Below are 140,254 nucleotides of genomic sequence, written 5' to 3'. Positions count from 1 at the left end.
CCAGATTCACAAGCCGTCTATTTCCCTCTGACATCCTCAGCCTGGGACAGGTAGAAACTGCACAGCAAGGTGTCTTTATCCAAGGCACCAAGAATTTGTAGCATTGGGCTGGGATGATGCCTCAGAAGCTGGAGCGCCTGCCATACCAGCACGAAGACTGGAGTTTGGATTCCTAGAACCCATGTAAAAGCTGAGCAGGCATGGCAACCCATGCCTAAACCCAATGTGTAGGAAGTAGAGAAGGAATCTGTGAGGCAAAACTGTGGGGGATGTGGAAGTCAACCTTGTGGGGGGGAAAGTGGGATGGAGAGGGAAACACCACAGGCTCCTGGGACTCCTTGAAGAATCCCGATCTTCCATTCGCAGCATTAGATCTAACATGGCTAAGACGGCGCTCACAACACTGATGAGACAGCAAAAGGGAATGGAGGCCAGGTTGGTGGCTGCTTCCCAGGTCTTCATGGTCTTCAGGAAAGTCCTCACAGGTGATGATGCCCTCCCACCCCACCCCACCCCACCCCACCCCACCCCCACCCACACAGACACACAGACACACAGACACACACACACACACACACACACACACACACACACACACACACACACACTCCTGAGTTACCTCATCACACAGGGCTTTCATTGGGGCACAGTGACAATGGTGTGGCGAGATACAATTGGCCAAGCATTTAGGGGCTTGGGTTGGGTTCAAATACTGTACATAAGCTATGTGCTGAGCAATAAAGTCAGAGATCTGCACCCTGATACTGGTCTCCAGAGCCGGATTTCCCTGGGATTTGTCACATGACTCCATCACCCCTCACCTCTCCACCCCTGTCCTCGGTCCTGTTCCTACAACAAGCTGGGTAGCAGAATCAGAATCGACAAACCCCAGCTTCAAATGAAAGGTAGAAGTTTTAAGGTTGCCCCCTCTAGACAAAAGTTTAGAGCAGAAGAAAGAAACTAGTTGGGCCCTGGAACTGCAATTACACCAGCTGGTTCAACAACTCTCTCCCAGGAACTAGCTGACCGTAAAGTTAGATTAAAATCTTAAGAACTATCTTGAGAAACAAGGAGTTGTGCCTTGTGATTTTTCACTGGTATTCTCGACATTTTCCAGTGACTCCATCCCTACCCCTTTAGGTTGTGGTTTCTTCCTTTAAATACCCCTTCTCCAAGCTACTCGGGGTCGAACTCCTCTACCCATGCGTGGGATATGAGTCTCGAACCCAGTGCACTGGTTCCTATCAATAAACCTTGAGAGATTACAACAAGGACGGTCTCTCGTGAGTTCTTGGGGGGTCGTGTCATCCTGAGACTTGAGTGAGGGTCTCCCCGCTCTGGGGGTCTTTCATAATAACAGCTTATACCTCAGTGGACATAGAACATAGAAGAGAACAACTGAGGTAGAACCTGACGTCAACCTCTGGCTTACACACGCACACACACACACACACACACACACACACACACACACAGCATGTGAACAGGAGTGCCTGTGCACACGCCACATATATGCAAAGAATAAAAAGGGGAAAAGTTTGATACAGTCATGTGGAGAGACAGATATTTTACCAGGTACCAAGCTCTTCAAGTAGAGCCAATGTGAAACTCAGCAGTACCCCTAAGATCCATTTCCACCACTGAGAAAAAAGAGAGTTAAGAACTTCAAGACATGGCAGGGAGCGCCTGAGTGCTCTCAGTCAGACTTATAACTTGTCTGTGCCTTGTGACACTGTTTTATTATTTGTCTAATCTTGAAGGTCTGGAGCTCTTGGTTGTAATCTCCTGAGCCCTGCAACCTGTCCTTTATTTTTCCTCTGTAGAGAGCTCTGGGTATAGGGTTGAAAAGCAGTGAGGACAGTGGCCATTCCCAAGTGTCTACACTCCAGCTGGGGAGAAAACACACAGTGCAGTGGCAGTGCAATGGATTGGTCAGCGGACTGAGAGGACAGTCTACTAGTGAGGGAAGTGTAAGTGCAGAGACAGACTCAAGTTCAAATCCTGCCTGCACCATTCACAAAGTGGCCTTGGGTAAGTCGCTAACCTCTGAACTCTTGACTTTCCTCTATAGAGTAGGAAAAAGTTCTATGCTGCAGAGTCTCGGCTGAATAGAACCCAGAGGAGGGTCGAGCACCAAGTGGCCAGCCTGGTTTTATTACTGTTTTCCCTGACAAACAGTGGAAGGGGGTGGTGTAAAGGAAAATTAAAGGACTGGGGAGGTACCCCAGAATAGAGTGCATGCACAAAGCCGTGGCTTAAGTCCCCAGTACTTCATTTAAACACTAGGCATGGCAGGTGTCATAGTCACTGCTGTATTGCTGTGAAGAGTCACCATGACCCAGGCAACTCTTATACAAGAAAGCATTTTATTAGGGGCTTTCTTACAGTGTCAGAGGTTTAGCTCTTCTTCATCATGGCAGGGAGCATGGCAGCACATACAGTGTTGGAGCAGTAGCTGAGAGCTGCATCCTGGTGCATAAGCAGAGGGAGACTCAGGGCTTGGCATGGGCTTTTGAGACCTCACTTCTCCCAGTGACACATCTCCTCCAACTAGGCTGCACTTCTTAATCCTTCTAATCCTTTCAAATGGTGCCACTCCCTAGTGACTAAGCATTCAATTGAATCTACGGGTCCATTCTTATTCAAACCACCACAGCCGGAGTGGAGAGAAGGATGGCCCAGTGGTTAAAAGCAAATACTGCTCATGTAGAGAACCTGAGTTCTGACTCAGCATCCACGAGAGGCAGCTCACGATCATCAGACGCTCTGGCTCCAGGGTATCCAAATGCCTCTTCTGGCTTCTGAGGACACCTACTCTTGTGTGCACACACCCTCTCACACACACACATAATTAAAAATATTTAAAATCTTTTTTTTAATGGCATGGTGGAACTTGCCTAAAATCCTAGAATTTGGAAGGTGGAAGCAGTAGGCTCTAAAGTTCAAAGCCATCCTCGTCTACATAGCAAGTTCTAGGCCAGCCTGGGCTCCATGAGACCTTGTCTCAAAAGGGAGAGAAGGAGAAGGAGGGGGAGAAAGAGGAGAGGGGAAGGGAGGGGGGCAGGAAGGGAGGGGAGGGAACAAGAAGGGAGGAGAGGGGAACCTCAGCATGGGGCTGGGCTCAGAAGGTTGGAGGTGGATTATATTAACCGAGCCATAACTACAAACACAGATTACAAGGGGTTAATGATCTGACAGCCAGCAGCAGGCCCAGGTACAAGAGGAGACAGTACTGTTAGATGTCAGCCTCGGAACAAGCACCAAGGGCCACCTTGAAGAATTATCTCCCAGCTCCTGTGACACTTCTAAGGATTACTTTTGTCTTCTTTTGTTTCTCTCTGTGTGTATTATGCCTGTGCTTATGTACATGGTCTTATAGATGTGTGCTCATGAGTGCGGACTCCAAAGGCCAATAGTGGATGTCTTCCTTACCTTAATTTTTGAAACAAGTTCTCTCACTAAATCTGGAGCTCAGCAGAAGCAGCTAGTCTGACTGGCCATGAGCTTCATGACCACTTTTTTAAGTGACACATTACCACGCCTAGGTTTCCACGTGGTGCTGGGGACCTGAATTCATGCTTCCACAGCAAGCACGTTACTGACTGAACCACCTCCCCTTTTCCCTGCTTTTTATGTTTTTTGAGACAGGGTAGACATGTGGTGATTCCCCACCTCTGCCTCCAGAGTACTAAGACTACAGACACATTCCATCATACCCAACTCTTATAGAGATTTTTGATCCTGAAAAAATATTTTTCTCTATACTGTATCTAGTCTAGGTGAGTTTAGAGTTCACAATAAAATCCTTCCAGTGGGTTCTGGGGGATGTAGTCTACAGTGGGTCATGGGCTTAGCACATACAAAGCCCTGGGGAAAACCACCAGACCTGACCCTTCTCCCAGAAAAATATCTTTCCAGTGATCTGAACTTTCCATCCATGATCTCCTCGCCTGCTCTCATAGTCAGTGACATTCAAGCATCTTATGACTCAAGAATACATGCGGCTCAGAACACACAAATACACCACATATAATAAACACCCTATCTACACACACATAAATGACCTGAAATAGCTATGATAATATTTACCCTTGTGGGCTGGAGAGATGGCTCAGCAGTTAAGAGCACGGACTGCTCTTCCAGAGGTCCTGAGTTCAATTCCCCAACAACCACGTGGTGGCTCACAACCATCTGTAATGGGATCTGATGCCCTCTTCTGGTATGTCTGAAGACAGCTGCAGTGTACTCATATAAATAGAAATAAATAAATCTTTAAAAAAATATTTACCCTTGCTTCATGTATTACACTCTGTTTTCCATTTACAGATGTTGATTGAATGGGTCACTAATGGTCTTTGCCTCTCAATTTGCAAACCTCTGTCCTGACCTTTCATTATTTCATAGATATCAAGAGGTTGAAGTGAAACTAGCAATTGAAAGGGAAATAAAATACCCAGAAAGGTAGAGGGACAGAACTCTACGCATCAGTCTCTAATCTCTAACCTCTCTTTGTCATTTAAACTCAGTCCCTCACCATCTTGTCCCCACTCTACCCAAAACCTTCTGCCCACCAGCCTCACTGCCTTCTGCTGCCACTTGTCTCTTCACAGTAAGACCCCACCTCAAAACGGGCTTCGGGGAGCTGAAGTTGTAGCTAAGAGGTAGAGTGTCTGTCTAGCATGCACAAGACCTTGGGCTACATCCCTTGTACTGAGAAAACAAGAAAAGAAGGAAGGAAGGAGAAAAGAGGAGAGGAGAGAGGAAGGGAAGAAGAGAGGAGAGAGAACGCTCCTATTATGCCCATTCAGGAAGCATTCTGGAACCCCAAAAGACCATGAAGGAGTCGATTCTGATGCAATCACACTCGAGTCTTTATTCAAACTCAAGCTTGGGGTCACCGCCATCAATGACACAGAAGGACTACCTTACTAACACGTGGAACTCACCATGATGCACACCTGTAGCACCAGTAGTAAAGAGGCTGAGGCATGAGAATCCTGCGAAGGAGGGAGCCTAGACTCCATAGCAAGACTGTCCTAAAAACCAAGCAGAAATTAACTAAGCCATTGGCCATGCAAGCTTGGCACCCGGAGCTCAAGGTCCTAACCCATAGAAAGGTAGACAAGAGAGAACTGACCCCACAATCTTGTCCTCTGACCCCCAACACACATGCCACTGAATGTTCACCCCTGTTGCAGGATATTTGATCACACTGTGAACCCCGAGATTTTATTGTTTACTGGAAGAACCTGCTTCTAGTTGTAGTGTGATTCAGCTTTAGCAGACACCTTTCATCCCTCTAACTGGAATACAGACAGGCCCTCAGCACACACCTTTCATCCCTCTAACTGGAATACAGACAGGCCCTCAGCACACACCTTTCATCCCTCTAACTGGAATACAGACAGGCCCTCAGCACACACCTTTCATCCCTCTAACTGGAATACAGACAGGCCCTCAGCACACACCTTTCATCCCTCTAACTGGAATACAGACAGGCCCTCAGCACACACCTTTCATCCCTCTAACTGGAATACAGACAGGCCCTCAGCACACACCTTTCATCCCAAACAACGGAGGTAAAGTTAGCTTGTGGATGGAAGCACCAAGTTTAAAAATGACAAAGTGATGAATCAGAGAAAGGTCTGAGAGAAGAGACTATGCCTAAGTCTCACAAGAAGAGAGAGGAAAGGGAAGCTAGTTGAGGGGCTGTGTAGAGAGAAAGAAGAAGCAGTTTTATGGGGAGAGTTTTACAGAGACAGGCTGAAGAGAGAACAAGCTAGACTCAGGTGAAGACAGAAGGAGCCAAAGAATGAGAAGAGACCAGAATATTAGAACAGATTTCCAGAGGTAGTTTGAGGCCAAGCAGAGCAAAAAGTCAGAGGCCAAGAGAGAAACCAGATTGAATCAGTCAGTAGAAAGGAGTTGGAGCCAGAACAGCTGAGTTGAAGCAGCCAGCCAGAGTTCAGAAAGAACTAGAAAGGGTGAGCTCATTCAGTAGCAAGTCTCAAAGGCTGAAAACATTCTGGGCCCAGAATAGATCGTGTGGTGACTAGAAGCTTCCAGGACTAGGCCTAAATTAGTAAACAGAGACAGTAAGCTCCAAGATGACAATTACTCCAGGTAAATAAAAGTTACTTTAACACCCCATCCACAGCAACACACACACACACACACACACACACACACACACACCATATAGACACAATAATAATTAAAAAATAAAGGAATGGGGGTTGGGGATTTGGCTCAGTGGTAGAGTGCTTGCCTAGGAAGCGCAAGGCCCTGGGTTCGGTCCCCAGCTCCGAAAAAAAGAATAGAAATAAATAAATAAATAAATAAATAAATAAATGAACCAGCACTCTCAAGGTAGAGACTGGTGGAGCTCTGTGAGTCTCAGGCCACCCTGGTTTAGAGCGTGAGTCCCAGGCCAGCCTGGTCCACACAGAGAATTCCTGTCTCCAAAAAAAAAAAAAAAAAAGTAAACAAAATAAAAAAACTAAAAAATAAATAAAATGGTCAACCTCACAGAGTCCAACAGAGTCAACTAATCTGGACCCCAGGGAGCTCCCAAAGACTAAACCACCAACCAAAGAGCATATGCCAGTTGGTCCAAGGCCCCTGGCACATATGTAACAGTGGCCTGACTGCCTTGCCTGGTCCCAGTGGGAGAGGATGTGCCTAACCCTGTAGAGGATGCCCCGGAGAAAGGGGATGGGGGAGGGCACCCTCTCAGAGGCAAGGGGGAGGAGTGGTCGGATGAAAAACTCTGAGAAGGGGACCAGGAGAGGGGCAACATTTGGATGTAAATAAATAAAATGATAAATAAATAAAGGAAGGCGGTTTCCCAAATGACAACAAATGTACGATCTTAAATTGGTTTTATTTGAGATTTTAGAGTCAGACAGCACACTCATCTTGTCAAACAAAATAATTTATTTGGAGAGCCTGAGGAAAAGGCCATTTCCTTGCCTGGCAGGGACAGGGAGACAGAGTGACAGGAAATAACTGGTTACAGTCCGGTTGCTTTGGGTGAGGTTTCTGTGAAGAGGGAAGCAGAAGGACTTCATTACCATAGCCACTGCATGCAGTCCGCTTGAGAGCCTGAGTGACTACAAGCGTGAGCGACTCCACCAGCCTTGACTTTGGAAGCTCAGATTACGACTGAGTCTCCATAGGCCACTGCTCAGCTTTGTTGGAAGGAACTACCATTTCACACGGAAGTCTGGTGCACTGGGGCTTACGCCAGGAGCTCAGTCTGCGGGATAGAACCAGGAGCTCACATCTGCGTACTTAGTACTAAGTACTAAGTACTTAGTATTAAGTACTGCGTACTTAATCCCAGCTAGCCGTAGCTTCACACTCACACCTCTCAGGAACACAGAGGCTTCAGAATCTGAACTGGAGGCAGAGTCTGGCCTTCAGTGCCACTAACAAGAAGCAGATATCTCAGTGGTGCAGAAGACCAGAATACAAAGGTCCATCTGTCCCAGCAGAAAAAAAAGACGATGACTTCCTAATGGCCATCGGAGACAGGAAGTGCAACCCCAGAGAAGGATCTCTTATCCTCTGGCCAGGGTGTCCTCTCCCGGTAGACGAACTGCAGAGGTAGGCGTATCATTAAGTTGTTTGAAGTCAAGCCTGTTGTCTGCAGCCCAAGTAACCAGATGTCTGCCCTAACAAAATCGAGTCGCCTATCACAAGCTAAACAAGTAGAGGTGACCTCACCTGGCCAGCATCGGGAGGGCCAGTGTTCAAGGTGGCCTTAAAAGTTACCCACTCCTTGGAGTTGGGGATTTAGCTAAGTGGTAGAGCGCTTGCCTGGCAAGCACAAGGCCCTGGGTTCGGTCCCCAGCTCCGGGAAAAAAAAAAAAAAGTTACCCACTCCCAGCTCCTGTGGGAGGGCTCTGACCTCACCTTCCCAAAGGCATCCAAGGAAGAGGACATCTGAGGCCTGTAATAGAACAGCTATTTGCTGCAAGCACCCGAAAGGAGGCTGGGAGCCAGGACAGAGACTCTGGGCAAGAGAGGGCGGGACATCACTGGCAAAGATAATGGAGGCATGTGCTTGTCATTTTCAGAGAAAGAAGGAAGAGAAACAGAAGAGATGGACCCCAGTAACAGGATCCAAAGCTGTGGAAACACCTCACATAAACCATGTGACCCAACACCCTCTTTCAAGTTCTGGTCACTGCAGCGTCCGGCCAGATCACTGGAAGGTTTCACACACACCACACTCACACCACACACACACACACACCACACACACACACACCACACACACACGCACACACACAGTCACTCACACCCCATGCATGCGTCTGGGTGAGGTCATGAGGGGGTGGATTTTGAAATAAAGGAAGAAGGTGGCTGGGTTGACACACAGGAGTGATGAAAGCTTAAAGATGGTTGCCCAGATAGAAGTGGAAATCAAGAACCAGACTGACCGAGAGGACGCAGCCTGTTCACATGTTCTCCGAAACCTGGGAGAAGTTTCCAGACTTTCCACAAAGTGGGGCTCAAGGAGATGAGCCAATCCTACCCAGTACCCAGGCTGGTGCCTGCTTGGAGGATCGTTTTGTTCTGTTTTTAATTGACAGGCTGGAGATCGAACCCAGAACCTTGCAGATGCTAGGCAGATGATCTGTCCCTGGAATAATTTCCCAGCCTTTGGTTAGTTTGGGTGTTGTCTGTTCGTTTTGTTGGTTGGTTGTTTCTAAAACAGTGTCTCTCTTTAGCCTTGGCTGGCCTGGAACTCACTATGTAGACCAGACTGGTCTCAAACTTAAAGGGATCAGCCTCTCCTGCCTCCCAAGGGCTAGAATTAAAGATGTGTGTCAAAATCTTTTAAAGACAGAGTTTCATTGCGTAGCCCTGGCTAGCCTCAAACTCTTATCTCTGCCCCCTGAGTACTGGATTACGGGAATGAGATGATTTATTTCACGTGTCATCCGTGCTGGACAACAGCACTCAATTGGTCAAACATTTGATTAGCTGCTCTTGTGGTAGTGTTTGGATACGATTGGCATACTATGCAGAAAGCAGGTTGTTTAAATGGGCGTCATCCAGTCTGTTAAAGGACTGACTAGACACACTTGAACTGCAGCATGAGCCCCTCCCTAGGTCTCTGGCCTGACCATCCTCTGCAGGTCGGACCCATTAAAACTCATAATTACAAGATTCAGTTCCCTAAGAATCAGTCTCCCTGGCTCAGCAGTGAAGAGGACCTGCTGGCCTTCCCAGGGACACAAGTTTGGTTCCCAGTACCCACGCCAGGTGACTTAAAACTGCTTCTGTAACTCAAGCTCCAGGGACCCTGACTCCTCTGCCCTCAATGACCACAGCATCCTGAGCACATGCACACACGAGACATAATTGAAAAGAAATTTTCTATATACGTAAATATATGTGAGCACACTGTTGCTGTCTTCAAACACACCGAAAAAGGGCATCAGATCTCATTACAGATGGTTGTGAGCCACCATGTGGTCGCTGGGAATTGAACTCAGGACCTCTGGAAGAGCAGACAGTGCTCTTAACCGCTGAGCCATCTCTCCAGCCCTTAAGAAGAATTTTTAAAAGCTCTTCCCCCACCATGCATCTCTCTCTTTCTCCCTCTCTCTCACCTATGCCCACCCACACACCTCCTGTTATCTATCCTCTGCAGAGCCCTGACTAATACAGCCCCTATAAGCAGCACACACTAGCTTTTGGATGTAGAATGCTTCTGGATGACGTCAGCCAGATGCTTCACACAAAAAAAAAACCTTGCCAAGTCTTTGTGATTCTCAAGCAGCCCCATGGCTTCACCCACGCCAGGCAAGTTCCCTATCACTGAGTCACATCTCTGCCCTCAAGCAGCTTTGGAGGTGCCCTGGTGGTCAGGGCTTTTCCAGTAGGAACCCAACGGATGCAGCTTCTTTAATCGCCCTTCCAACAGCCAGGCACACTGACTCGTGTGCATGCCTATACTTACTCTAAGGGAAATGTTCCTGTCATGTCCACATGCTTTAGATGGCAAGTTATCAAATTATAAGACAAGTCTAACAGACAGGAGTGGTCAGAACGCAGAGGTGCCTTGAGAGATGGCTCACTTCGAAAATGACTAGCAGAGGTCACTGGTAGCCAGGGTAGGAACCAGGCCCACCACCTTTGGACACCCAGATTCTCCTGTCTACCCAAAGTCCTGGAGGACATAGACAAATGCCCACTGTGCTTCTCCATCTCTACACACCAGTTTGTTCCCATCTTCCTTTGGTTTCTTTCCAGCCAAACCACCACCTCCCCAGTCTTTCCCTCCTATCTCCTCAGACAGATCTCATCATTAAAATCTCACGTCGGGCACCATTAGATTGTTACTGTTAGTGTTTCAGGTCTCATACTGTAACTCAGGCTGGTCTAGAACTCACTGTGTAACTATGCTGTCCTCAAACTCAAGGCAATTCTCCTGCCTCAGCCTCCTGAGTCATGGGAAGCTGGGAGAATGCTGGAAGCAGAGGGCAGACACGCCTTATAGGTTGTGAGTGCCTAGGGCCTGAGAACTCACAAAACAAGTCTTCAACACGTCCTCGGTCTAGCCTCTCAATGCCTCCAGAAAATAATAGTATTCCTCATCACGAGACAGAAACTAAGACGAGTCTCAGGCCTGAGGCTTGTAGTGAGACCTCGGCCCTAGAACTTGCCTTTCAAGTGAGCCTGACAGAATTGAGATGCCCCTCAAAAGTGTATGGACTGAAGGCTTGGTCTCCAACATAGGAATCTTTAGGAGGTAGAGCCCAATGGGAGGAAGTTAGGTCTTTGGGGATGGACTCTCGAAGAGGATATTGGGAGCCCAACTAATATAATGCACTTCTGCAAACATCAGAACCACAGAAGAAACCTAAAAAAACATGAGACAACACAAATGTTTCCTTGACTACTCCAGATGTTGTTCCACAATGGTGGAAAGCTGACTGACAAAGGCCTCCACAGTAGAGCTCTCCAGAGCCCCTCCTGGAGATGTACAGGTGCATGCAGGCCTGAATGCAAGGCACAGCCTCCCAAAGTTTTTCAGGCCTCTGCTGCCGCCCCCACCCGCTCCCGGACTGTGAATGAGGAAAGCAATCTGGCTCCAAAGAGCCTCACAACTCTCTGCTCTCAGGGAGAGCAAAAGTTAATTAAGCCTTCACAACTACAAAGGGGGAAAAGAAAGCCGCAGAAAAACGAGAAGAGTGTGCTCAGATCTGTGCCCAAAATGGGAAGAACGGGACAGAATGCAAATGGGATTATGTTTGCTTAGATGGAAGGATGCCCCCCAAATCTGTAAAGATAGTTGCCATTGTGGAGAGAGCCTGCCAGAAGGGAAGGGAGGAGACGTTCCAGCATGTTCCCTTCTGGGCCTTTTGTAAACAGTTGAAGAAGTAAACATGGGTGTTTTGATTACAGCTCAGTGGTGGGTACTTGCCTAGCTGGCCTGGGGTTCTGTCGTCAGCAATAGAGGAAGAGAAAAGAGTAAGTATTAAATGTACACTAGTGTTTGATGCTATAAGCAACAGACTACTTAAGATAGCCCTTCAACTGAGGTCTAAAGTGAGCAGACACTTGTGTGTGTGTGTGTGTGTGTGTGTGTGTGTGTGTGTGTGTGTGTGTGTGTGTGTGTTGCTGGTACTTGAACCCAGGGCCTCAGGCATGCCAGACAAGTGTTCCATCCCTGAGCTACGTCATAAGGGGCCTTTTTCAAGGGATTCACAGAATAAAGGCCTGGGTGGCTAGGGGTTGACTCTGGGGACTGCCAAGTAGTAGGTTTCAAATTCAGGATCCCAGGACTCCTTGGAAATGGTTGCCTTTTTACTCCTTTTCCTGTTACCTTCTTGCTTCTTCCCTTTTCCAAGAGGACCAGCTCACTGCTACTCTCCTGTCTGGCCACTTCCATGGCCACGAAGCTGAATCACAGTTCTGTCAGCCTGTGATGAGGTTGCCTTTGGGCCAGTACCCAATCCTGTAAAAGCAGCCAGTAGTGGGTCAGGACAAGAGTAAGGAAGCTTTAGAGACAGTTGTCTGCAAAGCTTCTCACAAAAGGGATTGTAGGCACAGAGGTCACACAGTACGCAAACAGCCCCAGGACACCATGGACTCTCAGGACTCTGCATTCACTTCCCCAGGCTGGCCGGGTCTCACTAGACCTGGAGCACTGCATTTCCTGAATGTGTTCTTCTGAACACAGGTGAGGGTATCATGGGCTGTGATCTTTGTCCTAAAGAAGAAAGTTCACAGAAAGAAACACCTGGCTGCAAAGGCCCTTGTCTCTTTCCTCATCCCTGCTCTGAGCCCTCTGCCAGAACTCCAGCAGTGATGAAAACATTGGCAGTTTGGGGGGAGTCCACACCCACAAAAACAGAGACACATAAATCACAGTTGGCACATGGGATTTCAAATCAGAAGCCTTGGGTTTCCTACCCATGCCTCTTTTTTTTTTTTTTTTGGTTCTTTTTTTCGGAGCTGAGGACCGAACCCAGGGCCTTGCGCTTCCTAGGCAAGCGCTCTACCACTGAGCTAAATCCCCAACCCCCCATGCCTCTTAATAGCAAAACAACTTTAGGCGAGATGTTGAACTTCAATATCTTAGTTAGGGTTTTACTGCTGTGAACAGACACCGTGACCAAGGCAAGTCATATAAAGGACAACATTTAATTAGGACTGGCTTACAGGTTCAGAGGTTCAGTCCATTATCCTCAAGGTGGGAACATGGCAGCATCCAGGCAGGCATGGTGCAGGAGGAGCTGAGAGTTCTACATCTTCATCTGAAGGCTGCTAGCAGAATACTGACTTCCAGGCACCTAGGGAGTGGGTCTCGTAGCCCACCCCCACAGTGACACACCTACTCCAACAAGGCAACACTCTCTAATAGTGCCACTCCCTGGCTGGAGCATATGCAGACCACCACATTCTACTCCTGGCCCCCATAGGCTTATTCAGACATGAGTGTATGGGAAGTGGGGGGGGGGGGCATATCTAAACATGGCATAATGAAAAATACATTTAGTCCAACTTCTAAAGTCCCCATAGTCTATAGCAGTCTCAACAGTCTTTAAAGTCCAAAGTTCAAGGTCTTTTCTGAGACTCATCCAATCATTTTACTGTAATCCCTAAAGCAAGACAGGAAACCAGCTGGGCAAACTTCAAACTCTGCATCTCCATGTCTGATGGCAAAGCGGTCTTCAGATCTCCAGCTCCTTTTCATCTTTGTTGCCGCAATAAACTTCTTTCACCTGGGCTGGTTCCACTCCCTGTTAACAGCTTTTCTCAGCAGATAGCCCACGGCTCTGGCATCTCAAACATCTTGGGGTTCTCCAAGGATACTTCAGTGTTAGAGCTTCTTATTTCAATGTCTGGGATCCACACATGATCTTTTGGGCTCCACCAAAGGGCTAGTGTCACTTCTCCAACTCTGCCTTCTGCAGCACTCAAAGCTCAGGTTGATCCATTGCTGCTGCTGTTCTGGGTGATCATTTCATGGTACTGGCATCTCCAATATGCTGAAGTCTTCCGCTGCAACTAGGCTTCACCAATAACTTCTCATAGGCTCTCTTCATAGGGCCAAGCCTCAACTACTTTGCATGACCCCTACAGTCCTGGGCTGTCAACTGCAACTGGGACTGCACCTTCAGCAATGACCTTCCATGGCCTCTCACAGTGCCAAGCCTCAATTGTTCTTCATGGTGTCTTCCTGCCTTCAAAACCAATACTACCTGGTGACTCTTACACATTACTAAATGCAGTTCAGCACAAGGTACAACCTTGGTTATCTCTGGAACACAGCTTCTTTATGCTCTCAGAAAACACTTCCCAGAAGATTTCACCTCAGCGATGCTGGCATCTTCTTAACCACCACTAATTCCTTAGCTCTAGCTCCAGCTCACCAGCATCAATTGCCCCAGTAGTCCTTTTATTCTGGACTCTGAAGCCAGAGCCATGTGGCCAAAGGTGCCAAGTTCTGCTGCTTGCTGGGACTGGAATATGGTCCCTTGTCCTATTACATTTTCCTCAGCTTTCTGTTTTCCAATTCCTTCATTGCCCAAGCTTGGCTGTCCTGGAACTTGCTCTGAGGACTGACTTTGAGCTCAGAGATCTGCAAGCCTGTTTCCTAAGCACTGAGATTAAAGATGTAGGCCACCAATCCTGGATTTAGGTTTTTCTTTACTTAGAACTTGCTCTGTTCTAGGCTGGTCTTGAACTCAGAGATCTGCTTGTTTTTGCCTCTTGGTATTAAAGGATTGCACTACCATACCTAGATCTAAATTTAGCTGGTTGGAATCTTGCCACAAGGTCATTATTCCCTTAATTCAATTTGATATTCTTGAACACAGGATTCAGCTCCACTTTACTTTCTGGTGCCCCTTTAATACTCAAGCCATATATTTTATATTTTTCCTTTCTCAGCTTGCTGAGCTTGTTTAAAATGCTCTTCATGACACTTAACCAGAGAACAAAATCTATGATGAGCATTTCTGAGACTTCCTTTGTCAATGCAATTAATCTGAGTCTTTTCACCTTAGCCTCAGGCAGACTCTTCAGACAAGGGGAAGAAGTAGTCACATTCTTCACCAAAATATCACAAAAACAGTCTATAGAACACACATTGAAATTCTGCACTGAAACCTCTTAGGCCAGGTTCACACTATTCAAGTCACTCTCTCAGTAATGAAGTCATCCATATTCCTAGTAGGATAGCCCATTAAGTCCCATTTAAAGCATCCCACTGCTTCCCAAAATCCACATTCTTCCAAACAAAAGCATGGTCAGGCCTATCATAGCCATACCCTACTCCTGGTACCAACTTCTTTCTTAGTTAGGATTTTACTGCTGTGAACAGACACCATGACCAAGGCAAGTTGTATAAAAGAAAGCATTTAATTGGACCTGGCTTACAGGTTCAGAGGGTCAGCCTAGTATCATCAAGGCGGGAACATGACAGCATCCAGGCAGGCATGGTAATGGAGGAGCTGAGAGTTCTACATCTTCATATGAGGGCTGCTAGAAGAACACTGACTTCTAGGCACCTAGGAAGTGGGTCTCATAGCCACAGTGACATATCTACTGCAACAAGGCCAAAACTATTTGAACAGGGCCACACTCTCTAATAGTCCTACTCCCTGGCCAGAGCATATGCAAACCATCACATTCATAGAAAGTTTTTGTTGTTGTTAAGCCTCTTTATCCTGATACCTAATTTCTAAAACTGCCCAGATGATTAAAAATAATAACAACAATAATAGTGTGCATGTCGATGGGTCAAGACAAGGCAGTGCAAAGTTTCCTCCATCTTACGTTCTTTCTGGGGCCTTGATCTCTTTGATGAAAAAACTCATGGAAAATTAACTCTTTTCTAGGACCTTGGGGTCAAGGTTCCCCAGCTTGTTGCATGTAATATTAAAAAGCAATCCACGCTATTGCAGGTGGGACAGTGGCTGGAGGTCTTGGTCTTTTCCCAGCTCTTGCCGAGCCCCAGACAGAGACCTCATGTTTTTCCCTTGCCAAGACCTCTCTAGATCTCTCCTACCCATGGCTAGCTGCTACCAAACCTGCTCAGCACTCCCAAATTTCTGAGGCTAGCTAGGGCACACTCTCTCAACACCATGCTCTGCCACAGTTACCTTTCCCTGGAGCTGAGTTGAATGACTACAAGGTGGAAAACACCAGACAATCTTAGTTTAGAATCAACAGAATCACTGAGAACAGAATCTATCATCCTAAATTCACCAACTATTCTTTTTTTTTTAAGATTTATTTATTTTATATATATGAGTACACTTCAGACACACCAGAAGAGGGCATCAGATCTCATTACAGATGGTTGTGAGCCACCATGTGGTTGCTGGGATTTGAACTCAGGACCTCTGGAAGAGCAGTCAGTGCTCTTAACCGCTGAGCCATCTCTCCAGCCCTTCACCAACTATTCTATGCTACAATCTTCCAGTGACAGATTCTGGTGGATTCCACCACCAGAACTATCAGTCCCTGGCCTATATCTTGTCTGCCTTCTCCTGCCATCCAAAAAGAAGTCCCCTCCTCCTGCCTTCCCTCTTCCTCTCTCAGACCCAGAAGGTGCTGCCTCTTTCTTGCCCAGTGATTGACTTCTTGTCATATTTATTATTTAAACAATTATGAGAAAAGTTCAATATACAGCTAACTTAGCTTCTGTTAAATGCCCTGTTTATGTAACACCTTCCCTCCAGCTAACTGCTTATCTTAGCTTCTGTTAAACTGCTTGCTTGCACAAAACCTCCACCTATAGCTGCTGACCAAGATACTTTGATGTGTTTTTTTGTCTTTAAAAACCTCTTACTGTAAACACTTAACACTACACTTGGGTCCTAAATACCTGAGTGTAACCATCCAAGCTGGCTGGAACAAAGACTTCTGTAGATTATGTCTGAGTGATCATCTCTGGTGGGCTTCCCATAACAACCAAGCTAGCCTATTAGTTGCATATAGCAGGAACACTGATCCATCTCTCCCATCCATGCTAAGTAAATTCTACCACAGAGCCATACCTCCAGACCCCCCCATTTCTCTCTGTCTGTGGGTTCCTTTTCTCTCTTCCCATCACAGTCATATGATAAATCTCAGCATCCCCACCTGCTACTCCAGATTCGTTGGTCATAAATCACAGTACACCTTATTCCGACTGACCCTTATGTGAATGGAAATATTTTGGCTTTATTTTTATACATGTATGTTGTGTATATGTGTGTATTGCGTGTGTGTGTGTGTGTGTGTGTATTTTTGTGTGTTCATGAGCATTCAGGTATGTGCATATATAGGTGAGCATGTCTGTAGAGGCCAGAAGACAAATTTGAGTGTCATTCTCAAAACGTCATTCAAGTCCTTTGAGAAAACAACTCTCACTAGCCTGGAGCTCACTGGCTGGTCATGGAGCCCCAGGATTCCTCTTGTCTCTGCTGCCTCCAATGCGGTGTGGGGGGCCTTGGATAATTAGCCTCAGTGTCAGGTATATTTTAAAATGTACTTTTCCCCTTCCTTTAGTCACCAAATACCTCTTAAGTATCTACTGTCTGTCTGGTCACATGTTGAGCATGGAGAAACATTAGTGAGCAGGATGGACCAGCCCCCTGTCCTTCCGCACCTTGCAGCCTAATAGTGGAGGAAGATGATAAGCCTAATTAATACTAATAATACAGGGCTTGAGTGTGGCTCAATAAAGCACATCCTTAGCACGTGTGAGGCCTCAGGCTTCATCCTCATTAGCACAAAAAAATAATAACAATGCACAAGTGCATCATGGTGCACGAGGGGGCGATGAATGGTATGACCAATAGAGTGCATTAAAGGTGGTCCAGAGTGCCTGGGTGATAACAGAGCATGATCCAAGCAGAACAGTCCAAGCAGGCCTCAGGGAAAGGAACTAAAGCAGGAGAGGAACACTCATCAAAGAGAGCAGAAGAGGAAGTTCCAGGCAAAGAGAACAAAGTTCCAGTACATTCAGGAAACTAGATGTTCATCTGGGTGGACAGGGAGAATGAGAGAAAGGCAAGAAACAGAGTGATGGGTGGTACAGCCTACCCTGGCTACGTGGGATACAGAGGCAGAGACAGATGGTCTCTAAGTTCAAGGCTAGTCTGGGCAAATTTTTCTCAAAATAATTATTAAGGGTAGGGGTCTGTGATGATAGTTCTGTTGGTAAAATACTTCCCTCCAAGTACCAAGACATGGATTTGGTCCCCAGAACCTATTTTTAAAAGTCACATGGTGGCCTAGGCTTATAATACAGCACCCAAGAAATGGAAACAGGCAAACTCCATAGAGTTCTCTAGCCAGCAGCCTAGAAAGTCCTAGACTGTGGTGAGTTATGGGCCAGTGGAATACCTGTCAGAAGAAAAAAAAGGAGGAGAAGGAAGAGGAGGAGGAGGAGGAGAGGAAGAGAAGGAGGAGGAGAGGAGGAGGAGGGCAGCAACATCTGAGGAACAATACCCAGGGTTGTCTTCTGTCCTCTGCACATAGGCATACACAGATATTCACACATGCACACACAACATTTTTTAAAAAAGAGGGGCTGGGGATATAACACTGTAGTATAAGAAACATTAAATATTAGTCTTTCCTATAAAACACTGTTAAACTTGTGTTTATGGCAAGCAATTCGAATTTTGTGTCTCATCTTATAAGACTTATGCAAATGTTTTCATGTCCCTCCCCTGATCCAGTTCCATTCTCAGACCTTAAGTGACTAAAGTGGTCATTCCCCTTTCCCTCATTTCCTTTGTGTAGGAGTCTTTCACAACTATCCAGTCTTAAAAGACTGTGAGGTGCCCCCCCACCTCAGCTAATGGGAAATAAAAACCAAGTGCACGTCCTGCCTCTGTGTGCTTGCTCTTCCAAGCACACCCTCTTGATCAAGACTAAGGTTTGCCTTCTGAAGACGCCTCAGCTGAAGTTTGTTTCTAATGTAGAGCACTTGTGTATTGTATACCAAACTCTGGGCTGGATCTTCAGTGCTGCCAACGAGAAAAGATGAGGTCAGGAAGCCAGCCCAGTGGACGATCCGGATGCAGTGGGAGTGAGTCTTGGAGACAGTTTCACTATCCATTGCCACATAACAACTGTCCCCCAAACTCTGCAGCTGAAACAAGAGCACACACCTATGAGTTAGGGATCAGGACCCATCTCAGAAAAGCCCTCTGCGTTAGTCTCTCCTGGGCTGAAAGCCAGGTGCCGGCCAAGACTAAGTCATGTCAAGGCACACCTGGAGGAGGAAGGTTGCCTCACATGACCGCGACTCTGCCAATGTGGGCCTCTCAGCAACCAAAGAAGTGATATCCAAGCTGGGTCCAGTAGTGCACATCCAGCAGTTCAGAGGCTGAAGTAGGAAGATTGCAAGTTCAAGGCCAGTCTAGAAATTATCCAAGGCTTGTTAGTCCCACTGAAGGGGAATACATACGACCACTACCACAGTTCTTGAGAATGAGTTGATGCTTTATTAAATACTGGATGGGTCTGTACCTAGGATTCCCAGAGTGTGGTGGCAAGTTACATTAGCCATGGGCTTTCAAACGCAAAGCCCACAAGGCTATATACTTCCCACCTTAGTCCAATCAGGGGCAAGCATACATCCCAATGTACTTCTTGCCTACGTATCTCCTGACTATGTGTGATCAAGCACACATCTTGTGTAGCTGGTGCAACTAAGCTTGTTTACAGAAGCGAAACGCATGGCTTGTTATTTCACAAGAACCACAGCCCTGGCATTCTAGGGAATTTTTGACTTGGGCAAGGGAGGTTTACAGGGCAGAGACGTTTTTGTTTCAAAGATCTCTTAAGCACAGCAATTTAAATTTAAAACCTAACTTTAGACATCATGGACCCTGTCCCAAAATAAAATGTAAAAAGGTCCTTTTTAAAAGGTGGACAGGATCTCAGTAATAAGAGTGTTTGCCTGGGCTGGTCAAGGCCCTGGTTCTATCCCCAGCATCAGAGTGGAGGGAAAAGTGACACAGCCAGCAAGGTGGTTCAGTGGGTAACACTTTAGTTTTGAAAGCCTGAAAACAATGAGTTCAATCTCTGTGGGAGTTTGAATAGGTCCGGCCCCTGTCGACTCATGTGTTTGAAGGCTTGACCCACGGGGAGTGGCACTTATTGAAAGTCTGAAGTTGTTTGATGAAGTTTGTCACTGTGGGGACAGGCTTTGAAGTCTTATATGCTCAAGCTGCATCTGGCGTGGTGTGCGGTCTCTTTCCTGTTGCCTGAGTACCCAGACGTAGAACCCTCAGCTCCTTCTCCGGCACCATGGCTGTGTGCACACTGCCATGCTTCCCGCCATGATGAGAATGGACTAAACCTTTGGAACGGTAAGCCAGCCCCCAATTAATGATTTCTTTTATAAGAGTTGCTGTGGTCATGGCGTCTCTTCACAACAATAGAAACCCAGACTAAGACACCCACCATGTTGTTTGCAAAGGAATAGATGCCGTTCCCCAGGGATGGTTCTGGCCCTTGCTGTAGTCTTCCAGCTAGGCTCTCTACTCCTGGAGGCTCCCTGAAAATCAAATATCCTAAAAGAAATTCCTTTTCTGACCAAGCTAGGAAAGAAGATTTCTAATCGTACAACTACGATCCCTGACAGAGTGTGTAAGGAAAAGTCCAGATGAATGTTTGGTTCCTCCTATTGTCTGTTTATAGCACACAGCATTCTGTAACCCTAAAACGTGTGTGTGGGGTGGGGGGAACATTATTTCTCCTCACTAGGAAGAAGGTAATTCTGGAGCAGATGACAGCTGGGTTGCTCTGATCCATTCAGTTCTAAGATCATCTACCTAGAGATAACATCAGACCTCACAGGTTGAAGGTTCTCTTTAAAACCGTCCCGCATGCACACATGTCAGTGGTCAAGATTAAGTCCGAGGTAGTCTCAGCACCTCTGACATACATACTATCGATCAAGGTTTCTACAAGTCCTCCTTGAGTTCACTCAGTTTGCTTCAGTGAGCACCTGGGGCAGCACTCGCTGACTTAGTATAAAGGATTCTTACAAAGGATGGAGACGAGACTCATGGAGCAAGGAAAGGAGCAAATGGCCAGGGCTTCTGTTATAGAAGCAGGCCTCACGCTAGAGGACAGACACTGGAGTTTCCAGGTTGCTAGGTGAATAGTCACAGGAAAGCAAATAGATTATTAAAAGATGTCTTAGTTAGGGATTTTAGACATCATTACCTTGGTAACTCTTTCCGGAGCTGAGGACCGAACCCAGGGCCTTGAGCTTGCTAGGCAAGCGCTCTACCACTGAGCTAATTCCCCAACCCTACCTTGGTAACTCTTATAAAGGAAAGCATTTAATTAGTCTGTTGTCATCATAGCGGGAAGCATGGTAGCATGTAGGCAGACATGGTACTGGGGAAGTATCTTAGAGTTCTATATCCAGATCCTCGGGTAGCAGGAAGAGAGAGTGACACTGGGGCCTGGCTTGAGCATTTAAAACCTCAAAGCCCATCCCCAGTGACACACTTCCTCCAATAAGGTCATACCCACTCCAACAAAGCCACAGTTCCTAATGGTGCCACTCCCTGTGAGCCAATGGGGGCCATTTTCATTCAAACCACCACAAGGGACAAGTATGGAGAGTCTTGGGGAGTGTGATAGGCCTCACGGGTAGCCTGGCTATAGGAGGGCAAAAAAAAAGAAGAAGGGAAAAGCAAGGTCCACAGCAACATTTTGGTACTGTATGGGTCACTAAAACAGTACCTGCCTATCCTAAGCTGGGATCACAGGACTTTCTCAAAGCATGCTCCCTGGCTTGAATAAAGTTCAGATAGATTAAAGGCTATTAGAATATAGGTTAAAGGAAGGCAGTCTTGGGAGAGAGAGAGAGAGAGCGAGAGAGAGAGAGAGAGAGAGAGAGAGAGAGAGAGAGAGAGAGAGAGAAATTATCTTCACTGAGGGCTAATTTGGGTAGTGGTAATTCTCTGGTAGACGCTCCAAAGAAGTTTTCAAGACAGGTCTTTAAAGGCCTGTCCCCAACCTCCTGGGTCTACTTTCTAGAGACTGTCTCTCTCTCTACACACCCTAGCTTAATCTCTGGAGCCTCCTCCTCCACTGATCTCTCGTGCCCTGCCTTACTTCCTCATGCCACCCTCCAGAAACCTCCAGGTGCTCATCTTTCCAGAAGCTCCTGAGCCCTGCCCTCTGAGTGTTTGGGGAGTGTCATGAGCACACGTGTCACTTACACAGATGGGTAGATTGTGCCTTTCCGTAACACCTGAGTTTTTGAATAGTGACAAATCTAATCCAGCCTCCATCTGGATCCGCACCCTACCTACCTCGGAATTTCCATTAGCTCATACAAAAGGGTGCTATCATGTCTCAGGGCCTAAGAACTCAGGGGCTAGATGCCAGAAGACTGAGGTGAAGACCAAACATATATATTGCAAAATCATATACATTGACACAAGTTACCATTCTCCAAAGAAATTGAGTCTAAAAAATTCCTCTCTAACGATTTTACAGACTGCTAGAAAGTAACAAGAATAGTATTGGGTGTGGTAAGATGAAACTGAAGGTGGAGACACAGAAACACTCAGGATGAGCCACCCTCCCAAAAGACTCCTGGGAGCTTTGGCCAAGCCAATGGGTTAACCCTTTGATAGATTAATACTATGGTGGTGTTGATACAAGAATACAACTCTTGGGCTGGAGAGATGGCTCAGTGGTTAAGAGCGCTGACTGCTCTTCCAGAGGTCCTGAGTTCAATTCCCAGCAACAACATGGTGGCTCACAACCACCCATAATGGGGATTTGATGCCCTCTTCTGGTGTGTCTGAAGACAGCGACAGGGTACTTATAAGTAAAATAAATAAATCTTAAAAAAATAATAATAATACAACTCTTATCTCAAAAGAGATAAGAGGAGCAAAATTCTGGAGCAAAATGTGAGTGGTCACGGCCAGGGAATACAGATTTGAGTTCCCCAAATTCCACATTCCAACTTGGAAGTAGTTTCGTGAAGTTTCTATAGTAAGAGAGCAAAGAAGGTCATCAATGAGGACACGCTGACAGGAATATGGGAAGACAGGTTACAGCAAGGCAGAGACAGCTCGCCATAGACCTTAGATTCTATCTCACACAATTCCCAGTCCTTTAAACTGGTAGGAACTAGCAGCTCGATCATCTATTCCAAAGGACTTGTGATCTTTTAATCACAGGGTGTTGGGTTTGAAACGTAGATGGGAATCGCTATTTAGAGAGTAAAGACAGCCCGAGATAAACTGCAAATAGACTCCGGACCTGCAACATTCCAACTTCCTTATATCACTGGAGTTATAATCAGTCAATTATCCTGTGCAGACGCAGCGTCTTTCTAGGAATTGCTCACAGAGGCACTTTGTGGAAGTGACAGAAAGTAGACCCAGGAGGTTGGGGACAGGCCTTTAAAGACCTGTCTTGAAAACTTCTTTGGAGAATCTTCCAGAGAATTACCACTACCCAAATTACCCCCGAGGGAAGATTCTCTCTCTCGGGGAAGTCTGCCTTCCCTGGCTAACTGCCGCTTAGGTGACCAGAGTACACAGAGTAGGAAGGGAGGTAGGGGGTGCTCAGACAGCTGATGAGACAAGTCAACCTTTACAACCAGTATCATGGGTGTCACAGTCAGGGGATTGTCCCGTGCTGGAAGGTATATCTCACAATGGGCAGGTTTTGTCTTTCTATCCACCAGGAGGTGGACCACTGCGCCCTGCCACACACCCACTTCACTATGCTCCACCTCATGAACCAGACTCAGAAGCAATGGAGCCCAACCAAATATTCCCCCGTCTGAGTAGTTTTCCCTCAAGTGTTCTGTTGTATGATGAAAGCCCTGTAATATCCCACCTTTCTTTTTGTATGTAACCTAACCTTCTCTGAACACCCCAGAATGCCGCCTTCTAGACTCCGGTACGGAAAGCGACAGGGAACATCTGAATCCTAAAGGAAAGATTTCTCCTCTTCCCTGTAGCCCACTGAACTGCTTGCTCTTCTACTGGTGTGATAAAATATCACGAACAAAGCATCTCATAGAAGACCTATTTGGCTTACAGTTCTACAGGGATGAGTCCATGGTGGCGGAGGCAGGGTGTGGGGGGAGGGGGTACAGGGGTGAGGGGAAGCATGGCATGGTGGCTGGAGCAGAAGCTGAGAGCTCACATAACAAACTGTGCAAGGCATTAGAAACCTCAAAGTACAGTCCCCAGCTCCGAAAAAAAAAAAAAAAAGAAACCTCAAAGTGGGGCTGGAGAGATGGCTCAGAGGTTAAGAGCACTGACTGCTCTTCCAGGGGTCCTGAGTCCAAATCCCAGCAACCAATGGTGGCTCACAACCATCTGTAATGGGATCTGATGCCCTCTTCTGGTGTATCTGAAGACAGCTACAGTGTACTTATATATAATAAATAAATAAATATTAAAAAAAAAGAAACCTCAAAGCTTTCTTTTTTCCCCCCAAAGGTTTCTTTTTCTTTCTTTCTCTTTTTTTGTAGAGAGAACAAAGAGTTTATTTGATACATTTTAACATAAAGACAATACATGTGGACAGACTAAACTTTTTTTAAAAATTTATTTATTATATATATGTACACTGTAGCTGTCTTCAGGTGCACCAGAAGAGGGCATCAGATCCCATTACAGATGGTTGTGAGCCACCATATGGTTGCTGGGATTTGGACTCAGGACCTCTGGAAGAGCAGTCAGTGCTCTTAACCGCTGAGCCATCTCTCCAGCCCCAAGACTAAATTTCTTAATATCACATTGACACTAAATGACAGAATCCTACTAAAATGTAACATTTCCTTGGCATGTAGATCATAAGGAGTTCATTAAGATGTATTTTTTTCTGAATTATTTTTCTCTTTCTTTTTTTTTAATTGTATGTTTAAATTTACACTGTAAATGTTATCCCATTTCCTGGTTTCCCCTCCAGAATCCCGCTATCCCACTCCCACCTCAAAGCTTTCTTCCAGGGAGAGACATACTTCCTCCTGCGAAATCACAACTCCCAAATCTACCCAAAAAGGGCCACCAACTGAGAACCAGCTATCTGGGCCTAGTGAGGGTACACTCACGTTCAAATCACCACGCCCACCTACCCACCCACGGTCCCACCAACAAGATTGCAAAGCGTATTGACTTATGGTGATCTTTCATTGTGTCACTATCAAAGGTCAAGTAACTCGTTCTACAGTGGAGCATGTGACTCAGGGTAACATGAATCCACAGTCATAGTCAAAGGAGCCCATATAATAAGAAATATTATAAGAAAATAAGAATTTTTTAATAAATAAGAATTTATTTATTTTATGTACATGAATGCACTGTAGCTGTCTTCAGACACACCAGTAGAGAGCATCAGATCTCATTACAGATAGTTTGTGAGCCACGATGTGGTTGCTGGGAATTGAACTCAGGACCGCTAGAAGAGCGGTCAGTGCTCTTAACCACTGAGCCATCTCTCCAGCCCAAGAAATGTTTTCTGATTTCCTTTAAAGTAACATTATTATTTTATGTTAACACACAATACCACCAGCACCACCATCTCTACCTCCTTCTCTTCCTTTCTTCCTGTTCCCCCTCCTCCTCTTCCTCTTCTTCTTTTCTACAGAATCTCTACACAGTACTGGCTAGCCCGGAACTTGCTATGTAGGCTAGTAAACTAGGCTGGCCTTAAGCACAGAGAGATTAGCCGGTCTCTGCCTCCCAAGTACTGGAGTTAAAGGTTTGTGCCATCACACCTGACCCCCCCCAAAAAAAATTTTAAAACGTTTTTAATTTTAAATAACAAAAACAAACAAACAAACAACAAAAGGAAACCCTCCTGCTAGTCGGGCTTTTTATACAAGACTGCCTTGGAAAATCTCAAGGAGTCACATTCATGTCCACACGGTGTGTCAGAGCCTTTGGCTTCCCGGTCAATGACTCTCAGACAGGCTGCACTCAGAAAACATAGGGAGTTCAGCGGCTAAGAGCAAGGAGGGTAGACACAGCCTCCGTTCAACAACCTGGAGAAAGTGGCAGGCCTTGCAGCCCTCGAGGCTAAAGCAAGAGAGCCAAAAAGTGCAAGAAAATGAAGCAAGAAGATGTAGCAAATGGCTTCCCTCTGGCGCCTTGGTTCCAAACCTTTTTCCTCTTTCTTCTGCTGCCAGGTGGGCCCCAGCCTCAGGGCCTTTGCCTTGCAAATCTCCTCTGACAGCAACAGGGTACACTTTTCAGCTCTTGCAGGCAGATCAAATGGCGCTTCTCATAAGGCCTCCCCGGACTATCCTGCAGGAGCACCTGTTCCGGTGCCTCGGCCTCTTCTTCCGGTTCGCTTAATTTTTCTCTAAACCTTGCCCTCTCGCAACATTTTGCACATTCGTTTTTATTAATCACTAATGCCCCCCAATCATCTGGAATAGCGCCCGGGGCATAGCAGGCACGTGAGAAACAGTTCTCTCGGTGGTGAATACATTTCTCTAGGCCTGATGGTGAGGCCTGTGGTTCTTACAGCTACTTCACAGGCTAGGCAGGAAAGTCACGAGGTCGAGGCTAGGACACTTAGCAAGGTTCCGTATCGAAATAAAAAAGGGGGCGGGGGAAGCTACATGATTTCAAAACATGGTACAAGGACTGGCAAGAGGGGCTGCGGGGTGGTGGGGAGGAGCAGAAGCCAGGTCACCTGAGTTCTATCCGTCCCAGTAATCTCCCGCAAAAGAAAAAGCAATAGAAATGGCAAAACGAGTCCGGGACGGACTGCCAGACTGGGCCAAGCTAGAACCCTGCCCTGAGCAGATTCCTGAGAAGGGCTTGACCTTTTCAAAGAAGAACATCTAGCGTTTAATGATTCGCCTTACGTCCTTGGGCACTTCCCAGTCCCCCCTCCCCCCCAAGCTTCAGTTCCTGCTTCAGAGCTTTAAATGCTGTACACTCCTCTCAATAAACAGACCTTGACAAGGACACTGTTTGGTCCCGCTCCTCTTCGCCGTTCTCCCACAGGTATGGGTCCCCCTCGACCCCTACGAATAACTGAGTCCCCGCTGGCAGGGGCAGCAACGAACCTTGAAGCTGACAAAAAAACGGAAAGGCACAGCCACTCTGAAGCAGAGAAGGAGAGGGACAGGAGCAGAAAGAGCCCATTGGTGAAGCCATTGGGGGAGGAATGAGTACCAAGGCCCTGCCCAACTTTCAAGCCTGCACCATTGGGCACCGGAGCCCTGGAGAAGAGTTATGATAGCCAGTCTGTGAGGGCCAGCGCAAGTGGAGAAGGGTGGACAGTGGTCATGGAGGGACATACAGCGAGAGTTGGCCGGCTTTATCCCCATCCGCCGTACTTACTTGCTCTGGTCAGACTGGGAAACTGAGGCACAAAGAAGGAAGCATGTACTCCACCCACCAGACAGGACTTGAGGTGTCAGAGAAAAGTTACAGACCAGGAGTTCTTGCGCGCGGTCAAGGAAAGCCAGGAGCTTTTCTAACTTACGCCAAGGAAGCTGCTGTGAGCTGTCATCCGGGTCCAAGCCTGGGGCCGGAATTTGCTTTTCCTCTCACCCACCCAGACTTTCCTCAGTTTTCTTTTCCTCCTTCTTGGTCCCAGACGGAATAGTTTCCATGTTGCACCCATTCCCGAGAATCATTTCTCTAAGAATGGTGGATGGAGGTTCTGGGTGGGACATTTGGGTAGCCACCGCCATCGTCATTCTAGGCAGCGTGGAGAGGAAATGACAGTGAGGTGACGCTATACAGAGAGAAGGAGAGAGGATTGTGTCGAAAGGGAGGTGGCATCTATGTGGAGTGGAATTTAGCATACGTGGCTATCAACAAACAGCCTCTATTGATGTTGAGAAACACGGGCATAAGTAAATTGTCGTTCCGGTCTCTGTCCCAAAGCAGAGGTCCAAATGGAAGGGGATTTCCATCCCTTCTTCCCCTCCCGTGATCTCATTAGGACCAGAGGCCTGCATGCCTGGGGTACTGTTGCTGGGCTGAGCCCTCCAGCCTCCTGTCTCTCCTCAGAGGCGGTTCAGTTACTTTCCCACAAATGGAGCCTGCTCTGAGCTTGTGTGGCTCTCACAACTGCTCGGCATGAGTTATACCTGAGCATTTATTCCTTCTTTTCACTCTGCAAGGCTGAAGCAGTCTCTACTTCCAGCAATCAACTTTCACCCAGTATTCCTTTTTTTTTTTTTTTTTGGTTCTTTTTTTTGGAGCTGGGGACCGAACCCAGGGCCTTGCGCTTCCTAGGCAAGCGCTCTACCACTGAGCTAAATCCCCAACCCCCAGTATTCCTTTTTAATTGTATTATTGTATTATTATTTTAGGTGTTGCTTCTTTGACCATCCGGGAACTCTCTATGTAGGGCAGGCTGGCCTCGCACTTACAGAGATCCCGTCTCTGCCTATCACATGTTGAGATCACCACTGCGCATGCGCCCCTCCCCACCTTTTAATGCTGAGCTATTTCCAAAGCCTCCTCCTCCTTCTGTACTCTGTGGACTGCCTGCCTCACTTACGGACAGGCTGGAATCCCCTTCCCCCTGACGGGACACATGCAGTGGGCACCTGATTCGGTAGGAAACAGACACAAAGTCTTAGGATCGACCACTATCTCAGACTTTAACATTAGCTGCTGACCTCTTGGGGACCGAGATAAAAGTAGTGATGGGGCTGTCACTCAGTTAAGCGCTTAGCTAGGATGCACGAAACCCTGCATCTGTACCCTCAGAACTCTGCAAGCCAGATGTGGTGAGTCCGAAGTTCAAGGTATCCTCAACTACTTGCTAAGTTCCAGACACGCCTGGAATATACGAGATTATAACCAAAGGAGTAAATAACAGAAGGAAAGGAAAGGAAAGGAAAGCTACGGTTTGGGCAGCTGTTGGATAAATTTATACAACTATATATATGATTATAGATATATATGATTCAAATCATAGATTAATGCTGATGACACTGTTACCCAGGCTCTGATCCAGCCACTTTCTATTAGCTTAGAAGGAAAGCAGTTTTCTTGTACAAGAGCTAGGACCCCAAAGGGTGGAAGGAATTATGGCCCTCAAAGCTTCTCCTTGGGAAACTCATAGGCACAAAGACTTTTATTAGGAAGAAATAAAATGTGCAGTCTCTGGTTTACTGTTGTTTCCTCCTCTTCCTCCTCTCCCTCCTCTTCCTCCTCCTCCTCTCCCTCCTCTCCCTATCCCTCCTCCGCTCCCTTCTCTCCCTCCTCCTCTCCCTCCTCTCTCTCCTCCTCTCCGTCCTCCTCTCTCTCCTCCTCTCCCTCTCTCTCCTCCTCTTCCTCGTCTCCTACCTGACAGTGTACTCAGTCTCTACCTCCCAGGCTGGTGTCTGTATATTTGTATGCACGTAGGGTTTTCACTCTGTTTGTGGTACAAAGTCTGGTCCAGTTGTCCAGGCAGGACTGGAACTCTTCCCTCAGTCTCCGGAGTGCTAGGACTGCAGGTATGTGTCACCAAGCTCCACCCTGCAGCTCTTTACAATGACACAGTACTTTTCCACAATTACACTTCTCAGCAGTTTGGGCCTTTTATGTTCGTTGAGGCACTGAACTGAAGAACTAGGGAGGTTACACAAACTCCTGTTATCTAAAGGTCACCCGTTGTTTTGAATTCTGTAAATTTCGATAAGTGTTTAGATATAGGCGTGGCCTCCAAAATTAGAATAGCAGGCACTGGGAGGGGCTGTCCCTTACAAAGGACTCTGCACAAAGGAGTGGCCTCTGCTTTGTCTCGGTCTGCCTTCACCTAAGCAGTTCAGATTCTTTTATGAGCCCCACCTTGATGTGTAACTGCTCATCTGACAGGCCGAGGTGGTGCACACCTTTAATTCCCCCAAGACTAACACACACACACACACACACACACACACACACACACACACACACTCAGGAGGCCAAGGCAGGTAGTTTTCTGTGAGTTCAAGGCCAGTCTGGTCTAAAGCAAAAGCAAAACTTAGCAAAAAAAAAAAAAAAAAAAAAAAAACTTAATAAAGAGAACAGGATTTATCTTGGCTCATAGTCTAATAAGAGTACAGTTAATGGTGACAGAGAAAACATGATGATGGGGGTGGCCTTGCTGTGTGCAGAAAGCATGGGGAAGCATATGCACTCTGAGAGCAGAGAGAACATTGTGATCTTCAAATCATTTTTTCCTTTTCCCCCTTTTATACAGCCCAAGCCCGTGAGACAGGGTCACCATATCCAGGGTGGGTCTTCCTCAGTTAAAACTCTCTGGAAATTCCTTCATAAACTTACCCAAAGGTCTACCTTTTTTTTTTTTAAGATTTATTCATTTATTATATATAAGTACACTGTAGCTGTCTTCAGATACACCAGAAGAGGGCATCGGATCTCTTTACAGATGGTTGTGAGCCACCATATGGTTGCTGGGAATTGAACTCAGGACCTCTGGAAGAGTAGTCGGGTGCTCTTAACCGCTGAGCCATCTCTCCAGCCCCAAAGGTCTACCTTTTAGGTGATTATAAATTCAGTTACATTTACAAGAAAGACTCAAGGCTTGATACTTAGTATCTAGAATAGTAACTCAGTCAACAGAAGAGGAGGAGGAGGAGGAGGAGGAGGAAGAGGAGGAGGAGGAGGAGGAGGAAGAGCTAGAGGCAACTAAACTGGGTGATCTAGGCAGTACTTGACTCCAGGATGCAACATAACTTCAGTGAAAGGCAGAATGGGTTCTCCTGGAGACCTGGGAAACAGAAAAAAAACAAAAAACCAAAAAAACATGGTTTAGAGAGCCCCATGGGCTGCCAACAGAGCTATCTGACCCTAACCTTTAAAGGATCCCAGCCTCAAGTGTCAGAGGACAGCCCAGAACCCCTGAGAAATGAACTCCACTGAGCAAGGGAGATTAGTAGTGTCTAGTAAAAATAAACCTAGTACGCTAATGCTGGGGCGAGAGAGGCTGAATAGAAAGAGGAGTCATTCAGAGGTACCTCTTACCTGTGACCCTGGCACTCCATGGAAGAATCCTTTACTATAGTCAGAAGACAGGGAGTTCTAGACTCACTACAAATGACAGTCTCTGGAGTATGTGTTTCAGAGTACAGAGTGCCAGGATTACCTCAGTCTACCAACTCTTCAGAGCAGTGCCTCTCGGCCTCATCTGCCTACTCAAATCACATAGAAACTTATTGAGATCCTGAGCCCCAGACTGACTTCAGAATGGGTGGGAAAATCTCTGTGTTGATCACCATTTACTAAGGAATAAAGCTTCTCTTTCTTTCTTTCTTTCTTTCTTTCTTTCTTTCTTTCTTTCTTTCTTTCTTCCTTCCTTCCTTCCTTCCTTCCTTCCTTTCCTCTTCCTCCTCCTCCTCCTCTTCCTCCTCCTCCTCCTCATCTTTCTTCTTCTGGATTGTTTATTTTATTATTCTATGTAAGTACACTGCAGCTGTCTTCAGAAAAGACAGCATCAGATCCCATTACAGATGGTTGTGAGTCACCGTGTGGTCGCTGGGAATTGAGCTCAGGACCTCTGGAAGAGCAGTCAGTGCCCTTAAACACTGAGCCATCTCTCCCGCCCCCAGAATAAAGCTTTTGTAATGAGGGTTGAGAGGTGCACAAATCTATGGGGTGTAACTACTAGTCACTAGGAGTCAGTTTAATGCTGGCCATTTGGCAGAATGGTACCAGATTCTCCCCTAGAACCTAGGACCTTATTAGCCATGGGTTCTTGTTATTGGTCCTGGCCCCAGTAACAGCGCCAGGTGTGGCTTCATCCTGTGGGCAAGCCATACCAAAACATGCTTGGTTGCTTCCATGACACTTGTGCCACTGTTGCACCGGTGGGCATGTCTTGCCAGGCCAGTCTCATTAATAAAGCTCTTGGAGTTTACAGTTGGGTAAGACTGATGATCTCTGTTCCCCTAAGAGCATGTGTCACACCTCCTGACACAACGTAAGCTAGAGGGAAGAGATGAAGCTTCCAGGTGAGCTCCAGCTCTATCTATCCATGCTCTCTGACTCGGTTGTATCTGTCTTCAGCGAGAGGGTCTTGTCATCACGTTCTGAAGAGTACCAAAAGTACCGGGAATACTCTATAATGTTCATGTCCAATCGTCTGTGGGATCTCACTGGTCCATGACGCCAAAAGAGAAAACCCATTGTTGGCACTGAGGCTTTTGTTGTTAGTCCACAGTGTCTAGTAGGGACTTTTTTGTGCTTTGTTATAAGGTAACTCCATAACTTATTTCTTTCTATATGTGAATGTATACACTTTATGGAGTTTCTACAGTAGTCAAGGTCAGAGATGGTGGGATGCTCAGCCCTTAAGGGGCTATATGTATATCACATCTCCTCTTCCCAAGGCTCAGGAAGCATTGAGAAAGAAAGACCAGAAAGGCTGTAAAAGCCAGAGGCGGTGGGTAACTGGGAGGCCAGAGTGCCCTGGATCTGGGAGGAGCCAGTCTGGGACAGGAGAGAGGTCAAGTTGTGTCCAATCCCAGAAATCTCATCTGGAGAGCAGTAGGAGTGAGGACCACTCCCTCCCCTGTCCTGGATCTAAATGTCCTGTCCCTCGTAGTCCTGTGCCCCCCACCTTTGTCTCCACCACAGTAGGTCAATCGCAGGTGGTCAGTCCTAGCCAGGTTAGGCTTCCCTTATAAGGTCATGTCCAGAGAGCGCCTGGAATCCCTCTTTATGCAAATAAGGCATTCCGAGCACCTCAGCCCCAGCCAATGATGTAGTCACCCCACAAGCCTCTACTCGTCCCCAATGATTTAAATAGCCTTTGCCCCCCCTCCCACCTCCAATTAAAGGAGCTGCTCAACAAAGCCTCTGGAGAAGCTTGTTTCTCACTGCACTTGTCCGTTACCTGGGGTCTCCATCGTCTCCCCCCCCCCCTCATCCCACTCCCCAGGCCATCCCTGCCTCCTACACCCTCCCCTCAGGATCCCCTGTCAGAGTTTCAGGCTGACTGAGCCAGGGAGGACAGGAGAAGTGGAGGACTAACCACAGGTGACTACAAGGAACCCGTATCGTTCAAACCCAGAAGGCCGCTGCACATACAGATCTATAGTGATTGTGGCAGCGTGCACAAGACCCACAACATCTCAAACCAGACAACATCTCAGCATGGGTAGAGGAGGTGTGAGGGACGTTCCACCCCTCACTGAAAAAATGTTGGCAACTGGTAGCTCCTGAGAGAGAAGATTCTATTTACAGATACGTCCCGGGTAGGTCAAATGCCACCCGGAGGAGGGCCACACATTCAAAAGTATGTCAGCAGCACCAACTGGATTAGATGGGGCAGAACAGGCACAAAATTGGGTGGGTAGAGATGGGGTTCTGTCTGAGAGGAGTTGGGGGGGAGGTGAATATGATCAAATACATCTTAAGGAATTCTTAAACAACTACTACTTTTTTATTGTTAAAAATATTTATTTTGATAGTCTATCATAAGTCTATCGTATCCACTCTCCCTCAGATGTGTTGAAATGACGTCTCCTTTCTTATCCAGCCGGAGTACACACCTTCCATGTTGGATAGCATCCAAATCCAGATACTAAACACTACTTTATCCCAAAAGTAGGCTTAAAACTGACAGTTCAGGCATTCCAAGATCTGCACCCCTTGTTAATCCCAGGTAAATCACGAGAGGAATAAAGCCCCAGCGGGTGGCAAACTGGCTGCCCAAGAGCAGCTGCAGCCTCTGTTTGGTTTCTTTGCTCAGCTTCACTATGGCGGTGACCAGAGGAATGAGGAGCCTAAATTCTCCTCTAATATTGCAGAAAAGAGGGCTGGAGAGATAGCTCAGCAGGTAAGAGGACCCACTGCTCTTCCGAAGGACCTGGGTTTGATAGCTAGCACATACATGACAACCCACAACTGTGACTGCAGTCCCAGGGGAGCCAGTGCTCTCTTCTAGCCTCTGCAAGCACCTGGCATGCATGTGGTGCACAGACAATATGCAGGCAAAGCACCCATATGCATAAAATAAAATGAATAATTAAAATAATAAAATAATTAAAATTGTAATTGCAGAAAAATAAGTTTAAAGAGATGATGATGATGGTGATGATGATAATGATAATAGTAATACAATAATAATGGGAGGGCAGCTGTGTCATCACTGATTGTAATAACAACACTGAGACTCACTGGTCTCAAATGGGCTGCTTCATCTCTGTTTATAGCATGTCCCCCAAGAGACTCAGGCCCACTGTGTTGACAGGCAATTGAGTCACCTTAGCAAAAGCAACTGACCCCAAACTGCAGGTGTGGTCCTCGAAACTTGCAGAGGGTGATACTGGTAGCCAGAGACCAGGTTGACAGAGACGGCCAACAAGGAAAAAGAGAAGCACTCTGAAAGTCTCTTCAGACCCAGGGACAGCAGGCAGGGACAGAGGGGAATAGTTCCTGACTAGAAAATAGTTCCTCCTTCCAGGGTCAAATTTAATCGTGTTCCTCATACACCCTAAAGGAGAAAACAGTTACAGTACATTTCTATCACCACCACTACCCCATACCCCACACCCCCTACACTCCACCCTGAAATATTTAAAGGCAGAGGTCTGAGGTCTAGTCTCAGTCTTTCTTGATCTTTCTCTCCCTCCCTCTTTTCTTCTTTTTCATCTTCTATCTCCTCCTCCTTCAAAGTCTCATGTATCCCTGGCTGACTTTCAACACTGCACATGTAGCTGAGGACAGTCTTGAACTCCTGGTGTTGTAGGGTATCCACCAGAGAAGACTATCTGGTCATGGGTTTAAGCCAATAGAAAGTGTATTAGCTGGCACATGACTACACAGGCATTCAGTGTAGCCCCAAGTCTCTCTCAGGGTGAGCTTTTAAGCACAAAAACCATGTCTTGAGTTGACAATACTTCAGTTAGCAAGAACAGTTAGCCAGAAGCAGAACAATAGAAGTCAAAAAGCGAGGTTAGTATATTTAGAGACATTCCCATGATTATGGACTTTGATGAATTAGATCTTTGTTTTCATTTTTGGCAGGTGGTGCTGTCTACGTGCTGAGTTTTGCAGCCTGAATGGCTCTTCCAACATGGAGTCAGTTGTGCTTCAGTCCGGGGCTGTTACACTGGCCCTCCTGTTTCTACCTCCCAAGAGCTTGGTGCGCAGACGTACATCACCACACCCACTCAAAAGTTACTCCCTGAGCTTAGACTTCGTCAGCTACCACGTGGCAGCAATAACGGTACTTACGCCCCAGTGTCCAGTGAGAACTGCCTGAGAGAACTGCAGAGCCACTGGGACAATAACTTGCTTACGGGAGGTGCCCTGTACATGTGTATGCATGCACATGTCTATATGATTTGTGTATTAACTATAACTTTATATCTAAAATATACATGTATAATACACACATCACTATATACAATGTTTAGGTGCTCTGTGCTAGACGTTATTTTGGGCACTTCCGAGTTCCTCTTGAGTGGGAGGCCCATAGCTCTTGGGCATCTGGGAGTCACCTCCTTCCCAGGCATGGAGGCCCTCCCCAAATCAACCAGATCCTCGAACTTACCATCTACAGGGGCTGAGCCAGACTCAAGCCCTGTTAACTTCTAAACCTGCAGCTAGAAGCCCAGGGAAGCCGGTAGAGCTGGGGGTGGGCTCTTGTTCTTTCTGACTTTGAGGAGAGGTGAGAACACCCTTGCGGGTCCAGAGGAACTGGCCCAGCGTCACAGCTCCCCAAGTGGTCTGCCGATGTCCCTCCTGCTGCCCAGCCTGGGCACAGTCCCATGCCCGCCCTAGGGCCCTGAAGCCCTGAAACCTTGGGAGGGTAGTAATCCCTGGCCCTGCGGAGAGAGGGGACGAGAGGCCTACGGGAAGCCCAACGCCCCAGAGGGCTGGTCCTACTGCCCCGAGGCAGCAGGGAAGGCCTGTGCAGAGTCTCAGGTCCATACTGGAGGGTGACTCGGGCGGGATCCCGTGGGAGGGTGCGGCCGGGCGGGATCCCGCGGGAGGGTGCGGCCGCGCGGGGTGAAAGGACTGGCAGGCGCTGGAATCTCTGGGGGCTGTCTCATCCTCCTGCCTCTGAGTCACCGCAGCCTCCCTGGCTACGCAGAGAGCCCTCTGGAGGCCGCATCAGAAAGCGCAGCCTAGGTCCCTGGTTCCAAGTTGGATCTCTCTGTAGATGAATTTGAGGTTCAAGGGAGGAGGCAAACACAAACACCTCCTTATCAGTTGGTTTCCATCTCCCTCGACGCCCCACCCCCCGTCGGGGCGCGACACTAAATATGAGCATGTGAGCACTTAGCAGGCTCACAATTTGGACGCAGGTGGATTGCTTGCTTGGTCCCAACCTAATTCTTCTTAACTGACAACCCTCAGACTTGGGTAGTGTGCCCATCTCTCCCGTATTGGTCCTAAAACAGCAGAGAATCCATTGGAGATGAACCAGTGACCCCTAGCTGATGAAAGTGGCTAACACTTACCCAATACCATTGTGCAGAGCGTCTGCATACATTGTTTAATTCCCTTCATCTCCGTAGGAAGAAGATTTATTACCCTGCCTGTGTTCAGAAAGTAAATGAAGATTTAAGCCATGGCGCTACCCCATGTGTGGTTCGTTTGTTTGTTTATGGTGGGCTTTTGATGTTGTTATTGGTGTTGTTGTTTTTGAGACAGGGTTTCTCTGTGTAACAGCCCTGCAGCCCTAGAACTCGCTTTGTAGACCAGGCCAGCCTTGAACTCACAGAGATCACACGGCTGGGTAAAGGAGTGAGTCACCACGCCAAGTGCACATTCAGTATATAAGCGACACCCCACAATAATTTGGAGTGTAGGATTATTTCCCACTGACAGGTCAGCTAAGAGGAAATGAAGGTTCTTTTCTCCAGGTCTTACAGCTCTAATTCTCAGATATAAAGTTCTCATTTCTTTCGAACTCCGCGGTTACCCTCCATTCCATCCCACCACGCCCCTCCCTTGAGCAATAAAAGTGACTCACTCAACCTGCAGGCTCCAGCAACAGTGAGTCACTAACCCACCCTTCGGGTAGCCTTAGCATCCACAACAAACCCAAGCACCTCCCACCTCCCTAGCTCCACCCCCTCCACCCACCCTGACCTCCTAGAAGCAAGGGGGCTGGTGAGTGGTTTCTGGTTTCCCACACACTGTGTTTCCAGTGCCCAGGAGGGTGACTGTCCTGAGATTCAATGACGGGTTTGTGCTTCTGTACACACAAGGAGGGCAGACTGCTCTGATCAACCTTCCTAGGCATAGTGGAGATGCCTATAATCCCAGCATCACAGTGTTCTGAGGCAGGATCGCAAACTCTAAAACAGCGTCTGCCACACAGCAGAGAGCCTGGATTACTGAGCTTCCCTGCAAGAGAAAAGAGCTTCAGACCTCAGGTGACCACCCTGCTCCCTTTTGTGAGTCAAGAGAGGATCTCAGGAAACGGTGGTGCCTTGCCTGCATTACTCAAAGAATGTCAAGTTCTTAAAAAGTGAAAATAAGAAAAATCAAATGGAGAATGATTGGGTCCTTGAGAAGCCGACATGGGAGGATTTTTCAGTGTCACAAAAAAGCAGAGTGGCTAGTTTACAAGAAAAAAAAAAGAGTCAGTCACGTGAGTGAAACCCAGAAGAGGCTGCATTCTGAACCAGCAGGAAAAGGCTATCTCTGTATCAACACCATCACATTTCAATGGTTGTGAGACACAAAGCTCAAATCGCGGAGACAGAAGCGATGGAGAGCACTTTCCCCCTTGGCAGGCCAGGCTCAGATGCCTGCCTTCTCTTAAAGGCCACAGAAGATTGTCCACCCCACCCCTACCCCCAACCCCACTCCCAAGAAGAGAAGCTTTGAGGTTGATCTCCTAGCTCAATGGTTATGCACTGGTTTAGCAAATGTGAGGCTTTGGGTCACAGCACACACACACACACACACACACACACACACATCACATACACACACCACACATACACACACCATATCACATACACACACCACACATACACACACCACATATACACACACACCACACATACACACTCACACACACACCACACATATACACACACCACACACACATAGTGGATCACATCTGTCTTTGGTTTGTTGGTTTTTTTTTGGTTTTTTTTGGAGCTGGGGACCAAACCCAGGGCCTTGCGCTTACCAGGGCCTTGCGCTTCCTAGGTAAGTGCTCTACCACTGAGCTAAATCCCCAGCCCCACATCTGTCTTTGTTATCCGAACACTTGGGAGCTAGAGGCAGGAGGATCAGGAGTTGAAAGCCAGACTCAGCTACACAATGGAGTTTGAAGCCAAGAAAAAAAAAAAGTAATAAAAAGAATACACCCAAACTGCAAACAATAGACATTGCCTGACGCATGGTGTTAGTGCAAGTCAAAGTCTTCCTAGGACCTCAAAACAAGATCGCACTGCTCCCAAAGAGAGGCAAAGCTTCCTCAAGTGGAAACAGGGTGCGATCAGGTGCATTTTTCTTGGGGAGGGTCACAAACTGTTTGCCTGGCTTCAGTAACTGAGTGTCCCTAACAGCTGGAAACCTCGCTGACATGATCCATCAATGAATGGCCCATAGAGTTTGGATCTATGGCCGTCAGTATATCATGGCTGTGGCACTTAACAGTACAAACATGCTCACCCAATCACCAGGGAGCAGAGGAGAAGGGGCGAATGCAGGCTGTGCGGACCTTGTGCGCCGAGCGCTGTCACTTGCTCTAGGCATTCAGACCAGCCATGAGTCGCCAGGTTAACTCCTACCCACTCTGCAAAGAGATGCTTGCTCCTGTGACAACGGCTGAGAGCGGCTGAGAGCTGAGAGCGCACGCGCCTGTCCGTTTAGCAAAACAAAAAGATCCCACTAAGAGGTTTTTTGCCTTCCATTCTCTACCTACTCTCCCCTGGGTCACCACACTCCACTACTGCAGCCCGGAACTGCTCTCAGCTCAGTCGTCTTCCCTCTCGAACATCCCCTGACCAGATTCTTCTCCTTTCTTGGGAACCTAGAGCCATAAGAACTTCCTGCACGTCCTGCAGCCAAAGTCACTCACCCACAACATAATCTACTCTTTCTTTCCTCCCCTGATCTACAAAGGACCTGTCCCTGCAAGTCTAGAGCGCCTCCTCAGGTGCCCTGGCCCCCATCCCTCCTCCTGGCCCACAGCTCCCCCATCCTGCCGACGCCCCATCTTTACTCCCTACCTCACAAGCTCTTCCCTTTCATGTCCAATAGCCTGTTGACATGTGGGGTTTGCTGCTGTTGTTTTTCTTTTCCGCGTGTGTGTGTGTGTGTGTGTGTGTGTGTGTGTGTGTGTGTGTGTACATCATTGACTATTTGATGTCTTTTGTAATTCCTTATGACTTTGGGATTGTTTTTTTCTGTTTCTGTAAAAAATTTGCTGGCATTTTGGTAGCCTTTATTTAGGCAGCGAACTGGTCACCAGTCTCCTTGCCACAACAAAGAGTTGGAAATGCACCTGAAGAAAGGGTTTATTTTGGTTCACGGTTTGAGAATATGGCGCCTCAAACAGGAAGATATGCCGAGGAGAGAATACGTGGCTGATCTTATCCACCTCCCTTCCCCACAGCCCCTCCTCCTGCAATCCCTTCCCCCTGCAGTGGTGGTTCTCAACCTTCCTAAGTCTGCAACCCTTTAACCCAGTTCCTTATGTGGTGGTGGCTATAAAACTGTTTTCATCGCTGTTTCCTAACTGTAATTTTGCGACTGTTGTGATTTCCGTGCCTGTGCACATATAGCCTGTGCGTGTGGCTAGACACAGCGTGGTCCATACACACGTAATGGGGTATTATTCAGCCTTAAAAGGGAAGGGACGACTGACACATGCTACGGCATGAATGAGCCCCGAGGACAGCATACTCAGTGAATAAGCCGGTCGTGAAGTAGCAAGTCCCGTGTGACTCCACTTCTGTGAGGTTCTCAGAGGAGTCAGGTTCAAGGGAAAAACACAATAAAGCACACAGAGCGAGTCAGGGAGGGAAGGGCAAGGGGGGAAGGGGGACAAGAGAGGCTCATGGGAGGAATTCGGTCGTTCAAAGAAACGCACTGCACCATGTATGGAAATGCCACATAAAACCTACTACCATGTAGTTTATATATGATGATGGTTTATTATTCTGCTTTTAAAGAGAAAGAGGTTGCAGGAGGGAGGAGGAGTCAGGTTTCAAGGACTACAGAGTTTCAGCTTCGTAGGATGCAAAGGTTCCTAGAAATGGCATGGCCGTGGGAAAGCCTTAAGCAAAGTGCTCTTGCAGTTTGCTGTTTTGTTTGTTTCTTTGTTTGTTACTTTGTTTGTTTCTTTCTTTCTTTTTTTTATTTTTTTGAGACCCAGTGCTGTTACTACATAGCTTGGAATGACCTTGAACTCACAGTACTCCTACCTCAATGCTGGGATTATAGGCCTGTGCCACCAGGCCCAGGCCCAGTGAATGTTTACTTAAGAATAGTTAAACTGGGGGTTGGGGATTTAGCTCAGTGGTAGAGCGCTTGCCTAGCAAGCACAAGGCCCTGGGTTCGGTCCCCAGCTCCGAAAAAAAGAAAAAGAAAAAAGAAATAGTTAAACTGGCTCCCAGAGGCTTAGATTTTCAAACTAAAGTCTCATTGCCACAGTGGCATACCCCACAGCCCCAGACAGACAGACAGTCAGACAGACAGACACAGGCGCTCGTGCGCGCGCGCGCGCACACACACACACACACACACACACACACACACACACACCCCATGAGCTATTGGCTAGGGAGTCCCCACAGACCCTCACATAACTCGGGCTTTTGCCACCACTCTTGGCTACCAGCCAGGACTAGACCCCATTGCTCATCTAGCGAACAGGAGAATCAGACTGGACTAGGATTGGAAGCTTCCGTTCTGCTGGCCAGCATTCATAGTGCTGGAAGTTTCTATGTCAGCTGCCGTGGGAGAAAGTGGTAAGTGACCGACCCAACTGTAGACCCCACATACTACAATCCTGAACTGCCTGGTAAGACAGCAGCATGACTATCTGGAGGTTACGAGCCGATCTCTGATCCACAGGAGGGAACACAGACCTGGTTGTCAAGGTCAAAAGCCTGTGGCCCTGTGGGTCCTACACTAAATTAAAGTGTAGTAAAACTGCCTTCTAGTGCTCGCTTCTGCAGCACATATACTAAAATCAGAACGATACAGAGAAGATTAGCATGGCCCCTCCTCGAGGATGACACGCAAAACTGCCTTCTAAATATTTATGTTTATGTCCATAGACTAATGTAGCTCTTAGCTTTGACCCCCAAAATGCCTCTCAGCCACGGGCGAGGCTCAAAACAAGGATTCATAGCTGGTCAAATGCCAAAGATGACTGGCCACTGAGGCTCAGGCAAAACGGAACATCTGTGTCACCCTTCCTGAGATCCCAGGAATATTGTGGAGAAAGGATACAAGAACTGTGGTAGGCAAAGAGGGTGGGGCTGAAGTGAAGTGAGTCGAGTCGTCCCACTGCTTACAAGTACAGAAATGTCATTAACGACAAAAGAACAGTTCGGCTGAAGTTGTGCCTGGGGTGGGGGTCGCTCAGCCTTGAAAGCTTGGACACCTGAGTCCCCTACCCAGAGTGCGCATAATTGAAAGCCAGTGCAGTGCCTTCTCTGGGGCTACCCTAGTTGCTGAAGAGCCCCAGGTTGATGAGAAATCCTGTCTCAAAAACCAAGGCAGACAGCACTGCCTGAGGAATGACGTCTGGAATTGACCTCTGCCCTCCATGATGTGCACTCTCCATACACCAATAGTTATGCTGTCTTGGTTTGTTTTAAGACAAGGTCTCACTGTGCAACCCTGGCTGGCCTGGAACTTTCTATGTGGACTGGCTGGCCACAAACTCACAGAGATCCGCCCCCTGCCTCTTGTCCCAAATGCTGCAATTAAAGAGTTGTGCCACCACACCCTGGCCCAAGGCTGGCTAAGTTCTATGCTGCGTCTTTGTAACCACAAAATTAATAAGAAAAACAAATTAGTGTGTATTTCTTCCTCTTCCTAAAGTGTACAGTAGCTTTCCCTTTTGCTCAGAATAATAGCTGAGTTCTCAAGTAGCCTAGAAATCTCTGCTGGCCTCGGTTCCACACCCAGCTCCACCGCAGAACACGCAGGCAGCAGGCGTGTGTGTGTGTGTGTGTGTGTGTGTGTGTGTGTGTCTGTGTGTGTCTGTGTCTGTGTGTCTGTGTCTGTTTCTTTCTCTGTGTGTTTCTCTCTGTATGTGTTTCTTTCTATGCATGCATATTTCTTCCTTACCCTCACTCTCTCCCCCCCCATGTGTGTGTTTCTCTCTCTCTCTCTCTCTCTCTCTCTCTCTCTCTCTCTCTCTCTGTGTGTGTGTGTGTGTGTGTGTGTGTGTCTATCTCTGTCTCTGTGTCTCCATCTCTCTCAAACGCACTAAGTAGCCCAGGATGACTTTGAACCTCAGATCCTCCCTCCCTCCCTTTGCTGAGTCCCTGAGTATTGGGATTATTGGGATTACAGGTCAGCACCAGCAGGACTTTATTCTGAGTGAGCGCAGTGTGATCCCACAGGGTCTCTCTGCTCCTGTCTGCTTACTCCTTACAAGTTATACTCACAGGCTTACTAACCCTCCTGGACAGGACCTCAGGACCACCACGCCACCATCACAGCAAGAGGCACAGCACAACAGACATTCCTACTCCGGGCTAACTAAATTTATCCTTACTAAATTCTGGGGTCTTCCTGTAGGCTGCCTTTTGAGGGTTATGGTTAGATCGCACATGTAAAGTTTGGCCCTTATACATATAAGCAGGGCCTTCTGTGACTGGGCCTCAGAAAGCTCTTGACTTTGGGTGACTGAGAGGGCGATGCCACACATCCCTTTGAGAGTTTGATTAAAACTATAAAACCAGGCCTGGTGTGGTGACCCTTGCCTGTAATCCCAGTACTCTGAGGGCTGGAGCAGGAGGATGGTGGGTTCATGGTGCATATATTGTCTTCTGATGTTTATAAGGCTGTCAAAAGCCCCGGAAACCAAGAACCCTAAGTATACAGAGAGAACACAAAATTAATCTTAAGAGCTGAGAAGCGTGGCTAGCTTGTGAAGAGAGCCTGGAGTACAGGGAACGCTGCAGCCAGGAGACTAGCATCTTTAGGTCCACAGTGCCCCCTGCTTGTTGCACTCAGCAACTACACAGGCTTGCCTGGTGGGAAGAAATTTATCACCCTGGGAAAATACTTGGTGGGACTATTCCCCAGCCTGTTCCACCGTGTTCTCCACAGCCATCTCTACAGTCTGACATCTCTCCAAGACATTAAATGTGTCAGTTCTGCCCCTCTGCTTGCTACAAGTCTGGAACGGGATGTTAAACACCATTATGAAATACCATTGTTTTTAATAATTGTTTTCTCTGTCTCTTTGGGAATTGAACTCAGGGTCTCAAATATACAAAATACCCGCTCTACCACTGAGATACACCCTCAGCTCAATAATCGTGATATTTCTAATTATTGTTACAATCTTTGCCACAAGCAAGTGTCCCTGGTACCGGAGAAGCTGAGGCAGGAAGTTTGAAAGCACAAAACCCATCTGGGCTGCAGACTGAGTTCAAGGACAGCCTGGGGAGTTTAATGAGACCCCCACTCAAAATTTTAAAAAAGTGGAAAACAAGGGATGAGGATGTGGCCCAGGGCTAGGGAACTTGTCTAGCATGCATGCTGGGCACGGACTTCAGGGACTGCCGGAATCTCCGTGGCTAATCTTCGCTACACGAATGTCTTAGTGCGTGCTTTAAATGGTACTTAGAAATATGGTTCGGCAGCTAAGAACACTTGCTGTTCTTACAGAGGGCCAGTTCATCTCCTCGGAACCCTTGGCGAGCCCTGCACCCACATCAAGTGGCTCACTACTCCCGGTGGTTTCCAGCTCCAAGGGATCCGATGCTTCTTCCGGTCTCCGTTGGCACCCGCGCCCAGACACGCATAACTAACAGAAAATCTCTTTTTTTCTAGCAGTGCTTTCTACATTCCCAGTTTGTGATTCATTAACTCTGAAATCATAGAAGTCACTCTTGCTGGGAACAGGTGACACAGAGAAAGCAAACAGCTACAGCAGAAACGTCCAGAAAAGGCCAGGCACAGGGTAACCCATCTTTAATTTCAGCGCTCAGGAGGCAGAGGCAGGGAGATCTCTATAAAATTTGAGACCCACCTGATCTACAGAGGTACACAGTGAGACCTTGTCTAAAAAAAACAACAAATATCCGGGCAGTGGTGGTGCAGGCCTTTAATCCCAGTACTCGGGTGGCAGAGGCAGGAAGAGCTCTGAGTTTGAGGCCAGCCTGGTCTACAGAGCCAGTTCTAGAATAGCCAGGGGTATTCTCAGAAAAGCCCCATCTCTTTTCTTTTCTTTTTTTCTTTTCTTTTCTTTTTCTTTTTTTTTTTTTTTGGAGCTGGGGACCGAACCCAGGGCCTTGTGCTTGCTAGGCAAGCGCTCTACCGCTGAGCTTAGCATCTTATGTGAGGCGAGACCTGGAGTCATCTCCAGGACTGAGTGGGAGTAGGGAAGAGAGAGAGAAACTTAGGGTCGTGCAGTATGTAGAATTACTCAATAAGGGGCTGGGGAAACGGCCTGGCAGCGCTCCCCACCAGTCGTTGCTTTTGCAGAGAACCTGAATTCAGTTGCCAGAACCCACATAGAGACTCACAACCATCTGTAACTCCAGCTCCAGGGGATCTGACACCTTTTTCTGGTCTCCACAGGTATCAGGCATGCAATGGCACATAGACATCCATGTAGGCCAAACACTCAGGTTGTCTTAGTTAGAGTTTCCTTGCTGTGAAGAGACACCATGACCAAAGCAACTCTTACAAAGGCAAACACTTCACTGGGGCTGGCTTACAGGTTCAGAGACTCGGTCCATTACCATCATGGTGGGAAGCATGGAAACCCGCAGGCAGACTTGGTGCTGGAAAAGCCAAGCGTTCTACATCTTGATTCAAAGGCAGCCAGGAGGGTATCTCCCTCACACTTCATGGAGCCTGAGCAGAGGAGTCTCGAAGCCCCAAACCCACAGTGACGCACTTCCTCCAAGGCCACACCTCTTAACAGTGCCACTCCCTGGTCAAAGCATATTCAAATCACCACATAAATACACTGCAATAAAATATTATTAAAATTTATATTCACCTACTTTATGGTATAGGTATGAATGTTTTGCGTATGTTTACATGTATGCATGACTGACCTCTCAGGAGGAGTTGGGTCCCCAGAACTGTAGTTACAGATGGTTGCCATGTGGGTGCTGGGAATTGAACCCAGGTCTTCTGCAAGAGCAACAGGTACTCTAAACCACTGGGCCAGCTCCCAGCCCCAAATGAAATATTTTTAAAATTCAAGAAATACTAAGTGTTATTCTTATCACTGTCAGTGGGCCATTTTGAACTGTATTTAATTCACTGAAAGGCACTAACAGCCAGCAAGTTGGCTCCTGCAGCCAAGGAAGAGTTGAAGGAAGTAAGAAAGAAAACCCTCCATGATTCAGCAACAGTCACCAAGGAAACATTCTTTCTCGTGTGTTCACGGAAAACACAGAGACGTGAACACCGAATTGCTCCTGCGCTCTCCCAGGAAGTCTCGGTCGCTCGCTCCCAGAGTAAAGTGCTCATGTGGGTTTTGTTTGTTCTGCTTTCACATTTTTACTGAGCTGTGATTCATACGGTATAAACTTGTCGTTTGAACTTGGTCAGTGGCTTCTGGCATACTCACTGTGTAGAGACACCATCACCAGTACAATCTCGTCCCAAACCATTCCTATCGCCCCCAAAAGAAACTCCAAACTTGTCTGCAGCTCTGTTCTTTCCCCTCAGCACTCCCTGGAAGTGGTTACTCTGTCCCCTGTCTCTATGGTTAGTCTATTCTGGGCATTTTATATAAATGAGATCAGACAAACTGTTCAGACAGGGTCTTAGGTAGCCCAGGCTAGCCTCCAGCTCATTACTAAGTCAAGAATGAGCTGGAATTTGTTCTCCCAGCTCTGTCTCCTGAATGCTGGGGTTACAGGCGTGTGCCATGTGTACACATTTTTGTATAAATGTGTCTTGAGCTCTCCAATGTCTCCAGGTGGAACTTTGGTCAGTTTACATTTGACCCTTTGAGAAGCCACTAAGTAGTTCTGTGTACAGAACTACTGTATTTTACAACCCCACCAGCAGTGCATGGGGAAAGTTCTCAATTAGCAAAATAATAAACCTAGGAGAAACCCCAGTGATTATGATCCCTGGCTGCTATGCAAAGCTTATCGCAACCTCCCTCCACTCTCACAGACAGATGTCAACGTTATTTAATTAGTATCCAGCAGATAAGAAGAGACACCTTGTGTTTGCTTTCTCTTACCTTGGTTACTGATGGGGTTAGCATTTACACCTCTGTTAGGCGGTTTTGCTGTTGCTTTAAGTTCGGGGTGGGGTTTGTTTGGGGTTGGGGGTTGTTTGTTTGTTTGTTTTGGAGACAGAATCTCTGTAGCCCCAGCTAGCCTGGAGCTTGCTGTATAGACCAGGCTAGCCTGGAACTCTTCCTCACATGCTGGGATTTTAGGTGTGTACCACCGTCTGGCTGTAACTTTTTAAACTTACAAATATGTTGATGCTTTGTGGGTATATGACACCTAATAAAATGACAAGGACCAAGGATGCTTCATTTGAGGGACATCAATGTAAGCCCAACCTGGAAGCACGGACCTGTAATCCCAGCTACAGCTGAAGGCTAGCCTGGGCTAACAGAGAAACACTGACTTATCAGAAGAAGCACTGAGCCAGAAACTAGAATGTTCCGTTTCTGCTCTGATGCTTGTTTATTTTGGTTTGGGTTTTTTTGGGTTTTGTTTTTATTTTTGAGACAGGGTTTGACTACACTGCCTTGATTGACCTGGAAATCTTTGTGTAGACCAGCTGGCCTCAGCTCACAGAGATCTGCGTACCTCTGCCTCCTTAATGCTGGGATTAGAGACATTCAGAAGCTCATTATGTAGCCCAGGCTGGCCTGGAGCTCACTTTGTAGTCCAGGCACTGAAGGCCTCTTCCTAGATCCTCTGCCTCCACTGCTACCTCTTGAGAGGCCTCTACAGACTCGCACCACCATGTTCGGCTATCTTGATTGTTAAGTAACTTGAAGAGGAACCATTATCCTGGGCAGGGTGGTATAAGCCTTTAATCGCAGAATTTAGGGGGCAGAGGCAGGTGGATTTCTATGAGTTCAAGGCCAGCCTGGTCTACGTAGCCAGCTCCAAGCCTGTCAAGGCTACAGAATGAGACCCTGTCCGAAAAAAAATTATTTTTTTAAAGAATAGAGTGATAATCTTGGATTTAGCATCTTCATCATGTTCTGCCCAAAGCGTGTAAAAACGTGAAAATAAAAGGGCTTTGTAGGCTCCAGATCTGTGCATAAAAGAAACTCTGGGCGTGGTCGTGTGCACCTGTGAGCCCGGCTCTCATAGGGCTGATGCAGGAACATAGCGCGTTCACGACACGGCTGGAGTACACAGCGAGCTCCGGGGAAGCCTGGAGTGCTTAGGGAAACCTAGCCTCTAAGGTGGGGTTGCGGAAGCTGCTTTGGCCTTTTCTTTTGGCTCCAAACAACCCGCCACTGGCTGGGAGAACTCTAAGTGACCAGAGCTGTCACTAGAGCTGTTAACTGTTGTACTTTTCATTGTTGGGAGTTTTCTGTGTCTGCAGTTCTGGACTCCTCCCTAATTAGGTGGAGGGAGTGAACCCTCCAATCAGCACAGAGTTTCGCAATCAGCCCCAGTTGTGAGACCAGGCGTCTGTCTCACCTCCCGAGGAAACCCGTGCCGGAGAACGCACCTTCCCCTCCCCACATCGCGCTGCAGTGAACATAGGAAACAGCTGAGTTATGAACCAGACAAGGGAGAGGATGCTCCACCCTGCATACATGCCCTCTAGAAATCGATTTGTGCTGCATTGTTGCTGGGAACCATGGAAACCACGGTGCCCGTGAGTCAGCCGGTAGTAAACAGGATTCTTTACTAACAGAAGTTGCCAGGGCAACCCTGTGAGAATAAGACCCTGCCTCTCTTGGTTTAACCTCGGAGAGCCTCCAGGCACCGGTGCGGGACTCCTTATCTCCCACTCCAGAGCTCCTAGATCTGGCTCCTTGGAGTAAGTCAGGTGAATGACTTGTACATGCCCAGCTCTTTGGGGCTCTTTTCTGGAAACCACAGGGCACTGAGCTCCCCAATCCTGAAGTTCTGGGTTTCCTTCTCGGCACCGCTCACACCCTGAACTCTTTTACTGGCTCCTGACTCAGTCTCTGCTCAGATGACAGGGCCTTTCCTGACCCGGTGAACGACCTTTATAAACTTTATAAAACATAGAGCCTTATTACCACACACATGCAATCTGGAACAGCTGGCTTTTCATCTTGGACTTCCCAGCTCCCAGATTCGTCCCTCAGCTTCCTGGTCTAGGTTGGATGGACCCGTCCAAAGATCCGGATGGATGGAGACAGGGACGATGGGATGGGGACGGGATGAGGAGGATAGGAGGAGCAGAGATGCCGGCTGCCGTATAAATACTGACCGAGGAGTATTTAGACTCCCGTTACAGTCATCTTCTTGGAATTTCCCTGCCACGGTGAGACATCTGGCCATGCTCCATGTCTCCTGCCTTTTCACCAAGTCGCCTGCTTGCCATTTGATAAAAGAAAGATGGGGCTGGGGTTAGGGAAACGGTTCAGCAGTTAAGAACACTGGCTGCTTTTGAGTAGGACTTGGGTTCAGTTCCCAGCACCCACCCGGTAGAACACAACACCCGAAACTCCAGGTCCAGATCTGCTGCCCTCCTCCAGTCTCCAAATCGTACGGCATGCGTGTGGTGCGCAGATATACACGCAGACAAAACACTCACGCACATAAAGATGACGTAAATCTTTTTAAAATTTAAGAAAAAAGGGAGGGGTGGGATTTGGCTTGGTAGGGAGCACCTGACCAGAATGCTCGCGGAGGCTCGGGGGTTCCATACAGCGCTACGAAACCAAACGTGGACTAAACCTTTACCAATGGTGCACACCCCAGCCAGGGGTAGGGGACAGGGATGCCTTGTCTGTGGAGACTCTGAGACCAATAAGCAACCAACGGTTACCTGTTTTTTGTTTTGTTAGTTTTTAATTTTTATACATTTTAAGTTAAATACAATTGTACCACTTTCGCCTTTTCCTTTCCTTCAATCCATTCCAAGCCCTCCTTCCAACCCCTTCCCTGCCCCGCTTCACTCTCATGTTAACAGCCTCTTTTTTTTGACTAGTATTTTTTACACATATACATACACATATGCATACATAGACGCATACATGCACACGTGTATGTATAAATGTATAAATATAACCCACTGAGTGTTTTTGTGTATCAGTGTTCAGGACCGACTGCCTTGTATAGGATGAGCAATTAGAGGCCTTATTCCCCCCCCCCCACCCCCACCGCAAAGGCTGATTCTCCTCTCTGCAGTCATTTCTTTCCCATAGTTCTCTGGTTTGGGGGGTGGAGATGGGGCACATGAGTAACCCCGCCCCTTTTCTGGTTTGCATGTTGTTGTTCAGATAATGTTTACGTAGCCATTTCTCTAAGAGACCCTCTCGGTAGACATCATGGTATTCTGACTCTTAAAATTGTTCTACCTCCTCCTTTTCAGGGTTTCCTGAACCCTTGATGAAGGAGCTGGGATGTAGACACAGGCATTGGAGCTGGGAACCCCCCTACCCCATTGTGTCCAGTTGTGGTTTCTGTGATGTTCTCCGTTGCCTTAAAGAGAAAGTTGTTTGAGAGGAGTGATAGATTTGCCCGTGGGTATAAGGATAAGATTTAGAATGTAGTTAGGATTCAATGCTGACTCGCAATGTTTCAGTAATAGATTGCCTCCTAAGATCCAGGACCCTGTTAGCCCTGGGAAGCTGGCTTGGTTTCTAGTAGTAGAGATTTCTTTCTTGAGTTCCTTAGAGAGCAGCTGGTTATCACCAACTTGAGTGTTACTGTTGCTATGGTCCTTGCTGGTCACTGTTGTGGTTCACGGATGTCACTGGGTAGGAGTGTCACTTGCTTCCCGCCATTTGGCGGCTTGCACAGCTCCTTCTAGTACTATAAAAAGGAGACTGCAGGAAGGAGGCTTCAGAACAGATCCAGATCCTGTCCCCTCAGTGGGTCTTCAACAGGAGGGGCTGCTTACCTTTGAGACTCAGCCAAGGACAACTATTGTCTTGGGAGTCACTTGGACTATGCTCACCACCATTCAAAAGGAGATTTCTCAGAAGTGGTCCTGGGGGTTTTGTTTGTCTGTGGTTCTTGTGGGGAGCACTGTTAACCCAAGTGGCACGATCTTTCTCTCTCCTCCCTCCCTCCCTCCCTCCCGTCCTCCCTCTCTCTCTCCCTCCCCCTCCCCCTTCCCCTCTCTCTCTCCTTCTCTCTCTCTCCTTCTCTCTCTCCCTCCCTCTCTCTCTGCATATGATTTTAGTTAAATATAATGTAAGAAAATTCCTTGAGGCTTTATCAAACAACTGTGTGGTTGTTCATCCCTCGCCATCTCCTTCAGTGTTGACCTCCCATTCCCAGTTGAAGCCCTTCCCATTTTCCCACTTACTACTTAAAATCATCTGGATCCCACTACTCCCCTCTCAAGCCCCTACACACACACACACACACACACACACACACTCCATGGTCCCTTTATACTTACTTCCCTGGTTTTTGTGGTTACTCCAAGGATTACACCCATACCTGAGGATTTGGAGCTAGGAGCCACAGATGAGATGGGTTTTTCTTTCTGAGTCGGGTAATCCATCTCAATATAATCTTTTCTAGGTCCATTCACTTCCCTGTGGATTTTGTTTGTCTTTGCAGCTGAAGGGTATTCTATTTTGTACCTGTACCGTGTTTTTATTACCCGTTCACCTGTTGAAAAGCACTTAGATTGCCTCTGGTTCCGAGCCGATGTGAATAGCGTGGCTAGCAAGCTACTTGCTGAGCGAGTATCCGTGGATTAGGGTGTTGAACCCTTTGGGCATCTGCCAAGCAGTTTGGTTCAGCTGAGTCATACAGCAAATTTACTCAGTGCTTTGTGGGCTCTCCATACTGCTTCCCAGAGTGGCCACAACGATCTATATTCCGAACAACAGTGAATGAGGGTTCCCTTTTCCCACAACCCCACCCGCATTTGTGATCAGTTGTCTTGTTGATCTTAGCCATTCCGACTGGGATAAGAAGAAATCTCAAAGTTGTTTTAATCTTTGTTCCCCTGACTACTGAAAACGACTGTCTTAAAGTCACTGTTCTATTCCTGAGAAGAGACACCATGACCAAGGCAACTCTTATATAAGAAAGCATTTAGCTGGGGCCTTGATTACAGTGTCAGAGGGGTAGCTTATGATCACTATGACAGGAAACCTTATGGTAGATCCTTATGGGGCTGAGAGCTTACATACCGATGCACAGGCAGCAGGCAGAAAGACAGACCCTGGGCCTGGTGTGGGCTCTGAAACCTCCCAGGAACACACCTTCTCCAACAAGGCCACACCTCCTTCAACAAGGCTACACCTTCTCCAACAAGGCCACACCTCCTTCAACAAGGCCACGCCTCCAAATCCTTCCCAAAGGGTCATACTCAAACATATGAGCCTATGAAGACCATTTTCACTGGAACCACCACAATGATGAATACTTTTTGTGATATTTCTTAGCCGTTGAGAACTCTCTAGACTCGTGAACCACATTTTGATTGGTCCCTTTGTTTTCTTGACTCTGTTCTTTGTTTTTGTTTTCAGTTCTCTGTGTATTCAGGATATTTTTCTTCTATCAGATGAATGGCTGGCAAATATTCTCCCGAATTCTGCAGGCCTCTTCTTCACTTCACTATCCCCTCGGACCACTGATCTGATCAATGGCGGAAGCACAATGCTTTACCCTGAGAATGTGTTTTGTTGGTGTAGGAGGTTGGGGTTGTTTGTTTGTTTTGTTTCTGAGGCCAGATGTGCATCCCTGGCCTGTAACTTTCTACACAAATCATGCTGGTTTCCAATTTGCCATGATCCTCCCGTCTCTACCTCCTCAGAGCTGGGATTCAGGGCATGAATGAGCTGCCATGCTCAACCTTGGTTTTGGTTTGCTCTGATGTGGCTCCGTACGGGCTTCATTATTTGCTTGTGTTATGTTTTGGGGCCAAGGATCAAACCCAAGGTCTTAAGACAGTAGGCTAAGCTGTCTACTGCTAAACTCAGTTCTCTAACCCTGCTCTAAGTCAAAATGAATGACAGTAGTGACCACTGAGCTTCAGGGATGTGCAAACATCAAATCAGAAAGGTAGGTGTGTGTATACATGTATAACTTAGACTTCAAACACATGCAATACAAAATGTAATTCTAAAAACTCCAGAGAGGGAGGGGTGTTCCCGAACCCTCTGGACTCAACTATATGTGTTGCTGCCAACACTATGAGGCACCCTTCTGTATTGCTGAAGCTCCCTTTGGCCCAGTCAGCACCACACCCCTGTGGTGTTGCCTGTGCCCTGGACTGCTTGCTGCCTGACCCTACCTGCCCTTGGGGGTCAGGTGGTGCAGAGTCAAAGAGACAGGCTCCGGGATCAGGTGAGAAATGTAGCAGCAAGCTCATCTGAGCACTGCTGCAAGCTCCTTTAATCCCCTCCACCCACGCCCCATGGATCCCGAGAAAGCCTCTCTTCTAAACAGCAAGTCCAGATTGGCAGGCATTGTCTGCACCATCGACCACGGTCCTCCTGCAGGAGATGCTTTTGCAGCTGTGCTGCCCCCAGCGTTTACATAGAGGCGGTCCTGCTGTTCCTGCTACACTGTGGAACTGGGGATCTCTGAGCCCCAAGAAGTCAGTGACCTCGATGTCACAAAGGCGAGGCACGTACACTCCCTGCCTCTTGGCTTATGGTGTTCTAGCCGTGTCAGGATTCTGCCAAGGAGAATCATCCCTCCTCCTTGCGCGTGTCCCGATTTGCTTTCTGCTGCCGTGATCACACCCTTGAAGGCCAAAGGCAACTTGTGGAGAAAGGGGTTTGTTTCACCTTATACTTCTAGATCACAGTTCCCCCTCAGAGGGGAACCAGGGGAGGAGCTCAAGGCAGGAACTGAAACAGAGCAGACCATAGCCTGCTTCCTCCATCTTGCTGACTATTTTATACAGCCCCATCTGCCTACAGTAGCGCTAACCGAATAGCACTAGCGGGAGTGGGCTAGGTCCTCCCGCATGAATTAGCAATTTTAAAAATGCCAGGGATGAGAAGTGAGAACGCTGGCCTGGCACTTTCTTTATCACCAGGATGAGCTTTAGGACGAGCTTTAGGATGAGCTTTAGGACAAGCTTTAAGCTGGGCTGGAGAGTGCTGTGCAATGGATTAGCACGACCAGGTTGCTTTTTTTTTTTTTTTTTTTTGCTTTTTTTTTTCGGAGCTGGGGACCGAACTCAGGGCCTTGCGCTTACTAGGCAAGCGCTCTACCACTGAGCTAAATCTCCAACCCCTGGGTTGCTTTTTAAGAATCATGAAAATGGGCTGGAGATGTGACTCAGTAGTTAGGAGCACTGACTGCTCTTCCAGAGGTTCTGAGCTCAATTCCCAGCAACCACATGGTGGCTCACAACCATCTGTAATGGGATCCAATGCCCTCTTCTGGTGTGTCTGAAAACAGGTACAGTATACTCACATACATGAAATAAATAAATCTTAAAAAAAAAAAAAGTTGCCCCATAGACATGTAAGGACCTCATGGCAAAGCACTGTGTAGTCCACCTATTGTGATGATGGGGGCGGGGGGGGGGGACTAGCAGTTTCTAGACAGGGTTTCTCTGTACTGGCTGTCCTGGAACTCACTCTGTAGATCAGGCTGGCCTCAAACTCAGAGATCCTCCTGATTCTGTCTCCAGAGTACTGGAATTAAAGGCGTGAGCCACCCCTGTCTGTCTGATACTCATGATTCTTTTAATTTTTTTTTAAGATTTATTTATATATAAGTACACTGTGGGTGTCTTCAGACACACCAGAAGAGGGCACCAGAGCCCATCACAGATGGTTGTGAGCCACCGTGTGGTTGCTGGGAATTGAACTCAGGACCTCTGGAAGAGCAGTCAGTGCTCTTAACTACTGAGCCACCTCTCCAGCCCATTTTCATGTTTCTTAAAAAGCAACCTGGTCATGCTAATCCATTGCACAGCACTCTCCAGCCCAGCCTAAAGCTTATCCTAAAGCTCATCCTAAAGCTCGTCCTAAAGCTCATCCTGGTGATAAAGAAAGTGCCAGGCCAGCGTTCTCACTTCTCATCCCTGGCTGGCTGTGGTCTATGCATTACTGTTCATGACTTCAAGGAGGAAGTGAGGGGCTCCATGCTTGCTTTGTTCTCTCTCTCTCTCTCTCTCTCTCTCTCTCTCTCTCTCTCTCTCTCTCTCTGTGTGTGTGTGTGTGTGTGTGTGTCTGTGTCTGTGTGTCTGTCTCTCTGTCAATATAATGTTTGTCAATAATGTTATTCACAGTTGTATGCAACTGAAGTCACGATCATCAACTGAGCTGCAAATGCATGGGGGTAACTGTTGATATCAGGAATTGCCTTTAGCAGTGATACCCTTTTGGTCACTGTTGCCATGGCAACGGCCATACATTCCCAGAAGACCTTTTGGCTCAGTTTGCACCTCCACCTGGGAACCTTTATGCCACATTCCAAATAAGAGGCAGGTGCCCTGTCCCCTAGGCCTCTTTTTCTCTTCTTTCTCTCGCCCTTTCCCCTTGTCTCATTCCCGCATTAAAATCTCAACACGTGGAACCGTGTTGGTGTTGGTTTGGTGTGCTCTTTCCCCACGGGTGCAGCCGATATTCTGATATTATTAACAACTGATATCTGGTATTAATATCTGAGACTTAAATAACAACAGTAACACTCTAAGAGCATCCAGATGTTAACTCATCTGGCCCTCCTGTAACTGCGCAAAGTCAACACAATTGCTTTGAAGATACGGAGGTACAGACATGCTCCCCCCACCCCACCCCAGTTTTCTTTCTGTTGTTGTGATGCAAACACCATGGCCAGAGCAACTGGGGAGGGGAGGGTTTATTTAATCTTGAGGCTCTCAGTCCTTCATGAAGGGCAGAAACTCAAGGCAGGATCCAGGAGACAGGAATTGAGGCAGAGACCAGAGAAACATGCTGCTGTCTGGCCTGCCCAGCTACCCTTCTTTTTTTTTTTTTTTTTTTTTTTTTTCTTTTTTCTTTTTTTCGGAGCTGGGGACTGAACCCAGGGCCTTGCGGTTGCTAGGCAAGCGCTCTACCACTGAGCTAAATCCCCAACTCCCCAGCTACCCTTCTTATACACCCAGGACCACCTTCCCAGGATTGTGCCAACCATAGTGGGCTGGGCCCTCTCACATCAGTCATTAAAAAATATTCTCTCGGGGCTGGGGATTTAGCTCAGTGGTAGAGCGCTTACCTAGGAAGCGCAAGGCCCTGGGTTCAGTCCCCAGCTCCGAAAAAAAGAACCAAAAAAAAAAAAAAAATTCTCTCTACAGGTCAATCTGATAGAGGAATTTTCTGAACTAAAGTTCTGCCTTCCCAGATGACCTGAACTTGTGTCAAGACTATAAAAAACAAAACAAAACAAAAATAAAATAAAATAAAATAAAATAAAATAAAAAAAACTAATCAGCACAAGAAACATTAGATTTTCTTTGAAATGGCAAAATCCCACCTCTAAACAAGCTGTCCTGTAACATGCCTTCTCCAAAGAGGTCCTTGTCCTTCTCAGTAGGGTCTCTGTCCCTCCTCTTTTGTTATCAGTGGTTGCCCTGGCCTCACATTCAACCTCAGATGGCGTACAAGAGCAAAAAATAAAAGCAATGACCAAGCAGGGACAGACTCTTTTTTTCTTTCCATTATTCCCTAAACAATAGAGCCACACCCAGCACTTGGTGCTATTGGGAGGCAATGGACACTCTTAGAGGTGGGTCTAGTAGGAGGTCTTTGGGTCCCTCAAAGGTACTCTTACAATGTGTGAGCAAGCCCCATCCCCTTCTTTCTCTTGTGCTTCCCCACTGTGAGGTGGATGGTTTGATCCACTCTCACCATGATACACTAGGTTGCCACAAGCCCCAAAGCAACAGGGTCAACCAGTGCGTTAAAACCTACAAACCTGTGAGCCCTACGAAACTGTGAGCCGAAATGAACTTGCCTTCTTTATGAGCTCTCTATCTTGGGTCTTCGTTATGGTGACACAGGTCTAACACACACAAGCCCTCACCAGCTAGTTCTAGGAAAGCAGCCTTTGTGGAGAACGGCACTATTGGACCTTCTCTTGGATTAGGTCTCTCTGGAGGGCAGATGGGGACACATCAAGGCTCAGAGACACGTCAGGTTCACACCACAGGTCCCTGCACTGTCATGCCTCTCCAGGCAGGCCCCCAAGGAGTTTTTCATCAGCCTTTTTCAGTGCCACCCAAAGAGTTCTTTATCAGTCCCTAGGGAGCATTCCCAACCACCCAAGTTGATTGCCCACTCTATGCCCCGCCTCAGTTTACCCTGGATCTCAAAGTTGGTCTTTGACACTGAACAACTGTCTCTCATCTGAACAAAGGAGTCAGAATTTTTTTTTTTTTTTGGTTCTTTTTTTCGGAGCTGGGGACCGAACCCAGGGCCTTGCGCTTCCTAGGCAAGCGCTCCACCACTGAGTTAAATCCCCAACCCCAGGAGTCAGAATCTTATGCTATCACACATCTGCCTGTCACTGTATGCAGTTGGCTCCAAGGAAGGAACAGGGTGGGTAGGCACTCCTTCAGCTGAGGCAATCATTAAGACAGAAGAGACCAAGGGAACTGTCAACAGGCACCCACAACATTTCTAATCATGGGAAGCATTAACCTCTGTGCCAGTATAGATGGGACTGTATCATTCTGTTGGTTTGGTTCAGGCTAGGTTGATTTCATCCAGGTAAGGGGCTAGCTTTATTCTGTTAGGTCTTATGTGGTAGTCTGAATAACAATGGCCCCATAGGCTCATGTATTTGAATGCTTTGTCACCAGGTTTTGTACACTGTGTATTATTCAGACGCTCATTACTGTGCCCAGAGATCTAGTTGCAGTTTGGACACTGGCATTGTCAAGCAACTCTTGTCTCAGCATTGTGTAAAAATTGTCACTTCTGACTGATTCACAAAGAGGCAGGACTTCCAAGCCCAGTAAGAGGGTCTCTGGTGGGGAGAGAGGGAGATTCCCCATGAGCAGTCTCCATGAACAGGTTGCCAGGGGAGTCGCTATGAGGACACTGGTGGAGCAAGAGAGCAGCCAGGGCAAGACGAAGTTGGCAAGTAATGGAGCACGTGGCTTGGTAGGAGGCCGGCATGGATGGATTAGAATAGATGGTTATCTGCCCAGCTTGAATGAGCTCTTATATTAATAAATATAAGGTCTCTGTGTCTTTATTTGGGAGTTAAAGCAGGCATAGAAAAGCCAGAATTACTTTACAACCAGGGAGAGGCACCATTTGAAAGATTAGAAGGATTAGGAGGTATGACCTTTTTGAAGTGTCTCTAGGGGTAGGATTTTTAAGGTTTCAAAAACCCATGCCAAGCCCAGAGAGTTAGTCAGTCTCTCTGTCTCTGTCTCTGTCTCTGTCTCTGTCTCTCTGTCTCTCTCTCTCTCTCCCCCTCCTCTTTCCCTGCCTATGGATCAGGATGTAGCCCTCAGCTATGGGTACTGCACCTGCCTGCACACCACCATGCTTCCTGCCATGATGATAATGCAATAAAACCTCTGAAACTGTGGGCTGGCCCCCAGTTAAATGCTTTCTCTTACAATAGCTGTCTTGATCATCGTGTCTCTTCACAGCATTAGGACACAGTGACTAAGACATCTGGGAAGGACTCAGGAGGAGAGCTCATGCCACGAACTCTCTCACCCTGAAGAAGGTACTGGCTTCTTCCTCGTGCCGGTGGGAAGATGTTTGAGAGAGAAAGAAAAAGCACAAGACCAATGGTTGTGTTGGTGGTGGTGTTGTTGTTGTTGGTGGTGGTGGTAGTTTGGTTTGGTGGTTTGGTTTGGGTTTGGTTTGGTTTGGTTTGGTTTGAGAAGGGGGAAATCTCACTGTGTAGCCCAAGCAATCCCCAAATTCTTCCTGCCTCAACCTCCCAAATTCTGGGATTATATTTGTAACTGCAGACCATTACATCTAGCTATGCAAAAGTTTCTATTTGAAGCCAGTACATTTCCACTCCTAGCACACGTCGTTGATCCAAGCAAATCACAAGCTCAAACCAGAGTTAACATGGAAGGAAGATACCAAATAACACAGACAGATTTAGTCGTGCAAGATCTGGAGCGCCTTCCACAGTGATGGAACAGAATGCACATCCCCAGAACTTTGTTCTTCTCATTTTTTTTTTTTGAATGATTTGATTGTTTAAAACACGATCTTGGGCTGGAGAGATGGCTCAGTGGTTAAGAGCACTGACCGCTCTTCCTGAGGTCCTGAGTTCAATTCCCAGCAACCACATGGTGGCTCACAACCATCTGTAATGGGATCTGATGCCCTCTTCTGGTGTGTCTGAAGACGGCTACAGTATATTCATATAAATAAATAAATAAATTTTTTAAAAAGTTGTTTATAAAAACATGGTCTTGCCATATAGCCCTGGCTGGCTTAGATCTTATGATATAGCCTACCGTGACCTGTAACTCCCCACCCTCCTGCCTTAGCCTTCCTAGGAGTTGGGATTACAGAGACACAGCATGGTGCCCAGTTTGTAAATCTGAGTAGGCATCAATATCCCTTGTGAAGACCTTGGGAGTTCCACGTCTGTAACTTTGGGCTGAAGCAAAGCCACCAAGCTTTGGTTGGTTGGTTTTGCAGACAGAATCTCACTTATGTATCCCAAGCTAGCCTTGAATGAGATTCCGTTGCCTCCGTGTCTCTAGCGTGCTGGGTTTATATAGATGGGGCTGCCCTGCCCCGCTAGGTAATTAGCTCTAGTTGGTGTTTCCTCAGAGGTCAGCTTATGTGTACAAACTGTTCATTTCCCACACAGTAGCTAAGTAGTAGTTAAGAGTTAGGAATGAAGGGGTTGGGGATTTAGCTCAGTGGTAGAGCGCTTACCTAGGAAGCGCAAGGCCCTGGGTTCGGTCCCCAGCTCCGAAAAAAAGAACCAAAAAAAAAAAAAAGAGTTAGGAATGAGAGGAATTTGAATTGAAATTCTGTCTTTTGCTCTTGCTAACATTGTCATCCTACAAATGTTTGATGACCTTTCTGAGTCCATTTCCTCATATTATAGGACAGTGATGCCTACGTGGGTTCTTTTGGTTTTGTTTGTTTGTTTGTTTGTTTGTTTGTTTTAGGTGGGGTATCAAGCAGTGAGTTCTAGGACAGCCAGGGCAATGGAGAGAGAGAGTGAGAGACCCTGTCTCAAGGAAAATAAATAAAAATAACCACACACACACACACACACACACACACACACACACACACACACACACACACTTAAGTATCTATGAAAGGCTTCCTGAACTCTTGAACTGGAAGTGAAGTTCAGTGGTCAACTACTTTACACGTACAAAGCCCTGGGTTGTAACTCGCAGCACCACAAAAGAGAGAAAAGGAAAGAGAGCCTCCTACTAAGTGGAGCCTCTGACAGACACCCTGATATCCTGACACAGGACAGCAAGCCACACTAAGCCTCTGGGGCTGTGTGCAGTGCGCATACTCCAATTCCGTTTCCTTTTGAACTTTTTCCCCTTTTGAGACAGCCTCTCGAACCTAGGCACACCTTGAATTCACTATGGAGCTGAGTGTGACCTTGAACTCACGATCTCGCTACTCCCACCTCAAGTGTGGGGATTCCAGGTGCTTACTGCCACATTTATAGCAGTTGCTGCTGTTGCTGCTGCTTCTCCTCCTCCTCTTTTCTTCATTCTCTTCCTCTCCCTCTTCCTCTCCCTCCTCCCCCTCCTCCCCTTCATCTTGCTCTGTTATGCTGGGCCTGTTATGCTGCCCAGACAACAGGCTAGTCTTGAATTGCTGGACTCAATCCACCCCGCCTCCTTAGGGACATGTCACCACACCTGGCCTTTTGCACCCTAAAAACAATCAACCAGTGAACACAGGAACAGCAAGGACTGTGAGGGAGGGAGGCTTAGGCAGACGGAGAGGATTACCACAGCCCCAAACTGGAGGCTGGTCTCTCGCACTCACAGCGCTCTCCTCTGAGGAGCCTGAGGTTGGACCTCACGCTAACACCTTGTTTGATGTAAGGACTGAATCACTGCGCCTTCTACTCTGCCTTTGTGACTTCAGTCAGGCCAGTTCACGTCTGAAGCTGAGTCTGGCATCTACAGGGTAAGAGCAACAGAGGCGGCCTCATTAGGGATGGTGAGGAGAGAGTAAACCAGTCACTGCCTATTCCACAGTCCTCGAAAACAGTTCCTGACACACAGGGTGGTCCCCTGGGCCTCACCAGCAGCCCACGGGAATTCCACTGAGGACCTGGTCTCTGAGGGAAGGTATGAGAACCTTCTGAGAATGACTGACTGCTCACTAAAATGACCTATGATGCCACTTACTCACAGGAGAGCCTCTAATAAGAAGGGATTCCCCAGAGCATAGGGACATTAAGCTTGGGCAAGACAAATGCAGGACAGAGATGAGAAAGAACTTCCTGAAAGTCAGGGTTGGCTAATAAAATTGGAAATAATGATTTAGAGCTGTGGCGTTCCTGGGCTGAACAAGGAGTGGCATAATGAGACGGGTTGGGACAGTCACCTGCCCTGACAAGTGGGTCTTCACACACACACACACACACACACACACACACACACACACACACACACACACACACACACACACACACACACCAGGAGCCAGGTCTGTGACCTCTGACTAAGTGGCGTGGGCTGGGCTGGTAGAAACTGGCTGTGGTTGGGGAGAAACTGCCCTAACTATGAAAAAATTTACAAGGACTAACCTTGAGTGTCTACTGCCCACTCACGTGGGCTTCGGGGACACCCAGGCACAGAGTGAAGCACTTTGAGGAAGGGAACTGAGGGAAGCAATTGTGTGCATGAATCAACCTTCATGTGTAGCTCCCAGGGGCAGGCTGGGAGAAGGTTGTTAGGCCAACTCAGGGACCCTCTGCCAGGATGTCAGCCAGCCCTCAGATTGCAAGGCCTTGTGGGTCTCCTCCAAAAGAACAGGCATAGGGCTTGCCCAAGGTTCCCCAAAACCAAGCCAAATCAGTTGTCATTTCCAGGAGAAGCCACTAGGGGCAACAATGTTCCCCTGGGGTAATGGGGCAGAGAAATCCCTGAGCAGCTGTGATGTGTAAAGTACCCATGATTGCTGTGGTTTTGGGTTTTCATTGTTTTGTTTTGTTTTCCTCTCTGGAAGCAGAGAGCATCCCACAGATGAGGGGTTTGGTATGGTCACCTGTGCCTCATTGCTAAGGTTTCCTGGGATGCCGAGACACAAGGGCCCTACAAGTCTGGGTGAACATTTTACACCCTTCTCAGGTCAAAGGCAGAGGAAGGCCCAGTCAGAGAACAGGCCTGGAGTTCAGACACCCGATTCCAAGGCCAGCCCTGGGGAAACCCCACATCATTCTTCCTCTGGGGCTCCCTGTTCCTCTTCTAACTTCCTCTGTCACCTGTGCCCCCAGCAGACGCCTCACATTCCCACAGTGCCTCAGCCTCTTTCCATGCTAGAATAGACAGACATCTTCACACATTTGAAAGAGCGTCAAACGCTTTCCTGATGAGCCATCCCCATCCACATACTCTGCTTAGCCTGCCGATGAAGGGTAATACTAAACCAAGGGTGATCATAGGAAATCATCCAAACACCAGCTATCAAAAAACAGGCGGGAACAGAGAGAGAGGTGACAGTGTGGGCAAGTATCCTCCAAATGAAATGTTCTGGGTCTTCCAGTTCAGTGCAGTGCCATTGGGCAAATACTGAGGCTAGGCTAGCGCCACCATGCTTTATGCAAGGGGCTATCTCTGCTTCAGGGACATTTAGTCAAGGGCCAGGACACACACAGAGAGATAGCTGCGGGGCTGGAATAAGAAAGTGGCAGAGCCTTTGAAGAAACACTGTGGGGCTGGAGAGATGGCTCAGCGGTTAAGAGCACTGACTGCTCTTCCACAGGTCCTGAGTTCAATTCCCAGCAACCACATGGGGGCTCACAACCATCTGTAATGGGATCTGACGCCCTCTTCTGGTGCGCCTGAAGACAGCTACAGTGACTTATATATAATAAATAAATCTTTAAAAGAAAGAAAGGAAGAAAGAAAGAAAGAGAACTGTGAGTGGGGCCACCCAGAGGTGATCGGCTTGGAGGTGGGATTACCCCTAGGGAGCCATCAAAGCAGACGAGTCTGGAAGACCTGACCTTTCAGTATTTCTGTTTGTTTGTATACAAGCCCTGGATAATACTGAATCTCTGGTCCTCATGCCTCCGCCTCCCCAGTGCCAGAGTAAGAGTCACGTGCCACCAGGTTACACTGATGTGGGGAGTCAGGCTGTGCGCTTCACACGTGCCAGGCCAGCACTGAGCCAACTGACTGAGCCATGCCCCGGCCCTCCTTGTTTCCTTTTAAAATTTTCTTCCCAATTGTATTTATGTGTGTGAGGAGGTCTGAGTCTCTCCTTCCACTAGGTGGGTCCTGAGGCCTTTGTTTTCCCAGTCTTCTCCTTAGCCTTGTTTGCTAGTTTTTCTGCCAGGGTCTCACTGTGGGCACTCATGCTTCAGCCTCCTGGGAATGGGGGACAAGTGTACATCACACTCAGCTCCCAGCTCCCAGCTCCTTTACATGAAAGCTCTTCCACATCATGGGTCTTTGTTCATCCTTTGTCCCAAAAGTGTCCTTCCTGCAGCCCCGCCAGCATCACCGTTTGCACTCAGCACTGTGGTCTCAGTACAAAGCTCAACTCCTCCATGAAGCCTTCCTTCCTATGTAGGAGCTGGTCCCTCTTACGTGTGCTCATGGTTTCCAGCCCATTAAGTCTATGTCTACCTTTATCAAGGTTCTGTCTACCCATCTGTCTCTCCACAAGTCTGGAGGTCCCTGAGTCTGGGTGGCATTCTCTCATTTATCTCAAGATTCCTGAGACCTCCCACAGGGGGACAGGAGGAAGCAAGGCAGGGAGAACAACGGGAGGCCAAGGCCAACGGAAGGCACCAGTGACCCAGCTGCCTTGCATGCATTGTCTTCCATGACCTGCTCAAGCCCCCAGTCTGTCCCCAACTCTTCAGAAAAGACATGAGTCCCATTGGCTGCCTCCTGTGGCTAGTAACTCCTAGCACCTCATTAACAAAGATGGCCCACCTCTCCCCAGGGATGTGGACTGGGTCGAACTTAAAGCTCAGTTCATCTTTGGCACCTTCCCGCCTCTTGAAGCTTTGTGCCTACCCCGCAGATTCACCGCTGGGCCCCAAAGTTACCTTTCAGACAGAGCCTTTCGATCCTCCAAACTCAGATCCCAGGACACCTCATCAGCTGGGAGCCTGATGAAGAGCATCTGGCCCAGGGAGGAAACTGAGGCATGGTCAAAGAATGTGACCCATGTTCTGGCTACTGGGAACTTCTAAGGAAACAGAAAAAGGAAAGAGGTATCCAGAAGGTCCCCTGTGTTCTAACCAGTGACTCCCAGCCCCTCCTGGCAGAGGTTCAGCCTCTGGCACCCTAGTCTTCAGTCGAGTGAGGATTCAGTTCCTCTCTGCTTGTGCTTCCTTCTCAGCCCGCCCCAGGAGTCTGCCCTCCCCAGTTCAGAAGAGCTTGGTTGTAGAAAGGACGGCCAGACAGAGCCAGAATAGAAGGAACGAACCAAGAAAGCCTTTGAGTCCACCTGCCCACACACCAGGAGCTGGCCACACCTCTGTCTTTAGCTGTGTCTGGGAACCTCTCCTCCCAGGGAGACTTGATACAGGCCCCAGGGGCACTGGGAGGTGGAGGTGGGACCTCAGTCCTGAGGGAAGGGAAAGGGTTAACTCTGCCTGGGTCTATGGGAGGCATCAGCAGCTCATCCCAGGTGGGGGGGGTGGAGGGGGGGGGCAGGGGTGGGGGGGTGGAAGTCCAGGATTGTCTCTGTCACCCTCTCAACTCCAATTTCCCTCTTTCTTCTCCTTCCACCTTTATCTGGGAAACAGTGGGAGGAGGAGCCAAGAGCCCTCAGCCCCGACCATCTCCGGGGTGTCATTTAATATGGCCAGTAATCACCACCAACTGGTTCCTTAACTCTCTCCCACGGCTACTCACAGTCACTGCATATGTCTTCCTCTTCTCCTGGCCCCGCACAGTGTGACTGCTAGGAACAGGCAAACACTACATCCTTAACAAGCAGGGATCCAACTCCTTCCCCCCAGGGCACACAGCTGGGGGCAGGATGCAGGATGGAGGTAACCAGAGGGCTCCTCTGTAACGCTGAAACCTCACCACATCATAATTTGAAAAACAACACTGGAGAGCAAATTGTGGCTGAGAACAGGAACACACATTCAAATAACCAATAAAGGTTGCCTCTCGCCATGGGAGAGGGTGAGAATTACAGCATCCCCCCCAACCCCCCACTCCCACCCCTTCACCCTCCCCACCCCCACCCCCAACCCGGCTCTGAACACTTCTGAAAGGGTTTTGAGGACTTTGGGATGCTTTGTGTGGTGAGAGGTTGTGTCAGTCCAGTCCATTGGCAGAAGGAAGATCCCAAAGTGGACCTCAGACCTGCCCACGCCTCTACAGAGACGACTGCCTCTGGATCACACATCCATGAGATGATGCCTCTCATTTCTTCCCTCAGACCAGACAACGTGACTTGGGAATGTGGGGCGGGGTGTGGATGAGGGGGTGGGGCTTTCACATCACCTCCAACCAGTGCTGTACCACTTTGGAGAAACTGTTCAGTTTGTAGCCTTTAGGAAAGCCACGCTGGCCCAAGGGCAGTACGGTGGGAAGGTGCCCTCACCTGGTATCACCCTCCTTCCAGGCTTAGGTAATGGGAGGACTGTTGGGTATGGGCTAAGCCTGGCCCCAGACCCCTCCCTGAATCAAACGCAAAGTCCACAGAACCTTCCGCCCTGTTGCCAGGGAAGGCCAGCAAGTCCACTGGAGATAAGGGCTACACTTTGGACTCTACTCCATGGCCAGAGGACGGCCATAGTGACGAGGATCCCTGGGCCTACGCCCTTCCTGATGCTAGGCTGGCTCCCTTTCAGGGTAACGGTCTAGGACAGGCAAGAGGGGAAAGGGTGCAACGCAGGGAAGGTTACCTGCCACAAGTCACTTGGTCATTACCTCACCGCCTCCGCGTAGCGGCGCCCAACCTCTCATTTACCCCTCATTACCCTGGCGCCTGGCAGGGGTCTGGCCGGGAAGGGAAGACGCGCTGGTGGCCTGCGGGTGGCACTGGTTCCAGCCCCTGACCCCGACCAGGTGACAGATTGCTGACTAGTTCAGGTGCAAAAGAAAGGGAGAAGGCACACACCGCGAAGTGAGCACTCCTGGTCTGGGGTTGGTGTACCGGAGTCCGGCTCCGTCCGGGTGACCGGGACCGCGACGCTGCACGGCTCCCAGGGAGGGGGAGGTGCCAGCCCGCGTCCCGCCCCTCTGCCGCCACCTTCACCTCCCCTCCCGGCCCCGTGCTGCCTGGTCCCGCGGGCCGCTCGGTCCTAGTCCCCAGGCTGGGACAGTGGGACTGCCATCGCCAAAGAAGCTGACAACGACCCGGATTCCCACCGGATCCAGCGGGCATCAAGGACAGCGGAAGCCCGGACACCTGCGCTCACAGGTGAGCACTTGAGAGGGCGAGTGCCGGTGGACAGGGACCCGGGGATCTGGGACAGGGTCGCCAGGCCTCAGAAGGAGGAGGGAAGGAGGCCGGGAAAGAGGGAGGGAGAAAAACTGGGCCTGGGAAAAGATAGAAAGGGTGGGAGTGGGGAGGGATAGTAAGGGAAGCAGGGGAGGGAAGGGCGGGGGACTGCCCTCAGGGGCTGAACTGTTGTTGCCCCGGGGCGAGAGACGTAATGAGCAATCTCCTCTGCGCAGAAGTCAGAGAAAGTTAGGGGAGAGAAAAGGAGGTGCTCAGGGACCAGCCGATGGGAAACCAGCCCCTGTATAGTGTGTGTTATTGAGTCCAACTCCCATTAAGGGCCTCTTCTCCTCAGGCCCTGCCTACTGCAAGGGATGGGTCTTCCATCCAGGTCTGGAAAAGAGGGGTGGAGTCCGGCATCTGACTTGCAGCTCCATGGTGGTGTCCTCAGAGGCTGGGAAAGACCGAACTTAGTGGGAGTGCAGCGGGTTGCCTCAACTAGGCTCGTCTCTACAGACCCTGTCTGACAGTTCTCCCGACTTCGCCAGATTGTGCGTGGACGTGGGGGTCCAGGTAAGGGGTGCGCAGACTTCTCAGGAAAGGGACAAGATTTATTGTAGAGCCTCTTGCCTACTGAGTCTCAGTTGCGACTAACAGAAAAGCAGCCATGGATGGCAGCCCAACCAGTAAGGGTGACCGGATGGCTGAACCGTGATAAAACTAGATGTAACTCATGGAATGGGAACTGTGTGTATTGTTTTTCATTTTCCCCAAACATTATTATTATTATTAATTATTATTATTATTATTTTTTTTATTATTAGCTTTCCCCCCTACTATTTAAAAACGTAAACGTTGCCAAGCCCAGTGGAATATGTCTGTGATCACCGTCCTCTAGGAATTCAGTCAGGGGAATGCAGAGTTGAAAGGTGGTCTAACCTGAGTTACACAGTGTGTTCCAGGTCAGCCCGAGCTATGAGACCCTCCTGTCTCAAATCAGGAAAGAAAATAAAAGCCGTTCTTAGCCCACAGTCTGTCCCAACACGAGGGACCCTCTTGGCTGTCTCGAGTCAGTTTTACCCCTCCCAGTTCATGGAGTTTGTGCAGTGTTGACAAAGGCAATGCAAGAAAGGAGACACCTAAGTGCGAGAGGACCCGGCTACCTGCGGCTATCTAGAGTGCTAGACATGCCTGCGACCCTTGCTCCCAGCTGCTCTTGAGGCTACAGCATCCTCTGAGGCTGAAGTGTGGATGTTTCCTACTTGTAAAGCAGATGTTCCTACCCAGCCTGCACCTGGACCTGCCTTCCCTCTACTAACCTGTAGTTAGCACACACCCCTCCTCCCTCAAGTGATCACCACCTGGCCCTCTTCCTCCCCACTCTGGTCTTTCCTTGCTGTCTGACCAGCGGAGACATTCCTTACTAATACAGCCTGGGCTTTCTGTCTTGCAGAAAAGGGGACCCCCACCCCTTTCTCCTGGACATTGGAGATATGATCCTCTGGGGGTAACTCAGGAAAGAAACAATGCAAACCTTTGATCCTCCAAATGAGGGCCCCCTCCAAGGCCTGGTTGCTTCCCGAATTGAGACTTATGGGGGCCGTCACCAGACCTCTGCCCAGAGTTCTGCTGGGATTACATATCCCAGAGGAGGTCCTGCATTGGTGAGTTGGCCTGTGCCCGGAAGGTGACCTGGGTGGGGCAGGAGGGATGACACCAAGGCTTTGAAGTCTGTCCCCTTCTAGTTTCACAGGCTGCTCTATTCTTGTCCCTTAACCTCCTCCACTTTCCGGGGTTGCTAGGGTGAGGGAGGGGGCAGTGCCTGGGCCAGGACACCCAGCCCCAGACAACAGAGTGGGAGAGGCAGGGAGCTCAGAAGAGGGATTGGGAAGCATTTCTGAGTTACCATTGCACCGGGGAAAGGCATCTTTCAGTCTCTACTTGAGCTGGGAGGAGTCAGAAGCTCCCTGAGTCAGGGCTGAAGAAGAGCAAAGGTTCAGGGTGCCCCTGTTCTCACAGGGGAGGCGGGGGAGTGGCCTGAAGGGTCACCGTCCCGCCCCTGGCTCCACCTGCCCGGGCCACTTCCAAGCCTCGTAGAGGAAAGGGGTGTGGAAGCCAGGGCTTAGGCTGTTTCTGCCCTCAGTGCTTCCTTAAGAACAGTTCCTCTTCTAGCTGGGGGTATTCCCTGCCTCCCTAGAGGATTCCACCCCTGGAAACGGAGACTTGCCCAGGCAGAGGGCAGAAAGGGACACTAGGAAGTATGTGAGGCCATTCAGGCCAAGGCAGACAAAGAATGTGACCAGGCCTGCCTTGGGAGGAGACTTGTGGCTTCAACCTCTAACACAGAAGGGCAGCAACTCCCAGTGGCATAGGACGCTAGCTGCAGGCCCTAGGGAAGAGGCTGAACCTTTGTGGTCTCTCATTCCCACATGTGAGGGAGCCCAGCCGCCCACCAAGGGATGAACTCAGAGCACAGCACAGATTATCCACTGTTCCTGTGAGTCCGTGGCACAGAAGGCATGTGTAGAGCGGGGCAGAAGCTGGGCAGCCAATGCAGAGCCCAGGCGTGTGTGTGCCTGTGTACCAGCTCTGCAGGAGGCCTCAGCCTCTACCTCCAGGTTCCCTCAGGAGCCAGGCAGGCATGCCCCTGCCCAGCTGAACTTGGCCTCCCTGGCAGCAGCAGCAGTGACTCAAAGCAGCAGCAACTCACACCAAACTGGTTTGATGAGAGCAGTGAGCCAGCCCAGCGTGCAGGGGCAAGGGTGACGGACCGAGCCAAGCTCATTCCTTACCACCTCTCTAGTATTTCTGGTACTCCCAGAACATCCTCTGTCTTCTCCTCCCCCAGGACCTTAGTCGCCGACGCCTACAGCACTATGTCCCCTTTGCCAAGGGTTCCGGCCAGACCCGAGGCCTGTCTCCTCAGGAACCAGACCCAGAGAAGAGACATGGAAACTATTTTGGGGTTGGCTCACCTTACTTCCCCAAATTCAAGGTAAGGATTCCCTTGACTTCTGTCCCAATGCTCACAGTCCCAGCCACGATGGCAGAGAGAGAGAGAGAGAGAGAGAGAGAGAGAGAGAGAGAGAGAGAGAGAGACACCACTGAGAGCAAGCACCTTTGAGAAGTCAGACAGGCACAGCTCTCTGCAGAGGCACTCTCCAGAAGAAGCTCTGTGCGTGGCTGATACGCTGGATCCCATGAGACTGAACTATTAATATTAAATTCCCTGCTTTGGGGGCTGGAGAGATGGCTTGGCAGTTAAGAGTACGGACGTTTCTTCCAGAGGACCTGGGTCCAATTCCCAGCACCAACAGACACAACAGCTCACAACTGTCTGTAACTCCATTTCCAGGGGACCTGATACCCTCACATAGACATACATGTGGGCAAAACACCGGAGCACATAAAATAAAAATAAACTCACAGCTTTTGGAAATTACCAAATACTATGTGATCTGGGGGCACTCTATTCATCCCTACTCTCCCGTAGCATCCTTCATCCCAGCTAGGAGCCCTACCACTTCCTCCCATGTCACAAGAAGGGCAGAGTGGACATAAAGATTATTTGTTCCCACATTATTTGACACAAAAACCACTTACAACAAACAATTTTAAAGCATGATGCTTCATAAATATCTCTGTTTTGAGCCAAGTGTGATGATTCACATTTACAATCTCTGCACACCGGAGGCTGAGGCAGGAGGGTTGCAAGTTCAAGGGTAGCCTAAGCTGCATAGCAAATCCCCACCTAAAACCAAACAAAAATGTGTCCACTTTATGTCCCGGTGTTACCTGACACCGTGCTTTTTTGTTTTATTTTGTTGTTGGTGGTTTTGTTTTGTTTTGTTTTCAAGAGAAGGTTTCTCTGTGTAGCCCTGGCTATCCTGGAACTCACTCTGTAGACCAGGCTAACCTCAAACTCATAGCAGTCCACTTGCCTCGTCCTTCAAGTGCTTGGATTAAAGGCACACACCACCACCACCCAGCAAGACTTTCATAAGTCTCGTCCTGGTCCCTGCTTGAAGGACCCTCAGTCTGGGGTGTATATCTTAGTGGTAGAAGCATGCAGAAGGTCCTGGATTCGATTTACAGCACAACCAAAAACTGATTTTTTTTCTTTCCTTTCTTTTTCTTTCTTTCTTTTTTTTAAGTAAAGAAAATCAATTCTTGAAGACTACTCTGAGAAGTCTGATTGTGCCCCTCACCCCTATTCTGAATTAGGAAACTTCTAATTCTGGTCAGGGAGGTCCCCTCAAACCCCTCTACCTTGGAATCTTTCTGCAAACAAAACTGCGACTTGACTTCCTGGGCAATAACACACCTAGTTAATGCCCTACCAGGCACACATGTGTATCCGTGCGTGTGTGCATGTAGCCCTTCCAGAGCCTGGGCACCAGACGTTGAGGACATGACAGGCTAACCATCTTCCCTGCTCTCCCAGGAAGTCTCCAAGGCCCATGAGCTAGAAGTGAGACTGCATACATTCAGCATGTTTGGGATGCCCCGCCTGCCACCGGAGGATCGACGACACTGGGAGATAGGAGAGGGGGGTGACAGTGCCCTGACCATTGAAAAGTCCTGGAAGGAGCTGGTGCTAGGACACAAGGTGGGCTTGAAACGGTATACATCCCCACAATGCTTCAGACCCTCCTCCACACACACAAGCATGAATTTCACTTCTGGCCTAAAGAAGACAAAGGCCTTGGGATACAGCACGTAGACGGGAAAACCTCCAGAAATCTTGTTCAAATCCCAGCTCCACCACCTTGGTTATGACAGGGAACCTCCCCGAGCCTCACTGGCTTCATAAGGAAAATGGTGGTGATGTCTCCTACAAACTAGAGGACTGGCTAAAATGACAAGGTCCTGGGTAAAGGGACCAGAATCCGTGGCGCGGATCTAGCACTTAACAAATGGCACCTGCTCTCATCAGCGTTCCCCAAGTGAACCAGCACTGTCCCCCTCAGGAGATGAATCGCGAGCTTTGCCACCAGCAGGAAGCACTGTGGGAGCTCCTGACCACTGAGCTGATCTACCTGAGAAAGCTGAAGATCATGACTGATGTGAGCCACCTTCAACCCCACCCCCCACCCCAACCTGGGTCCTTAGTGTTATCTCCATCCTCCCAGAGCAGAAGGGCTGGGATGAGGTCTGGGAGGCAGGACCTGCTCAGGAGAGAGGAGACTGGAGATGGCAGAGCTGGGAGGACCCTGAAGGAGGAAGGTGAGGGGCTGAGTCTCTGTCTTCCTCCCTGCCTCTAGCTCCTGGCAGCTGGTCTGCTGAATTTGCAGCGGGTGGGACTCCTGACTGAGGTGAGTGGAAGCATAGAAGGAGGCAGGGTCTCGGGGAGTTCTCCAGGCTGCACAGTCTGAATTCCCACAGCCCTGTTTTCTGAGACGTCCCTAGTTTCCCTATATTTTCCATTTGCATTAGACCCTCAGCAGGCCACAGGCCCCTAGCTCCCCTGATGCCATGGGGGCGGGGTGGGACAGAGGGACTCCCTAGGATCTTCCAGGCCACTGTCAGGCTTTTCCCTTCCTTCCCAGCCCTGTCACTCAAGCTAAAAGTCTTCACCTGTCCCTCCCTGACTGTGACAAAAGTCTGTTACAGAGTTCTGCTCACTCCTTCCAGGTGTCAGCTGAGACCCTCTTTGGAAATGTCCCCAAACTGATTAGAACTCACCGGAGATTTTGGGAGGAGGTGTTGCAGCCCATCCTGGAAGACACTCGTACTTCTGGCCAACCTTTGGACCCTGTCAGCTTACAAAATGGCTTCCTGACAGTGAGTCTGGGGAGACCCAGAAAGATCAGGATGAGGGCAACTCAAAAGAATCCACAGGGCACACCCCAGCCCGACTCTAATATACAACCACATCTCCTTCACTCCATTCCACAAGTGTGACCTGTCCCAAAGGCTCTTTGGTCTTCTAGGGACTCTTATGAAATGAAAATATACCTAGGAGGTGGGGGAGGGGTGCTCTCATCAACTCTACAATTTGTATTTGTGTTCCTTTTTTATTTATTATTATTATCATTATTAATTTTGAAGTTTTTGTTATTGTTTTTATTTGTTTGTTTGTTTGGTTGTTTTTTTTGAGACAAGATTTCCTATGTAGCCCTAGCTATCCTGGAACTCACTCTATAGACCAGGCTGGCCTCAAATTCACAGAGATCCACCAGCCTCTGCCTGCCTCCTGAGTGCCAGGATTAAAGGCATGCACCATCTCCACCTGGTTCTTGTTTTGTCTTGTTTTGTTTTGTTTTAAAGACAATGTTGCCCAGGCTAGCCTCAAATACAAGCTCTCCCTGCCTTAGCTCTTCAAGTGCTGTAATAACAAATGTGCGTCACTTGGCGGCTATAAAACATTAATGATTTCATTGAGACCCATCAGCAAACAGCTAAGAGCAAGACCTCGGTCTAAAGGGCTAGAGAGGTGGCTCCATAGTCATGAACACTTGCTGCTCTTGCAGAGGACCTGGGTCTGTTTCCCAGCACCTACCTGGTGGCTCACAACCATCTGTAACTGGTTCAAGGGGACCTGGCCTGACCTCTAAGAGAACCAGGAAGGTACATGGTACACACACACACACACACACACACACACACACACACAGGTGAAACACACATACACACAAAATAAAATAAATAAATTTAATAAAATGCCTCTTAAACAATGCTACCTAAGCAAGGAGATCCCGGAGGCATTGAATGTGAGAAAAAGAGCTAGCCTAGGGCTAGACTTTCTTCCACAGTGTCTCTGAGTCAGCAGGAAACACTGGGATGGCGTGCAAAGCTAGGTCAGGCAGTTTCCTGGGAGCCTTGGCACCCTCTTCCTTCAGAGCAGAGCTTCTGGGCAACTTTCAGGTCATAGAAACAGGAGCCCCAGTGTCCCGAAAACAAGTTAGGTTGAATTATTGATGGCGAGAGAGTGAGTCTGGAGGAGCAGGTACAGACAGTACCACAGAGAGAACGAACTCCAGGAGTGACCAGGGTCTGCCTCTCCGGGTGTCAGTTCCTCTCTGGAGGACAGAATGAGGGGTCCAGTTGTGGGAGATGTCTAGGGAGTTGGAAGCTGGCAGAGGCTTCCCTGAGGGACTGTGTGAGGTTCTCTCCTCAGCCTACAGCCACGTTCCACAGCCAGAGTTTATTCACGGCCTCCCCTGCCTAATTTGTTCCTCCAGTTTGGCCAGCGGTTCCAGCCCTATATCCAGTACTGCCTTCGAGTAAAGCAGACCATGGCTTATGCGCGGGAGCAGCAAGACACGAACCCGCTGTTCCGCACCTTCGTGCAGGTGGGGTGCCGTGGAGCACAGGGGCTCCGATGGGGGAGGGTGCAATTGCACAGCCAGGTCATGCCAGGCTTCCGCCCGGTGCAAGGCTGGGTTACTGGAAGTGCAGGCAGGAAGGGCCCTGTACACTCCTGAGCTCTGCCCCCTCCCCTGCAGTGGTGTGAAAAACACAAGCGCTCCGGAAGACAGACACTGGGTGACTTGCTCATCAAGCCTCACCAGCGCATCACCAAATACCCACTGCTGCTGCAGGCTGTGCTCAAGAGAAGCCCTGAGCCCCGAGCCCAGCTGGCCCTGGACAACATGGTAGGTATTTAGGTGGGGCCAGGGTCCTTGTGTGGTGGGGGCTGGTGGGTGGGTAAGAAGTGATCTGTAGAAATCCCCGGAGGTCTCATTCCTCATACAGTGCTGACTGACTAGACCTATTTTAGAGCGCTCTGGCTACCATTGAATGGGGAAGCCGGGCTCAGCTGTACCTCCTTCTGCTTCTCACACCCTAAGATCGTAGCCGTGGAGTCCTTCCTGCAACACATAAATGGGCTGGTCCGACGGGGTGAAGAGCAGGAGAGTTTAATGGCTGTGGCCCAGCGCATAGGACCCTATGAGGTGCTGGAGCCCTCCAGCGAGGAGGTGGAGAAGGTGAGGAAACGGGGTGGGGGATGGGGGGAGGGGCTCCGAAAATGCCAGGCTCCAGGGAAAGCAGATGGAGGAGAAGCCTGACAGAGAACAGAAGTACCTGAGTGCCACAGTCGGGTGTGTCCGTTCCTTTCTGTGGGAGGAGCCCAAAGGGTAGATGGGAAGAGTAAAGAGGGAACCCTGGGATGTCTGCTGTGGCTCCCGGTTCAGAAAGGATGGACCAGTCCCAGCACAAGGAGCCACCGCGGGTTGGGATGGAGAGGCACGCCCGCAGGATGCCCTGATCCCTTTTCTGCTTGCTCTCTGTTGTTCCCTTAGCACCTGCGTCAGTTCTCCACCCTGGATCTGATGACTCCTATAGAAGGGGTTGCCCCTGAGAACACCAGGCAGCTGTTGCTGGAAGGGCCTGTGCGGATGAAGGAAGGGCGAGAAGGGAAGGTGAGGGTACCATGCATAGAGGTGACAGAGGAGAAGACATGTAAGGACACAGGGATGAGAGGCAAAGGAGCTGGAAACAGGAATAAGGGAGGTGGCTTGGTGGGTAAGATCGTTTGCTCTTTAGGTATGCGGACCTGGGGATAGAGAGCGATGGCTCAGCAGTTAAGGGCACTTGCTGCTCTTGCAGAAGACCCAGTTTCAGTTTTCAGGACCCACATGGCCACTCACAGTTGTCTGTAACTCCAGCTCAAGGGACTGGCATCTCCAGGCACCGCATACATACATGTGCTACACAGACAGATTCATGAAGGCAAAACATGCATCCACATAAAACAAAATAAACAGGGCTGGAGAGATGGCTCGGCGGTTAAGAGCGAGGATTGCCTTCCGGAGGTCCTGAGTTCAGATCCCAGAAACCACATGGTGGCTCACAACCATCTGTAATGGGATCCGATGCCCTCTTCTGGTGTGTCTGAAGACAGTGACAGTGTACTCACAGATAAATAAAAATAAAAAATAAAACAAATATCTCCTTCAAAGAAAAAAAATCAAGAAGCCGCAGTTTCCAAACGGGATCCAAACATCAAACAAAACGTGAGAACCTACATTTGAATCCTCAACACCTTCTTAAGGAACTGAGCCTAGGGGCTAGAGAGACAGCTCAGTAGCTTAGAGTGCTTGCTGGTCTTGCGGAAGTCCAGTGGTCACCACCCATTGGTGGTGGTTTGTTATTGCCTGTAACTTAGCACCAGAGGAGGATCTAAAACTCTCCTCTGGCTTCCTGGAACACCTTCACTTACATGCACATACTCCCACACAGTCACACACACTAAATAAAATAAATGGTTTATGATTTTTTTAAAAAATTTTTTATTGGGGTTGGGGATTTAGCTCAGTGGTAGAGCGCTTGCCTAGCAAGTGCAAGGCCCTGGGTTCGGTCCCCAGCTCCAAAAAAAAAAAAAAAAAAAAAAAAAAAGAAAAAGAAAAAAAAAGAAAAGAAAAAATTTTTATTTAATTTAACTTAATTTTTAAAAATGTATGTTGAGTACACTGTAGTTGTCTTCAGACACACCAGAAGAGGGTGCCAGATCCCATTACAGATGGTTGTGAGCCACCATGTGGTTGCTGAGAATTGAACTCAGAACCTCAGGAAGAACAGTCAGTGCTCTTAACCTCTGAGCCATCTCTCCAGCCCCCAAAATAAATGTTTTGTTTTGTTTTTTAAAAAAAGAAAGAAGGGGTTGGGGATTTAGCTCAGTGGTAGAGCGCTTGCCTAGGAAGCGCAAGGCCCTGGGTTCGGTTCCCAGCTCCAAAAAAAAAAGAACCAAAAAAAAAAAAAAAAAAAAAAGAAAAAAAAAAAAGAAAAGAAAGAAAGAAAACAAAAACTGGGCATGGTTGCTTGCATATGTAGCACCAGGACTGTTGGGAAGAGACAAGCAAACCGAGAGAGTTCCCTGGCCAGTCCACTTCATCTCAAAGAAATAAAGTAAAAAGTGAGAGTAAGACACTGAGGATCTTGCTGTCTCCCACACATGCGCACACTGGAGTGAAACATCCATACACTCACATATACCTCACACCCACTACACAACACACACGTGCACACACACACACACACACACACACACACACACACACACACGGTAGCACTGGGAGAAAGTGTGGTGGGCTGGGCAGGAGGACATGGCTCTGGTCCTGCCTGAGTGCTAGGTCTTTGTATGACCTTCAGCCCGCTCTGTTCCCTGCTTGGAAATCAAGATATGGAACCAAGTCCACTCTCTCCCAGCTGATCGCTCTGCAGTTCTGACCTTGTCCTTGGGCTCACAGGCAAAGAGAAAGCTGGGATCCCAGAGAAGCCCCTCCCCTGACTCTGCCTGACCCTACCTCTTCCTCCTGTACCCTTACCTGCAGATGGATGTGTACCTGTTCCTCTTCTCGGACGTGCTCCTAGTAACCAAACCTCAACGCAAGGTGGACAAAGCCAAGGTCATCCGTCCTCCTCTCATGCTGGAGAAACTCGTGTGCCGACCACTTCGAGACCCTCGTATGTCTCTTCTCCAGAGGAGGAAGAGTCGGGATTGGGGTCAGATAAGACCCAGACCTTAAAGCAGAGCTTCTTCTCCATGCAGACAGCTTCCTGCTGATCCACCTCACGGAATTCCAGTGTGTCTCCAGTGCCCTCACCGTGCACTGTTCCAGTTCAACGGAGCGGACACAGTGGCTGCAGAAGACCCAGCAGGCTCAGGTAGGTGGCAGTTAGGCTTGGAGCAGGGTAAGCATGCACCCCTGGAACTCAGGACTGACATCACAGATGGGTGAAGGAGGGCAGAGAGGCTGGGCTCAGTGCTGGTGCAGACTTGACCAGCGGCAGGTCGGATGCGCTCCAGAGTCTGAGAAAGCCTGTGGCCATCTACCAAGGCAGCTATTGAGACGACCCAACACCTGGTACACCCTAATGGTTTCCTCACACTGAAATGGTGAATTTCTAAACCTTATCTTCTGTTCAGAGACACCTATGGAGTGCTTTTTCGGGGCAGGCACTAGTGCTAGGTGCCAGGGAATCAGAAAAGAATGAAAACACAATTCCTGACCTCCAGATCTGTAGCTCATTAGAGTCATCAGGATACAAATAACAGAAGCGAGTATACAGAACGGGGCCATGCCTTCTATCCCAGCAGTCTGCTGGAAAAGCCGTGGTGCTGAGGGAGGTTAGGGGGAGAAACCGTTGCATCAGAACAGACAACGAAGCAGGAAGAAGGGAATCTATACAAAGATCCAGAAAGAGGAAACAGTCATGTGTTGAGAGAGGCACCGGACTGGAAGTGTCAAGTCAGCCCCATCTCTCACAGGAACAGGACTGGATCAAACACCTAGAGCTCAGTAGGGACCATGTTCTCTAAACCTCCCATTGCACCGAGTGTGTGTGTGTGTGTGTGTGTGTGTGTGTGTGTGTGTGTGTGTGTGTTTATTATGTGTGGTATGTGTGTATTATGTTGTGGTGTATGCATGACTGTGTATGTGACTGTATTATGTGTATGGTTTACACATATGATCCTGTGTATGTATTATGTGTAGTATTTGAATATGACTGTGTTGTGTGTGTGGTGTATGTATATAACTGTGTGTGTCCTGTGTGTATGTATTTTGTCGTGGTATATGCACACGACTGTATATTATGTGCGTATACACATGACTGTGTGTGTATTATGCATACGATTGTGTTGTATTATGTGTGGTGTGTGCATATGACTCTGTGTGTATTATGTATGTGGTGTATGCATATGACTGTATGTATGTGACTGTGTGTAGAATGGAGTAGGATGTTTGCTTGGCATTGCCAGGGTATAGGGTGGGTGCAGCAGAAGTTGAGTCCATGAGGTAGTACCACGGGATCCTGCCCGTCTCTAAAGGCCAGGCTAGGAACTTGAACTTTGTCCTGTAGACAAAATGGAGCCAGTGGAGGTTTTAAACAGGGCAGTGATGTAGGCAGACTTAAGGGATAAGAGTAGGAGTTAAAAAAAAAAAAAAAAGAGAGACATCAGTAAAGCTCCGTCAGTTATAAACAAGTCAGCAGCTTTAAAAATAATAACAAGAAAACCCAAAAAACAGTAGCAGGGCTAGGGTGTAGCTCAGCGGGAGCGTGCGTGCTTAGCATGCACAAGACCTGGAGTTGATTGAGCCACATTTCCACACAAACAAAACAAAACATCCAGAAACAGAGTCCCTCACAATTTTAAAGGCCACGAGCTCAAACTGGAGGTATTGACAGAAGTGAGCTTTCTGCTCAGGTCCTAGGGGAGCACCTATGTCTCAGCTGCTGATGGCTTCCGTGGCCCTTAACTGGGACAGCAACTCCCGGCACCCCATCTCTAGTTTTCCCCTCCATGTAGCAGTGCCCAGACTTCCCTCCCTTTCTTAGAAAGACGCCAGACGTCCAGTTTAGAATCCACCTGGAATGCATGAGGGAGTCTGTCTGAGATCTTCACCTTGGGTCCTATCACATCTTCAAAGACCCATTCCCCAAATAAGGTCACATTTATGCTTTCTGGGGAATGGGTTTCAGACCTGGCTTTCTCCAGGCAAACCCACCGTGGGAGCAGAATAGCAAAGATTAGCATTAGAGGCTCCTTGTCTTGCTTGTTGGCAGAGCTGAGGCTCAAACCCAGCATCTCTGCTGTATTGGAAAAGCACTTGACCCCTGCACTCCACTCCCAGCCTCACGAAGTAAAATGTTCATTCACTCACTTACTTACTTGTGGGTGGGCAGGTGTATGTGCATACCACAAATTTGTATCACCACATCTGTAAACTTCCCTTTACCAAATTCCTCTCAAATTTCTCCCTTTCCTTTGGTTCCCAATCTTAGAACAAGCCTTCTCCCAAGTTCTCCCTTTGAACTTCTGGGAACCAGTAAAACCTGCTGGTGAGCATATGCAAAATAACAGCCTCTGTTAGGCTCTGCAGGTCATTTCTGCTCTATGACCAAACTTTCAGTGAGGTTCCCAGCCACTCAAAGACCGAAATACTGCAACACACACACACACACACACACACACACACGTGCACACACACACGTGCACACACACCACCACCACCACCACCACCACCACCACCACCACCACACCACACAAGGGTGACAGAATATCTCTTAGTCCCTTCACTGCTCAGGGCTGAAAGTTTTTCTTCTTCCCATTGCAGAAATGTTAGTGAGATGGCTTCCTTGAGGGCTTACAGAGGTGGCTTACGCTTTAACAGAAAAATGAGCTTGCAGTGGGGGCGGGGAGGCTTCATGGCTGGGAGGAGGGAAAGGAACTACATCTGAGGGGAACAGGAACCCTCAAATGTAAAGGCCAAGAGATGAAAGTGAAGCCAATTAAACTAAAGCAAGATTTAGAGGACAGGCCACAGCCCACCCTGTGTTCTTGGCAAACTTTCTAAGCGTCTGGGAAGGTACAGTGATAGCAAGCCAGTGGCTTGGCATGAGGCCATGTGCTTCGTGGGTGTTTCTACAGGTGTGTTTCATTGTGACACAAGGGAGAGGGTGCTCCTATAATCTCAGCACACAAAGCTGAGGCAGGAGAATTGTGAGTTCAGGGCTAGCCTGGGCTATATAGCAAGTTCTGGATCTGAGCTGCATCGAAAGACCCAGTCTCAGAAAAATGAAGAAGAGAAAGGAGGAGAAAGAAAGAAGAGAGAAGAGGAAAGAGAAGAGGAGGAGGAAAGAGAAGAGGAGGAGGAGGAGGGCAGAGCTGGAAGGCGGCTTTGGTGTTGGTGGCTGAGAGGCGGAGAGCTCCTTCTAAAGATCTCTTGTCATACCACACTACTGGGGAGACAGTGGGTGGATGTGGTAATCCCAATGAAGTGCAGAGAGAGGAGGCATTCTCTCTTGGGGATTCTCCACAGGAATCTTGCTTGGGAGCCCTCCCCCCTTCTTTCTTCAGCTTTGTGGGGGAGGGGGCGCTCCTATAATCTCAGCTATGCTCTAGCTCCTTCTTTCCCACACCACTCACCATGGCTCTCCTCTTGCTGTAGCCAGGAAGATTTCCCCGCCCGACCAACGCCCCCGTCCCCCAACCCCCAGGGGGATTCCCCAACCCCTGCCTTTCCTGGGGAGGGTCAAGGGCAAGCTTAGTGAAGACAGGTCAGCAGATGTCCTTTAACTAAGACTTCCTCTTCTCATCCTTTCCCTTCACACCAACCCTATCCTCAGCACCCATCACAAACTGAACTTGGGTGTATGGGGCAAAGGGCATGGCTTCTCCTCATAACAGGCCATGCAGCTCCACCACCGTCCTTCTGCTCCTACCCTTCCCCACCTCACACTGAGTAGAAAGATGAAGACTGGGGAAGAGGGAGGAGACACAGGAACTGGCCCAGACTGCCAGCTTCCTGCTCTCAGCCTCTGCTCTGGTTCAGTGACTGGGAAGCCAGGGAAAGGAGAGTTGTCAAGACTGTCCCCTTGATATCACTTTCCTATGCCTGCCCAACCCTCCTCCAACATGTCTCACCCTGACCCTCCATCCCCACCCCACCCTGCCCTCACCCTCATCTCCTACCAAAGCTTTGGAGACACCCAGGAGCCCCAGAGCTGCTGCCTCACACTCTCCACACTTCTGAGAAAGTACAAACATGGAGCTAGGAGGCTGACTTAGCATCAGTCAGAAGAGAGCATTGTATGGGGTTAGGGGACACTTGAGGTCCCCGCTCTATGTCAGATGCAGCACCTTAGCTGCCACTGAGGTGGGGATGCCAAAGGGAGGAGATAAAAGACTCCAACTACAGTCCTTTCTTTCTTTCCTTCTTTTCTTTCTTTCTTATTTCTTTTTAAAAAAGATTTATTTATTATGTATACAGTGTTATGCTTACATGTATGACCCTCCACCAGGAGAGGGCACCAGATCTCATTACAGATGGTCATGAGGCACCATGTGGTTGCTGGGATTTGAACTCAGGACCTTGGGAAGAGTAGCCAGAGCTCTTAACCTCTCCACCATCTCTCCAGCCCCTCTTTTTTCTTTTTGAGATAGGGTCTCACTGTATAAGTTCTGATAGGTCTTGGACTCTCCATGTAGATTGGGCTGGCCTCAAACTCAGAGATCCGCCTGCCTCAAGTGGACACACCTATGAATATTGGTGTCCATTCTGCGCACAGCAGCTGCTTCTACGTTTCTTCATGCCAAGTCTCCTCTTACCACCCACCTTGTGCCCCCTCAGACTTTGCTGTCTCCCCCAACATTAACCTCCTGTGGTAACTCAAAGCCCTTCAAGGCTGCCAAAAAGCTTGCAGTCACTGAGCTAAGACTTACAGAGTATACTCTCACGCGGCTCTCCTCTCCACCAGAGCATCCTTGGCAAGTAGCCGCATCTACGTCTAGTCTTTGCATCTGTGAGGTGAGCTCATGGCCACACTCTCCATGCTGGAGGGTGCTGGTGTGTGACAAAGCACCCCGTGTGTATGGAGGTCCTTTGCAAGACATCTGTCGGCTGTCACTGCTTTACTCTGTGTGAAAACTCAGAAGGGACACAGACATGTGTCCTCTTGACTTCCGTCCTGGGACAGCTTTCCTTTCTCACCAGTCTAAGGGACAGGAGAGTCCTCAGCCTAGGACAAGCATGGCCCCTGCTCCTCCCTCCTTCAGGATGAAGACCAAAGTGATGAGAGAGCAATGTGCCCAAAAGAGTGACCTGAGGACCAGTATGGTCCAGAGCCCTTGCAGTACCATCCTCTCAGAACGGGAGAGATTCCTAAGAGGAGCATCGAAGGGCTTCCCTGAAGGTGTAGGGAGCAGGGGCATGAGAGCAGAAGGAAGGGGCACCAGCTCTGCAGCTTGGTGCCACCATATCTTGTCACCATTGTGCTCCCTTCCTGTAAGAAGGACTCCTATGGTGGTCCCTAGCCCTCTAGTTTCCTTTCTCAGTAGGAAAAGAAATGTAAACACCGTGCCTCAGAGGGGAGTTAGGAGAGTCTAGGATACCATAGGTAAAGCCCTTAACACAGTGTCCAGCAGACAGCAAATACTCTATAAATGACAGCTCCTAATGAAAGTCCCTCCCCAGGCCACTCTGCAGAAGCTGAAGGCCGAGGAGTATGTTCAACAGAAGAGGGGGCTGCTGGCCCTCTATCGAGACCAGGGCAGGGAGTCTCCCAGCCCCAGGCCCTCCACACCTTCCCCAGAGGACTCTCAGAGCAGTGCTGAGGGGAGGTAAGACTGAGTTCACCATCCAAAGAGGGGAACACGAGGTGGGGAGGAGGGAGGTGACATTTATGAGGCTAAGAAGAAGGGTGAGTAGAACAAAAACATTAACTGCAGCCAGGAGTGGAACAGGATAGTAGTTACCATGGGAAGGGATCGGTGGCATAGGGTGGGCACAGGGCAAAGGAAACAGAAACATGGCGTGCGAGCTCCCTGTGGTGAGCAGGCTCCAGAGTAAAGGGAGATCAGGATTCTCAGAATAGCAGTTTCCAGAACACAGCAAGCTCCAACCCCCGTAGTGTAAGAGGTTCATTCAGGATGATACAGCTGCTTAGCAACAGGCTTTTAGAGGAAAGGACCCATCCTCGGACCCACACAGCAAATCTGAGACAAGCTGCTTGAGACGAGGTCTGAACCAGGTGCTGTAGACAGAGCAGCTCAGAAGCAACCTAAGCTTTTACTCGTTTTCCCGGCGAGTAACTCAGGCTGACCGAGTTACTCTCACGGCCGTTCCTCCCAAGCAACCACTCCCAGCTTACCTCAAAGTCTTTTTCTTTTTCAAATATGACTCTACACAGGGACTGTACTACTCTCCATGTCGCTTCAGTTTTAGTATAGGCGCTGTAGAAAGGGAGTACCCAAGGTCTTTTCTAGAGTGCACTGCTAACCAGTGAGGTGGGAAAAGCCAATCGCTGTCATGTACAGAGACAGGACAGTAAGTTTGGAGGAAGAGACATTTCTGAATGGAGCAATAGGAGACGTTTCCCAGCCTTGAATTTATTTGATCCTCAGCGTCTGAGTCTGAGTCTCTGCTCTTAACTGTAGGGCTTTGGAGTTCACTGTAATCCCCCGACTGGTAGTGACTGAAGATACAGATGAAGACACGCCCTCCGTGACCGATGATACCTCAGACTCTGGCTATGGCACCTTAATTCCAAGTTCTCCAAAGGACTCTCAATCCCCCCTTAACAGGCTTCGGAGCAAGGCTCTTCGTAGGGACCCTCGCCTCACCTTCTCCACCCTGGAACTCAGAGACGTTCCCTTGCGCCCCCAGCCTCCTGACCCCCAAGCTCTCCAGCGACGAAGTGCCCCAGAGATGCCAGAAGGGATCCTAAGAGGAGGCAGTCTACCCAGGAGAGCCCCACCAACCTGGTCCGAGGAGGAAGATGAGACCTTGACACCAGGGAATGTGGTGGTAGAAACCCTAAGCAGGGCACAACGTCGGAGTCCGCTCCCCCACTCTCCCGCCCATACTGACTCTGCTGGGGAAAGCCCCTGGGAGTCCACAGATGAAGATGAGGGGCCTCTATCCCCTGGACTCCGCCCCCGCTCCTTGCGGGCTGAGGACATGCTCAGGGAGATCAGGGAGGAGCTGGCCAGCCAAAGGATCGAGGGAGCCTTGGAACCGGAACCAGGAAATGGCAAGCTCCGGAGGCTGACTAGAGCCCAGCTGCAGAGAATGAGGGGCCACCACGTCATACAGCTGGACACGCCCATGTCTACATCGTAAGTGCAGAAACTATTAAGGGTCAGAAGGGCAGTATGGAGGGGCTGTTCTAAGAGGTAGGCTGTGCAGAGCGAGGACCAACACAGGGGAGGGTACTCTGCTTTACCCATCAGTCCACTCGTTGCTTGCCCTTGACCTAATGCCTTTGTCTCCTTCCTTTACAGAGACGTATGAGGAATGCTGGGGCCCTTTGATACATCTCCTAGAGGAATTGTCTCCCCAAGAGTGCTGGTCACCACCTCCCCCTGGACTCTACCTCAAGGATTCACCTCAAACCAAGCCTGACCCAGGCATCATCTCCTTGACTCTGAAGGTCAAGAACTGGACATTGTGTCTCACAGACAAACCCCCAAGTCCCACATAAAACTGCCGAGAAACATGACTGTTTTGGTTAGAACTGGTCCGGGTGAGAAGAGGATATAGCATGGGTACCCATCCGGTGGCGCCTACTGTTAGCTAGCGGGATGACTGGACCTTCCATGTCACTTTTCATGTTCCGGGCTTTGCCGGGTCTCTCCTATCCACAGACCACTCTTTCCAAGGTCAGAGGTCACTTTTAGATTTTTAGTGTATTTACAAGAGTCGGGGGCTCCAGCTGGAGACCCCACTGTTCTGTGCTTGCCCCTACCTTAGGGAGTTCAACCGTTCATCCATTAGTGTGATATAATCAATACAAAGACTGTTTTATCTACTGTGAAAAGGGCCCAGAAATCAACTGAGGAGGCCCTGAGAAGCTTTGTTTGGGTCCTTGCATCCCAAGTGGGTATCAGATAGATTGTGCTTTTTCTCCACAATCACCTCTCCTGGCTTTTGGCACCCTCAGCTGTCTGGGAGCAGATGGCACACTTCCCTGCCATGCACAAGTGGCTGGCACAGGCTGTCCTCGGCAGCTGGGAAAAGCTATGTACACCAAGTCGGTAGCACCAAGGAAGTGGCTGCCAGATCGAGCCTGCCCCCTAGAGGACCAAAGAGGAGGTTCACAGGGAAGCAGGGCATCTAGCAGGATGGTCCTTCGAGTCCCGTTCCTGAGGTGGGGGTGTGGCCTTATCGCGGGAGGTGGGTCGTGGACGAGTGGGCAGGGCTTTCTAGAGTCTCGCGGATGTTCTCCAGGCAGCCACGCAGGTTCATGTCGCAAAGCACGCGGCCCACTACGTCCAGCGTGGCCTCGTGTCGCGGTGTGCGGCGCCGCCAGGCTTCCAGCATGCTGTAATGAGCCTCGCGGAGGCAACGCCCGTTCTGCAGCTCCAGCCGCTCGATCTCGTGCTCGCTCAGCCCCAGGAGCCGCATGAACTCCTTCCAGCGTGTCGGAGGCACGCCATCCACCACAGCATACAGCATCGCAGGGTCTGCAGCTGGGGACAAGGACCATGCACCTCCAGCAGCAGCCCTACCTTTGTACCCTCCACCCTGCCCGACTCCCTCCAGGGGCAACGCCCCCAGCGCGAACCCAACTTACTGTCAAGCCGTTGTGGCTGGGCCGCGACGACGTCTTCCCATTTCCGAACAGGGGCGGGGATTGGCACAGGGTTGAGGGATCCGTAGAGGAGAGGGTCAGCACCCTGGGTTGGGACCACCTCTCTTACAGGTGGCACGAAGTTGTGCCAGTTACTAGGACCGAAGACGGGGCTGATGGGGGTACTGGAGACAGGAGGACTGAAGCGTGGGGTGGTGCTGAAGCCCAGAGTGGGGTTGAAGCCGGGGTTGGGGCTGAAGGCTGGGATAGAGGCTGGAGTTAGGGGCTTAGTAACAATTCCTTCACCCTCCACCTGAAAGAAAGAAAACATAGCATTAGTGGGGGAGAAAAAGGACTCCCTTCAGGTGCTTTATTCTTTATGGGGGTGGGGATAGAGGAGCTAAGGGAGCCCACCACCCTCATTCCAAGTAATTTGGGTATCAGGTGTTGGAAGGAGTAGTCAGAAAAGCTGGAGTCCTTTCTTCTCACCTCTTTGACAGGAGCTGAATCCCTACAAACTGAAAAAAAGAAAAAAGATATGAATTTCACTTCCCTTTTGATGTTGGCACCCTGGCCTTGGGGACTTGTGGTGTCATGCCTCAGGGCCTATGTGGCCCTGGGGAAAAGAGAATTACTGATATCAGTAAGACTTGAGGATGGGGAGGGGAACACCCTTAAAGAAGGGGGGGGGGAGGGACTAGGGGGATGTTTGCCCAGAAACCGAGAAAGGGAATAACACTCGAAATGTATCCGTAAGACTTCTCTCCCACCACCCAGGGCCACTCAGCCTAGAATCCTTAGCCAGGGACAGAGAGGCCACCCCTCATCTCCCTCCATCTTGCCCACCTGACCCCCTCCCGTATTTCCACCGACACCCTTTATCCCCAAAGTCCACACTCACTGATGGAGTAGACCCTGGGCCTCCACTGGGGATATCGGCACAGTAGACTGATGCAGATAAAGAATAAAAGGCAAAGACCTAGGAAGATAACCAGAGGCAACAGCACGGCAGTACCTGCAGACAAAAAGGAAGATGCTCAGTGTGAGGCAGCAGCAGAGACTGGGGGCTTGGGGGGGTGGGCGGAGGGAGGCCATGGAGTCAGCCAGCCAGCTGGTGAGCATGGGCACTAAGCCATTCATTCCCCCTCACCTGAGTCCTGGGGGTTTGTGACATTTGCAACTGGAGGTAGGCACAGCTTCATACATTCCTGATTTTTCTTGCAGCTGAAAAGAGATGAGAACAGGTGAGTAGGAAGCTCTACGCTTTGCAATTGTGCTGCTATCTCTTCACGGAATGGAATTTAACCTGCTTCTTTGAGAGCTGATGCAGAAGAAAGAGCTCATCCTCGGAAAGGCTGTGCTGACAGCCAGGAGCAGAAGTAGATACAAGTGATCTCAGCACTTGGGAGCTAGTGAGGAAAGTATCAGTCCAAGGTCACCCATAGCAAGGTCAGGGCCAGCCTGGGCTACAGTAGACCCTGTCCAGCAAAAGAACAAGGAGAAAGGAAGGGGAAAGGGAGAGAGAGGGCAAGTCAACCATCTCGATGAGTTTAAAGTAGTCATCGTCCCACACCGTAGCACCCAATCATCTGTAACTCCAGTTCCAGGGTATCTAGTGCCCTCTTCTGGCCTCTGAGAATACCATGCATGTACACGGCACACATAGATACGTGCCAGCCAAACACTCATACACAGAAAATAAAAATAAATTTCTAAAGTATTTTTTAAATGTCAGGCATGGCAGCACATGTGAGTGGTCAGGAGGCTAAAGCAAGCAGATATCTAGGAGTTCAAGGCCAGCCTGGTCTACCTAGTGAGTCCCAGGCCAGCCAAGGCTAACCAGTGAGACCCTGAGTAAAGACAAATAAAATAAAACAAAATGGGGCTGGAGAGATGGCTCAGTGGTTAAGAGCATCGACTGCTCTTCCAGAGGTCCTGAGTTCAAATCCCACAACCACATGGTGGCTCACGACCATCTGTAATGGGGATACGATGCCCTCTTCTGGTGTGTCTGAAGATACCTACAGTGTACTCATATATAATAAATAAATAAATATTTATTTATTTATTTATTTCTCTTGGCCTCTCAGCTGCTACAAGGTGAGCTACTTTGCTTGCACAGTATGCTCTGATCATGATGTCCTGCTTCAGCACCGGCTCAAAAGCAGCAATGCCAAATACTGTGAATTGATGAAACCAGGAGGCAAAATAAGCCGGTCTTTGCTTTAAGCTGATTCAGTCACAGGTCCAGAAAGAGGACTCATACAAGAAGCTGGAGGGCCTCCCATCCGATAACACTGCTGTTTACAGCACTTGATTTTGGATATGACCGGTCACGGGGGCATGAGAGATTTTAGGATGTCTATCACTGGGGCAGCCATTGAGAGCTGTCGTGGGGGGTTGGGGAGGAGAGAGATGAGAAAACTACACTGCGTGGGGGTAGGGGGACGACAGAGGAATGTGATCTCAGCAGAAGTCTGCAAACAGGGAAAGGAGATTTTTGTCTTCCTCATGAGCTCGGGATAGAACACATAGGATTGGGCACATGAGCTCTTCTGAGTTGAAACTGAGTAGGAAAAAAAATAGAAAGTAGACAGCGTTGGCTCAGACAGTATTATAGATCGTTGGTCTAGCCGTCTGTTTTGGAGATCCAACCCAATGCCTCCAATAGGCTAGGCCAGTGCTCTACCATTGACCCAAAGTACTTCCACCCTGACTCTCCTTACCCTAAAAGTTAATAAACATTAGGTGTGGGGATGTAGGAATTTGCCCAAGGTTGCAGAGCCAGGAAATGGGTAGGTTGGGATTTAACCCCAGGTCAGTTCAACTATGAGAGTCTCAGAGTTTCTTCCTCTGGAAGCAAATGTATGAGAACAGCCCATGTGGAGGCACAGGAATGAGGAAGTCTGTCAGGGAGGCTGGGAAGGAATCACCAGCAATAGGGTGGCAGACACACCAGACCTAAGACACCATCAATAGAGAGCCGTGGAGAACAGTGTGCGCATATTCTAACTGCCCAGCACTGAAGAGGCATGCACGCTATGCCCTGTATGTGGAGGTCTGAGGATGACTTTGTGGAGCTGATAGTCTCTCCTTTCACCTTTACACGGGCTCCAGAGATTGAACTCAGGGTGCCAGACTTTTGCTGCAAGCACTTTACCCACTTGCCTGTACCCTAACATTCTGGAGAAACAGAAAGGACAATCTGATGTCTTGCTGTACTGTCTTCTCATCCAGTTGTAGGATACTTCCTTTAATCCTGCTTGGAGCCTCTCAGCCACAGCTGTTCATCCACCCTGGTCCCCAAGCACTTGGCAGATACTCACTGGCTGCAAGGGGTGCACTCATTTCCGCTTAGAAAGAATCCTGCGTGGCAGTTACACACGGTGTTCTGTTTCTCCTTACCTGTGAGAAAACAGTGAGACTAAGAGAGTGTGCCTGCAGTCTGAGGACACGAGGGAGGGAGAAGGGCAGGATGCAGGCACCACATAGGAGCTCATACCCACAGAGGAGTAGAAAAGCAGCTCCCTCATGGGGAGGAGGGAAGGAGGAGATGGGGTTGGGGGAGAGGCCTGGACTTGAGTGAGTGGTGCTCACAGGGGATTGTCACGGTGCCATTGAAGCAGGGGCTGCAGTCCACACACTGGAAATGCGTCTCACTCAGGTAGCGCTGGAATTGGTTCTTCTTGCAGCCACACACGGTGTCCATGTCAGCTTTGCAAGGAGAAATCTCCACCTGGAACATTTCTGAAGAGGGAAGGAAACGGTATATGAGTCTCGCACCGCTTTTCCCACACACATCTTGACGCCCCAGCTCGCCACGTGCATTTGTCTTCGTGACACAGACAGTCCCACACACACACGCCCAGGTTTGTAAGTGCATGCATGTTCCCGCCACACCCACGGGCAGATTCGAACCCCGACCCCTGGCAAACATCCATGGACACACACACACACACACACACACACACACACACACACACACATGTTCACGCGCGCCTTCTCGCACCGTGCACCTTCTAGAACCCTTGCCCAATCCTAAGGCTTGCCTTTCCGACATGTCTTGCAACTGAGACACTGTCTGACGTGGTTCTGCGAAGCTGTAAAGGTGCCTTTATCACACACCTCGCAGACTGTTTCCTGCCCTGGGCTTGGACAGTCACTCACCAAGTAGGTTCCTGTGGATGGGGTCAGGATTAGTCTGTAGTTGAGAGCTGAAGAGCAAAGCCCAACTCCGGGGGAAACAGCAAAGTAAGGGGACTCCCATGGACAAGGTCTGGGAACGTCAGAAACAAGCAAAAGGAACCTCACGAGGACTCTCTGCCCCCATTGTCTCCTACCTTTGTGGCACTTGGTGCAGCAGATGGAATTATTCTTTGGATGGGCATACTTTCCCTGGGGACACAAATTATCCCTCTTCTCCCGGTCACCAAGAGAAGGAACCAGTCCGGTGACCCCTGACGGGTGTATCCCCATCAGCAGAGCCAGGAGCACCTGAAGGAACAATCGGAAAGAGGAAATTCTGTCAGGGATAGGGTGAGGCCTTAGAGGCAACAACAAACTGGATACACACACACACACACACCGCCAAGTTTACATCCTCCCGGGGAACATTGTCCCTAAGATGGTGGCTGCTGTGTAGTCCAGTGTTTTCCTGGTCTCTGGTGGTTCTGTATGCTAGCAACGGTCTCTACAACTGAGCAGTTAGGTCTCAGGCCCCAGCTGCATTTCATCCTGTTCAGTTCCCTGAAGCAGCTCACAAGGCTGACCACGGCGGGGGAGGGGGGGACACTGGTCAAGGAATGTTTAGGCTTGTTTGCAGGGCTGAGGGTGGAGCTCCTGGTCTCACACAGAAGCACTGAGGTGCCCTCTGCCCTGCCGAGAAATGTAGCCAGAAGGAGGAAAACAAGGCTGTTTCGGATATGGCCTGGTTTTCCCGCAGACAGACTGACAGACAGACAGACAGCGGCGCCTTTGGCATTTCTCTATCTGGCTGCGGGTTTCACACTGTGCCTGTTTGTGGACACTTCCTAGAAGTGAGCAAACCTCTCTGGATTCCATTACAGTAATTAGAAAAGTATGTTGTGGGGAGGGGGTTAAGTTATAGGGAGGACTGTCGTGAAGATAGTTCGGGAAAGTGCTGCTATGCGACCTGAGGACCTGAGATCAAGCTCCATCGCCTACATAAAAAGCCAAGCATAGCAGCATAGGTTTATAATCCCAGTAATGGAGAAGAGCAAGGCAGGTCCCTGACGCTCTCTAGAGAACCTGAGATTGACCTCTGACCTCCATCCACACTGACACACCCGGAAATGAACACACATCTGTGGACCATGCTCTTCCAAGCACCACTCCTGGGCAGAAACTAAAGGAAGAACTCTGTGCGAGTGCCGGGATGGGGAGGGGGAGCTGGGAATGAAACCCAGGACCCCCACAGAGCCCTGAGCCACAGGCTCAGTCAAGACTTCCAAATATTTGTTTCAAGTCTGACTCAGCAACCTGCCCTCACATCCATGCCTCACATCACATACAGCGCAGGTTGGCAAGGACAAACAGAGAGGGAAGGCAGGTGACAAGGGTTAGGTATGAGCAAAGGCAAGTGGCTCATGGACCAGAGTGGACCAGAGCTCAGTGATCTGGCTCAAGATGACCAGCAAATCGGGAGCTGAGGATGTGACAAGAGTTCCAAAGAGGTCCATTCTAGAAGGCAGGTTTTATAATCTGAGGAAAGCTTGCACCAACCAAATGGTTTCCCTGTATGTAAATAGCTTCCGTGTGGAGAGAGCAAAACCCTCTTAGCTTCAATTTAGACCTCACTCTTTGATCTCTCCCAGCTTTGGTTCCTTTCTCTCACCCCCCCTCAGCCCCCCCACCTCCCGCTGAGCCTCTTTCTGGTCAAGACAGTGGAGGTCTTCAAGACAGATGTAGGAGCAACCGACCAATCAGATCGCATTCAGGAGAGACCTAAGAACCCATAGCTACCTAGACTCACAGCTGCCTTTGGGGGCCTGCAACACCACAGCTCTTTTGGAAGGAGGCTGGCAGCTTGCACCCTGCCAGCTGCTGTTACTCGAAGTGCTATCTCCCTGGCAACAGCAGCTGCACGGGCCAGGAAGCCCGTGCCTCCACCGCCGGAGACCTGAGAAGCCACACACAGAAGCACACCAGCAATCTCTCAGGCAGGCAGGGGGTGCACTCCTCCATGCACACACACACACACACACACACACACACACACACACACACACAGGCTTCCAGGGTGACAGGAAGGGTTAGTTGTGATAAGAACTTCCCAATCATGAAAAGTGTGGTTCCTTTCCCCGAAGAAGAAAAGCCTGGAGCACCTAAGGTCAATGGTGCTTCCAACCCCATCAGAGGACCTGAAGCAAAGCCAATAGGCCAGGCGGTGTCAGCAAGAGGTAGAGGTGGGCTCCAGGCCAAGAGCGGCCTTGGAGGGAGCATCTCAACCAGTGATGGATGAACCTCCAGAGACGGAGGCTGGCTTCTCCGGTCACGTGTCCCTCCCATTCCAGAACTCTGGGGGTTAAGTCAAATCCGGGAAAGGGAGATCTTTTCCCAGCAGCTCCGCCCCAGTGACTCAGGCCAAGGGAGGGAGGGGATCTAGGACAGTGGACGGGGAACTGCAGGGCTGTGAGTCAGCAGAAAAGTCAACCAGCAAGTGGAACCCCATCTGCTCCCTCTAGGGTGCGCAGTCTCTCTCTCTCTCTCTCTCTCTCTCTCTCTCTCTCTCTCTCTCTCTCCTCCCTCTCCATCTCCCTCCCACCCCCTACTCACTCAGATTTCGGGGAAATGCCTCCCTCTTCCACCCCCATCCCAAAGGGAAGTCTTCCTGACCCCTGGCTTCCCAGTCAGGTCAGTAGGCTCCTCCCAGAGGACCAGCCTCCTCCATCCTTCCTCTAGACTGGGACCTGCCTTGATCAACAGTCTTTATCTGAAAAAGCCTACCCCGGGATCCCTGCTCCCTGGCTCCCCGGGCTTTCCCCGACAGCCCCCTGACACTCCCCAGTTCCAACCAGAATCAAACCCAGGTTGCCCTTCCACCCTAGTTCCCCACATTCCCATAGCCTGCCCGGTTCTAACCAGTCCCATTGGGTTTGGCGGCTCCCTAGACAAACCCTTAAGAAAGGACCAGTTCTGAGGCTTTATAGCCACTCCCCAAGCCAAGTAGCTATGGGGCAAAAACCCACAGCCCTCTTAAGGTTAGAAGAGATGGAGGGAGTTAGGTTTTAATCCAGGCCCTGGAGAGATAGAGGCAGGCTAACCACTGGGTTCAAGGCCAGCCTGGTTTATAACATGAGTTCCAGGAAAGTCAGGGCTACACAGAGAAACCCTATCTCAACAAAAACAAAGTAACAAAAGAGATGGGGCGCAGGCAGAGAACCGGCACTCTATCTCATGTGCTCCAGGCTTTCCAGGGCCCTCTGGTTCTTTCAATAGGTACCTGGTATAGGTGCCCTATTAGCAGTTGCATCATGAGGCAAGCAAGGGACTAGGCTATCCAGGTCCAATGTCCTGGTCCAAACCTAAATGCCTTTGCCTGGAGCAGAGGAGGGGCAGGAAGCTGGGGGTGCCTGGGGAAGAGATGGTTGAGGGGGTGGCAAGACATCTCTCTAACTACCCCTCAGCTTCCGCCTTAAGGTAGGACTTCCTGTGTAGGGGCTGTTGTATAGGGCAAAGAAGCTGTGGTCAAACTTGACCCAGCCACCTTCGGGGGACTCGCCCATCCCCCACACCAACGCGCTCATTACGTTAAAGTGTGCTTGTTCCATTTAATGTCAAGACCTACGCGGTGAGGAGCTCCTCAGTGTGACCTCTTCTGACAGCGCTGCCACAATCCTACCTTCCACCCACGAAGCCCCTAATTGGTGATTCATGTTTCCCCACCCAAGCTCCACAGATACCCTGTCACCTGTTCATGTTGAATAATGTGTTGAATAATGTGAATTTGCCCATATCTATTCTGGGCTCTTATCAGAAGCTATGGTTATTTCAGATGAGTAGATACAATCTCCCCAGGCAGACCGCAAACCTTATGAGCTAAGAGGTCAGAGCACTGCCTTGGTCACATCACCCAGGGCCAGGCCTGCGGGCCAGAGGGACAGACTGGGGTGCCTTCCATTCAGACGGAGCTGGTGATACACCCAAGGATGTAGGGAAGCAGCACCCCCGCAGCCCCCCTCACCTCAGAGACACACTTGTCTCTGGGAGGTATTTTAGAAGCTGTGCATTCCCTTCTACACACAGGCACACTCTCGCACATGTCCATGTTGACAATTCTGCCATTGCTCATCTCTTGCCGAGTCCGGCTGGCGAGCCAGTGCAGCTGGCATTAGTTAGAAGAAAGGCTGAGAGAGCTCTTGCTCCAGTCAGCACAACCACACTTCCACTTAGCCAGTCAGCGACCTACTTCACCTGCCTCCAGCTGAGCTCACCAGGCTCCTCACCTAGATGTCACATCACCAACTTCTTGGTACCAAGGCTGCAAACTCTGCAGCAGCCCTAAGAGTCACCTGCCAGTCCTTTTGGAATCTCTCCACCCTTTACCCCACACCCCAGCACTGATTTTTTTGCAACTGCCTTCCTCCTACCTACACCACTCCACAGTGGTGTCTCAGGGCCTCACTATGTGGCTGAGGCTGACATCAACCTTCTGGTTCAAGGGATGTGCCTGTCTCAAACCTTGGCAGGGGCTGAGGCTACCCACATAGTTTCTTATCTACATTCAGGCTTCAACTTGTACCACTGGGTTATGAATCTTCCTTTGCACCTCCAGGGTCTGGCTTCAAGAATCATTTCCATGGATAAATCCTTCTGTGAGCACATACATACTTCTGAGAAACTCACTGTTATTGGAACACAGTCTGGCCAGGCTGCTTGGAGAATAGCAAAGGAAAGAGGGAAGGAGAGAGGGAGGGAGGAAGGGAGGAGGAGGGGGAGGAAGGAAGGAGGAAAGAAGAAAGAGAGGAAGGGAGGAAGAAAGGGACAGAGGCAGGGAGGCAGGGAGGAGGAGAGGGAGGGAGGAAGGAAGAAAGAAGAAAAAGAGGGAAGGAAGGAGGGAAGAAGAGGGAGGGAGGGAAGGAGTAAGGGAGGAGGAGAGGGAGGGAGGAAGGAAGGAGGAAAGAAGAGAGGGAGGGAGGGGGGAGAGGAAGAGAGGGAGGAAAACGGGCCCTCACCTAGGTCCTTAAGCACGACTCTATTTCTTTTTGGTATGTTTTAGGACATGGTCTCTAATCCAGACTGGTCTCAAGCTCCCTGTCTAGCCAAACCCAGTCATGACCTGAGCTCCTGTCTCCATCTAACAAGTGCTAGGATAACAGGCATGTACCACCATGACTGGCCCAAGGTTCTTTTTCACACACTCCAGAGTGCCAGTTGTCACATTCCTCAACATGGCCACTCCACCCCAGCTGAGGCATTCACCTCCTGTAACCACCTCCAACACAGAGTCCCACCTCTCCGTTCCCCTAATCCAGGCTCTCAATTCCTCTGTCTTCCCTCCTTCTGGCTTCTGCACGCCAGTCCCAAGCCCTCTTTTCTATACAACATTCCCCTGTTCCTATCTGACCGATTTCTTATTCCTTAGTTGATTAAGCCATTAGTCAATGGTCAAGGTCTCCTTTCTAGGGCCCAGATAGGTGCTGGGGATGGGACAAGGCTCACACTTTCAAGAGCTCTCTGTGAGCCAAAGATAATACACTATGAGCCTTCGGGTCTCTGCAGGCAAGCTCAGCCCAGCAGACAAGCAAAAGCCATTAAGCAAGAAGATAGTGTTGGCCTATAGCCCAACCTCCTCCCCCAGCTCTGCCTCCAGGAAAGCACATCACATCACGCCAGAGTCATTTTCACTCCTGTAGTCAAACTCTTTAAAAAGTGGCAAAGTCTTCTTGGCCTTGCCACATCCCTGCCACGTCCATTGCTGCCTCATGACCTCAGCACTTCATCATCACCTGCACACCTCACAGCCCTATGCTCTGCACTGACGAGGCGGGGGACAGCCTTCCGTGTCCCTGGTCTTCAGGTTCTGCTTTCTGTTCACAGTATCCCCGTCACCACCTGGGCCTCCTCCACTGAGTCAGGATGTCTCCTCTACCCAGCCTGTCAGAGGAGGACGGCCATTGAGTAGTGACACTAACACTGCTAGAGATGAGGAAAGAGAAGCCAAGCATTCGCTGAGCCCTTTCTGTTTGTGGCATACATTCCCCTTTGGGTCCACCAACTTGAACTTGATTCATTCGCCACTGATCCTAGCACCCGAAGTTGGGCCTAGGAGATTAATAAACTAATAAATATTCAACACACATTCATCTACTCAATCTTGACAACGACGGGGTACTGATCACTGTAGACATTTTGGAAATGGAGAAACAAAAGCGTAGGGGAGTCACATCACATGTCCGTAAGGGTGCTGGGCTGAGCCCTAAATCCAGATGATCTACCCCTCAAGAGAAAAGAAATGAGTGGATGGGGAGCTGGAGGATAGCCAGAAGGGGCAGTCTTGACAAGTTGTGAGGTGAGGCTGGAAGGCAGGAGAGGGAGAAGGGAGGTAAGACCAGGCAGACTGGATCGGTACAGGGTTCTGGGAACACCGCTTTAGATTGGGACCCTAGAGAAAAGGAAGGGAATGGGCACAAAGGAGATTGACCAGAAGAGAGAAAGGGCATAGAGAAAAAGGCAGGTCTCAGGGGCAGCGCTGGGCCAGGGAGAGGCAGGACCAGAGACACCGTGCAGGTGGTACAGCCCACCCAGACAGCCAGGGAGCCCCGGAGGATCCCCACAGAATGATTATGGACACACAGAAATCAAGGGAACACGAACACGGGGCCAAGGCCAGAGAAAAGTACATTTTCCAGTGACGAGAACAAGCTGCCACCAACTTCCCCAATCGGAACTGTGGAATTGGAAACTGTGAGATTGACTTTTGGGTCTGTGGGGAGGGAGCTAAAGGATACGTCGCCCAGGTAAAGAGTTATTAGCTACTTAAGAAGGGTCAGGCCAGTGGAGACCTCGTATCTGGAAGCAGAAATGGAGGCAGAAGGGCAAAAGGTGTCTCAGGGTGAAGTCTGGGACCGGGAGGCTGCCCAGCTCTGTCCAGTTTCTGGTCCACTCCCAACAAGCACGCTATCCCAAACTTGTCCCGCCAACGGATTTCTTTCTGCTCAGTCTTCCAACATCCGGCCCCATGCTGTTCAACCTCTGCCAGAGAAAGAGGGCTGCCCCCTCTAAGTCCACTGGCCGGGCAGCTGGCATGGCCACAGCCCAACACAGGCCAGGACCTCCGCTGTCAGGCCCAAGGCTTGCCTGCTTGGCTTGCCGAATTCTCTCCCTCTCAGATCTCTCCCTTCTACATCTCAGGGCAGCCCCAGGTGAGGCCCAGCAAACTCGGGGGCAAACTGAAGCACACAAGCCCCTGCCCCCATCCCTTCCCCAAGTACAAGCCTACTTCTGCCAGGCCGCGCCTCGATAGCAGCCCACCCTTCTTCCCTCCCGTCTCCCATCTCACCAGTGACAGCAGCAGGCCAGGCACGATGGGGAGACCCATGTCCGGCCGGCAGTGGCCTCTCTCACTCCCCCATTGGGGCTGGGGACAGGGCAGCAATTGGCAACGCTGGTGAATGAAGTAAGACGATCGGACCAGGTGGCCCGGGTGTTGGCAGCGTGAGCCCCGGGTTAGAAAGGCTCAAAGTCAGAGGTAGATGGAGATCAGGGTACGGTCCTCCAGGATCTCGTATCCAGTAAGCCCGATCATGAGCCAGAGTTCAGAAAACTCGGAGAAAATTAAAGCCGAGGGGAGAGAGGAGGTAGGAGGGGAAGGGAGAGTGGCGGGGGTGGTGTTGCAAGAGCGGGACCGGAAGAGCCTGGGGAGCGGCGAGGGAGGAGGGAGGAGGGAACTAGAGGAGAGAGGAGAGGGCCAAGGTTCTTTAACGCTTTGTAGCCCGGGACCCAACAGCTTGGCGCCCCAAACCTACTTAACACCACTTAAGAGTTCGAGAATCCACAGAATTCCAGTTCGGACTCCTCTGTTTTTTAAGTGGGTGAACTTAGACTGGTGGACTAACCCCTCCAAGCCTGTTGTCAAATTCACCGAATGAAGACAAACTACCGATCTCATGGGTATGGAGGGAGGGCAGTATCTGATGCACTCTGTTCCTTAGCGCTCTCTGTCCCTCTAGAGTTCCCTCTAATCTCACTGTCTTGGAAGTTTACCCAGGCAACCCAAACCGGGAGGGAAACCAAATGTACTTTTGTACCCTGCCTGGGCTCTGATCCTCGGTCCCTCCCACTGACTCTCATCTTGTCTCTTCCAGACAGATACCCCAGCTACCCACCACGGCTTGCCCACCAACGGTGGGAGTGGGGTGCAGGTGTCAGACAACCCCCCTTCTAAGCCTTGGTTGTCTCCTCAGCTATTAGTTTGGAGTAAAAATGCCTTCTCTGACATAGGGAAAGAGAAGCCTTGAGGATTCGGGAAGCCATATCTGTAAATGCTTCAGGTTTCAAAGGGTTCGTTCCCAGGGCCCCTTTCCCAAACATACAGTTTTGTCTTGTTTGAAATTGGGGTTCATTTAGGCCAAGCCGGCTGGTCTCAAACTCACTCTCTAGAGGAGGCTGGTCTTGTACTTCTGATCCTCTCACCTCCTACATGCTGAGATTACAGGTGTGCACCACCACGCAAGCTCTAGATATTCTGATGCATCCATTCGGACTGACCCCAAAGATTATACCACATTCAGGGGTGAGAAAGAAGTCACAGAACTATGCATGCTGGGAGGCAGAGCTCTGGAGAATCAGGATTCCTGGCTCCTGTTGGAAGGCCCCACTGTTCTCTCTGCCCTTCTGAGTAAGACCTTACCTTCTGATAGCCATCCTTTACAAGGGATGGATACCTCCTGCCACCCCCATTCGGGTGGGTCTTCTCCCAAGGGAACCCTATAACACCGGGACACCACTCACTCAAGTGCCCTTGAGAGTCAGTGACCTTTATGCGAGCCAGTTCATCCAGCCCAAGGTCCTTTAGCAGCTGAGACTTTGAGACAGGGAGGGAAAACCAAGAAATAGGGGGTCGAGGGTTTGAGGACTTGGAAACAGAGCTCCTGGCCCTTCCCTGTGAGCTACTGCTGACCTCCAACCTCCAGGACCCCAACCCTGATGTTTCCTCTCCTCTGTTACCCCAAAGGTGAAGCTTCTGAAGACCAGCTGGAGGTGGTGCTGGGGGCCCACTTCTCTCCATCAGACTGCATCAATGGGAGCAGGCCTGGAGAAATAAATGGTGGGGAGTGGAGGTGGGGCTTGGGATGTAGTTCAGTTGTAGACTGCTTCCCCAGCATAAAGGAGGCTCTCATCCCCAGCACACACACACACACAGACATACACAGAAACACACATACATACACATAAATACACATACACACAGACATACACACACAGACACACACAGACACACACAGACACACACATATACACACATACAGACACATACACAATATACACACAGACACACACACACATACACACACAGACACACACATACACACATACACACATACAGACATATACACGATATACACACAGACACACAGACACACACATACATACACACACAGACACAGACACACGCATACACACATATACACACACATACAGACACACACATACATACACACACAGACACAGACAACACAGACACACACACATAAGCACACACACACAGACATATACATACATACACAGAGACAAACACATACACACACACCACACACACACTAAAATAGACAAGAAACACACAGCTCCCAGAGCTGGTTCAGTGGTTAGATTCAAGTGTTTGCCACATGTTAAGTATCCACAATATCAACAATTTGTAAATAACAAATAACGACTTCGAGGTCCCATGTTTAATATCACGAGGAACTTTTAATGGCCTATGAAAACTGCCAAAGCCATTATTACTCAGAGACTGGCACAAAGGGGGAATTTCCTTCAGGGCTTTGGATAAACGCTGGTTTTTCTTAGCACCTTTGAAGCATTGAGACAACACGGTACTAATGTGCTCCATAAAACTTGGTTTAAGAGAAGACGGTAAAAACAGGTGAATCTGAGGATGTGAAAAGCCAGCTAGTTTTACAGAGGAGATAGAAATAATAAGACTATGGGGGTGGAAAAGGCAACCACTGGGCTGGAGAGATGGCTCAGCAGGTAAAAATACTTGCTGCTCTCGCAAAGGTTCCGGGTTGGGCTCCCAGCACCCACATGGCAGCTTATAACTGTCACTAATTCCAGTTCCAAGGGATCAGACACCCTCTCCTGGCCTTAGGGATGCATGTGGTACACAGAGACACATGCAGGCTAAACAGCCATACATATGAAATAAAAATAGTAAATCTTAAAATGAAAAAATAACAGAAAAGATGGTGTTTGGTTTCGGACCTGGGACTGAGGCATATACTTTACACACCAAAGCAGAGCCGGCTTCCCCAGCATCCCTCTGTCCCTACCTGGCATACCCCGCCCCCAACCCTAAACTTTCCAGCCCAGGACCTGGGCTGCTCTTCCCCCAGAGGCTCCTCCCTATATAATCCAGACATTTTGGACTCTCTTCCTCCCCCTCCTCCCCCTCCCCCTCCCCTTCCCCCTCCCCCTCCTGTTCTTCTTCTCCCTGTGCACATGCCCCCTCTTTCTCTCTTCCTCCCCTTCCTCCCCTTTCCCCACAGCAACTTCTCTGGTCTTGTTCCTTAGGTCCAGAGAACTGACCTGCCCAAGTGCAGTTTCCTAACAAACCTGCCTTTAATATAGTCCAACCTGGCTTGAACTGGCTCATTTCACCAATGGCAGAGAAATAACCTGGAGAAATGGCTCTGTGGTTAAGAGCACTCGTTCTTGCAGAAGACCCAGGCTTTTTAGTTCCCAGAACCCACACAGTGGCTCAGTTCAAGGGGATCCAGATCCCTCTTCTTACTTCTGTGGGCACCAGGCGTTCATGTGGTGCACATACATACATTCGTGCAAAACAAGTATAAAAGTTTTTGAACATACCCTCCCCCAAAAAAGAACTAACAACAACAAGAAGAAAGAAAAATTCTACTTTCTTAAGAAAAAAGAAAAAGAAAAGAATGTGGCACTGGGTAGAACGGGGGCCAGAGCTGGTGGTTGGAGAAAGCAGATCAAAGGATGAAGGAAAGAGTTCCAGATAACAGCCACCCTCCCAGTGGTGGGTGGATGCCTCACACGCACAGGTACCTAACGTCATGCAGAATCCAAAGGGCATGGGCTCCAAGTCCCTGTGACGTTGGCCCTGGCTACAGTCCCGAAATTCAATGCCCTGTCTTACACAGAGGCTAGGTGAATCAGTGATACCAGGCCAGTTCTATGACAGTTACAACCCAAGCAAGTCACTTCATCTGCTAAGCCAGATAAGGAAAATGGGGAGGAGTGAAGTGCTCTATCGCTCTGATCCCCAGTCCCAGGAGTGGTCTTCAGGAGAGAAGTAAGGTGAGGACAGACCCTAGGGAGGGACTACAGGTGCATAAGGGGAACCTGGAGCTCAGGGGAAGGGAAAGCTGACTGCAGTCTCCATAACACATCCAGCTTGGTCTCTGTCCAGCAGGCCTTCCCTTCCGTGCCATTGCAGACAGGGATGGGAGGGACAAGGCTGGGGCCAGGCAGAGAAGCCAGAGCAGCCACACCTGAGGCTGTGACAGGGACACTGTTGAAACAACACCATTTCCTAACATTTGCTTGAGTCTAGGAAAGGGAAGTCAAAGCCTTCAGGTCGCATGACCCGTGGCCTGCTCCTTCCCTCTTTCTACAAGATCCCCTTCTCCACATACCTTTGATCAAATAAAAATGACCAAACCTTTACTACACTATAGCACTCAGGAGGCAGAGATAGGTAGATCTCTGTGAGTTCTGAGTTCAAGGCCAGCAAGGTCTACCTAGGAGTTCCCTGAAGGGGGAAAAAAAGCCCCACTTCTCCTCTGCCTCCTAAGGATGATGAATGGGGAAAGAGAAACAGTCTTACTCCCCAAACACAGGGTCCCACTTCTGCATCCTTGGTCACATCCCTACAGTGGGCAGAGCAGGTGAGGGTTCCACCCAGACATTCCCCAGCTTCTTCTCTATTGGGTTGAAAGGGTTCCCTCTGCCCCTCTCACTGTGGATAAGACTACCCAAGGCTCTGACATACTGGAAGAACTGGTCAAGCCTCCTCCTCCTCCTCTTCCTCCTCCTCCTCCTTTTCCTCCTCCTCCTCCTTTTCCTCCTCCATCTCCATCTGGGCAGTGGTGGGGAGGAGGGTGGCAGAGGTCACATCACAGCAGGGTGGAGTCTGAAGAAGTCAATTCTTGTTGACACATACTGTGATACTTTGGGATGGCTGCCTGTCCCCTCCCTCTGCTCTAAGACTTTCCCCCAAAAATGTAGGCGGTGCCTCAGGGACTTGCATGCCCCTCCCTAGCTATTTCATGAGGCCCCATCCAGCTCTGCAGACGCTGTTTGATGGAACAAGCCTTTATTGAGTACCTGCCTACCCGTCCCAAGTGGGAGACTGGGCTAGACCGGAAGGATACAAAACAGAGCAAATCTCATCCCTGACCACACAAGGAGCTCAGTTTACCCAGGGAGGCAGACACAAAAGAATGTGAACATATAATACAGTACACTGTGGGGGTGAGGGGAGAGGGCGACAATTCTGGGGGAGACATAACAGGGTAACTGAGTTCACAAAAGAAATGGTGCCTTTGGGCAGGTTTCTAAGGGATGCATAGACTGTGTGTTCTGAGGGACAGTGAAAGAAGCTTCCAGGCTGAGGAAACAGAAAGAAGGAGACAACACCACAGAGGCACTGGGGTATGGTGTATCAAATGAGAGAGTCTTGAGAATGAGAGAGAACACCAGGCCTACCCTGGTCTGTCTTACTCTAGTCCCCACCCTGAGGAGTGAGGGGAGGGGAATTGCCAAAGAACTAACAAGGGGGCTTTTGGGTGGGGTTCCCCACCCAAGTTCAAGGAGAGGAGCAGACATCAGTGTCCCTGAAGGCAGTGAGGCCAGGCCAGCCTCTGGTCACGGGGGTAGGAGTGCGATGGCTGTTCTATTTGTTCCTTGGTCCTCTCCCAGGAAAGTTCCTTGTCAGAGCTCCAAGTCTGGCTGGGCTGATCCGAGGGAAGAGGGAACTTGTCTGTGCTTGTGTGGAAGGCAGTGTTCAGAAGCAGGGGCAGGGCAGCTCTGAGCAGATCGTTAGCCCCTGTCCTCTGGACGGCTTCCTGGGCCCCTTACTCAGCCTGTTCCCTCAGGCAGGCACACCACAGAGGGCTCGGCGGGGCCGCTGGGGAAGATGTGCTGAAGTGAGATATCCATCAGTTTACAAGGGAGCTCAGGGCTGGGTGAGAGGATCCTTCTCCTCTCTCAGAGCGCCGCCAGGGCACAGGCAGAACAGTCAGGCGCCGCAGAGTCCAGTGGAGGGGCACTGGGGCCTAGAGTAGCATAGGCAGGTGGAGGGGCTGTCAGGGCCAGGGGAGGGGTCATGCCCTGCTGGGGCAAAGAAGGTGGTGGGGATGTAGGGTGAGGACAGAAACGGGACGGGAAGGAGGAAGCTGGAGTGGAGGCCACCTCCCTGGCACCCCTGGCCCCTCGTCCTGGAGACCAGTACCGGCTCCGGAACCGGCGTAGCAGCATGAGAAGTGTGATGACCAGGAGGTCGAAGATGAGCTCCGCCATCTCCACCACAGAGAGCACGGACGAGCCAAACCACAGGCTCCACTGGCTGCCCAGGTTGGACAGGAGGCTGACCATCTGCGGGAGAAGGAAGTACCCATCCCCTTACCACACAGGCTCCCTTGCAGCTAGGGCCCACCTGGGACTCTAGCGCCTCCTGTCATGCAGGGGCAGCCCCAATCGACCCGTCATCACCCACAGTAAACAGTCATGAGACCAGCAGAAACCAGGGCAGGCCTCAAGGGCCTTCTTCCAGCCGTCTGCCGCACGTGCATGCCTCCCACCACTCACCTCATCCCCCAGATCCCCCCTTCAACTCTTCCCCCTTATCCCGAACCCCTCTTCCTTTTCCTTGTTTTCTGCTTCTGAGGCACAAACCCTTCTGACCCTTCAAGGTGACCCTTTGTCTTCCCTCACAGCTATGCTGCCAAGCTCCCAGGAGGTCACAGGCTTCCTGACTAAGGCAGACCATACCGTGACAGAAGGAGACTCCGAATTAGTTTTATAGTTCAGCTCCTTGAAGAAGATGTTGAGCTTTGCAACTCCGTTTCTTTGGGCAAGGGGAGAGAGTGGGAAGAAGTGGTAGGGTTAACACCACCTACAGGCCCTCTCCCCAATATCTCCACCAGAACCCCTTCACAGAACTCCTTTCCCCACCAGGGTCCTGCCCAGGAGCTCAGATGCAGGCCTGACCTTTTGTTGTTAATAGTGTAATTGTTCTGCAAGGACAGCATCTCGAAGATCCAATCCTGGTAGGGGAGTGGGGAGGAGAGCGGTCAAGGGGGTCACCTCTGTATCCCTCATGTTTACAGGGATGGGTAATATCAGTCAACTATACCAACATGTATGATACTCAGAGGACCACTGTGTTATGTCCACTTGTGCGTGTGTGCGACTATGTCCATGTGAACATCCGCCCCTCCCCTCCCTTCCCGTCCCTACTTCACCTGGGACTTCACAGATGGCCACCGTGAGTAGCCGGCAGAGAGTTTGTAGTTGATCACACTGCAGACAGATCAAAGTGCCCAGTTACGGAGTGGGAATCTCCCAGCTACCTTCACTCTACCAGGTTAAGCAGCTGCTGCAAGGCCCACCCCCAGAGAAAGGGCCTTACCTACAAGGCTTCCGACACTTGGAGAAACAGCCCAGGCTGTCCAAGGAGAAGGCGCCCTGCAGTTTATAATAGCAATAGCCTGTGGGTGTAGAGAAGCGCCTGTTTTCTGAGGGCATTTCCACCTTTTCCACAAGCAAGGTCTTACACGCTGCCTGGGCACCCACTTTACAAGAGCATTTCAATGGTGCCTTGGGAGTGGCAACCACAACAAAATTGTTCAAGGAAGCTGGGGGTCAGGAACACCCACAGAGATGTGTCCAAAAGGCACAAAAGTTAAGTCAGAAAAAAAAATGGGAACAATGGTTGCATAATAAAGGGGTTAAACCACAATGAGATACCATTGTACACTCACTAGGAAAGCTATTAAAGACAAAACAAAAACAAAACCGCCAACAAGGACCACTGGGGCCCAACAAGGACCACTAGGGCCATCATTTAATATGGGATGCTACAGCTGGGCTGGAGAGATGGCTCAGTGGTTAAGAGCACTGACTGCTCTTTCAGGGGTCCTGAGTTCAAATCCCAGCAACCACATGGAGGCTCACAACAGCTACAGTATGCTTATAATAAATTAATAAATATTTTAAAAAAAGATGCTACAGTCACCCCCAAAGTATGACGGTGCCTCAGAAGGGTTGAGCAGTCCAGCTCCACACGAGGACATGTATACGAATGTGCACATTAGTCACCAAACTACAAAGTAGAAGCACCCAGATACCCATCAACAGGGTACGTGAATAAAACATGTAGAACGGAGCCAGGTGTGGCAGTGCACAATGGCAATCCCAGCACTCACGAGCCCCAGGCAGGAGGATTGCTGTTAAGTCTGAAGCCAGCCTGGGCTACAGTGTGAGATTCTGCCTCAACAAACGGAAGTGTTACGACTACACAGCAGGATACTGCTCAGTCATAACAAGGGAGAAAGTGTCGCCGTGTTATTACATGGATGGACCCTGGAAACACTGTTAAGTTAAAGGAGCCAGGAGCAGAGGCCATCGGTTCATGACTCCGTCTACGTGGACCGTTCAGCACAGGGACTAGTGAGTGGTCGCCCAGCAGCTGGCAGTGGGGGTCGGGAAACTCAGGGGACTGCTCACAGGTGCAAAGTGTCTTTGGGAAGTAATTTATAAAATCCTCAAAGAGAAGGTGACTGTGAGACCAGAATAAGAGCCCAACGCCAACTACAATTATATTTAACTAAAACCGTACAGTTTGAGTGAGTGAAGTTTGTAAGATCCAAACCATCTCAGTAAGAAAAGGAGAAGAGAGGGCTCAGGGGGTCTAACGGCATTCGGGAGCTACAAGAAAAATAAAAAAATAATATTTTATTATAGTGTAGGTGTGTGCATGGAAATGTGTGTATGTGTGTGAGAGAGAGACAGAGAGAGAGAGAGACAGAAACAGAGACAGAGACAGACAGACAGACAGACAGACAGACAGAGAGACTGGGGAGGTGCTGTGGTACACACAAGTCCTCCATGTCTGACCCAGCGCTCTACCCACCATGCTGGGACTTAGTAGGAAGCAGCCTAGCATCTTGCTGTCTCTGGGGAAGAAGACTGAGGAAGGCTACCAAGCTTCTGTTAGCTCAGTCTATCTCCCTCACCTGCACAGTTTCTCTCAGATTTCTCTAAGCCACAAGAACTCAGAAAGAAGGCCGGGCATGGTGGCCCACGCTTCTAATCCCAGCATTTGGAAGTCAGAGGCAGGAGGATCTCTGTGAGTTTGAGGCAAGCCTGGTCTACATAGTGAGTTCCGAGGCAGCCAGAGCCATGCAGTGAGACCCTGTTTGAGTAAATAAATGCTTATAAAAAAGAACTTAGACTTGTTGAAAAGCAGGGAGGAGAAGAGCTCCCCCAATGTCCTGTCTCTCCTCCCCTTCAGGATTCTGTATGTCCATCCAAGAAAGAAGGGGACACCAAGTGGCCTCTGAGTTCCCTCCAGTTCTGACATTCTGTGATCCTCCAAGGCTGGGGACAGGAGTCAGGGAGCTGTAGGGTGTAGGCAGGGGCAACAGAAGGGAGGCAGGGGCAGGGGGCTGTAGGCAAAAAGCAGGAGGAAAGAGGCAAGAGGAAGCAGGCAGGGGGCAGAAGGCGGGAGACAGGGGGCAAGAGGCAGGAGACAGAGGGCAGGAGGCAGGGGGCAGAGGGCAGTGGGCAAGAGGCAGGAGGCAGGAGAAGGGAAGGAGACAGGGGGAAGGAAGGAGGAGTTGTCCTGACAAAAGCAGTGACAGGACAAGGACTGTCAGAGTGGACCAAGTAAGAAAGGAGGCAGATACCACAGACTGATGGGACCGGGGCGGAGGTGACACAACTCCACAGTGGTCTTTCTGTGTCCACTGCGTCTGGTGCCTTGCCCCCTCAGCAGTGGCCCACTTCCTCCCTCTCTCACCCAGCTAGAGAGTGGAGTGTGTAAACTCCTGGGAGGAGGGGTCTGAGACAGTCTGTGCAGACGGAACCTGCAGCCCCACAGCTTCCTGTTAGGATATTTTTCTCCCAGCATCCTAGGATAGCTGTGCCTCAGCAGAAAGGAAAAGGGTGTGTTCAAGACAATGGCCGGATAAGCAGGCTGTGCCAGGGCTCTCCAACTTGTCCTGTTGTGCCTTGCTCCAGGTAAAAACATTTTCTAACTTTTGATTTACAAACTGAATCCCTGGGGGAAGAGATGATAGTTCAGGGGGTAAAGCTCCTGAGCTTGAACAGAGCCCAACCTGTGACTCACGTGGCACAAGCACAGATATCACACACACATACACACACACACACACACACACACACACACACACACACACACACACACACTTCCTTCCTTCTGTGCTGTAGGTTATTTTTTTTTTCTTTTTTCTTTTTTTCGGAGCTGGGGACCGAACCCAGGGCCTTGCGCTTGCTAGGCAAGTGCTCTACCGCTGAGCTAAATCCCCAACCCCTGTAGGTTATTTTTAAGCTGGACAATTCCTTCACTAATGCACAAAAGTCAAAGACAGGAAGGGAAGGATCGGGGAAACTGAGGCAAGGACTAAGGGGAAGAAAAGCAAGCAGAGACTGGCTGGAGACTGGGCCAGGTGGGAGTGAGCCGTCCCAGACAAGGCCTCTGGGAGCCAGCACCTAGGGAAAAGGAGGTGAGCTCCAGACAGCATAGGGGCTCCCTGGCTCACCCCAGGAGCTCTGCTTTCGGTAGTCACAGAACTCAACTCCCTTGGGCTTAGGGTAGAAGATGTAGGCACAGCCACACTTCTTGATCATGTTCTCCTGGAAGCAGGAGTGAATGCACACCTGGAGGAGAGGGGAGAAGCAAGAGGCTTCAGGCCCGGCCCAACCCCACCCTCCTCACCAGGACACATCACGGCCCTTTCTACCACTCCCAACCTACTTCCCCTCCATCCCTCCACCCAGCTGACTGATGTGCAGTTTCAGGAATGGCTGTGACGGATTCTGTGTACCTGCTGTGTATACTTGGAAGGGTAAAGGTTCTTGACCGGGACATCGCTACCATTCTCAGTACAGTCGCCGTAATTTCCTCCGAGGCTGTCCAGGGCTTCCTGTGAACCATTGTGCATCAAGAGATCACATGCGAGGTGGGCAGAGGGAATGACTCAGGCTTCACCTTGAGTTTTCCCTCATTCCCAAGTTCAAACTCGAACCCTGCAAGCAATCCATCAGTCTCCCCATCTCAAAGCATGTTCCAGCACCCCAAACACTCCTCCTTGTACCACTTTCAAGGCCTTGCATGGGTTTAGAGAACCCTCTGAAATCCTAAGGACATCCTGAACCCCTCTTAGCACTGAGTTCTTCTCAAAGCTTTGCTTCCCAGGGGCCCCTTGGCTAGCCCCTCTCTCTGGTTCTACTCCCAAAGACCTCCCTTCAGTCTCCTGCTGCCAAATCTACCTCCCATTTCCCAAGTCTTCCTCTCCCTCCACTGGGGTTCTCCTCCCAGGTTCCCAATCAGAATGTCCTTGCCTTTCTCATACTGATGGAGGTCTCCACGCCAGGCCTCAAGTTGAAGCCACCATCATCCATAAAGGCAGGCTCATCCTGACCATGCACCATCACCCTGGCCCCCGTCACTGTGGACAGCAGGGGGATGAAGTCATTCTGCTCTGTGCGCAGTGTCAGGGACAAACCTGGGGATGCAGCAGGAGAAGAGTTCAGAATGGAGATCCACCCTCTCACCCTTGCAGAGCCCTCCATCTCCTGATAGAACAAGGCCAGCGAACCCCTCAGACCTGGCAACCTGGAGCTGGTTTTTGGGCTAGCTTAAAGGATAGAATGCCTTCCATGCCTAGAATGGGCTATGGGGGGAGTTTGGAGGAGAAAGGACAGGGCAGACCCTTCCACGATAGCAAGCGGCATACCAAGGTGAGACCCAGAAGACACCCAGCATCTCTAGAATGTAAGGCTGAGGTAAGGAAGGGCAGGTGAGGCAGGTCAGCGGGAAGGGCATCATGGGGACAGGAGCTGCTCACCATTGTTGACTCCAGGCATGGAGGACATCCAGAGATTGGAGTTGTTCTTGTCATTGAAAGTGTAGCAGTTCCCGTACATGGGGTGGTGGAACTTGGAATAATTCCTTAGTAGGCAAGGGAACCAGGATAACAGGATCAGAGAGGGATGTAGAGGAGTTCAGCGGAGCATGAGGTGAGGCCGAGGAGATTCCCCTCCAGGCCTCAGGAGCCTCAGTTTCCTGTCACCTCCAATGTGTCCGCAGCACCGGGAGGTAGGCCTGTGCTCGCTCCTTTGTCCCTCCAGCCGAACAGTCCCATTCTACATCATACAGGACCACACAGACAGTGATGGCACGCCTGGGGTTTACATACGTGATCTTGTGTGTTACAAGTCTACTTTATCTTTTTCTAGAAGAACGAAACCCTTCTAAGCTCTGTTTTTAAGATCCACCCATGATGCCCCATTGGGTCCACTGACACCACCTGCTATGCACCCTCCATGATGAGCCTCCTCCGCACTGCGCCCTTCTTTCCCAGTCATTGGGGATCCCAAGGCCACAGGTGAAGGTGGGCTTGGGGTTGAGAGCTGTTAGACCGGCTTCTTCTCCTCGACCTCACTGCTCGCTCACTTGTGTCCTGTAATGTCATATTAAGACTCGGGCAATGCTCCTAACCATTCAGCATCGAAATCTTGGCTCTTGATGCACAGATGAAGGGAATGGAGAAATGGAGGAAGTCAGAGTTGGTGGAGGGAACGAAAGCCACAGTGAGCATGGGGCCGAAGGGAAGAAGTTCAGAGCACAGGGCAGGACTGAAGCCAAGCGTTCCCCATAGGCCTCTGTGCAGCAGATTAACAAGTCCGGTGATAACAGCCAGTCTCTGACAGGCTTGGGAACCACAGCCATGCAACCGCAGCAGACAGACAGATTGGCAGCAAATCATAGGTTCTAAGAGCCACGTGGGGAGTGGGGACCTGTGTTCTACTTCCTGCCATGTGGGAGATGGCAGTGGGAACCAACCCTGGACAGGAGGCTCTGTCCTGTGACCAGTAGAAGAGTGGGAGGGGACAATGACCACAGGTGGGTGTGGCTCTGAACGAGCCCCATCTCCCAGGTCATTCACTTCCTCTCTGAAACAAGGAGAGCAAATCCAGAAGCTCCAGGACAGTCTGCTGGCTTTGAAAACCAAAGGCAGGCTCAGGACGAGGGACACTGCGGCTCATGTTAGGCTGTCAGAAAGCCAGCATTTCCAGAGATGATCTGGATGTAAAGAGGAGAGGTCTACCTTATAGGGTCACTGATCCCCACTCACTGGAGGGGGAAAGGCACAATGTAGTGGATTCCCACCATGATGGATGGTGTGTAGCGGGGAAGTCAGTGGGTCCGACGGAGCATCAAGAATGGGTCTAGAGGGCTGGAGAGATGGCTCAGCGGTTAAGAGCACCGACTGCTCTTCCAGAGGTCTTGAGTTCAATTCCCAGCAACCACATGGTGGCTCACAACCATCTGTAAAGAGATCTGATGCCCTCTTCTGGTGCGTCTGAAGACAGCTACAGTGTGCTTATATACAATAAATGAATAAATCTTAAAAAAAAAAAGAATGGGTCTAGAATACAGAGCTTAGCTTTGTATTTTAGAAGATAAGATCTATAACACACAAGATCACGTATGTATATAAAATGTAAACTTTGTAAATGCACGTACAGGGAAATGTACATTGAACACATTAGTACAGTGTCCATTGAGAAACCAAATCATGTGATAGTTAAGAGTAAAGCCTTGGGCCAGCAAGATGGCTCAGCAGGTAAAGGTGCTTGCTGCCAAGACTGACAACCTGAGTTCAATTCCCCAGGACCCACATTGTGGAAGGACAGAGCTGACTTCCACAGGTCCTCTGACCTCTACAAGTACATCACAGCATGTATGTGTATACGTGTGTGTGTGTGTGTGTGTGTGTGTGTGTGTGTGTGCGTGTGCGTGCACAGAAATGTAACAAACAAAAGGCCTCATCTAGAAATGGCGATGCCCTCTTGTAATCTCGCACTTGGAAGGTCGACACGAGAGCATTGTTGCCAGTCTACTTGGGGCTACAGGTTACATAGTAAGTTCCACATTGGCCTGGGATAAGAGCAAGACCTCGCCCCCCACCCCACCCCAAAAGAAGGCTCTAGAATTCAACTCCTTAGAGTAAATGCTAACTGTAGCAAATACTGGCGAAAAAGCCGAACAAGTTTTGTACTCTCCTCCTCTGTCAAACGAAGATTCCAGAAGCAGGTAGGATAGAGACCTGAGGTCTAAGCCAAAGTGCCAGTACTTAGTGAACTGCGCTGGCTTCCCACTAGGGTGGTAGTGATTGCTTCTATTGCCTAATAGGAAAGAGGCAGCGGGACGGGAGGGAAGGCTCAGCTGGTAAAGGTGTTTGCCACCAAACTTGCCGCCCTGCGGTTGAGAAAACCGACTCCTGAAAATTGGCCTCTGCCCCTTCACAGGCACAAATACAAACAAGTACAGGTGATTCTGTCAGCTTGCTTGTTTGTTTTGGATGGTAGACAAGGACAGGCAGAGGATGTGGAGAACTTAGATCCCTCAGGGTTGCTGCTGGGGATATAAAGGCCTGAATCCCCAGGCAAAGTCCAGCAGCTTCCCAACGCTGGGTGAGCCAGCATGCACTCCAGGTGCATTCCAAGCGAAACGAAAACATTGCCAGTCTAAAGCCTCACTCCGGGACATCCACATCAGTGTCCTTCATAAAGGCCAAAGGGTAGGCATGCTCCACATCGGGAAGGTGTCTCATACAAGACGACACAGTATTGCTCAGACGTGAGTTCTGACACGTGCTATAGCATAGACAAACCTGGAAAACATGCTAAGTGAAAGACGCCATCAATCACAAAAGATGCCATATATATACACAAACACATATGTACATATATGTATGTGTGTGTATATATATTATATATATTATATATGATATATACATATTCACCCCAGAACCTAATAAATGCTAGACAATCAATCTACCACCAAACTACATCCCTAGCCCTGCGTGAAATCCCCACAGAGAACAGTCCATTGAGACAAGAAGAAAGCAGATGAGTGGTTCCCAGGGCTTGAAAGGGATGGAATAGGGAACTGCTAACAAGTAGACGGGTTCCTTGGGGGTGGGTGAGGAAAATGTTCTAAAATTGGATAATGACGGTAGTTGCACAACTCCAAAATATTTAAAAACCACTAAATTGTACATATGAAAGGGAAGACTTTTACTACGGGTTATTAAGGAGAAGATTACGTCTGAAGACGAGCTCAGGGATGGAGTGCTTGCTTGCATGCTGTGGGGGCCTGGCTTTGATCTTCAGAACAAAAAACAAAAGGAGAAAGAAAACCAAAAGAGGAAAAGAAGGAGAAGGGGAGGGTCGGGGAGGCCATGAAGAGGAGGATCCGGGAGGCCATGCAAAGGAAGTGCAGTTAGAATCAGACTGCAGAGGATTTTATTGTATTAATTGTATGCGTGTGAGTGCTCTGCCTGCTTGTATATCTGTGTCCCGGGAGCATGCCTTACACCTCTGGAGGCCAGAAAAGGGTGTTGGATCCTGTGGAACTGGAGTTAAACACAATCGTGAGCCACATGTGGGTGCTAGGAACGGAACCCAGGTCCTCTGCAAGAGCAGCCGGTGCTCTTAACTGCTGAGTCTCTCCAGCTCCTACTTGAGAGGAGTTCGAACAGGTCTGACCCGAATAGTTAATATAACAAATTTAAGCTCCCTGCTATGTTTCAAATGTGCCTCTCAGTTCCTGGGTTGGAAAAGTACTTCCCAATGCGTTGGAGATGGGCTTCAGTAGGAAGAGACAGGACTGTGGAGAAATCCTCACGAAGGAATCTATGGGTCGCACGGAGTTCTAGAGAGGGTTAGCTAGGAAGACACGGCCTATTATTCGGTCAGGCCCGCCCTTCCTGACTCTTTCACATGCTTACTTTCCCTTCCCCTTTCTGCTCTGTTATGCTGTGGGAGCCTTCATCGAGTTCCGGCACCAGGCTCTTTGACTTTTCAACCTCTAGCACTATAAGAAATGAACTTCTTTTCTTCATAAGTCAACCAGTCTGTCGTATTCTGTTATAGCAACAGAAATGGACGAAGACTTCCTGTGAAGAGGGAAGCGAGAACTTGGAGGCAGAAAGTTAGACAGTTTATAGAGTTGCCCCAACAGCCCTCTGTGGAAAAGAACAGGATCTTTTCCGCGCACCAAGACTAAGATGAACAGTGGACTTCCCAGGAAAGGGGGGCAAGAGCTTGGAGTGAACAAAGGGAGAGGACTGGGACCAAAACTCCAGGTGGAAGGTGACAGAGAGGCTTGGCAGGACAGGTGCGGCTGGCCCTGGCTTAGCTGCCTCACTTCCCAGCTGCTGGCATTTATCCCTAAACAAACAAAGAGCACAGGCAGGACAGAGCTGTGATGGGAAGCCTGTGGGCCCAGAGTGAGAAGCTGGAGGAGAAGCAGGTGACACCTGGTCCTGCTGCCACTCTCGGGTGACACTGGAGGGAAGGGTCCCCTAGAAAGACACTGCCTCAGTGCCATTCCCCAGCCAGGCAGAAGCAAGAAGGTGGCCCTTGAAAACCAAGGAGCAGAGGTAGAGGAGAAAGCAGGAATAGGCAGCCAGAGGCTATAGAAGGGAGCCCCCCTCACTTCTACCTTGTACCAGCTCTCAGAGAGCTTGTGACCTCTTTAGAAGGACATTATGACGGAAATTATCCACGAGGGACAGTGGGCTGTGGGAAATCCTTAGTATGTCTCTGAACATACTCTGGGTATCTTACGTCACCCGTTTGGGTGCAAGAGGACTCACCCCCATCATGCCCCAGAGTGTATAAAGTAACCTCACATTCTGACCCCCACCATGCCCCAGAGTGTATAAAGGGACCTCACATCTGTCATCTCACACATGACTCTTAAGGTGGGTATTAGCATCGTGGTCTTTATCACTTGAGTGAAATGCCAACCGGGCAAGGACTGAACATAGTTTTCCCTGTCATATATCCCAGATGCGCACAGCAGAGTCGGGCACATGGTCTACACAGTCAGAAATATTTACTGAGTAAACCTACTTTCTTATGTTTGGGTTTCTGTTTTACAAAGAAAAGAATCCAAAGAACGATGTGAAATGAAGAGTCACCAGGCCACGAGGAGACAGAACCATAGTGGTAACTCGGGTTGGGACCTGCCATCCATGGATCTTACCACAGTCCCGTCTACAGACGACATCTGGGCAAAGACTTGGGCATCTGCATTCCATCACTTCCTCACCTAACCACCAAGCATTTCCTGAGCCCACAGGAGGACGCAGGAGAGGAGATCCTGAGGAACAACTGAGCCAGCAAGGCCTACTCACGCCTGGTTGCAGGGGGCCTGGTTGAAGCGACAGGTGAAGATGAAGTTGCCCAGGGCTTCTTCCTCTAGAGCGGGCGAGGTGTCCGACAGCCTGGACAGAATGTTGATGTAATGGAAGCGGTACCACTCCCTCACTGCATCCACCCCAGAGGAGTATGTCTGGTAGAAACAGTCTGATTTGTTCTGGTTGCACTGCATGGAGACAGGAAAGTCAGAGCACATCAGAGAGCCATCAAGGTGAGGGACAGAGAGCTGAGGTGTTTTGAGGGCTGACTGGCAGGTAGGTATAGGGAACAGCTGTGGCTAGAACAGAAGGGGAGAAAGGAACCCTCCTAGAAGTCCCTAGGAGAGCTGGCCAGAGGACCAGGGGATTGAGACAGTGTCAGGCAAGAATTCTCCCCTTTCACTGGAGCAAAAGCTTCTAGGATAAGAGGTTTGTTCCCACAACAGCGGTGGGCCTAGAACTTCCGTGTGCTAGTGTGGTCCATCTCACCTGGGCCTCCCTTTCTCCTTCCTTTTTTTAAAAGATTTATGTATATAAGTACAGTGTTACTGTCTTCAAACGCACCAGAAGAGGGCATCAGATCTCATTACAGATGGTTGTGAGCCACCATGGGTTGCTGGGAATTGAACTCAGGACCTCTGGAAGAGCAGTCTGTGCTCTTAACCGCCGAGCCATCTCTCCAGCCCCTCTCCTTCCTTTTTAATCTACAAATTTAGGGTCTAGGGGTGTAGCTCAGTGGAAGAGCCTTTGCTAAGTATGGGCAAGGACCTGGGTCAGACACCCGCGCGCGCGCGCGCGCGCGCGCGCGTACACACACACACACACACACACACACACACACACACACACACACGCACATCTCGTTTTACTGTCTGTCTCATTTACTTCCCTAACTGTTACAGGCTTGAGGAGCCTCAGTTCTTCACGGGAGAGTCTCAACTGAGTCCCATCAGTAGGGACTAGAATGCAGAAATGTTTATTTTCTACAACATGTTTTACTTCCTGCCACTTATCCTATGCTAACATACTCACTCACTCACTCACTCACTCACCACTCAGTCAGTCAGTCAGTCAGTCAGTCAGTCAGTCACTCACTCACTCACTCACTCACTCACTCACTCACTCACTCACTCACTCAGATTTGCTCGAAAGTCCATCAGGCCTCTATCTGAAGGGATGGGAGGGCCATGGGACCCGGGCGAGCGCGTGGGCGGGCCCTAGACAAAGGGGCGGGGCTTACCAGTTGGAAGCCGATCTTCCAGTCCTTCCGGTCCACTTGGGGATTGTTGTCGCGTACGCTGGAAGACCCGCTGCGCGCCGTGCGGCCGGAGTAGGGCGGAGGTGGAGTGCGCAGGCGCTGCAGGGGGTGCGGGAAAGCACCCAGGAGGTCGCGGGAGCTGCGGCGTCGGGCCCCAGCCTGGCGAGTGTAGGAAGAGTTGTATTTGTACAAGTCAAAAAGCGTCTGCTCCGTGATGCGGTCCAGCTCTTCCAGCTCCTCTTTAATTTCAGTGTATCTGAAAAAGCCGATGGGGAGAAAGGCGGTCTAGGGGCCGTCCGCCGAATTCCTGGCCACGGTGTTCTCCGTTAACACGGAGGGGATCAGTGATCCCTATGACGGCTCCAGAGCTGTCGGCTGGCGAGTGTTGGAGATGTACTTTAACAGGTCAGAAAGAGCTGGTAGCTCAGGTCGCCCTGCCTGATCCCTTTTTATTTGAGGGGGAAGGTGAGGGTTGTAAAACCTGTCACCTTCAAATCGAGGCTTCTCAGCAACTGCACTTTGAGAATCTCCCTGCCCTGCTCTGAAAATAGCGGATGATGGATGACGTTCCCACCTTTGCCCCTTCCCCGAAGACTACATTTTAATGAGATTCAGATTCGGGAGGGACCCAAATACTAGTCCGTATTCATCCTTACATTTTTCATTCTCAATACAGCCAGTATTACCATCTGCGTGACGGACATCCTTAGAACTACAGTCTAAGAAACAAAGCAGAAATGATACATTAAACCAGGCTGCAAGAGGCAAAACCAACACTCAGATATCAAGCATTTCTAAGAACTAGCCACAAATGGAAACTCTTTTCAAAACACCACACTGGAGCTGGAGAGACGGCCTGCCGTGGAGAACACTTGATGCTCTTCCAGAAGATCCAGTCTCAGCACCCACATCCGAGTAGTCACAACCCCAACACTCCAATTCCAGGAAAATATGACTCCCTCTTCTGGCTTCCAGCCACACTCAAAGTTACTTTCACAGACCTTCGCATGTCATATAAACAAAAGTAAGGTGGTTTTTTTCTCCCCTTAAAATAATGTCTTAAGTCTGATAAGTTTAGGAGTAGATCTGATAAATATAAGCAAGATTTCTTATACGGAAGAGCACACTGGAACCCCGCTGGAGGCCAAAACAGACGAAATCATACAGCTGCTCATATGTCTCCCAACTTTAGACCACACATGATCCGGACCCCAAATTCAGCTAACAATTTTAAAGGAAGTGGCAGGTGCTTCCAAGATTTCTATGAAGCTCAGGGTGACCTCACCTTTGAAACCGTCTCGCCTTAGCCTCCTGAGCAGCTGAGCTTACAGGGACATGGCCACCACAACACCTGTTGGCAAAGAACCTACTGTGCCCAAAACAGTTGTGGAAAAGAAAAAAGCTGGGGGGTGGGGGACTTATACTACCTGAGTAGCCACAACCTTCAGTTCTAGGGGATTGATTCATTCTCCCTTGGCTTTCATGGGTACTGCGTGGACTTGGTGCTCAGACATACATGCATTCAAGCAAAACACTTATACACTTGAAATATAATAATAATTTAAAAATATTTGCTGTGCATGGGGGCGCACATCTTTAATCCCAGCATTGGGGAGCCAGAAGCAGGTAGATCTCTGTGAGTTGTAGGCCAGCCTGATATACATAGCAATTTCCAGATCAAATATATATATATATATACATATATATGTGCATATATATGTATATATACATAAGTGTGTGTATATATATATATGCTCAATATCTTGACTATTAAATGTCACTTAAAGAAAAATTCAAGAGTCACATGCCTTTGATCTCTCAGCACTTGGGAGGCAGAGGCAGGAGGATCTCTGTGAGTTCAAGGCCAGCCTGGTATACAGGTCAACCAGGGCTACAAGATAAGACCCTGTCTAAGAATAATAATTTTAAAAAAAGTACTAGTGAAGCATGTTATTGCCAGAGATGTGAGATTAGTGCACTTGGGGTCTGACACAGGCACTGGTTAGTTTCGTTTCATTTCGTTTTGCTTTGCTTGGCTTTTGTGGTCCCCAGGATCAAACCCAGGGCCTTAGAGTGCTAGGTCCTTCCTCCACTCTCCACCGCTGAGCCACACCTGCAGCCCAAGGTTACTTAAAATCTCATGCATGGTCCCAGTGTCCAGTTCAGAGGTACGCGATTCTCTCCTTTTGGCTCTGAAAATCCAGCTGACTGAACTCTAGGCGTTCCCTTTTTGTAGCTGACCCCTCATCCCCTCACAGAAGAAAACAGAGCTCAGGTCCGAGGTGTGTACCCAAGGCCTTCCGAGAGACTGATTCGGTATTGATGATTCCAAGAATCGTCATGCCAGCCCGTGTGAGCCCTTCTGAGGAGCCAGGTACACCCATTACATATACTCCTCAACAATCTGGACTAAAATCACTGCCATGCCCTTTTCCAAGATGATGTGGCCAGAACATGAGCCAGAATGCGCTCCAACTTTTCAGTGTCCTCCAGTTTGTCCCAGGAAGACCACTAGAGCTCATACACACTGCCCCCTGCTGGAAGGGCGCTCTGGTGCCCCAGTTATGTAATGTTGGGTCAGGCATCCAACCTTTGCCCATCTGTAGAATGGACACAGTGCTAGGTCAGCTTGACGCATAAAGCTCTGGAAATGCCCAGGCCTCAGGAAGACATAGACAGGAGCCCAGAAAAGCGGCGTCACTTCAACTTTCTCAGCGTCATACAGGAAGAATAGGTCCCTAGCTCTGCTGGGATTATTTCTATGACACGGGTCACTACCTCATCTTCCTTTTCCCCACCACCACATTGCTACCCGTCTGCCTTCATCACACTCTTCCCCACTGAGTTGTGTCACTTCCGAACCGAATTCATCTCAGTGACAATCCAGGCATTCAGCTTCCTTGTGCCTCTTCTGGACCGGATGCCAATGAACACACACTCACCTGTTTGGTCTCCCAGCCCTTGGTCCCTACAGAAGTTAGGTTCTATGCAGGGATCTTTCTGACCTCAAGCCTCTGCTTCTGTCTGACAGGATTCAGAGCCCTTGACTGACACTAGTACTGAGAGAACTGACCACTGAGCAAAGCACAGTAGAACACTCAGGTCTTGTCCTGAGAGCAGGAGGTAAACAAAGGATCAAGACTCCTTTGATGGGATGCTAGCAAGATGGCCGACCCCATGCGACTTTGACTTCCTGTCTGGACCGTGCTCATTGTCCTCACCCTAGTCTGTCTGGCAGGCAAACCACCTGTGGGAAGTGGGTGGTTCCCTGTTCCCAATCTAATTCCATCAGGCCTTACCGTCTTACTCCACAACTAGGCACCTACACCAAGGAACTCATCTGGGAAATATTGAGCTTTCAATGGCTTTAAACCTAGGCTTGTTGGGCTCCATATATTTTTATTTTTCCACTACTCCTGCTAAGGCTAAAGATTGTTTGAAACTGGGTATGAGCATCCTCTCTCTGAAGCCAGCCTCCCCTCTGACTCTCCTCTAAGACAGGATGGCAGAATATAGGAATCCGAAGAGGTTTGGGGCTGACACACAGTAACACATGTGTCTATGCCTCCATCCTTGATATACTGGATAGGCTCCCAAATCCACTCAGGGACCTCTGGAGCACTCTCAGCCAGCCCTGAGGAGTACTAGACAGTGCTGAGAAGAGGAAAGAAACCAGTCTCTATGCTTGGCAGTGCATACCTGTGAGCTTGGCCCTACTCTCTGCTTCATCCAGGCCCCCCTTGACACTCCTCCATTTGGTCAATTTCCCAGCCCTTTCTCTCCCAGGCAGCCCTGAGCAATGCTAGTGGGGCATATGCACAGACCCTATGGCTTCAGCTTGTATCACAATGCACACACATGAGGCTACCCAACGAGTAGCCCTTATCCAGATCTTTCGTAGGCTCTGAGCTCTCATGGTAATCAGTCACACAGATGGGATTTAAGAGCCGTTGAGTAAGAACACCCAGGTGCTGAGTGTGGTTATCTACCGTGCAGAGACAGAGAGCTGTGCTGAATTCTAGCCTTGTTGACTGAACCGTTAGTGCCTCTGGGCAGGCTGGGCTCAGGACAACCCCTGTTGCCTCTAAGCAGGATTCATTGTTGCTTTAGGGAGAGTTATTCACAGTGGCTGCACTCTCTCTGAGGCTGTCAGGATGATGCTGTGTAGACTTCTACTTGGGTTTTTGTTTGTTTCTTTTGTTGTTGCTGTAGTTTTTTTGTTTTTTGTTTTGTTTTTTGTTTTTGTTTTTTTTGTTTGTTTGTTTGTTTTGTCTTTTTGAGACAGGGTTTCTCTGTACAGTCCTGGCTGCCCTGGAACCTGCTCTGTAGACAGGGAAGGCCTCAGACTCACAGAGATCCACCTGCCTCTGCCTCCCGAGTGCTGGGATTAAAGCTGTGCCATCCCTTCCCAGCATGGAAGTCCATGAGCTGACCCAGGCCATGTAGAATGTGACCCCTAGTGACCTAAGACATCTTTTATGGATAGCCAGTCCCCAAAATAAATAACAACTCATGCTGTAAAACCTTTTTCTGGGCTGAAGAGATGGCTCAACGGTTGAGAACACTGGCTGCTCTTCCAGAGGTCCTAAGTCCAATTCCCAGCAACCACATGGTACCTCACAACCATCTGTGATGAGATCTGACGCCCTCTTCTGGTGTGTCTGAAGACAGCTACAGTGTACTCACATACATAAAATAAATAAATAAATCTAAAAGAAGTATTTAAAAACAAACAAACCCTTTTCCTTTGCAATACAATTAGATGCCCATGTTGTCATTGGAATATGAACCCCGCATAGATGGCAGAGTTCCTGCTCCCCGCTGGGCTGATAACAAATGAAAAGAGCTACACCTCACTCTTGGGAGAGTGGCTCCTATGCGACTGCAGCAGGTGTTTTATCATCGTGGGCATTCGTTATTAGAGATGTGTGCCATCACAGGGGAGTACCGATTATTACTTATCTACCATGCGACCTCAGAGTTGTAACAGAAGTACCAGGAGAGTACTAGAGCCCCAGATTCTGATCCTCATGTCTCTCAACAGCTGGTGGCTTTTTGTTTCTCTTTGCTTTTAGGTCATTGGGTCCTCAGTTTCCTCATCTGCCCTTCTTACCCAGGAAGCTGAGATGGCCCTGAAGGTAAGGACACTTGCTGACAAACAGAGCAGTCTGAGTTCAGCCCCCAAAACAGAACCCAGGTAAAGGATGTCGAAGACTGGCTCCAGAAAGTCCTCTTCCACAGACTTACTGCGACACATGCGCACCCACCCGTACACAGAGCACACCCACAGCTTTGCCTGTGCAAGAACTCTTGCACTGTACCACCCCGACCCCAGCACCAGACTGCCTGACAGAGGAAGGCCTGACCACTGGCCAGCCCAGGGTCTCGGCCTCTGTCTGGCCTCTCCCTGCCAGACGCCAAGTACAGTCTGGCATCCAGACTGAGAGTTCAGGTCAAGGGTAGCTTTCCAGCTCAGAACCACACCTCCAGTGGCTCTCTAAGGAAATGGCCCTCCCTTTGTTCAGTCTTGCTGCCAGTCCCTTGCTCTGCCACCTGCAGAAAAGAAAAGCCCCTTGGTCTTCACTGTTCAGAAGCTCCACGTCCTTCCCTGATTTTATTTGTTGTTGGCACAGGGTCTGATGTAGCCTATCCAGCCTCAAACTCAAGTTGTACCTAGAGCTAAACTAACTCTGAGCTTCCGGTTCTCCCGCTGTCCGTTACTTCCTGAGGGCCAGGGTTACTGGCATATGCCAGCAGGCCTGGCAGAATTCTGCCCTGAGTCCAGCCCTGAGTTCCATATATGTTTGAGGTGGGCTCTGTTTCCCAGGGATGTGGCAAGGAGCAGCGCTGTCCTTCGAGCAACTAGAAGCCGTAAAGCCACACAGAGCTACCATCAGGCCCTCCCTTTGACAATGCTCTGCGGACTGTGCCCCTCAGCAGGTGGACACCCAGTGTGACTCCGTAAAGCCACACAGAGCTACCATCAGGCCTTCCCTTTGACAATGCTCTGCGGACTGTGCCCCTCAGCAGGTGGACACCCAGTGTGACTCCGTAAAGCCACACAGAGCTACCATCAGGCCCTCCCTTTGACAATGCTCTGAGGACTGTGTCCCTCAGCAGGTGGACACCCCAGTGTGACTCTGCTCCTCTCTGGGCCTCCTTTGGGAACTGGATCTTCCTTCCTGGCCTCCTCTCACTCGAGATCACTAGAGTCCCTCCCCGTGCCAGCAACCGTGATTCATACTCAGGGCAGCAACCACCAGGCTACTCTGGCTTGTCTGCCACCTGTGCCTCTCCCTGGCCAGTGGCTCCCCGCCCCTGCACTCCTAGCCAGGAGCCCCCTTTCTTTCTGCTTCTCTTCCTGCTGCGTTCCTACCAGGTGCCCCACCTTGGCCGACAGGGAAGCTGAGCAGGGATCTCCTACATAAGTTCAGCCGGGGTTTGGGGGGGACATCCGACCACACGACGTAGCTCTGACTGTCCTGGAACTATATAGACTAGTGTGGCCTGCGCTCACAAGAGATCCGCCTGCCTCTGCCTCCACAGTATTAGGTTTAAATGCATATGCCATTACACCTGGCCCATTTAATAATATCTCATTCAGATTTAGATTCATCTGGGACATAAGTACGCATTCGCTGTTATTCACTGTTGTCTTCATTATTAGCCATATGGCTTTGGGTCTTATTATTTCCCTTTGGTGAACATCAGTTATCGTCATCTGAAAACTGGAAATAACGCAGGTGTGATAGCAAGTGCCCTGTAATCCCAGGAGTCTGAGGCCAGCATAGGCTGCACTGAGATCCTGTCTTTTTAGAAGAAGAAGAAGAAGAAGAAGAAGAAGAAGAAGAAGAAGAAGAAGAAGAAGAGGAGGAGGAGGAGGAGGAGGAGGAGGAGGAGGAGGAGGAGGAGGAGGAGGAGGAGGAAGAAGAGGAGGAGGAGGAAGAGGAGGAAGAGGAGGAGGAGGAGGAAGAGGAGGAAGAGGAGGAGGAAGAGGAGGAAGAGGAGGAGGAGGAGGAGGAAGAGGAAGAGGAGGAGGAAGAGGAGGAGGAAGAAGAGGAGGAGGAGGAGGAGGGAGCAACAAAGGAAATGCCCACCTCTCTAGACTTTGCAGGATTAAGGAGTTAGTGCTTAAAAATCACCTGACGCTGAGTCAAGTACTTAGTAGGTCTTTAGCTTCCTCCTGTACTTGGGGTCCCTCCCATCCCTTCTTTTTTTTCTTTTCTTTTTTTTCTTTTCTTTTTTTTTTCTTTTCTTTTTTTTCGGAGCTGGGGACCGAACCCAGGGCCTTGCACTTGCTAGGCAAGCGTTCTACCACTGAGCTAAGTCCCCAACCCCCCTCCCGTCCCTTCTGATGTCTCTCCTCCTCCCTCTACTGCCACCATCTCATAAGAGGGAAAAATTCCGTATAGACAGCTGATTCCTAGTCCGGGGCCTCTAGGCAGTGTGCTGTCCACTCCCTGGTGTTTTATCCTGGCCTGTCCAGGGTCATGCACCCAGCAGAACCTTAGAAAATGTGTAGACTTCAACAGGATCACCCCAGCCCTCCCCATATCTCCTCATCTTTGTGACCGCAAATATTTATTGAGTGCCTGCAGCCTATTTCCAGGCCCCAACCCCGCCCCTCCCCTGCCACCACCTTCAGCCTGTTATGTCCCCCACCCTGCCTGGCCTCGGGTGAGAAAGAATTGAGAAACCTGAGAAGAGATGAGGCTAAGGAAGAGCTATCCCAAGGCTTGACTGGACAAGTGGTTGGAAACCTCACTTATTCCAAGTTGTACCTCTTGAGAAGAAGAGAAGGCCGAGTGTGGGGCTCAAACCAACAGGGTAAGTCAGGATCTTGTCAAGATCGGTGAGCCTGCTGACTTGCCTTGGCCTCTCGGCCTCATATGTGAAATGAGGATAATACCAGCCCCGACCCCAAGACTGATAAAAACACCAGGAGGCTGCAGATGACTTCTAAGGGTCTGACGTGTTCAGCTCCAGTAAGTGACTCCTACCGTGTTTGTTGTGTGGGGACAGTTTTACCTTTCCAGAACAGGACTTCCCAACCTTTGTTAATCCATGACACATCTTTGGACATGACAGGTTACCTGAGGGAGCCTCCACCCACCGCTTGTGACCAATCCCAGCCATCCGTAATTGCCCACATTCCTGAGGCTGTGCTCACATGCACTTACCCCCATGCAAACCCTCCTAAGAGACCTTACACTCCTTGAGGGCAGACCGGCTTCCAGTTTTTATTGTACTAATCACGGTTCGCTGCAGTATTTGTTTACACGCCTACCTCTCCTACCTTGTTGTAGCTTTTCTGTCTCCAGTACCTGGTAAAGTACCTGGCCCTTGATAAAGGGCGCTGAATTAGCAACAGTTCTCTTCTGCTGGGAGCCCAGCACAGTCTGGCTTGACGTAAGGTCTCAATGTGTGGCAGAACCGAGAGCAGACCAATGGTATGTACAAACACCCAGCCCCGCCCTCCTCTCTTCTCCATGGTAACAGTCCAGTTTGCAGACCCAAACTGGCAAAGACCATTGATGAAACCCAAAACGTCAGAACACACCAAAGAAAGCCCTTAAAGGTCAGAGACCTGGGCAGGTGGGTAGGACAGCTGAGGGGCAATCCCTTGCACAGGTCAGCCTGAGACTTTGGGGACAGCTACCGATGGGCCTCTTTCCCATTCCACTCTTCCACCCTTCATCCCACCCCCATGGTGCCTACACCACCGCACAGCAAATATCCCCTCGACACAAAGATCTTATCCACCCCCACAGCACCTGCAAGGCCTTGACCTCTCCGCTCACTGGCCCCACAGCTCTGTGACCACTTTTGTTTGCTCTCCTGCTTGCTTGCTTTTGTGCTGCTGAGTGTAGAATTAGGGGGGGGGCTCCCGCATGCTAAGCACATGCTCTCCCACGGAGCCACCCCTCCCCACGGTCAGACTGACCTGTAAGGATTAAGGGTGCAGACAGTGACGGCAGGGAAGACCAGCTTGTCTGAATTGAGGTTGATGTTGAGGCTCACTGGGTAGCTGAGGTACTCCTCGAACAGCAAGGCGAACTGCCAGTACATCATGCCGAAGGTGCACAGCCACAGCACCGCCCAGAAGGCCGTCTTCATGCGGTTGTGTTTGGAGCACACCAGGCGGATGGCCCCGTGGATGGTGGTGTTGTTGCAGAAGAACTGGAAGAGCTCCCGGTAGGAGCGGTGGAACTCAATCAGTGCCTCCTCCTCCTCGGTGGGCTGCCGGGGTGCTGAGGGTTCCGGGCCCAGGCCCTGCTCTTCACGTTTGTCCCCCTTCCCCAGTCCTTGCATGGGCTGAGGAGGACAAGGGTCTTGCTCCTTGAATTGGTTGCCCTTCATGGACCCCTTAGGCGAGTTGGAGGCGTGAAGGTCTAGGTCAATGTTGAGCTCAGGGGCTCTGGTGTGGTCCAGCATCATTAGCGTGAAGGCAGAATGGGGCTGTCCGGGACCGTGCCCGCATCCCAGGCTGAGTTCACTCTCCCTCCCACCCTCCTCCACCTTTCCAGGAGCCAGCTGACCTTCTGGAGTCGGGGCCAACCAAGCAGTATTGAGCTTCTCTGGAGTGGCCACTGGACTTCACAGCGAAGGCCACCTTCGTTTGCCCGCTAGCGCCTCCCTGGGTCCCCACAGCAGGCACTGCCTGGCTTAGCGTCTCTCCCTCTTGCCCTTTTTTCCTCCCGGACTGTTTGACTGGCTCCAGCTTTCACGCCCTCTTGGCCCAGCTGACTCCCGCTTCTCTTTGGGTCTCCCTTTCTGTGCCAGGCTCTCTGATCCTGCCTCACTTCCTCCCTTGCCTTCCCTGTCTCCTCCTGGGTCCTCTTCTCTAGGCTCTAGCCCTGGCCTCCAGCTCCGTGCTACCGCCTTCTCTGCCTCGGGGACCGCGGGCTGCAGGAGGCCGGAGCTGCCTCCTGCTCCCGGCTTCCAGGTGTGGCTGGGCTGTGACTGGTTCCTTTCCAGTTAAATCTGGCAGCGGAGCCTCTCCACCCTCTCACCTGACAGGTGCAGTGCCTGGCTCTGGAGACCGCCCGTCAGCCACCCGCAAGGATGGGAGCGACAGAAGCCTCATTAGCATCTCAATTAAAGGTGAGCAGGGCAGAGGGGGAGGGTCGGAGGAGGAGTCTGGTCTGGGAGTTCTCCAGGGAGGAGGGCTCTTGGGGACAGGTGAACCGGGTACCTGCTGAAGAGTTTCGGCCAGGGACTGATGGCGAACTGACTAGCAAGGAGACTAGGGACAGGAGACAGGTGAGGCTTAGAGAACCTGTGCAGGGAAGAAGGATTCTACACACAAAAGCCAGGAAGGCAAAAGCGGAAGGAGGATCGCTGAGAGTAGGTGGGGAAACCAGGAGAACAGGGAAGGCAGAAAAGAGAGACAGACTGACAGGACTGGGCAAAGAGCTGAGGGAAGATGGAGGAGGAGGAAGAGGAGGGAGCCAGTCCCAAAGGAACTCCCCTGTCAGGCAAGATGGCCAGGGGAAAGAAAGCTTAAGTGGACTCTCAAAAAACAGGGTCCCTTCTGATGGAGGTCCCTCAAGGTCATCCCAGGTCAGCCTCACACCCAAGATCCTGGAGGAAAAGGAGAATGGGTCCCCCCAAAACTGGGAGCACCTGCTGACCCCACCACCCTCTTCCCCATCCTCTTCGCTCTAAACTTCTCACCCCATCTTCCTGGCCCTGTCCAGGCCTGGGAGGGGCCCAGGTGAAGTAGGGGCTGGGCCAGGTCCTAGGACATTCTGTTCTTTTTGACACCATCGGCTGATAGGCCAGGAATGTGTAATGTCCCCTGTTGTGGTCACAGGGTTGCAGGAATGTGCGTGGGGGCCAGGCAGAGCTCTGCGGGCACAGACCAAGAGCCCAGGGACAGGCAGGGATGACAGATACTGGGAGAGACCACCAGCTCTGCCCTTGCCAGTATCTGGGGCAAGGAGGGTGGGCACACTAAGAAGCTCCTTCATCCGGGCTGTGTTTGTCTCCAAAATCTCCCTCGAGCTACGCCAGCTAGAGGAGACAGAGGCAAGCAGTGACCACACAGGTGTGAAAGCCTCAAACTCCCACCCCAAAAGTGTAAAGAGCCACGGGAGAGTCATTCACACAGCCCAGGCCCTGCAGAACTTGCTAGTGATAGCCTCCCTTGAGCCCTGGAGAGGGCAGCCACAAAGTGCTCCGGTGTGCACACTGCCTCTTCCTACCACGCACTCTCTCTCCAGCAGCAGCAGCAGCAGCAGCAGCAGCAGCAGCAGCAGCCAGAGGTATTCTCTGTGCCCCAGACCTGCAGACACAGACCCAAGCAGCCACAGAGGCTCATAGGAAGCAACAGGCCTGCATAACAGGTAGTTGAAATACAGTGAGATAAGGGTAATGAGGACAGGGATAAGAACCAAGCGGTGGGGGGAGCACGGGTGGGGGGGAGGTGGAAGGAGGGATCCATTTCAAGTGACACCCTGGAGGGACCCATTACAAGTGACACCCTTGGAGACTGGCATGGCAGCTGAATCTGGCAGAATAAGGCGTTTACCAGACAAATAAGAGGATCCGCTCTGAGCTAATGCCTCGTCTCACTCTTGAAACAGTCAACCTGGGTTCCGCCCGCTAGCTAGGCTGTTTGACAGACACCTTGACACATTCATGAGACCTTCCTTAAGACGAGGGAGGCTGGCTCCTTCTCCACTTTTCAGATAAGGAAACTGACCCTCCAAAACAACCAACCAGTTTTCGGTCGTCACAATGCGGAAGAGCAGCAGTTGTAAACAGAACACAAACACTCGTCTTTTCCTCTGATCATTACCTCCTGAGACAGACCAGTCAGAACTCCTGGGAAACCAGACCAGCAGGAGGGGCTTGGTCCCTCCCACACAAAGCCCATGGATTCATCCTCTCCAGGTAATGTCTACTTGGCTTCGTGTCTCTGAACTGTTCCTACCTCTCCATATCCCGGCCACCCCTATGCTCTCTTGAATCAAGCAAATCCTTAAACCAGTGTCCTACAGGCAAGGTGCCCGGTTCCCCTGACTGTTTAGTCTGTGAGGTTCCGAGAAGCTGGCTCCTCCCTGCTTCTTCTGTTTGCTAGCTGGGCCTGAAACCCAAGTACTGGCTTAAGGCAGCATGACAAATAATTCTCATCTCAAGGACTCTGTGAGAATGCCTAGCCCAAAGAGTGTGGTGACTCTGGCATGTTCCGACAGAGTGCGAGAGAATGGCTTGGCTTGGCTTGGTGACCACAGCACTAGAGATCTGGAATGGGCCAGTGCAAGCCTGCTGTGAGAATAGATATTGGGTACTTTGGTCAGAGCCCCATTTGAAACATCACACATACAAATTCATATGCATACACACAGACATTCACACACATATATATGTGCACATACACACACATACACACACACACACACACACACACACACACACACACCCCAAAACCAGGGGATTCTTCTGTAGCCCAGGCTGGTCTGGAACTCACAGTAGTTCTCCTGCCTCAGCTTTCCGTGTGGATACATTTCTGTCATAGTACAGTTTCCCAGCAATTATGAAGTACATGAACCAAAGCTTTCTGTCATCCCCTTTCTCTCCGTCCCCACAGCCCAAAGAGAGCCACCATGACCCGTTCATCACTCCATCTCTTCCTGGGTGTCTTTTCAGACTTAGATGTTTTTATATGTTGAGACAAAGTTTCAATGTCTAACTGACCTTAAACTTGCTTCATAACCAAGGCTGGCCTTGAACTCATGGTCCACCAGCCCCCCACATACTGCAATTACAGATATGTATGACATGCTACCTTACATGCATTTCCAAAAAGTAAACAAAACCAAAACCAAACCATAAGTACTTTATATGTATTACTCTATGACTTCCATTTTTGTTTTTTGGTTTTTTTTTTTTTCTTTTCTATTTTTCGGAGCTGGGGACCGAACCCAGGGCCTTGCACTTGCTAGGCAAGCGCTCTACCACTGAGCTAAATCCCCAACCCCCCATTTTTGTTTTTAAACTGTCTTCGAGAAAGCATTTTTAAGTCAAGCATAGTAGTGCATTCTTTACTCCCAGCATTTGAGAGGCAGGCAATCTCTGTGAGTTCAAGGCCAGCCTGAGCTCATACACAGTGAGTGCTAGAACAGCCAGGGCTACATAGAGAAATCCTATTGAAAGAGAAGGAGGGGGGTAGGAATTGATGGACAGATGGACATTTTTACCTCTCTGAGCCCCGGGGCTCTCATTTAAAGAATGAAGGAGCAGGAAGTGGTGGGTAAGGCTACCTGACAACAAAGGTCTTGGGGGATCGAAGACCTGAGAGCAAAGCGACCTTCTCAGGGCCACCCAGGGGTTGTGGTGGATTGTTTCCCAAGTCTGATGCTGCTTTCCTGTCTTCCAAGATAGTGGAGTCCTGTATGACATCTCAAGGGCATGTTTTACATTGTCTGAGAGAGGCCCCTTACCCAGGGCTTCCTGTTGCCTCTTCCAGAACCCCAAGCCATCTCTTAAATAAGGGGCTGCCTTCTCTGCCCCATACCAGCCACCAACCAACCCTTAGTACAGCCATAAACTATGCAGTGGCTCTAGGGAAAGAAGTGAACCTTCAGGGTCGAAGTGGGGTGGGCATTAGGACTCACAGGTCTTCCAGAGATCTTCATTCCAGAGATAGGAATGAAGGGAAGGAATCCCTTTCTCCTCCACACTCCTGAGGAAAGCCTGCCTCAACACCTCCTACTGTTTACTGTTAATGATGAGGCCAACATATGCACCTGTGTTCAGGTCCACGCACACGCCTCCTACACATGTGTAGACCATATTATGAGTGCTCTGACGGCAAGCACCAGGCCTGTTTATCTTGGTGACTTGGGTGAGTAGCGGCTACTATTTCAGTTTTGTTTCTGAGACACTCACTCTGTGACCCAGGCTGCTCTCAAATTTTCAATCCCCCTCCCGCAAAGTTACAAATGTATGCCACTGGGCCCCACTTAATGGTCATTACTTGGTGGCCCACTCCACAGACAACAGAATGTCACATCTTGGCGCTAGGATCCAAGGTTAGTCTTTTGTCAGAGTAGGGTGCACACTGGAAAAACATCAATCATCTTGGCTTCCCCCAATAGCGCATTGATTTGAGGGTCTGTTAATTCATCGAAATTTCTTTCACTTTTTCCCTTTCAGCTTCTATGCTTTCTAGGGTAAAAGAGTCACAGAATGAAAAGGACCCCTTTACCCCTATACTTAGCATTGACTACAGGGCAGCGTACTGGAGCAAACAGCTTCCTTCTATCTTTCTTTATGTAGTATGAATCTAAGGTGATGGGTCAGGCAATTTCTCTCTGCCACCCTCAAATTAGCGACCTGGAAAGATGCTTAAGAGTCCCCATTAGAGACTTATTCCTTCGGTTAGTTACAGGGCTGAACGGGTTCGTCACTCCTGACATTCCCAGCCAGTCAGTGCCCGGTTGTCTGGGCCTGTCTTGTACTGCAGGGGTCACAGTGACATCCCTGGACTCTGTGTGCTGGGTGACAGTGGGAATTCCAAGCAGTTGCAGCCTAAAATGTCTTAAGGTATTTCCAGATGTCTTCTGGGGAGCAAGGTTGTCAAGATGGAGAATAACTGGACAAGTCTGTGCTCCCACTGAAACTCCAAACGCTTAGGGAAAGGGCCACCTTTTATCTGTTCCGTCCATTTTTTCCAGTCCAGCAGGGCGTGCTAAGGGGAATCAGTGGGCTGAGGGAAGTATAATGGGGAAGGCAGGAGTGTTTTAGAGTGAGCCGGTCACACCGATCCACCTTGGGAATTAGTCACAGGCTGTGAGGAGAAGGGTATTTCTTCAATCCCCTCGGAGGGAGGCCTGGGAGAAGAGCCCTTCACGCCTTCTGGGAGTCTGGACCCCCTCAGTCCTGGTCTGGTGTTGCCCAATGGACACTGATAAACGTTTCCAGAAGCTGGTAAAAAGGCCAAGAAACAAAGACAATGCTGTACTCACTAAGAAATTGAAGATTTCTCATCTGAGTCTCCATCCCCCCCAGAAGAAGCTTGGAGAGGCATTGTATTAACCATTTCGTATTGAGTTGTCTGTCCGCAGTCTTTGTAGGCTGCTAGGAGGTGGGTCAGGTCTCCCCATCTGAGTCCTGATTCAGAAAATGCCCAACGCATACATACTTACTGCATAGATATACAAATAAACGGATTAGAAAAAGTTAATGAGAATCCACTAATCTACATGCGAAAGCTCACAAACTTTAAAATACACATTAAAGGGCTGGAGAGATGGCTCAGTGGTTAAGAGCACCGACTACTCTTCCAGAGGTCCTGAGTTCAATTCCCAGCAACCACATGGTGGCTCACAACCATCTATAAAGAGATCCGATACCCTTTTCTGGTGTGTCTGAAGACAGCTACAGTGTACTTAATAAATAAATAAATCTTAAAAAAAGAGAATTTTAAAATACACATTAAAGACAGTAGAGTAACACCTAATCTCAGAAGGCAGAGGAAGACAGATCTCTGAGTTCAAGCCCAGCCTAGACTACAGAGGGAGTTCTAGCCAGAGTTACACAGAGAAATCTTGTCTTAAAAAAAAAAAAATAGGGGTTGGGGATTTAGCTCAGCGGTAGAGCGCTTGCCTAGCAAGCTCAAGGCCCTGGGTTCGATCCCCAGCTCTGAAAAAAAAAGAAAAGAAAAAAAATTAAAAAAAAATAGGATATGAAGAAAAATGATGGGTCACAAGTGAAAGCTAAATAAGACAACATAGTGGTTCCTAATACTGCTCTCTCCGTCCCCCCCCGCCCCGTCTCACTCTCACTCTCTTTGGATAGTACATGTGAATTTTCCCCAATAAAACATAAAATGAGGAAATAATGAGATTTATCCAAGGCTGCTACCCACCCACCTGCCCCTTTGTTTTTAAGAGATCCAAGTGAGTCTAGCCCATGCCCCAACTCCCTGAGCCTAGAAGGAAGAGAAGTCAAAGGTCTGCTACTCAGGTATCTGTACCCTTGCCAGATGGCCTTGGACGATTGATACAGACTGTTGCCAGCACAGGGGAGCTGATGGGCCGGCACCCACTGAGGAGACAGCACAGACTGACTATCAAAAGCCCAGGCGGCACCCCTACCTCCAGCCTTCTCTAAAACTTACACCCTCACCAGCATTTCACCTGGAGGCTGAAAGCCTGTCTGGATATCTGATCCACCATGGAAAAGGCCAGTTCTCAGGTGAGCTATTGCAAGAGGAGACTTCCCCTCATTCCAAAGGAGACTCCCCCGAGTCACAAGGACAGATGCTGACATGGGCTGGGATCTGAAAATCAGATCTGGGCTGCAGTTGCAGTTATGTTCTACCCGAGTGGCTTGAGTGGTGTGGACAGCCTTCATTTACTCCGTGAATATGTACCTGGCATGTGGCATAAGCCAGATCATGCTAAACTCTGTGAGCCAAGACTAAACATCCAAACCAGGCCATGGGCCGGCCCATAGCCTAGTAGGGAGCACGGGGCAGACATTAGGCTTCCTTGGGGGCTCCATGGCTGCCTTCTGAATTGAAATTTGGAGAGGGGGTTCGGTGAAAGGGGTTGGGGGTGGCAACCAGTGGAAGTGGGAAAGAGGGGTGTCACACACGTCCAGCAACTCTGGGCTATTAATGACAGGAGGAAAAGGCTCACCAGGCTGAACAACCTTGGAACCAAACAGTTCTCTGCCTGACACCCTGGGCAGGTCGTCTCTAGAAAGTAAGGTACCTGCACTGGCTTATGTGCACACAAGCTGGAACTAGGCTACCCAGCCCCAGCCCAGAGGTCCCCACTCACCAGGACCTGGGTTCACACACACACACACACACACACACACACACACACACACACACACACACACACAGACACAGTCTGGGGCAGAAAGGGATGTCTCCAGAGGACGGGACAGATTCAGGGCCAGCTGAAGTCTCTCCAATGTCTCGTTGTGTGCACCGTGGTGTATGGTGTGGGTGGGCTTGTTACCATGGCAGCTTCGTTTTAAAGAGTCACAGAATGGAGCAGGCCCTCAGTCTCTGCCAAGTGAGGAGTCTGGCCAGGCGCTGCATCTGCTAACCACCTCTGGGTGTCTCGGCTGGGTGCACTGTCAATCCCTGGTGCCTCTGCTTTGCAAATCTGGCACCCAACTGTCCACTGTTCTGCCTCAACATCCATGTCAGGTCACCCAGGTCAGCTCTGCCTCAGGTTCTTGGAGGTCAGCCTGAATGATGGCCAGCCTCTGACTCTGCAGCCCCCTTTCCGCCAGCAGGCGGTCCTAATCCGCAGCCCCTCAGAGGGCCAGGCCTCCGAAGAAAGGTGGAGACCGGGTTCCGGGCCTGCAGCTCTCACGTGCTTTCCCGGCCACCCCCTCCCGCCCTGCGTCGAGGCGGCCAAGCCTGTTCCTCTTCCCCCGTCTCGATTGCGACAGGCCGGCCTCTGCTCCCAGAGCTCCCTGCCCCCGCCCCCGGCCAGCTCTCTCCACTCCCACTTCCTGAGCCCGGCACTGGAGCCCTGGAGGCCAGGCCCGGCCGCTCCCGGCCCCCGGGGGCACGTCGGCCCAGCCACCAGGCTTGGGAAGTCGTGGCCAACGCTGCTCAGGACGTCCGGGCTTCCCACCTTCCTCCTAGGCCTCCACCCGGTCTGGTCAGCCGACCCGAAAGGCCGCCATGCGCCTGCCTGGGGCCTCCTCTCCCTGCGGCCTGGTCTGGGGACCACTCCTGCTGGGATTCTGCGGGCTCCTGGTGGCCTCTCAGCCCCAGCTGGTGAGGGAGGGACTAGGTGGAACGGGCCAGGTTTCTCTCTAGCCCTTCTGCCCTCCAGAGCTGACCCTGCCTCATTCTTCTCTGTCTCCGCCTCCCCTGGAAGGTGCCCCCATATCGCATAGAAAACCAAACTTGCTGGGACCCGGACAAGGAATACTACGAGCCTCTGCATCAAGTCTGCTGCTCCCGCTGTCCCCCAGGTGAGAACAGTGGCCCCAGGACGCTTGGGTGGTAGAGGTGAGCCAGAGTGATGCCAACACCGGTAAAACTGGCTAGGAACGAGAGACCGAGACGCATTAGCATTGTCACACGGACACTGAGATTTGAAGAGGTAGCCACACAGCCGTGAAGGCAGGATGGGGACAAAGAGACCGAGGAGAGGCTCTGTAGCATGCAGCAAGCAACGGAGGCAGGGATAGCCTCCTTGTCTCCTGATACCCCTCTTCCCCCCTTCGCCTCACAGGCAAGTTTGTCCATGCTGTCTGCAGCCCCAGCCAAGACACGGTTTGCAAGACTTGCCTCCATAATTCCTACAACGAACACTGGAACCATCTCTTCTCCTGCCAGCTGTGCCGCCCCTGTGACTCTGGTGAGAGGGGGTGCGCCTGGATGATGGATACTGCTGGCAAGGCCATACCCTCTCTGACTCTTCCCTCTCCCCAACAGTGCTGGGCTTCGAGGAGATTGCCCCCTGCACCAGCGATCGGAAACCCGAGTGCCGCTGCAAGCCGGGGATGTCCTGCGTGTATTTGGACAATGAGTGTGTGCACTGTGAGGAGGAGCGGCTTGTACTCTGCCGGCCTGGCACAGAAGCTGAGGTCACAGGTCAGAGGTCACTGAAGGCAGCCGGTGAAGGGAGGTTGGGTGTCAAGGGCGAGGAGCACGGGACTGTGGGCATAGTGCCTCTCCCCACTGGCATTCTCTTTGGCATAAAGAACCTATCATTCTTTGGAGAAGGCTCCCGGGAGGGGGTCTGCCAAGATGTCAACTGCCGTGAGGAGCACTGGGGAAGCTTGGGCTAAAACGGCTACAAAGCCAAGCTTGGGGAAGGTAACAGCTACAGAACAGAATGGTGGGCAAAGAGGAGACATAAAGGAAGCCCACAGCTAGCCTCACTCTTACCCACTCGCCCTGACTGGCCTGCCTTTCTTTGGCCAGATGAAATTATGGATACTGAAGTCAACTGTGTCCCCTGTAAGCCAGGACACTTCCAGAACACGTCCTCCCCCAGAGCCCGCTGTCAACCCCACACCAGGTGAGAGGGCCCCTTCCTGTTAATGCCCCCAGCCCAAGGTGCGCCCTTGACTTCAGGCCCTCATCTGGCCCTTCCCTGACCATGGGCTCCTGGAGCTGGACGCCCAGGGGAGCGGGAAAGACTCACAGCCTTGTTTCCTGCACAGGTGTGAGAGCCAGGGCCTGGTGGAGGCAGCTTCAGGTACCTCGTACTCTGACACCATCTGTAAAAATCCACCCGAGGCAGGTAAGACGCTGGGCAGAGGGACCCAAGGCAGGGTCTGGGAAAATGCCTCAACCTCCCTTATCTGGGGAAACAGGGAGATGTGCATCTTTCTTCCCAGAGTTAGACAAAGTAAGAAACATTTCTTCTGAAGGAACTGGAAGGAGGTAGCGTGCAGTTCAGTGGTAGAATGCTTGCTTGGGATCCACAAGACCCTGAGTTTGAACCCAAGTACCACCAAAAGAAAAAAAACTTGGAAAGCAAGGTGTCCCCAGCACTTAGAAGGCTGAGGCAGAGGACTCGAGAGTTTGAGGCCAGCCTGGGCTACAGAGTGAGACTGTCTCCACCGAGGGCCTGGGGATTAGAACATCCTAGACACATACCGTGCCAGGAAACACTCCTGTGCTGTGACACTTCTAACTGGCTTCGTCATTATGTTTGGATGTGTTTCCATGATAGCATTTCTTCACTAATTAAAGGAATGCCTCACTGTTCAGTTACACACGTCCGTTGGAGGCGTGCTCCCCGGTTGGACTCTTTCTAGGTTTTCTTGTTTCTTGGTTTCTGTCTTTGAGGAAACCCACTACTTTCCCAGCCTGGTGGTTGACTATAGGTTGTTTCTGATGACTATAATCGTTACTAATTGGCAGAATGTAGTAACATTTTTGAATGGCCAGACTTTTATAATTATAGCCTCATGTACTGAGAACAGCTCTGAGCCCGTCAGCAATCCCACTAAAGTGGGATTATTCATCCTCAATGACAGGGAGAGAAAACCAAGATGTTAAATGAGTGAGTGTGTGTGTGTGTGTGTGTGTGTGTGTGTGTGTGTGTGTGTAAATCATGTTATTATTCTCTGTATCTAGGTCTTCCTTACTCAGGGCCCATGTATAAGGTACACATGCTATAACGTGTTTTAAAAATTCATACCAGGTGTGACAGCACATGCCTGTCATCCCTGCATTTGGGAGGTTGTAGCCAGGACTCAGAGGCTGGGCTGAATGAGACCCTGTCTCTGAGAGAGGGAGGAGAGAAGGGGAGAATGGAAATTTAGCTAAAATTTCCCCTCTGAGCGTAGAGCCCTTCCCTCTTACTCTTTTGGTCTATCCCTTCCAATATATTCCCTATGCATTTCTAGTCATATAGAATATATATAACTAGTATATACTAGTTAACAGTGTGTCATAAGTATTTTCCCATGCTGTCTCAGAGACTTTCAGCTATGCATCCAGAATCAACCATGCATCAAATATCATTGGCATTTCAGAGCTAGGATTTTAAAGTCTGTTAGCCTGCTTGTTTTATGTACAACAGACTGATGCTCGAATAGGTGAACTGACTTAAAGACAGGGACCTGGGTGTCCAGGTGCCTGGTCCAGTTTCTCTCCGTGCCTTGTATTCTGTACTTCCTTAGGCCATAGCTGTGGTTGAATCACCAGGGTCAAGCTTGGGGAACCAAAATCCCATCTCTCTGCCTCTTTCCTTTGTATGCCCTTGTCATGAGCAAGTCAATTCCTACTCTCTGAAGTTCTCACAGGCACAGAGAGGCAATCTCAGGTCCAGTGGCCCTTCTGTAAGATAGCTAGGTCACAGAAATGGGGCTCTCCCCATAGGGCCCAAGCACCAGCTCCCCGTCCCCCTGCCTTTCACCTACTTCCAGCCTTGAAAGCCAGCTTCTGAGCATCCCTCACCCACTGACTACGAGAGGTCTAGTCACCACCACTCAGGACAGTCTCTTGTGTGGTCAAAAGATCCTTCCCAAGACCAGCCTTAGCCCTTTCTCCACAGCCCAAGGGAAATGGCTTCAGAAGAGGGAACGGGCTATCTGACTTCTGGGAGAAGCTCCTCCCCTTGTCCTTTGGTGCCATCACTCTTGTCTGCTCTCCTAGCAGGAACAATGCTGCTACTAGCCATCCTGCTGTCGCTGGTCTTCTTTCTGCTTTTCACCACTGTCCTGGCCTGTGCCTGGATGAGGCACCCTTCCCTCTGCAGAAAGCTGGGTAAGAAGGAGTCTCCACCCCCTGTCCCCGCATGCAGGTGGTGGTTGACAGGAGGGAGATTTAAGGGCGAACCCTCGCTCAAAAGACTCTGGGTACTGGACACCATTCTCTCTCCTAGTCCTCATTCTGATGCTAGGGGTAAGGGTAACAATAGCATCCTCCTCTGGGACACACAGGGTTGGCGGTGGCAGCACATGGTGTTGGGATAGAAGGTGGGAGATTGGGAACCGCAGGCCTTTCAAGACATTCCGGTTTTCATTTCAGGTACTCTGCTCAAGAGGCATCCAGAGGTAAAGGAGTGAAAGAAGCCATCCAGGAGGGGTGGGGCTGTGAGGTCAGGGAGGACAGACTTAGCTTCCATTCATTCCACTGATTGGTTGTGCCACGTTCCAGTCACCATTCTAGGCACCTCCCGCCCTGGAGTTTGCACATGAGTGAGACAAGAATACACGGGGTTGGGGATTTAGCTCAGTGGTAGAGCGCTTGCCTAGCAAGCGCAAGGCCCTGGGTTTGGTCCCCAGCTCCGAAAAAAAGAAAAAAGAAAAAAAGAAGAAAAGAAGAAGAAGAAAAAAAAAAAGAATACACAGCAAAGGCCGGGGATGTTAGAGCCTTTAGCAAGCACTTATCTGGACTCTATTGCCAGTGCCATGGAGTGGGGATGGGGGTGGGGTATCCAGGGTGGTGGCTCAGTCCTGTAACCCAAGGACTTGGGAGGCTGAGACAGAAGGCTCACCATGAGTTTGTGGCTAGCCTGGGCTATTTAGTGAAATTCAGGGTAGCCTGGACTAGAGTAAGAGCCTGCATCAAACAAAACAAAACTACCACAACGGTAAATACACACACACACACACACACACACACACACACGCGCGCGCGCTCACGCGCGCCAGGTAGTAACCATAGCAACCGTAATAAAAAATGTGATGGATGGAGAGTGACAGCAAAGGATTGGGTACATTCTTTTAGACAGAGTGGACAGGGCCTCTTTGATACACTGATTATTTGAGCGGTGAGTTGACGAAATGAGGAAGCTAACCGGAGAAGAAAATGATCTAGGAATTGGAGGAGCAGGAGATACAAAGGCCCTGAGGCAAGAAGCATGGTGAGGCACAAAGACAGACAACGAGGAGCCAAAATACAAGGGGTAACAGAAGGTGTGATGGAGTCTAGGGCCCTTTGACGTTGAGTGGTTCTCTCTCTATGCCTCTTCTACAGGGAGAAGAATCTCCCCCCTGCCAGCCTCCAAGAGCCAACCCACATTTCCGTGACCTGGCAGAGCCACTCCTACCCATGTCTGGAGACTTGTCCCCAGCCCCTGCTGGACCCCCAACGGCCCCCTCCTTGGAGGAAGTGGTGCTACAGCAGCAGAGTCCCCTGATCCAGGCCAGGGAGCTGGAGGCTGAGCCTGGGGAACATGGCCAGGTGGCCCACGGTGAGCTGGGCAGGCCATAGCAGGACAGGAGTAGGGGGAGGAAGGAAGGGATGGCGGCTGGGTTGGCGGGGAGAAGGAATAAAGTCCAGGCGGGATAAAAAGGTACAGAGGCACGACAGAAGGGAAGAGTGTGAGTGAAGCAGAGGAGTGTGTTCAGAATGTATGGAACCTATAGCACGGGCACAGGCACATCTGTAATCCCAGCACTGAAAACATTCAGAGCAATCCTCCACTACCCAGCCTGGGCCATGTGAAACCCTGGCTCCAAGAAAGGAGTAACCAATGGGAGGAGGGCTGGGAGGAAAGGAGAGAGTTCTGGAAGCATCCTCTCATTCCACCTTCCCTCCCACAGGTGCGAATGGCATTCACGTGACCGGAGGCTCTGTGACTGTCACCGGCAATATCTACATATACAATGGGCCAGTGCTGGGGGGAACACGGGGCCCTGGAGACCCTCCAGCTCCCCCTGAGCCTCCATACCCGACTCCCGAAGAGGGAGCGCCTGGCCCCTCTGAGCTGTCTACACCCTACCAGGAGGATGGCAAAGCTTGGCATCTGGCTGAGACAGAGACACTAGGGTGCCAAGACCTCTGACGGGGCCAAGGGACCTATTAGCCACCCATGCCTGATGGCATCTGGGAAAGGCAAGGAGGAGAGAGGGTCCAGCACCTTCTTCCTGAGGCTGCTCTACCCACCAGGACTCACAGAGTTTGGCTGGGCTCTGAGATACAGAGCCCTAAGGGACTTGGCCTCAGACACCTCTTCAGAGAGACACTAGCGGGGCACCGTGCCCGCCCAGGCCCCTGACGACCGCCTGAGCAAGCCTGAGACCTTGTTGCAGACCCACCAGCTCCCAGAGGCCTCAGACACAGGCAAGGCTTGTGACCCCACCATGCCTCTCTGAGCCCTAAACATGGCAGAGGAGGGAGCTGGGCCCAGGGTCACTTTCAAGGACATCCGGGGACCTTGCAAGGCTTTGTGGTGCTCATCCCCAACCTTCAGAGGCCTTGAGGGCTTGTACTGCGTGGACCAAGATAGACCCTGGGTGAACATGATGTCGCATGGAGGAGCACCCCTCCCTTGCTCCTGGGGGAGAGAGGACAGTGAGAAGGGCAGGGGGGCTTCAGTAGCATTACCACATGTGGAGGACAGTTTGGGAACGGGAGAAAGAGTACAAGTGTATTTATGAATTGTAACCACATGCAAATAAAGACAAGATGGAGATCCTTTATTTTCTCAGGTTTTATATGGAAACACACAAGACCATTAGGACGAAGCCAAAGGCGAAGTTGAAAGCAGGAGACTATAACCCGTCACGGGCGCTCCCGGGAGGGTCCCCAGGTTCCATTCAGACAGCATCCCAGTGAAGCAGCAAAGGCTGAGCACTTGCCAGGAAGCGCTCTACACGCCTACACTACACACCGACTCAGTCCGCCCAAGACAGAGGCACGGACAGAAGTCATCTGTTCAAGCCAGTTAACCCAGCATCAATGTCTCTTCTTCCACAGGCACTGTCTGTCTCAGGGCATCCCCAAACATCCCACTGCCCTGAGCGATGGAAAGCAGGCTTGTCTGGGAGGAGTAGTGGGTGCTCAGTACCTACTGTATGAGAGGCCAACTTCCATGGTACTGGTGAGGAGAAACCTAGGCTGGCCTCATCCTTTCAAGTCAGAAGGAGCAGCCATGACTGTGTGTGTGTGTTGTCTTATTCTATCTTTACCTAAAAACAAACAACTGAGTCTTTATATGTCTCTTGCCCCAGCTGGGTGATTGTGGCACAGGCCTTTGATGCCAGCAGTTGGGGGGCAGAGGCAGGCAGATCTGAGTTTGAGGCCAGCTTGGTCTATAGAGTGAGTTCCAGTGCAGCCAAGGTTACACCGTCGGTGCACAGTGATACCCTGTCTCAGTGGGGGTTGAGGGGAATCTCTCTTGTCCCTTCCTCAGTAAATGTCCGCTGCTCACACATGTATCCGCCATACTGGCCAGCAGAGGCAACCAGAGCTTGAAGGATTGCTCTGTGCTGACCGTTCCTGCCATAAAAGGCTCCAAGTGTTAGGAGCTTGGTAGCTGGCCTTCATCAAGATTACGGTATGGCAGGAAAACACATACCCCGGAGTCTGCTGGGCCAACTGAGTGGATGGGTTATTTAAGGCTGACTATGAAAATCAGATCCAACTTCTCCTGCACAAAGTGATAGTGGACTGCATCTTCACAAATACAAATCTTCTCTCTCTCACGCTAGAGCCAAAGAGCGGGAGTCATTAATAATCATTCCAATGTGCTTAGGCTTTTTTTCTTTAATTACTACATTCTGCTCAACAAAATAAAGGAGGACGCAGGGAAGTTCAGCGAAACGGTGCTCCAGGGACATCAGGAAGCTCAGCAGGTAAGAGCGGGATGCCACGCCTCATGACCAGGTCTCATCTGCAGAGCCCATTCGCCAAAAGTAGAGAACTGATTCCTGAAAGGTGCTCTCTAATCACATGCTCATGTGTGCGTGCGTGCGCACACACGCACACATGCACACACACACGCACGCTTACGCTCACGCTCACGGAGGTGGAGGGAGGGTGGGGACAAGAAATGCTCTTCAGGCACAGCCCTGTTGACACTGTTCAAACTGAGCATTAAGCCTGCCTGCACTGTGCTAGTCCCAAGCAAGCTCCTGTCTTGTCTGCATTGAGTATACAGACTAGTTCGGAAAGGCTGACATCTTCCTGGTGTTGGCTCTTCCTGTCAAAAACGTCGCTCATCCACATGTTGGCAGCACATCCGTGTGTTGACACTTTTACTGTTTGTGTCTAACAATAGCACCTCAATGTTTTCTCCCCTTTACTTGTCAAGTCGATTCCTAGGTGTTTATCAGGTGCTGTACAATCAGACCATTCAGTTTATTCTTTTGTTTTGTTTTGTCTTGACTTTTTTTTTCTTTTTTTCAGAGCTGGGAACCGAACCCAGGGCCTTGTACTTGCTAGGCAAGCGCTCTACCACTGAGCTAAATCCCCAACCCCTTGTCTTGACTTTTAAGAGACAAGATCTCACTACGTAGCCCTGGCTGGCCTAGAACTCCTATGTGGACCAAGCTGCCCCCTTGAACTTGTGGAGATCTACCTGGCCTTCTTCCAGAGAGCTTGGATTAAAGATGTCCAACACCATGTCTAGCTGAGGACATCTCATATTTTTAACTCAACTACTCGTTAATTCTTTTATCATCTATAATGATTTCTAGTTAGTCCTCTGAGATTATCACCTCTAAGTAATATGAAATCTATCTCTGCTGTTTATTGATTGATTGATTGATTGATTGATTGATTGATTGGTTGGTTGGGCCTCGTGTATCTTACTCCAGGCTGGCCTTGAACTCGGTATGTAGAGAAGGATGACCCTGA

At 49.9% G+C, this 140,254-nt stretch overlaps 4 protein-coding genes, 1 long non-coding RNA gene and 1 other non-coding gene across 10 annotated transcripts; 3 read left to right on the top strand and 3 right to left on the bottom strand.

The window, feature by feature from the left end:
* The first annotated feature begins 40,581 nt into the window (after positions 1-40,581).
* On the top strand, positions 40,582-40,683 carry Rnu6-212 (RNA, U6 small nuclear 212). The gene has a single exon (XR_005504218.1). It is a non-coding gene; the product is annotated as a U6 spliceosomal RNA (small nuclear RNA).
* Positions 40,684-47,478: 6,795 nt separating this feature from the next.
* On the top strand, positions 47,479-83,222 carry Plekhg6 (pleckstrin homology and RhoGEF domain containing G6). 3 transcript variants are annotated; one of them, XM_063285336.1, is made up of 18 exons: positions 47,479-47,612; positions 61,618-63,082; positions 63,211-63,424; positions 63,836-64,007; positions 64,163-65,253; positions 65,630-65,847; positions 66,728-66,938; positions 68,123-68,269; positions 69,719-69,883; positions 70,245-70,340; positions 70,539-70,589; positions 70,909-71,058; positions 72,459-72,569; positions 72,723-72,872; positions 73,068-73,205; positions 73,521-73,640; positions 75,552-75,684; positions 75,770-80,306. In XM_063285336.1, the coding sequence occupies exons 7-18, from the start codon at positions 66,801-66,803 to the stop codon at positions 75,898-75,900; spliced, it is 1,530 nt and encodes a 509-aa protein (XP_063141406.1). In that variant the 5' UTR covers positions 47,479-47,612; positions 61,618-63,082; positions 63,211-63,424; positions 63,836-64,007; positions 64,163-65,253; positions 65,630-65,847; positions 66,728-66,800; the 3' UTR covers positions 75,901-80,306. The 3 variants fall into 3 exon arrangements, with proteins under 3 accessions (XP_063141406.1, XP_006237465.1, NP_001414672.1); XM_006237403.5 differs by lacking the exons at positions 47,479-47,612; positions 61,618-63,082; positions 63,211-63,424; positions 63,836-64,007 and adding exons at positions 81,198-81,343; positions 82,160-82,840; positions 83,006-83,220 and having other exon boundaries at positions 64,611-65,253; positions 65,666-65,847; positions 75,770-75,885; NM_001427743.1 differs by lacking the exons at positions 47,479-47,612; positions 61,618-63,082; positions 63,211-63,424; positions 63,836-64,007 and adding exons at positions 81,198-81,343; positions 82,160-82,840; positions 83,006-83,222 and having other exon boundaries at positions 65,087-65,253; positions 75,770-75,885.
* On the bottom strand, positions 53,820-61,654 carry LOC134486640 (uncharacterized). Its single transcript, XR_010065941.1, has 2 exons — positions 60,290-61,654; positions 53,820-60,255 (listed from the first exon to the last, which is right to left on the bottom strand). It is a non-coding gene; the product is annotated as an uncharacterized LOC134486640 (long non-coding RNA).
* A 169-nt stretch (positions 83,223-83,391) lies between the features above and the next one.
* Positions 83,392-96,090, bottom strand: Tnfrsf1a (TNF receptor superfamily member 1A). 2 transcript variants are annotated; one of them, NM_013091.2, is made up of 10 exons: positions 95,816-96,090; positions 88,635-88,788; positions 88,344-88,472; positions 87,892-88,041; positions 87,621-87,699; positions 85,445-85,518; positions 85,196-85,309; positions 84,784-84,812; positions 84,298-84,607; positions 83,393-84,193 (listed from the first exon to the last, which is right to left on the bottom strand). In NM_013091.2, exons 1-10 carry the CDS (start codon positions 95,852-95,854, stop codon positions 83,886-83,888), a joined length of 1,386 nt encoding a protein of 461 aa, NP_037223.2. In that variant the 5' UTR covers positions 95,855-96,090; the 3' UTR covers positions 83,393-83,885. The 2 variants fall into 2 exon arrangements, with proteins under 2 accessions (XP_038963056.1, NP_037223.2); XM_039107128.2 differs by lacking the exons at positions 87,621-87,699; positions 87,892-88,041; positions 88,344-88,472; positions 88,635-88,788; positions 95,816-96,090 and adding an exon at positions 85,601-87,591 and having other exon boundaries at positions 83,392-84,193.
* Positions 96,091-100,799: 4,709 nt separating this feature from the next.
* Positions 100,800-124,022, bottom strand: Scnn1a (sodium channel epithelial 1 subunit alpha). The gene is made up of 12 exons (NM_031548.2): positions 123,164-124,022; positions 114,202-114,475; positions 112,959-113,149; positions 107,595-107,698; positions 107,089-107,252; positions 106,572-106,670; positions 106,287-106,404; positions 103,133-103,211; positions 102,966-103,023; positions 102,712-102,767; positions 102,493-102,568; positions 100,800-102,096 (listed from the first exon to the last, which is right to left on the bottom strand). Exons 1-12 carry the CDS (start codon positions 123,655-123,657, stop codon positions 101,710-101,712), a joined length of 2,100 nt encoding a protein of 699 aa, NP_113736.1. The 5' UTR covers positions 123,658-124,022; the 3' UTR covers positions 100,800-101,709.
* A 7,615-nt stretch (positions 124,023-131,637) lies between these two features.
* Positions 131,638-138,094, top strand: Ltbr (lymphotoxin beta receptor). 2 transcript variants are annotated; one of them, XM_006237351.2, is made up of 10 exons: positions 131,638-131,977; positions 132,081-132,177; positions 132,441-132,566; positions 132,644-132,802; positions 133,136-133,232; positions 133,378-133,457; positions 135,326-135,433; positions 135,698-135,723; positions 136,649-136,865; positions 137,218-138,094. In XM_006237351.2, exons 1-10 carry the CDS (start codon positions 131,882-131,884, stop codon positions 137,457-137,459), a joined length of 1,248 nt encoding a protein of 415 aa, XP_006237413.1. In that variant the 5' UTR covers positions 131,638-131,881; the 3' UTR covers positions 137,460-138,094. The 2 variants fall into 2 exon arrangements, with proteins under 2 accessions (XP_006237413.1, NP_001008316.1); NM_001008315.1 differs by having other exon boundaries at positions 131,693-131,977; positions 135,323-135,433.
* Positions 138,095-140,254: the final 2,160 nt, after the last annotated feature.

The sequence above is a fragment of the Rattus norvegicus genome, chromosome 4 (assembly GCF_036323735.1).
Source record: "Rattus norvegicus strain BN/NHsdMcwi chromosome 4, GRCr8, whole genome shotgun sequence".
Lineage (NCBI taxonomy): Eukaryota > Metazoa > Chordata > Mammalia > Rodentia > Muridae > Rattus > Rattus norvegicus.
The sequence above is the reverse complement of the archived record's forward strand: the minus strand, read 5'-3'. Positions and strand labels throughout refer to the sequence as shown.

What these genes read in the sequence shown, in the direction of transcription:
- Tnfrsf1a (NM_013091.2), bottom strand. Translation starts at nt 95,854, where the DNA reads ATGGGTCTCCCCATCGTGCCTGGCCTGCTGCTGTCACTG. An exon ending in TGGCACCGTGACAATCCCCT is followed by an intron (nt 87,700 to 87,891) that starts GTGAGCACCACT and finishes GTTTTCTCACAG; the next exon opens with GTAAGGAGAAACAGAACACC. An exon ending in GAGTGCACCCCTTGCAGCCA is followed by an intron (nt 85,519 to 87,620) that starts GTGAGTATCTGC and finishes ATCTCTTTTCAG; the next exon opens with CTGCAAGAAAAATCAGGAAT.
- Plekhg6 (NM_001427743.1), top strand. Translation starts at nt 66,801, where the DNA reads ATGCAAACCTTTGATCCTCCAAATGAGGGCCCCCTCCAAGGCCTGGTT. An exon ending in GGGTGGGACTCCTGACTGAG is followed by an intron (nt 70,590 to 70,908) that starts GTGAGTGGAAGC and finishes CACTCCTTCCAG; the next exon opens with GTGTCAGCTGAGACCCTCTT. An exon ending in TGTTCCGCACCTTCGTGCAG is followed by an intron (nt 72,570 to 72,722) that starts GTGGGGTGCCGT and finishes CCTCCCCTGCAG; the next exon opens with TGGTGTGAAAAACACAAGCG.
- Scnn1a (NM_031548.2), bottom strand. Translation starts at nt 123,657, where the DNA reads ATGATGCTGGACCACACCAGAGCCCCTGAGCTCAACATTGACCTAGAC. An exon ending in CTTCCAAGTATACACAGCAG is followed by an intron (nt 106,405 to 106,571) that starts GTACACAGAATC and finishes CCTCTCCTCCAG; the next exon opens with GTGTGCATTCACTCCTGCTT. An exon ending in CGGAGTCTCCTTCTGTCACG is followed by an intron (nt 102,097 to 102,492) that starts GTATGGTCTGCC and finishes CTTCTCCCGCAG; the next exon opens with ATGGTCAGCCTCCTGTCCAA.
- Ltbr (NM_001008315.1), top strand. Translation starts at nt 131,882, where the DNA reads ATGCGCCTGCCTGGGGCCTCCTCTCCCTGCGGCCTGGTCTGGGGACCA. An exon ending in TTCCCTCTGCAGAAAGCTGG is followed by an intron (nt 135,434 to 135,697) that starts GTAAGAAGGAGT and finishes TTTTCATTTCAG; the next exon opens with GTACTCTGCTCAAGAGGCAT. An exon ending in TGCTCAAGAGGCATCCAGAG is followed by an intron (nt 135,724 to 136,648) that starts GTAAAGGAGTGA and finishes CCTCTTCTACAG; the next exon opens with GGAGAAGAATCTCCCCCCTG.